The sequence below is a fragment of the Falco cherrug genome, chromosome W, assembly GCF_023634085.1.
Source record: "Falco cherrug isolate bFalChe1 chromosome W, bFalChe1.pri, whole genome shotgun sequence".
NCBI lineage: Eukaryota > Metazoa > Chordata > Aves > Falconiformes > Falconidae > Falco > Falco cherrug.
Genome location: NC_073719.1, coordinates 17,887,135 through 18,030,351, shown reverse-complemented (window position 1 = coordinate 18,030,351; position 143,217 = coordinate 17,887,135). Strand labels below are relative to the sequence as shown.

Genomic DNA, 143,217 nt, shown 5'->3' with positions numbered 1-143,217 from the left:
CCTGCAGTGCAGGCGGGCTGCATATCTCCAGTAGCACCCACAGCCCCAGCCTGCACTGCTTTAGAGACAGCAAAGATCCGCGCTGATGAGAAACGCTCTCATGCACATGGCATTTCACCTTGTCCATGGATTTGAAACACGGGTTGCTTCGCGAAATTTAATTGTATGGTTTTGTTCCAAGGCAAAACAGACTGTCCAACAACTTTTCACTTACACTAAAAACCATAAATCTTCACCTTCCATATGAACGGGGTACATGCCAGGATATGTACTGCTGATGAATTTTTTCGCATGTTGCTGGGGAGCAATACCTGCACGTGTTCATCTTTTTGTCCACCTCTACTGGGATTCCCTCTAGCTGGGTACGTTGCATCTCAGGGTTGTATGGAGGGGATTACCTCCAAGCAGCGGGACAGATCACCCCTGTCGCTCCTAAACTGCCTCTGCTGAGCATCTCGGTGCCTCCCACAGTGGTGGCTTGCTCAGGAAGAGGTGGCCTGTGATGGCTCCTCTCCAGTGCACATGCCCACAGGACCACCGAGCAAAGGACTATCCCACACCATCCTCCCCCTCTCTGAGAAAGAAAGCACGTACCTATCTATGGCTAATCTCCCTTCTGAAGCAGTACAGCTCAGCTGAGACCTCAGACTGCTTTTCTGCAGCACCTGGGATTCTTACCAACACTGTCTCCATGGACTCTACCCGGACTCAGTTTTGTGCAGAGGAGGTGTTTACTGCCGCATGCGCAACAGCAACGGCAAGGGCAGGCAGCGCAGCGATCTCCTGTTACCGAACGTGCTGCTCTGGGACTCCCAAACAGGCCGTCAGTTATAGCCCTGGCAAAGTTCTCCAGCAAAGCCACCCCCGATTTGTACCCACCTCAGCTGTACAAACACGGTGTAACCAGACGCGCAGCGGCTCTTTACCTCCAGCACTGTATGTCCCTTTCCTTCCCGTGTCACCACCACCTGCAAAAGCGCTCACGGAAATGAGCAAACCCCACCCGCCAGAAAGAGGCAGGGCTTTCAAAGGGAAGGAGGGTATTCAATGGAAGCTGCAGATGTGCCCTGCCTGGAGAAGGCACCACTGGCAACCCCTCCTCTGTGAGAGCTGGGGAGATGCAGAGGGGGAGGAAGGCAGGCGTCGGGGAGGAACTAGAAGCCCTGGTCTGCTACTGCTGCAGTAGCCCTGGCTGTGGGGACAATAGAGCTCGCCATGAAACGACGATCAACCAAAATATTTCAGAGGGGCACAGCAGGGAGCACAAGCTGCTGGGCGTCAGCAAAGGGCTGTGCTCAGCTTCTCTGCGGCAGGTTGTCACAGGCAAGGTGAACACGAAGCACAGGGAGGATCTGCAGTTCTACCTGCCTTGCAGGGGCTTGGCCTGAGCTCCCCCTTTGCAAACCAAGTCACCCTCCCACCACACCGCACAATCTCTGCTTCATGTACGTCCCAGCAACTGGGGTACCACATGCAGAGAAATCTGAGAGGTCCCCCCTGGTCACAGCTCTAGTCATCACTGGTTCCAACAACTTCTGATGCTCAGGGTGTCCCCTGCGCCCTGGGTCCTCCCTCCAGGCGCCCCTCCTCCTCTCCATTTGCCCTGGAGTAGACAACATCACACCCATCCTGGGGAGATTTAAGCCCCAAAGAGCTCAGAACTGCCTGAAGCCAGCACAAAAGCCTACCTTCTCTCTGAGAGTTGCAATGTCCTTACACCCTCCCTGTCCTTCCCGTCTCGATCAGAAACCAAACAGGGGAAGCGGTGCACGCAGATACACAGAGAATACTGAATGGGACACACTGGCTCCTCTTCCAAATCCTTTATTGTCTCAAAGGTGTTTTCATTCTGTTGGAGGAAAAAGAGAGAAATATGTAGAGTCCCCAGGTTTATCCCTGGTAAGCACTTTCACATGTTCATTTAGTAAGGCAGATTAGATTGATTCCTCAGAGATATTTTTTTTTTGGGGGGGGGGGGAGGGCGGGGGAGGAGGGGATTATAATGAACTCATTCAGTTTTTAAATCAGGCTTAGGAGCCACAACTCACTGGCTACGAATACATGTACACACATGCGTGTACAGGACAGCACAGAATACTCTATTTACTCATATGCCTCTGAAAAGACTTTTTTTTTCTATTATTTGTTGTTCTCTGCATCATTTATGGCTGGACTGCATGGACAAGATGGTTTTCTTAATTCTGTGAAAACACTTGCATCTCTTGATGCCTGCACCTCTAAACATAGTGATAGGTCATACAGCCAAATCTGCAAAGCGGATTACTGTTCTTACACCATTCTGGGCATAGCAGGCATACCCATAGAAACACCCCTGATGGCCTAATGGTCATGCCTATTTACACATTTATTTCTGCTGTTTCATCCTCTGTAAAGAACAAGTGCTCCTTTCCTCGACCTGTCTCAGAACAAATCTGAATACTTAAGGAATTAAAACAGATGAGTTGGCCAAAGGAAAATTTAAACATACTTACTTTAACAATGCCAAGGAGTTATTACTAAAATACAAGCACTTTGACAGCAGGTATCTTACCAGTGCTGTGCAAAGTGACACAGAAAAGCCTCAAGAAAAATCTACTAGAGTTTGGGTCAATCCACTAAATCCCAGCACAATGGCTCAAGGGTAAGGGCACTTCAAAACAGAATGCGTCCTGAATCAAGTTAGGAAGAAGACAAAGAACATATCCTGCTGGGAAGATCATTAACGATTAGGAAAACTCGACCAGGCTACTATAAATTTGTCCCAGGTTAGAAAAGGCCAAGAATCTTTCAAAGGACACTACAAAAAAATAACATTTAAGACAAAAGGCAGTGTAGGACCAAATGGAATTAAAAGGAGTCCTAGAAAGTAAATCTTTCAGTGATAAGCAAGCAAGGCTAATAACAATCTAGGGCATAGAAAAGATTAGCTCAGCACCAGGATGCACAGCAGATAGGAGAGCAAATTAGTTCTGTCTTACCAAAAGGTAAATGGGGGGGGGGGGGGGTGTGTGTGGAAATGCAGTACTTAGTGTTTCTCTTTATTTTTCCTGCATCTAATTTTTAACTGTTAAGAGAAATAACACAAAAGCTTTATTTTTGCTAATGCCAGGCAACCAGAATCTGGAATTTAAATTAATCCTTTACACACTGCCATTTGGGGATCATTTCTACCAGATCCAACAAGGATACAAGGCATAGGACAAGAGGAAACGGCCTCAGGCTGCCCCAGGGGAGGTTTAGATTGGACATTAGGAAAAAATTCTTCACTGAAAGGGTTGTCAAGGCCTGGAACCAGCTGCCCAGGGAAGTTTCAGGGTGGCCTCACCACCCCTGGAGGCATTTCAAAGAGGTGTAGATGTGGTGCTCAGGGACACAGTTTAGTGATGGACTTGGCAGTGTTGGGTTAATGGCTGGACTCAATGATCTTAAAGGACTTTTCCAACCTAAATGATTCTATGATTCTATGCTGTTCAAAGTGACCTACAGTCTTCCTTCAAAAAAGAGGGTTTATACTGCTGTTTCAATTGTTCTGGTTATCGGGTAATCCAGCCTCATAGCACTCTTTAAATTAAAGTTTACAAGCACCGAGATATTCCCCAGTGACTGCACTTTAGCTAGTTTGATATTAAGCTAGACATTTTTCTTAACGTGATTAGCAGCATACCTCAAGCTATGTTTGAACATATATTCTTAGGTGAATGGGAGATACTACCAGCTTTTCATTAGACAGAACATATGGGTATTTTAAAAAGCCAAACTCTAACAGAATACACAGCACAAGCATGTCTTTCTGCCAAGATATTTTCTATTAAGTAAATCAAATGCATATGTTCGGTCTCTCCCTCTTCTGTCCATACTTAAAATCCAGGCAAATTTGCAGAACAGCGCAAAGAGCAAGGTGTTAGAACTTAGAGAGAAGACCCACAACTTCTCTCGCACATGCTCTTCTGCTACCGGTAGCTACGTGCTTACCTTTGCACTCACATTTGTTACACAGCACACTTTGGTGCCCGGGAATTTGATTGATTTAGATTCGCCCTGACAGAAGGAAACCTTTTTTCTTAACCGTTTGACCTTGTTTCACTTCTAACTGGAAGATCAGTCCTGCCAGGAAGGAGAGGTGAAACCTCACGACAGCTGGAGGGTGAATAATCTCTCTTCAAACTCTAAAACTCTGCGTATCAAGTTTCCTTTACAATTTGTACTCCACCGGGCTATTAAAAATCTATGAAAAGCACAGCAAGAAATCAAGCCGCCCGCCAGTACAGAAGGTGCCAGCAGCTCCTCCTCGTTTCGCGAAAATCCAGCCCTCACCCTGAGGCTGCGGGACCAAATCCTGTGCAGCTGGAAGCGGCAGCGAGCCCTGGCCCCGGGGAAGGGCAGCTCAGCACCCTGCAAGGACGAGGCGCATCGCTCCGCTCCCCGCCACCCCGGGATGCCACACAGCCCCGGCGCCGGGCAGCGGCGGCAGCACGGGCTCGCTGACGGTAACGGCGACCCTCCTGCCTCCCCCGAACGCGTAACGAGAGGCGAAAGCACCGTCCGGGCCGGCGGGCAAAGCACCTGGAGCCGCATCTCCCACCCCGGCAGGCCCGCCACCCGCCGGGCCGCCACCCCCCTCGCACCCAGACGGGGGGCGAGCCCCGGGAAGGGCCGCTGCCGCACCGGGACGTCGCGCAGCCCCTCCGAGCGCCCAGCCCGGCCGGGGCTGGCAGCGACCGTCTCCTCGTGACCTGATGCTGCCGTCCAACGGCCGGATCCCATCGCCCGCCGCGCAACGGATCGAGCACCCGCACGGCCGAGGGACCAGCTACGCGTGTCTGCGGGGACGGGAGCTGGGGGGCAAACCCACAAAGCTAGCACAGCTCTTCGCGACAGGAAAATACTTTATACCCCTGGAAAAACCGTTTACGATGACCTTTAGTCACACTTAATCCTCACTGGGTCTTACGAGCCTCGTCCCCATTTAAAGGCACAGCGGTCTTTACTTTCACTCAAGTGTTCATGCACAGTTCAAGTAATTTCTGTTTGGTCCCACCAACCAACTGGTTCTCCTTGAGCTTACCTTGTGCCCCAGCTTGCCCCATGGCGTCTGTTCCCCCTCCCGAGGCCGTGTGCTGCCAAGCACCTGCGACACGCGCTGTCCTCCGGACCCGCTCCGCTGCTTCGCTGCAGACACATCTTTCCTCTACGCTGCCACTTAAGGCGCAGAGCTGCCTTCTGCTGACCACCGACGTGCAAGCCGTCGGTCCGCAACGCTTCCCGGGGCGCCGGGGGCTGCCTGCGGCGCGGCGCGGTGCGGGGCCGGGGGCGGCTCTGCGGGGGCTGCCGGCGGCTGAGGCGGAGCCGCGAGTGCGGAGCCGCGGCGCAGCCCCCGGGTTCGCCCCCTGCGCAGGGCTGCCCGCTCCCTTCCCTGCGCGCTCCCCGGCGCTCGCCGCCTCGCTCCGGCCTCTCCCGGAGAAGGGGTCCGCTCTCCGGCTGGCCAACGCCTGCCCCGAGCCGGGCACGGCCAGCGCCGCCGTCGCAGGAGCGTGTCGGGCCGAGGGGCGGCGGCGAAACGTCTCGAACCTCGGCAGCGACAGCCCCGACCGCGCGGAGACCCGGCAGCGAGCCCGGGCCCCCCGCGGGAGGCGGCTCCGGCTGACCGGCACCTTCACGCCGCACTCGCGGCCTCTGCCGCGGTCGTGCCCGTCCTCCGCAGCCGCTCGGGGGGCGCCCGTCACCCGCAGCTCCCCCGGCTCGCCCGCGCCGCTCCCGCAGCCGCCCCCGGGCAGGGCGGGGGGGGACGGCGGAGCCCTCCCCGGCTGCCGTGCGGGCTCTGCGGCCCGGGCACAGCGGCCCCGCCGGCGCACCCCGCAGCGAGCGCACCGCGGCGCGGGGGGGCGGGGGGCGGCCACCGGCTTCCAGCCGCCGGCTGGCCCCGACGGAGGGGCGGGCGGGGTCGCTCCAGCCCGCGGCACCGGTGCCGGACCGCCCGCCGGCCGGGAGGGGTGTCCCCCCGCGCCGGGTGGCCCCGCGCCCCCCGAGCCGCCCCCCTCTCGCAGCCCGGGCTGCTGCCGAGCTCCGCTGCCGAGAGCCCGAGCGAGATCGCTGCCCCCCGGGCCCCGGTGCCCACCCGGCGCTGGAAAAGCGCAGCCCCCTGCGGCGGGCTTACAGGCACCAGGGGCTGGGGGCTGCCTCTGCCTGCCTGTGCGGGTGTGTACACCGCATAACCCAGCGCTGACCCTACCTGCATGCACACGTGTGTGTGGCGGGCATGCCCGCTCGGCACGCGTGTGCCCACTGGAACACACTTCCTTGGCCGGAGCCGGGGGGGGCTGCAGCAGCCTCCCCTCTCTCCTGGGCTGGTGCTGTAATAAGTAACTAAAGGGAATTTGCTGATCGACCAAGGTAAGCAAGAGGAAGGAACCCATCGTGGTGGCCTTAAGAACTTCCTGTTTAACAAGAAGAGACGTTTCCACACTGTTATCTTGCTGCACCAAACATGGGAACGTCCTGTCTGACGAGAAACCAGGATAACAGAAGCAGCAGAGGGGCTACTGAAGGTGTCAGAAGCGACCTCGGGGAAGAGAAAAAGAGCTGCTCAGCTTGCTTGAGTTTGCGCGCCGCTGGTGGAGCAGGAGACTCCCCGGCCGCCCAGCGCTGTTTTGCTTACTTGTCGCTTGCTTTAATAAATCACATTTTCTAATTGGCCAGTCTCTGTCATTTCATTGGACAGGTAAACTCTAACAATACCTCTGGCACGACCGATTTCCCTCCAACAACGAACATTAAAGGTAATGCTGGGGAGAGGCAAAACAGCTCACCGACTTACACCCAAGCTGGTATTTCTCCTGCAAACGCCTACTCTGTTTCAGTCATGATTTCATGCCATCACACCTCAAAAGCATCATTTTCCTGAAGCCAAATCGCGACCAAACACACGCAAAACCGACGCTGACCTTAACGCCGAGCGGCTCTGCCTTCCGGCAGGCAAGCTGTCGCGCTCAGGGCTGTGCCCCCCCGACCCCAGACTGCGCGGTGCCCCCCGAAAGCCGGGCTGCAGGCAGGAGCCGCCCCGGGGCCAGCAGCCGTCGGCAGGCGGGCAGGAGCCTCCCTGCCTGCAGAGAAGGGCTGGGGCTCGGCCCGCTCAGCGCCTCGGGGGGCAGCCAGGGCAGGGGGAGCTGAGCCCACCGGCGTGGGAATACGGAGCCTGCTGCAGGGGCCTGCGAGCCGCTGGAAGAAACGGGCTGCTGAAGGGGTAAGGCTCAAGGACACCGGGGTACAATCACTGTGGTGGGGGAGATCCCGACCTCCTGCTCAAATGGCCCCCCGAAGAGAGCGAATCCCCCCGCCCGGGGAGCACGGGGAGTAAATTTAAAATGAACTCTACCTTTAAACTGCAGCGAGAAGGCAACTAACCAATAATTAGCTCGTAGGTGTAGGCTTTGGGCAGAACTAACCAACTTCACTGTGTAAACATGTATTGTGAGTAAAACTACGTGTGCAAGTCAGGAGGAGCGACCCCCCTTGCACCCGGCACCGCAATAAACACCCCGCTTTATAACTTACCCCGAGTTACGCAGTTTAATTCCGCACGTCAGACGGAATAAGCAGCCTTTTCACTAAGCAATTAGTTCTTCACCTACCATTTCCCCAGCCACTCTCTCACCTGAATGCGCTCAAACATCGACCTGCAGTAAAACTCTCCTGCAGAGCCTCTCTGCCTGCTCTGCAGCCTCAGGATTTCAGGCAGGGAGAGCAGTTCGCTGCTGCTCCTCTCCTGCCCCTCCAGATGCCTTTGCTCCTGCTGCTCCCTGCCTGCTGCCCGGGGGGATGGGGGGTGATGGCTCACTCCCACCCACTGCCCTGCAGGACAGAGACATCCACCGCATCACAGACAGGGTCGGCCCGGCGAGTCTCTGCCTCCTCTTTCATGAGGGCAAGGGTGTCACACAGTAAGTTTTCACGGTATCAACATTTCTCTTAATACAGGAGATAGGACTTCAGTAAGTTCCATGCTACTGCCAACAGTGTTGCACTGCAATTAATCTGAGAGAATTTGAGAGAAATCTCAAATAATATCCTGCAGTAGGAGAGAAATTATTTTAAAATTTGTTTTGATTGTGCTCAGCTTATTTATTCAAGATTTTGTCAGCAAGCAAGCATTGCTGTTTTTCAGTCCTTGACAAAGCGGAGCTCTCCTATTACCATTCCTCCGTCAGAACTCCAAGCAAGGATTACAAAGTTCGGGAGAGAAAAAATCCTTTAATAGACTGAATTGACAGGATTTTTTTTTATGTTTTCTCTTAAAATATAGATATACAGTGAAGGCCTGATGAAAAGGCATATAATAAAAGGATTACTAAAGTTAGCATCACATTCAAAAAACAATCAAACTCTTTTCTCTTTCTCTAAGCATTAGTTCATATAGTTGCACTACTTTGAATAAAAATGAATCTTGACAATAGTAATACTATAAACACTGGAAATGCTTATTATTTTTCTTGTGCTCACTGGAACCCGTATATAATACAAAACACTAACAGTCAGACCACAGAGGATGCCAAGTGATTTGACATAATGAGTAACTGCTTTAGCTGTCTTTGTCCAGGTGTTACTGTACAATACAAAATTTGCATGTGAGTCCAAAGAACAGCAGACATTGGTGTTGGGATGCTGCATATTCAATTGTTCCACTTCAATAATGAGCTAAGTCGATGTCAGGACGAATTTCTCCAGATAAAACCTTAAATTTACCAGAGGAGGGACCTAATTTGGCAGACTTTTAGTTACCACTCATCCTTTGTTTTTTTCTGTGTTCCCAAAGCCTTGCTGATGTTACAGATTTTTGGCACTTGAACATGATTGTGAACAAGAGTTGGCCATCAGGCCACAGATCAATAGGCAGTACTAATGAGAGCAAGAGTCAAGTTGATGTTGGTTCAGTCAGATTAAGCTTGCTCTTTGCTTAGCATGGTAAATGTTGATCTGCATCGATCATCAAGTTGTGTTCAGCAATCCTCTCAATTCCTCAGGACCGCTACATTCAAACAGACTTTGTGCAGGAATCTTCAAACAAACCAACCCAAAACCTCCAATCCAAACAAAACAAAACTTTCGTCACTTCCAACTCCCTAACGTTTGGAGATTGTGTTAAGATATTTTTAGATCTGTGGGTGAAAAATTGGCACAGTGGTGCAGAGCGTCATCACAGATGAGTTATCTTATATGTCTGATTTTTTTTTTTTTTTTTTTTTTTTTGGTCTGCTTGCAATTTCAGATTTTCCAGAAAGGAAATTGGTTCAGTATCTCTTCCAAACATTCTTGCTACTTGACACAGTGCTTTGCAAAGAATGATGAAAACACAGTCTATGCCATAGGGGGCAGATGATTAAAAAGAAAAGAAGCTTTGATCTGTTACTTCTGTGTCATTCAAGAGTAATACCACTGTAAATACTACGAAGATGTTACAAAAGTGTATATGAAATCAGAATATGCTACAAATATCAGAGGTAGAGACACAATAAAGCATCAAAGAGCAATGAGAAAAAGGGAAATTGATAAATGTAAAAAGAACTTTTGAGATAGACTAATGTTAGCACAAAGCAGATTAGTAGTTCTTAAGGTGGTGGGAGAAAAGATTCTGTTTAGTAGTATAGCATGTTCCAAAATAGAAATATTTTTGTGGCTACAATTTAAACTCGGTAAAATAGATTCATTAGAGCTATTTGTTCATCTATGTAAGTGCTTTGTGAGCCACGTAATTTTAAAAAAAGCTTGATAGATATCAAATATATCTTGAACCTATGAGTTAGTAAGATCTATCCTATAAGTCACGTGTACCTAATTGCATACCCGTAGTTTAAACCAAGCCTCATCATTGCTGTTGGGGCAATGCACAGGACCTTAACGAGCTGCAGGTGAAACCCCAGGAAGAGTTGTGGAGTTTGTGTTTGCTTTACAGAGTCCATGCTGACTACCCAAACATCCCAGCTATTTCTGCAAAGCCGTGTTGGGGTACGCTTCCAACAGAAACCAGCCTAATGGGTATTTTCTCGGGTAACAGAGAGAGCGGCGTGTGCTAATCAGCCGCCACTTTCTGAAACTCATTATAGTTTAACAGCTAAGTTGGTAACTGATTCCAAATCTTTAGCTGCTGCTTCTGAAATGCTGAACTGCATTTCAGTCTTTTGCACCTTGTTAGCAGCTCCATCTTCATCGTGGTACAGGCCAACAAATGCCCAGATACAAAGTTAAATCTCCACTAGTAGGTACGGGAAGCATCCTTTCTTTTTCTTTTTTAAATCTGCAGATCCATTTTTCCAGAAAATATGGTTCTTGATTTTTTATTCCTAATCCTATCAATCAAGTGAAATATTTTTCCCACTCCTTATTCCAACAATTTAAGGAAGTGATCATGAATAATTTATGCTGGCAACACACATTCCTTGACAACAGAAGTTACTGTCCATATGCGTTTGCAGTAAAATATGTCTACCTTACAGAACACAGGAAATGAATCTTTTTCATCTTCTCACATTGAGCAAATCTCACGTGAAATATTTAAAGAGGTACATTGGAAAAGGATCTTGTTGAAGTAATCCCTTCCAGGAGGAAGTGATCATTACCTGGAGGCCACCCCCTTTATAGAAATACCTATATAGATTTCCACATATATATATATGTGGAATATATACATATATATTACACACACACACATATATATTTCCGCAAAGAAATCTACAGGTACACACGGCTTATATCACAAGCACATATAGGCACAAAAGTTCAAGGGGACAAGGCACTCCCTCAGATTACAATAGCAATGATGGTAGCGAACCTGATTCTAAATATGTTATACTTCCTGCATACTCTAACTTTTTGTAAAACTCCATCCTCGTACACGCTTAGGCAATGTTGGCTGCTCTAAGTGACATAGTTTAACATTAGCAAACGTATGCAGGCAGAGTATGAAATTATTGAAGGGGATTCAAGGAAAGAATGGGCTACACTATGCAGAAAATGTGGAGAAGTAGGGGAAACATGCAGAATTATTCACAGGGTGAAAAGGGGAAGCTATTTCAGGCACTCTGTTTCAGAGACAATTCAGAGAAATATTTTAACAGTCTGCTTTGATAAATAACATCAAGCATACACACATAAAAAGCACACTAAAAAAACACACTCAAACATACTCCTGGAAGAAGATGCATTTTGGACTTTCATACCTCAAACAGCCACACATACGTTAGTAATTACATATGCATTCTCAAGTTCATATGCGTTCTGCTGTGTTTTGGAGGTTTACCTGATGAACTCACTATGAAAAAAAGGTATCATATAGGGGCTGGGATCTGATCTTTATTGTTTATTGTGATAACATAGTGTATTTTCACAGAGGTGTCTGGTTTTGCACTTTCTTAAGAAAGTCTCCAAACTATTTCGACTAATTTTGTTTTTCTAATCATCCTTTGTTACGACTTGTAAACAGATCCCTAGCTCCAAATATAATTTAAATATATTGGGCTGCAAGTTCAAAATAATCATAATAAAAAAAACCCCAAACAACCAAAACCCCCCAAAAAACCCCAAAACTGCAAGGAAGGAAAATTGAATTTCAGATAGTCTTTACTTACTACTAGACAAGGACTGTTCATCCAGCTTTGAGCAGAATAGTGGAGTAGATGGCCTACTGCAGTTCCTTCAGACCTGAATTACCCTATAGTCTTACAAGATTCTTGGGTTTGGGTATGTTTTCAGAAGTCCCTTATGATTTAATTTACATGGAATATCTTATTACTGGCTTCCTTCAGACTGAGTGGAAAGTCAATGGCTTTGTGACCTGTAAAATCACTCTCAGTGTATTGTTGGAAATGATTTTAATCAGTTCTCTGGGATGTACATCTTATTTTTCTTGGATGAAAGCCCATGATTAGGAAAAAAAAAAAAAAAAGACATGGACCTGGAGGAATCAAGACTCAAAGTCTAAAACTCATAATAGAAGAATGAGAATTCTTAGCCTGTACAGACTAATCTTCAAGTGTGGTTCTCAAAGGATATGGCAATGAGAATTCTTTAACCACTGTGCCCGAAGCCAAAAAACCCCCACAACAAAACAGGTTTATTAATATGCAGACTTCCCTCAAACACTGCATTTTGATGCAGTTTACACTGTATACAAAAAAGTTATTTAAGCTATTATTAGCAGCAGAACATATATTAGTGCAATTGTATATGACTTTACCTTATCAGGAAATGCATAACTAAAAGCAGCAAAAGCTATAGTTCAGATGGCTACTTAATTACTTGCTATGAATAGATCCATAAACAGCTTTGATTCTGATTTGTTTGAATATGTTAATTGATCAATTTATCCCTGAGCAGGAGTGATTTTGCAAAATGCTATGATCCCCAAGAGACAAAAAGGTGCAAAAAGTTGAGTTGCTGCACTATTTTCTGAATTTTCTGTTCTCTCTGATGCAATTTTATACAAAAGGGCCAGTCTATTCTAAGTGGTTGGTTGAACATCTGAAAGTTGTAACAGAAATGGTTCAACCTAGAAAAGCACCGGTGGTCAAGGCCACAAATGCTATCCTGACCCCAGGAAATCTGTAGAGGTTTTACCACAGGCTTCAATCCAACCAGGATTCTGCTTCCTGAGGAATACAAAAATGTAGATTTTTTTTTTTTTTTCCATTTGCTTGTGTGGGCACCATAATGGAAAAATTTATATAGAAAGCTCTGTGGTGGAAGAAGCCATATGAGCACTTGGAGCGGTGCTGTGAGATGAATAAGGTGTCATATTTAGCAAATAAGGGAATCCTCCGGGGTGGGGGAAAAAAAAAAAAAAAAAAGAAACAGGTATGAAAAATTAGTTCCTTAGCTTAGAAGCTATAGACTGAAACCAAGAATACGTAGCTTAGAAAGAAAATGTATTGGCCTCTTCCCTATGAACACACAAGTCATTGCTGTACTATATGTACAAACTATTACAGGTGTTACGCAAACACTGCGGTGCAATTTTTTGTTACTGTCTAGCTTAAAATGCTTTGTTGTTTCTTTCTCTCACTTAAAGAAAAAAAAAAGAAAAAACAAAAAAAACCCCACAAACAACCCATCTCAGAATGTCTCCAGAAACCTACTTTCCAGCCCAAAAAGCTGGCTTAGAAGGAGTTTCTAAGACAATTTATCTTTCCATATAAAAGGTGAAAGTGTGGCAAGGTATCTGCAAAATACACCCAACCATTTCTAAGAAGCTTAAAAATGCAAATATCTGGAACTGACTATTCCTTAAAGAAATCTTCAGTAAGTTATTATTTTGTGTGCTGCTTAATTGGTCTCTTAAATCTAGAAGCTAGGGCAAACACCTGCAATTACAGTATATATTTCTTTTATTATAATATAAATACATACTAACAAGTACAATTTGGTCCTGAAATAATAGTCTTATACATTTAGAGGAGAATCTAGAATCTAACCCTGTACTCCGTGCAAACGACGAGCTTTCTGTGAAAATCATCTCCAGCTCTGTCCCCAGGTGAATTCAACTTCTAAACACCTGCCAAAGATACATCCATATACTACTTTTTTGAAACATATGCAGGAGGGGAGCTTGTATCCATCCGCAGAATCTAATCACAATACTTCTAGTTTATTAACATGATTCAGGATCCTATATGTTAAGGCCCAAGAAAGAAGAAATCATTTTCCACTTGCAGAGTCTCTGTGCTACGCTAAATTAAGCAAAATAATAGCAACAGAGACAAACCATGCGTTAGAAATAGCCCACAAACAGCAGGGAGGAGGGAGAGGCGTAACAAGCATTACAGTATCTATTAACTAACGGAATGCTTATGGAAATAGGGATAAGGTGCACATGCATGCCAAATGAATCCTTATCTATAGCACCATAAGAAAATATACCAAAATAAATTCATGAGGGACAGCAGTTTAAAATATAAGACTGTAAGCATACAGCCATTAGTTTCATCTGAAATGCATTTTAATCGCTCCCATCACAATGAACTCATTTCCCATCCATGAAAATGTGTTGTGTGTTTCCACTTATAACCCAGTCTTTGTTCAGTACCATTAAGGATTTATATACCATCAAATGCTATCATACACAATTAGAGCATAGAAGAAGTACTGGGTGCATATTAAAAGAGCTTCTAAAACCGAATTCCACCTTTGGCATCCCTCTTGGCCTGTGTCCCTGCTGCTCCTCTCCGTGGCTCTGTGCCTTTCCTGTGCCAGGCTGCAAGGGATGGCTTTTCCAGCTGAACCGAGGGATGCACCAGCCTGCTCCTGGCTACACATGTGCGTTGTCTTCATGCTTGTGAACACGTGCTTCAAAGCAGCTTCAAAAGAAAAAAGTCCTGCTTCTACTTGTAACCTTTCTGATTTGTGTCCTTGAAAGTGTTTACGGAGCCAAGAAACCCCTGGCATTTTAGGGAACTAACAGTCTCGTTGTTATTGAACTCATGGTGAGAACAAGGAATGGAATGGAATGGGAGTAGACTAGTTGTGTTGCAGGGTACCTACAACAGCCATCTCCTTGAACTGCCTGATGACTTCAGGGATGAGTAAAAGCAAAGCACGGTGTTATATAATGGTATTATATATTAATGGGCATTATCCAAATATCTCCTAATCACTGAAAGGAATGGGGTAATGTCCACTTGGCCAGGAAGCCTGTTCAAGGGTTTAACCACCCTCTTTGTGTTGTCAACGTAGCTTTGAGCCATTCCCAGGCATCCTGGCACTGGGCACCGGGGGAAACAGCTCAGCACCTCCTTCTCCATGTCCCTTCCTCGGGCAGCCGTAGAGATCACCGAGGTCACCCCACAGCTGCCTTCTCTCCAAACTAGGCAAACGCAGAGCCCTCAGCCACGCCACAAAGGATGTGGGACATGCCTTCGAGCCCTACTTTGGGCACAACCAAGGACCTTAACAGCCTTCCTAAATGGGGGGACCCTGCACACAATGCTCAAGGTGAGGCCGCCCCAGCACTAAACGCAGCGGGATGATCACCCTTTGGACGGGCCGGTGACGCTGTGCTTGGTGCACCCCAGGTGGGGTTTGCCCCCGTGGCTGCCCGGGCACACTGCTGACTGCTGCTGAGCCTCCTGTCAGCCAGCACCCCCAGAGCCCTTCCCGCAGGGCTGCTCTCCCGCCACTCCTCTCCCAAGCTGTACTTGTGGCCGGCTTTACTCCCTCCCAGGTGCAGGATCCGGCATTTGGTCTTGTTATATGTCATGCCACTGACGGTTGCCCATTGCCCCCGTCTATCCAGAGCCCTCTGCAAATCCTGCATCCACGTCACTGACACAACTATTGAAGAGAACTGGCCCCAGAACTGAGCCCCGAGAAACACCGCTGGGGACTGGTCACCAGTCAGGTATTGCCCCGTGCACTACTAACTCCTTGAGCCATTCATCCAGCCTTTCACCCCATGCGCTGTGTACCTTGTTGTTGAGGGTTTTCGTGCTTTTTTTCTCTTTCTTCTTCCTTTTTTCTTTTCCTCCTCCTCCTCCTCCTCCTCTCCTCCCCTCCATTCCCTTTCCTTGTCTTCTGTCTTTTTATTGTGCTTCTTAATTAGTGGACAAGTCTATTGAAGAAGTACAATGAAACCTTTGGCCCATTGAATTAATTGGGGAATCTTTTGTGTGTTCACTGGTTTCTTTCTGCACATAATTTTTATGTGTGCATGTTTGGAATTGTTTAGATAGTATAGAAGAAATAAATACACGTTGTCATGCAAGTTTCAGAGCTGCATTTGGAAGTCTGCAAGCAGATGGATTTCTGTAGCTACACAGTATGCAATGAAGTCAGTAGTCTTCATGAAGTTTCAGTGTTTGGTTAATGGATTTCATCTTCTGTAGTGGGTAATATTTGAAGGTAAACAATGAGGATAATTTGTCATAGTGTAGGAAATTCTAAAACTGAATGTTGAAGTGTAAATAAATACATGTCTGTTGGGCAAGAAAAACTTCAGAGACCTCTTGGATGTCATTAGTTTAATTTGATCCATAGATAATTTAATGTTCTTGTGTTTACAGAGAACTCTAGAAATCAGAAGGTTGTCTGATTATAAAAGGTGGTATCATCTGTTTCTCTTGCTCAAGGAAGTCAACTTTCTATTTGTTAAATATGGGGAAAGCTAATAAAATAAATAGGAAACTTGCTAATATTTAGACGGTTTCCGTTACAGTCAGTACTTCCACTTGAGACTTATATATTTTATTCCAGATGTCATCTTTTTATATTATGATGGAGAAATCCTTTAAAGTGCTATGTAAAATGTAGTCAAACAGCTAAACGTCCAGCAAAGCTGCATGAAATGCGAGTGTACGTGCCTAGAGAAAAGATGATGTATGTGTAAAGAAGAGTCATGGAGGGAGGCCAAAGTGCAGGCCCAGACCGAATATGCTGGAGCATTTGGGGAAGCTTTTGCAGTAATCCACTTGATCACATGTGGGACCTTGCCTGATCCAGCATAGTATTCTCTATGATCCCTAAATATCAGGCTATCTCTTGTGAATTGCGGTGTTTCATTGCAAATAAAATTTCTCGTTGCTCTGGAAAGCAGTTAGCTGTTGTCATGGATGGCTTCTGTATTTCCTACTTGAAACCTCAGTAGGAGCAGAGATGGTGTAATGAATCTTGTCCCTGATAAGGATGGAACAAAACCACTTAGCCATTCAGTTCTCATGGAGCCAAGCTACGAAGTCCAACTATGCACAGTCACAATTGTTTTGGCTTCTCAGAAATACTAATTTAGAATATATCATCTCTGCATAATGAAATGTATGTTGAATATATTAATAGGTAGTGTTTTAGTTCTGAGTATTATTGGAGTAGATGGGACAGCATTTATAAGCCTTCAATGAAAAGGAAAGCAATATTAGACATAGTAAAGCATCTTTATTTTCATGTATTCCACCCTCTTCTCCGAATTCTGTGGTCGTTTCTGTGCTTGATCTGACTTCTTTATGAATGCATAAAAAGAGTATGCAGGAGAAACAGGTTTATGGAAATACACCTTTCTCTGCTTTTCTTCCCATGAATCCTATGCCTGCTGATGCTAGAAAGAATCTGTTGGATATCTGCTAGCAGGAAGCCACGAGGCAGCTGGTACAACACTGAGGTTTCCTGGAGTGCTGTTTCTGCACAGCACTGTTGGAGGTACATGACACTCCAGGTAGCACTTTCACAGGATGCAGACTGCAAGGGTAGTTGGAGTTTCTGAGAATGCTGATTTGTGTTTCCTTAACAGAACCACTTGTATAAAAGCACTCTGTCCCTTCAGGTGGAAGTAGTGTCCCCTGCAATGAGTTAGGGTGTGTTTAATGATGGTTGTGTAGCTCCTGAGATGAGAGGGAAAGAGGTCACATTGTTTGGTTATGTGGAAGTGAAAATTTTAAAACATTCAAGAATCTCTGGAGGTTGAAAGTTTCTTGTCAGTCTAGCATGATCTTTATTCCTTTTATCGTAATTTTAATTTTTTTCATTAAAAGAATTAAACTTGTGACCTTTACTATTCATATGTGGGACTTTTGTCTTAGGACCAAGCTATGCCTTTTTCTGTAATTTGGCATAATAAATTATGATTTCTCTCTTCTACCTTATGAGCTGACTGAGATAGAACCAGATCACAACATCCACACAAGGGAAAACTTTTAAACTGGCTTCATTAAAGATGCTTACTTTAACATGAAGTCTAATTAGCTTTTCCTTTTCTCATAATGTCATGCTTCAAACCACAGGTTTGCTAAAAAGCTATGTATAGAATGTGTTTTAAAACAATGAACGGGGTTTTTATGATAAATGAAATCACTGAAGTACTGTGATGTACTGTGGAGTTCTACGTTATGCTTCATTTGAGAGATTAGTAACAGAGAATCAAGACATCAAAAATTGTCTGTCACTCACAGTGTAACTAAACTGCATTCTTCTATCTTGTAGCATCTAATGGCAGTGGGGTTTGAATTTCCTAATGAACAAGTGCTGAAATGTCAAAACCACAAGAAACACGATATTACACTGAACTGCATATGATAGCGGTGTTTGCTATGTAGTTAGGCAATGCCTCAGGAAAACATGCTTAGGTTTACATGGCAGACTTCAAATGGGATTCCTAAATGTAAGTGTGGCCGATGTGATTTGGGATAATGATGAAATTTTTACAGACTATCAGGAGTGTTCATTATAACTTTGAACTGTAACTTCTCCAATCCGGAGACACCTTTTGAAAGCAAAATGAAAAAGAATATTGGTTAGGAATGCAATTGTCCAGATTTCTCTTTCTAAGTGTTCAGTTGCAAATGGCCAAAAAGCCAGTATCAAAAGGAAGCTACGTTCTTGTAAATGAAGCAGGGTACTTAATGAAAACATGTGGGTTTTTTAATGCCTCACACCAATATTATTTTTTTTAATTATGAAATAATTCGAAAGGCGACCTCAGTGCACTATATTCCTTTTCCTGTCTCTCCAAGGAGAGGAGTTAGCAAGATGTGAGAGTGGAGGACATTGTTCTTGAGAGAATTAAGTTGGATCAGTGAAGACTATGTCGAGGAGTCAAGCACTCAAAAGCTGATGAAAGAAAAAAAAGGTGAAGTTTGTCTAGTGGTAACAGCAGTGGTAACAGGTAACTGCATTAGTCTTCTTTCTGCCTCTTCAGGAGAATAGAAATTAAAACTGATCTAATTTTTTAGTCAAGATAGTTCAGGAAACGGTTTCTTAAGGTTCAAGCTAATGCAGTGAAAGCTTTGAAGACCCCTTTACTTCAAGATAGCCTTTCAGATATTTTTTTTTAAACTGTGGTACCTTTTTTCAGTGATTCTAGGAAGTGCTGTTTAGAATCATAGCTAAAGAATTGTGCTATGTTTTGTAAAAGAAAAAAAATTAGGCAGTAACTGTTTTAAGTTCATATGCTGCCATGATACGATAAAATGAACTGAAAGACACTTTAAGGCAGGCGCACGCATTTCATTTTTCCAGTTGTATAATACCAGGTTATAGATTAGTCTAGTCCTCAGAAGGTAGAATTAGTTGTCGATTCTTCAGTTATTGAACTGAAAAAAAAAATAAAAAAAAATCCAAACTGCGGCGAATGAAGAGACGGGACGCAGCTTGATGCAAGCAAGTTGTCCATTTATTAGTGATTTTCTTACAATTATATACGTTTCTACCTTCTACATATTACACACTGATTGGTTAAATCTTAAGCGTAAAAACACTGATTGGTTGACATTTAAGGCACACCGTTAGAACAATAGGAACTGATTAGTTTACCTTGTCATAGCAACAATTCCTGTTCTAAGATTAGGGGGTTTCTTCCTACGTGACTTTCTTAATTAATAAAGTTCCTTATCGGCACTATCCATTCCCTTATCTGGCTACTTGTTCCTCTTTGTCTGTCTGGTTGCCTCCTCAACTGTGACGGCTCAGGGGTCTGCAGTTAGCTTGCTCCTTTGTTCCCAGGGCTTGTGCCCTACAAGTTCTAACAAGTCTCTATTCATCAGGCTGTCAGTACTTGGACTCTTGTCCTTGAGGCCTTGTCCTACATCTCCCCCTTCCTGTTGCACAAAAAGAACCCCTGAAATCGAATGAGTTATTAATTTTTGTAAGCCTTGTAAAAGACAAGGTATAAGTAATAAAACAAACAAAAAAGCAACTAAAGCATATATAATCATCTTCACTAAACTTCTTAACCATCCTGAAATGCCCCAACCACTAAACAGTTTATCTAACCAATCCCAAGTATCACTTTGTTGAAGATGAGAAACTCCATCCTTCAATCTTTGGATGCTAGCATGAATTGATTCCGAATGATCTGAAAGGTTCATGCAACACATCCCTTCAAACTCTTCACAACCGTGACCTTGTGCCAGAAGCAAAAAATCTATTGCAGCTCTATTTTGTAATGTCGCGTGGCGAACACTATCAACATCTAATAAAAGACCAGACAGGGCACTGCTTGTGGCATTAGTTTGTTTGGCAAGCCAACAGCCAAGCTTATCTAATGTCGCTAGAGCCTTTCCTGCAGCAGCTCCAGGCTACAGAAGAGATGCAGTAAAGCGTTGGCCAAAGGACCAAAATTGCACGTTATCATCACAATCGGAGGCAAATGCATGAACGCCACGCTTTGTCCTTCGAGAGTAGCGATGTTGTAAAATCATAGATGTGTTAGGAGTCAGGATGGAAAGTCGCCCTAAACTACGCGGACCTCCTTTTATATGAGAAGGAATGACAGGCCATGCTCGATCACCACAAATAAAAAATACTCCAGCAGGTAGTGAGAGCGGAGCATTGCTAGATTTAGACAAGTTGTTAGCAGTGTAATTACACCAGATACTTGCACTTCTAAAAACAGGATGAATAGGGGAAACGTCCCATGCCCTAGATTGATTCTTTTCCGTGTAGTTAAATTTTATGCAAAAATCCATTTTTACTGAACCAAGGAGTTCAATTTCTTGTGGTTCCAAAGTGGCCATGGGAGATGGGGTATCCATACATCCTAATTGTCTGTCACATTTTTTGATACGTTTTTGGGTGGAAAAAGACTTTGAAGGTCCCTAATACAGGCCATTCATCTAATGGTAAGCCCACAAGACAGGTGGAAAAAGGCTGATCCGGAGTGGCCATAGCAAGACACAGAGTATCCTGTCCAGTCAAGTTCGCCAACGTGACCCAAACATTTACCTTTGGTAGAAAAGGGGGATAAGAGCTACCTTCAATAGGCCAAGGTCCAGATGTGAACATCATTATCCATATTACTGACAATGCTTGTTTCTCCTTTTCTTTTTCCATCGTCTTTTTACAACCAGCCATTTTTCTGGTCGTACTGTCCATGACCGAGGCACTGCAATTGATTGTCCACACTCTAATCCTACAATAATGTTCTTGTTAATAATATAAATTCTGCTTGCTAATGCAATATATTGAAACAACAACCGTGCAATAGCCCGTACTTCTAGGCTTTCAATCAATGATAAAAAATTTGCAAACACTAAGTTTGACAAAATCTCAGAACCTAACCCTATAACTCCCTCTAATTCCAAAAGAGGTTTTCCCATAAAACATTCAGCCCACTGTCTATGATTAAACCTTAATATTTGATTATTACACTCAGAACACATCCGATGACCCCATCTGTCCCTTAGTCTTACAACTCGCCAGCGATCGTGATCACAGAGTTCACAATGAATCTTGATCCACGGTCGACAAGATGGTCCGTGTTCATAGCAACATAACTGTAGAAATCGAGACGCTGTCCAATCTGGCTCATGACAGTGTCGTTGAAAGTCGATGTAAGGGAAGATAATATCTGCTAGTGGTGCCGTCAGCGCGTTGGGGATCTGCTCTGGTCCAATCGTATTACCTTTGTTAAGTGGTTTAATCCAGGGCGATATTGTCCGTTCCAAGCGCTGTAAAAAGCAAAATCTAGATGCTATATCCTGAATTTGTTTACCTGACATTAATGCAAAACAGAAATCCTCACGCAGTTTTTATTTCATTCTGTAGGGTCGGTGTCGGTATCAGTTGTCTGCGGTAAAGGTTCACGGAAAGGTCGTACATTCTTTGCTGGGATCCATCTGGGTCCTTTTTCTGTGGAGACGCAAGCATAACCTTTTCCCCATGTAACAAGAGGATGTGGTCCCATAATTTTACCTGTTTCTGGATCTCGGACCAATACTGGGGCTTTAACCCGTGCCTCGAAAGAGGTATTTGCAGTGAAATGTCGAACTATCGGTGGGTTGTTATCTATTAAAGAACAATTTAAAAAATTAAAAACATACAATGCTTTCTGTAACCGTTCCTCCGGAATAGCCATTCCCATTCCCCCTTTTTGTTGTTGCAATAGACGTTTTAGAGACTGATGAGACCGTTCAATGAGAGATTGACCAGTGGGGGAATGAGGAATGCCAGTAATATGAGTTATACCCCATAGGGCAAAAAAGGTTTTTATAGTTGTTGAAACATAAGCTGGACCATTATCTGTCTTGATCTTTGAGGGAATACTCAAAGTAGCAAAAGCACGCATTAAAAGTCTACAAACATCTCGTGCCTTTTCTCCTGTGTGACAAGAGGCAAACAAGGCACCTGAAAATGTATCAGTGGAAGAGTGGATATATTTAAGGTTACCAAATTCAGAATAATGTGTGACATCTGTTTGCCATAATGGTAGGCTTTGTAATCCTCTAGGGTTAACTCCTGCAGCAACTGATGGGAAAGAATGTCTTTGACAATCAGGACAGACAGCAATAATAATTGACGCTTGTTGAGAAGTAAGGTCAAACTGTCGTTTAAGAGCTCCAGCATTTCGATGGAAAAAAGAGTGACTTAGTTTAGCTTGTGCAATGCGGTCTGGCAGTACTTGAACTGGTAACGTCAATAGATCAGCTCGTCGATTGCCTTCTGCAAGAAAACCAGGTAGTGAGGTGTGAGATCGATCTAATATGCATAACAAAATAAGGCGCAGATCGAGAGTCCAAAAGGAAAACAAGTTCCTGTAACAGGGTAAAAAGTTGTGAATGTGAAACACTCCACAGCACAGAAGCTTCGGCTCGTGTAACAATACCTGCAACATAAGCGGAATCAGTAACAAGGTTGAGTGGTACGTTCCATCTTCGGAAAACACGAACACCTGCATTCAGTTCTACTGTTTGAGGTGAACCGGAGACTGTCTCTATGTCCGAGTCCCATCGTCTCCGTTGATCATCCCACCGTAGGAGAACAGATTTATGTGATTTGCCTGATCCATCTGTAAACACAGTAAGTGCCTGTAAGGGTTGTTTGCTTCTTTTGGGTTTTAACATCAGACGAAAGTCAATGTTAAACAGTTTGTGTGAAGGTGGATGGGAAGTTATTTCACCTGTATAGTTGGCAAGTGCCATAACAAAGGTGTCTGATTGCTGAATTCTTCATTTACAAATATGAGGCAGATTTCCTTAGTTGTTCTTCAAAAAAAAGTGAGTGTATGTAGGTAGGCCAATGCAGTGTGGCAACAGATAAGCTGCAAGTTCACATACTAGTTGCTCTTGGGTCTCTGTTTCTGTGTGTGTGAATTTTGGTATCTCAGACTAGTGATGTGCGGATATACAAAAAAATATAAAGTACACTTTTCAAAGATTTGTGTGTGTGTGTGTGTGTATGTGTTGGTCTGTATCCATTTGTTATTTTGGTGTATACGGATTGCTTTATTCCAGGGATTACCTGTTTGTTGCATAGTGTTTAGCATAGTGAGGCACGTTCTTTGTGCCTAGTCAACATGGTGATGAAAAATATGTTATTGGTAATTAAAGAAGCAGAAAAGTTTCACCTTCTTTTGATTTTGTAATTTCATTAATAATGTGTGTGAAGAAATAACGATGTACATGGTATTATCTTGGGAGAAATATTGGAGGCTTAGGAAGGTAGTATTGGAATGTAACATTTTCTTGGTATTTACAGGGAGAAATGACCTAACGCGAAAGACCTAATACAAAACCTTGTGAATATAAATTGGAAGTGCTACATGTAAAGGTAGACATGTTCATAGGTACAATATATAAGTAAATACGCAGTGCGGCATTTAGAAGTACCTTGCAAGTTACAGGTGACAAGATATAGATAAATATTTTGCATTTTCAGGAAAGTAAAATGTGTTGGTGTTTATGGCAGAATTATGGGGTGGTTTGGCTTCACCTGGCAGTGGTGAGGATAGGAGCTCATGTAATAATATATCCCCTTGCTGGCGGTGCAGTAGAGAGGTACAAGCAGCTTGGAGAGTGTTGTGCCTGGAATATGCCAAACGCATAGCAATGCATATTGATGGTGTCTTGGAGATAAGGAAAGAAGAGTTAGGCCTGGACTGAAAAGTAAATATGGGAGAGGACAAGGCTTTAAGATAGTTTCATTCCAATAATCGTAATGCCTTAAAAACATGATCTGTGCAGTACTTTTTTGATATGGAACAAGTATGTACCTGCAGAAACAGCCTCGTATCGTACATTTTAATTCTGGTAGGGTGGAAATGCTGAGATGTAATAATGAAAGAAAAATTCTTAAAAAATTGGCCATTACCGCCATTTAAGACTACTTTCCGTTCCAACAGCATGTCAAAATACTGAGACAAAAGAACAGCCCCTTGAGTAGCTTGGTGCCTGGGCGCATGTCTGAATCACCATGTGTCTGCCAGCCTAGGCATTGGTTTCTGTCAGTCTGGCCTGTTATCAGAACATTCTCATTAATAAAAATTAATATCCCTTAGATATTATGATTCTATAACTTGATTTTTAGGCTGGTGATGTAATGTTTGTTTTATCTAGGCTGGTTTTACGCCATTTGATTAATGGTTAATGAGGGCTGTTCCCTCTTTGAAATTGCACCTTAGAGGAAAACATTTGTTCCCACACATCCATCCCCCACCCCAAGGGGCTGTATGGAGTGTATGGGATTACAACTGATAAGATCTTAAATGTTATCTGTTTGTTCCTTCTCATATCTTTTAATAAAGATGGGAATTGACAGTTGACCATAAATCCATATAATTTTTTTCTTCATTAAGATTATAACATGGAATTTGTATTCATCTTCCTTTGGACAAGTGACTAATGCTGAGCAGGAATGGTTAATCCATTTTTTAGTTTCATGAAGTATATCTGCAGAAGAAGGTGGTAATTAATGGCATTCAATGTAAACAAAGATTTTAAAAAATAATTGTCTAACAACCTTTTTTGGACAGGTAAGTACCTGGCATAGCATTTGAAACTTCTTAGTAGCTGCTACTATAGTAGACTTAATACTCATTATTACGAAGCTCAAATGTTGTTTAGGTACCTTAACTGTGAATTTCAGAGCTTAATTTAAGCTTAGATTTTTTTTTTCTAGGATTAAGGTTGCTGTCTAGAATCTTTCCACCATAGAATTTAACCCCTTAAACACGCAGAGTGGAAAATTTGGTTTATACTGTGGACTCTATCACAAAAGTACAGTATTGGGCTAATGAAAAGTTAAATAATGTACCACTATCCTATGAGTTAATAAGAGGAAAAAAAGCTGCTTATCAGTATGTTCTGTCTTAGCTTAACAAATGAAGAGACAGACTGAGTGACAGTTCACTTAACTAATTTTCTGTTAACTAAATTTTTAGCTGTCATCATCGGGAAGTCCCCATTCTCTCATATTCTGGCTGCTTGTGGTTTAGCCTAACAAACTGGAAGCAACCTTTACAAAGGAAAGTAAATGGTGTATCTAAATCTAGCTTTCATCATTAAAAAAACAGAAAACACAGGAAATGGAAAAATTTAGTAAATAATTTATATTTTCCTGGATTTGTTTTACATAATGCTGATTAAAGACATTGAGTTGACCATGGTGTCCTCTATTTAAGACAGAGGCAGTACCAGACTTGCTACTGATTTGAAGAATCAGTCAGCAATACGCAGGCGAGCGGAGGTTATCTTTATTCGGCAGCGCTGGGTGCATGGGGGATCGCTCCGCCAAAGTCATGCACCCCGAGGTGACTTTTCAGTCCCCCCCTTATACAAGCTACTCAGACCTATTCATTAGTTTTCCAAGAAATTGTTTACATATTCATTCCAGTTCTGGGAATTCATTTACGTATCTCGTGCCTGCAGAGTCTATTCCTCAGGGGCCATGTTTAAAGTCTTTGTCTTCGCCACGTTGCATGTACAACAGGAATCTAAGACAGAATGTCCCTTCTGAAGATAACCAACCCAAGGACTTAGCAGTCTGTGCATCCGTCATGTGGCAGTAAGGGTCCTCGGACATCTCCCGACTTTTAACTAAACGTAGGTGCGTCATCCTTTAGATAAGTGGTACAGCATTCGCTATTCATTCCCCCCTTTTCTAACAACTTCTGCAAATTCTTTTGCAACTACAAAAATCATTATGCCTTATGATCATTCCTTGACAGCACCAAACAAAACATTGAAGTAATATACATATTATTCCTAAAACTATTACAATAAGTATTATAACAAAAGCATGCTTTAACCATTCCAAATTAGGTAACCACGAAGTCAGTTTGTTCCATATAGTTTCAAAACTCCATGAGAAATTGTCTTTAGTAATTTCATGCAGGATCTGCACCGTGTTCCATATCTTATGGATGTCTGTTTAATCATTCCATCCATCAGATTGGGAACAAGTATTTTGTCCTGGCTTTCCAGGACATGTTCCTCCTGTCTTGTTTTAGCTTTCTAATGACAGTTATTATCACTTTTCATAACTACTGTGGTGGTTAGGTTTAATATTTGTAAATCAAACCTGGGACCCAACTTATAAGTTTTATTATCAAATAGGTAATATCCTCCACCATAGGTTGGTTTTTTCCAAAAGTCTGGCCATGTAGGCCATTTGCCATCTAGATAATTCCAGTTTTGGGAGGCCACCCCATACAGGGGTGTTATCAGGCCTCCCTTAGGAAGAGAGGTACGTATCCAGCATTCCTTAGCTTTCGTGGCATTAACAATTCTTTGGAGTGTTGAAGACGGGTATTGTTTATCCATGTTTCAGTTTCTAACATCTCTACAGCTATTACAATTAAGATCAGAATAACTCTACACAAATATCCCTGATCCTTTTGACAGTCCATTGTGTTTCTAGAAGTTATTAAAATTTAAAAAATTATTACTATTACAATTATGATCTAATAAATCGTAGTTTCATGGGTCCTGCTGAGGTGACAGCCCGTGATTTCTCAGAAGCCTTCTTTGTCCAAGAGTAGTGAATCCAGGCTGGTTGTTCTCTTATCTTGACGGCGGTGAAGGTTGTCAGCAGCACCTGATAGGGTCCTTCCCACTTTTCTTCTAAAGGTTTCCCTGAAGAAGTCTTTATATACATATAGTCACCAGTTTTAAAGGAGTGGATTGGTTGATCTAACCCCCTGGCCCTTGCTCCCAATATCTGTTTATTTATAACCTCTAATTGTCCCTGGAGGGCCTTCACATATTCACACAAATATCCCTCTCCCAGCTGTCTCAGATCTTGTTCAGCAAATTGTAACTGATATGGTCTCCTGTATACTATTTCGAAAGGGCTTAAATTTTCCTTTGTCCTTGGCTTAGTTCGGATTCTTAATAATGCTAAAGGGAGAGATTGTAGCCAAGTTAGATTTGTTTCTTGCCTTATTTTTGCTATTTGTTTTTAATTAAACGGTTCATTTTTTCCACTTGTCCACTTGCTTGAGGCCTATAAGGAGTGTGTAATTGCCAATCTATTCCTAACACTGTACTCACTTGTATTGTTTTGTCACAAAAGTGTGAGCCTCTGTCAGAAGAGATTGTTGCCAGTACCCCAAAACGGGGAATAATCTCATTCAACAATCCCTTCATTACCTCTCTTGCTTTGTTTGACAAGGAAAAGCTTCTGGCCAACCTGAAAATGTATCAGTCATAACTAATAAATATTGGCACCCCCTTTTTCTTGGGAGTTCAGAAAAATCAACTTGCCACTGTTATCCTGGATAATTTCGTCTACTAATGTTCACTAGTTTTATTCTATTTGTTACATTGGGATTATTATGTAAACACACTTCGCGTTGCTGAGTCACCTGCTTTATTGTACGGTATAAGTTTTGCCCTATCAATTTTTGATTTAGCCTTTTATATAAAGTATCAGCTCCCCAATGAGTCTTATTATATTCTGTTAGGGCTGTGGTCCATATTAAATTGGATGGTACCACTATACGGCCATCTGCCAAATAAGCCCACTTATTTAATTTTATTTTACGATTCATGTCCTGAATTAGCTTTAGGTCTTCTTTAGAATAGTTTGGTTCCTGATCTGCACTTACAGTTTGGAATTTACCGTCTGGCATTAAGGGTAATTCCTCTTTTCCTACTTTCTCTGCTGCTCGTCTGGCCTCGTGGTCAGCCAGGCAGTTTCCAATCTCCAAATCAGTGCCTCAATGGGTCATCTTACGTTCTTCCTTCCTGGATGACCCTCTTATAACAGCGGGGGCCATTCCTCACATCAAGGTCTGGCATGGCACATGTTCCCACCGCTCAACGCCTACTGGGTTGCAGCCAACAGCGGAGCTCAAGATTCTTCTTGGTGGCAAACACAGAGGCCAACCCAGTCTTGCCCTTGACTATGGTAGGAGGCACCTGACCAACCTTATTCCTTGTACTTCGTGGTCAATGCAGAGTTTCATCTGCACATCCCATAACAAGTCACTGTCATGGCAAAACACACAGATTTACATTAGTAGAACTACTACAGAGTGTATTTTATTTCAGTTTTCATGCCAATATCCCCTACAGCCCTGCTGACCAAGGGATATTGTTTTACCTGAACTAGACAGGCCTTCCCCTTATCATTTTTACTGTAGCAGGTAAAGCATTTTTTTTGCCTTACCTGGAATTTATTTCCAGATATACCTGGTTATAGATTTTTTTTACTTCAGGGAGGTCTTCTTTTCCACTTTTCTGTTGAATTAAAGATAAGCTCAAGATTTCAATTAATTGATTATTTTTAGCCTTTAGTTTCATTTCTCCTTCTTTAAACGTCCAGACCTTCTAATAAATCTCATCCCAACAAAGATTTTGGTGAATTTAGCATTCTTATTGTTTTCTTAGTTTGTATTTTAAAGGTTTCAGGATGTTTTCCTGGTGGCCAGCAGCTCCCCCACAACTGTAACAAATACTTTTCACTGAAGTTTAACATCAAATAAGTTGGTTTTGCATTCACTAAAAATTCCACCTCATTTTTCCTAGTCCCTAGTTCGCCAGAACGCCTTGCTGGTTCTTTAGCTCAGGGCAATCTCGCTTCCAGTGTCCACTTTCCCTACAATATGCACAGTGATCCGATCCCATAGGAGAGGGATTCACTCTTTCACTTCTGCCCAGCTCTTCTTCTCTTACCTTCTATACGTGTTCCCTGTTCCTTCTATCAACTTTTCTACATCACGATTACCTTAGTGAAAATCAACTCAAACCTCTATCCAGGCCTATTCACAACCAACTTTCCAACATCTAAATTTCCCCATCCGAGATTCACCTTCACTCTCCTCAGACCCGCTGCCTGCCCTAGAGGGGCCGTTACCGGTCCTGTTGTGCTGCAAATGCTGCAGCAATCGGGGTGACATTGTCAGGTCCTTCTGCTCAATTGTCAGCAAGAGCAACCCCCTCCTCCCCACCAGCAGAAGGGTTCGGGGCAGGAGATGCTCTTCCTGCTCTGCAGGTTGCACAAGCCTGCCTCTGCTACAGCACTTCTGTTTTAACTCTTTCTGACCCTGAATGCAAATCTGCTCCTTGTTGCTTTAAGTCTGCGTTCTTACATACCATGCCTTCGCAGGCAAACAGCAAACACCCTGCCATGCGTCCCGCAGGGCTCAGCCGCACCTTCGAGGGGCGACGGGGCTTTGTACAAACTCACCCCGATACTTTAACACTTTCACAGGGTCTAGATAGCAGCGGGAGGGGAGGGAGGGAGGTGGTAAGGGCTGCTGCGGGGGGTGGGGGGGGGCAGTGGAGGTATATACGCAGGGGGAGAGGTAGGGATCTCATCCTCACTTCTATTCTTCTTCTTTTCCCCCCTTTGTTTTCTTTTAACGGGAACAAAAGGGCCCTAGTTTCAGACCCTACCCATAAGGAAGCATACTCACTTTCCTCCGGGCAAAAGGGGTCTTTTGAATTCACATATCTATTCAAAGCCCGGCATATCCAGTCTTCAGGTGCCCCGAAGACTGGTCGGTAGAGGTGGTCGCCCCTGATTTGTTTCCCACCCCAAACTTCCATACAGTAGTGTATCAATCTTACTTTACTCTTACCCTGCCTAGAAGGGTACGCATCCCAAAATTTTACCATGAGTCCTAGCGGACTCTCCGGTGGTATCTGTGGGAGCCTAATCTGGACCCCAGAACCACCCATGGGATCAGAGGGCTTGCTTTTCCTCTGTCCCGTCTTCCGAGGCGCCTTCTTTCACTCACGCACTCGCTTCCCCTGGTTCGTGGCGCAGCCCCTCGCGGGGTCTGGAAACCGCACTACTGAGGGTCCGCACTCACTTCGCCCTCCCTGGGCGTCGCACACAAGCACGCTTCAGGATGCCCAACCCCAACCGAACGGTGAACCGGCCTATACTCACGCGTCCTGCGTCTTCATTCGGGCTTCGTGCACAAAGGTTATGGGGTAACCGGTTTTATTTGCGTACTGTCACATTTGAGGTTCGTCGGTAAAGGATTTGGCGTAGAAGCACCCTGACAAGGGCCGCTTATCCAGCGGGGCGCCTCCCCTGCCACGGACCTCAGGCCAGATTGCCCTTATCCGAGTCACGGCACCAAAATTGTTAGAGTTTACCTGTCCAATGAAATGACAGAGACTGGCCAATTAGAAAATGTGATTTATTAAAGCAAGCGACAAGTAAGCAAAACAGCGCTGGGCGGCCGGGGAGTCTCCTGCTCCACCAGCGGCGCGCAAATTCAAGCAAGCTGAGCAGCTCTTTTTCTCTTCCCCGAGGTCGCTTCTGACACCTTCAGTAGCCCCTCTGCTGCTTCTGTTATTGTGGTCTCGTCAGACAGGACGTTCCCATGTTTGGTGCAGCAAGATAACATTGTGGAAACGTCTCTTCTTGTTAAACAGGACGTTCTTAAGGCCACCACGATGGGTTCCTTCCTCTTGCTTACCTTGGTCGGTCAGCAAATTCCCTTTAGTTACTTATTACAGTACCAGCCCAGGAGAGAGGGGAGGCTGCTGCAGCCCCCCCCGGCTCCGGCCAAGGAAGTGTGTTCCAGTGGGCACACGCGTGCCGAGCGGGCATGCCCGCCACACACACGTGTGCATGCAGGTAGGGTCAGCGCTGGGTTATGCGGTGTACACACCCGCACAGGCAGGCAGAGGCAGCCCCCAGCCCCTGGTGCCTGTAAGCCCGCCGCAGGGGGCTGCGCTTTTCCAGCGCCGGGTGGGCACCGGGGCCCGGGGGGCAGCGATCTCGCTCGGGCTCTCGGCAGCGGAGCTCGGCAGCAGCCCGGGCTGCGAGAGGGGGGCGGCTCGGGGGGCGCGGGGCCACCCGGGGCGGGGGGACACCCCTCCCGGCCGGCGGGCGGTCCGGCACCGGTGCCGCGGGCTGGAGCGACCCCGCCCGCCCCTCCGTCGGGGCCAGCCGGCGGCTGGAAGCCGGTGGCCGCCCCCCGCCCCCCCGCGCCGCGGTGCGCTCGCTGCGGGGTGCGCCGGCGGGGCCGCTGTGCCCGGGCCGCAGAGCCCGCACGGCAGCCGGGGAGGGCTCCGCCGTCCCCCCCCGCCCTGCCCGGGGGCGGCTGCGGGAGCGGCGCGGGCGAGCCGGGGGAGCTGCGGGTGACGGGCGCCCCCCGAGCGGCTGCGGAGGACGGGCACGACCGCGGCAGAGGCCGCGAGTGCGGCGTGAAGGTGCCGGTCAGCCGGAGCCGCCTCCCGCGGGGGGCCCGGGCTCGCTGCCGGGTCTCCGCGCGGTCGGGGCTGTCGCTGCCGAGGTTCGAGACGTTTCGCCGCCGCCCCTCGGCCCGACACGCTCCTGCGACGGCGGCGCTGGCCGTGCCCGGCTCGGGGGAGCCGTTTGCCAGCCGGAGAGCGGACCCCTTCTCCGGGAGAGGCCGGAGCGAGGCGGCGAGCGCCGGGGAGCGCGCAGGGAAGGGAGCGGGCAGCCCTGCGCAGGGGGCGAACCCGGGGGCTGCGCCGCGGCTCCGCACTCGCGGCTCCGCCTCAGCCGCCGGCAGCCCCCGCAGAGCCGCCCCCGGCCCCGCACCGCGCCGCGCCGCAGGCAGCCCCCGGCGCCCCGGGAAGCGTTGCGGACCGACGGCTTGCACGTCGGTGGTCAGCAGAAGGCAGCTCTGCGCCTTAAGTGGCAGCGTAGAGGCAAGATGTGTCTGCAGCGAAGCAGCGGAGCGGGTCCGGGGGACAGCGCGTGTCGCAGGCGCTTGGCAGCACACGGCCTCGGGAGGGGGAACAGACGCCATGGGGCAAGCTGGGGCACAAGGTAAGCTCAAGGAGAACCAGTTGGTTAATGGGACCAAACAGAAATTACTTGAACTGTGCATGAACACTTGAGTGAAAGTAAAGACCGCTGTGCCTTTAAATGGGGACGAGGCTCGTAAGACCCAGTGAGGGTTAAGTGTGACTAAAGGTCATCGTAAACGGTTTTTCCAGGGGTATAAAGTATTTTCCTGTCGCGAAGAGCTGTGCTAGCTTTGTGGGTTTGCCCCCCAGCTCCCGTCCCCGCAGACACGCGTAGCTGGTCCCTCGGCCGTGCGGGTGCTCGATCCGTTGCGCGGCGGGCGATGGGATCCGGCCGTTGGACGGCAGCATCAGGTCCCGAGGAGACAGTCGCTGCCAGCCCCGGCCGGGCTGGGCGCTCGGAGGGGCTGCGCGACGTCCCGGTGCGGCAGCGGCCCTTCCCGGGGCTCGCCCCCCGTCTGGGTGCGAGGGGGGTGGCGGCCCGGCGGGTGGCGGGCCTGCCGGGGTGGGAGATGCGGCTCCAGGTGCTTTGCCCGCCGGCCCGGACGGTGCTTTCGCCTCTCGTTACGCGTTCGGGGGAGGCAGGAGGGTCGCCGTTACCGTCAGCGAGCCCGTGCTGCCGCCGCTGCCCGGCGCCGGGGCTGTGTGGCATCCCGGGGTGGCGGGGAGCGGAGCGATGCGCCTCGTCCTTGCAGGGTGCTGAGCTGCCCTTCCCCGGGGCCAGGGCTCGCTGCCGCTTCCAGCTGCGCAGGATTTGGTCCCGCAGCCTCAGGGTGAGGGCTGGATTTTCGCGAAACGAGGAGGAGCTGCTGGCACCTTCTGTACTGGCGGTCGGCTTGATTTCTTGCTGTGCTTTTCATAGATTTTTAATAGCCCGGTGGAGTACAAATTGTAAAGGAAACTTGATACGCAGAGTTTTAGAGTTTGAAGAGAGATTATTCACCCTCCAGCTGTCGTGAGGTTTCACCTCTCCTTCCTGGCAGGACTGATCTTCCAGTTAGAAGTGAAACAAGGTCAAACGGTTAAGAAAAAAGGTTTCCTTCTGTCAGGGCGAATCTAAATCAATCAAATTCCCGGGCACCAAAGTGTGCTGTGTAACAAATGTGAGTGCAAAGGTAAGCACGTAGCTACCGGTAGCAGAAGAGCATGTGCGAGAGAAGTTGTGGGTCTTCTCTCTAAGTTCTAACACCTTGCTCTTTGCGCTGTTCTGCAAATTTGCCTGGATTTTAAGTATGGACAGAAGAGGGAGAGACCGAACATATGCATTTGATTTACTTAATAGAAAATCTTGGCAGAAAGACATGCTTGTGCTGTGTATTCTGTTAGAGTTTGGCTTTTTAAAATACTCTTATGTTCTGTCTAATGAAAAGCTGGTAGTATCTCCCATTCACCTAAGAATATATGTTCAAACATAGCTTGAGGTATGCTGCTAATCACGTTAAGAAAAATGTCTAGCTTAATATCAAACTAGCTAAAGTACAGTCACTGGGGAATATCTCGGTGCTTGTAAACTTTAATTTAAAGAGTGCTATGAGGCTGGATTACCCGATAACCAGAACAATTGAAACAGCAGTATAAACCCTCTTTTTTGAAGGAAGACTGTAGGTCACTTTGAACAGCATAGAATCATAGAATCATTTAGGTTGGAAAAGTCCTTTAAGATCATTGAGTCCAGCCATTAACCCAACACTGCCAAGTCCATCACTAAACTGTGTCCCTGAGCACCACATCTACACCTCTTTGAAATGCCTCCAGGGGTGGTGAGGCCACCCTGAAACTTCCCTGGGCAGCTGGTTCCAGTCCTTGACAACCCTTTCAGTGAAGAATTTTTTCCTAATGTCCAATCTAAACCTCCCCTGGGGCAACCTGAGGCCGTTTCCTCTTGTCCTATGCCTTGTATCCTTGTTGGATCTGGTAGAAATGATCCCCAAATGGCAGTGTGTAAAGGATTAATTTAAATTCCAGATTCTGGTTGCCTGGCATTAGCAAAAATAAAGCTTTTGTGTTATTTCTCTTAACAGTTAAAAATTAGATGCAGGAAAAATAAAGAGAAACACTAAGTACAGATTCCCCCCCCATTTACCTTTTGGTAAGACAGAACTAATTTGCTCTCCTATCTGCTGTGCATCCTGGTGCTGAGCTAATCTTTTCTATGCCCTAGATTGTTATTAGCCTTGCTTGCTTATCACTGAAAGATTTACTTTCTAGGACTCCTTTTAATTCCATTTGGTCCTACACTGCCTTTTGTCTTAAATGTTATTTTTTTGTAGTGTCCTTTGAAAGATTCTTGGCCTTTTCTAACCTGGGACAAATTTATAGTAGCCTGGTCGAGTTTTCCTAATCGTTAATGATCTTCCCAGCAGGATATGTTCTTTGTCTTCTTCCTAACTTGATTAAGGACACATTCTGTTTTGAAGTGCCCTTACCCTTGAACCATTGTGCTGGGATTTAGTGGATTGACCCAAACTCTAGTAGATTTTTCTTGAGGCTTTTCTGTGTCACTTTGCACAGCACTGGTAAGATACCTGCTGTCAAAGTGCCTGCATTTTAGTAATAACTCCTTGGCATTGTTAAAGTAAGTATGTTTAAATTTTCCTTTGGCCGACTCATCTGTTTTAATTCCTTAAGTATTCAGATTTGTTCTGAGACAGGTCGAGGAAAGGAGCACTTGTTCTTTACAGAGGATGAAACAGCAGAAATAAATGTGTAAATAGGCATGACCATTAGGCCGTTAGGGGTGTTTCTATGGGTATGCCTGCTATGCCCAGAATGGTGTAAGAACAGTAATCCGCTTTGCAGATTTGGCTGTATGACCATATCACTATGTTTAGAGGTGCAGGCATCAATAGATGCAAGTGTTTTCACAGAATTAAGAAAACCATCTTGTCCATGCAGTCCAGCCATAAATGATGCAGAGAACAACAAATAATAGAAAAAAAAATGTCTTTTCAGAGGCGTATGAGTAAAGAGAGTATTCTGTGCTGTCCTGTACACGCATGTGTGTACATGTATTCGTAGCCAGTGAGTTGTGGCTCCTAAGCCTGATTTAAAAACTGAATGAGTTCATTATAATCCCCTCCTCCCCCGCCCTCCCCCCCCCCCCCAAAAAAAAATAAAAATCTCTGAGGAATCAATCTAATCTGCCTTACTAAATGAACATGTGAAAGTGCTTACCAGGGATAAACCTGGGGACTCTACATATTTCTCTCTTTTTCCTCCAACAGAATGAAAACACCTTTGAGACAATAAAGGAGTTGGAAGAGGAGCCAGTGTGTCCCATTCAGTATTCTCTGTGTATCTGCGTGCACCGCTTCCCCTGTTTGGTTTCTGATCGAGACGGGAAGGACAGGGAGGGTGTAAAAACATTGCAACTCTCAGAGAGAAGATAGGCTTTTGTGCTGGCTTCAGGCAGTTCTGAGCTCTTTGGGGCTTAAATCTCCCCAGGATGGGTGTGATGTTGTCTACTCCAGGGCAAATGGAGAGGAGGAGGGGCGCCTGGAGGGAGGACCCAGGGCGAGGAGGAGGGGCGCCTGGAGGGAGGACCCAGGGCGCAGGGGACACCCTGAGCATCAGAAGTTGTTGGAACCAGTGATGACTAGAGCTGTGACCAGGGGGGACCTCTCAGATTTCTCTGCATGTGGTACCCCAGTTGCTGGGACATACATGAAGCAGAGATTGTGCGGTGTGGTGGGAGGGTGACTTGGTTTGCGAAGGGGGAGCTCAGGCCAAGCCCCTGCAAGGCAGGTAGAACTGCAGATCCTCCCTGTGCTTCGTGTTCACCTTGCCTATGACAACCTGCCGCAGAGAAGCTGAGCACAGCCCTTTGCTGATGCCCAGCAGCTTGTGCTCCCTGCTGTGCCCCTCTGAAATATTTTGGTTGATCGTCATTTCATGGCGAGCTCTATTGTCCCCACAGCCAGGGCTACTGCAGCAGTAGCAAACCAGGGCTTCTAGTTCCTCCCCGACGCCTGCCTTCCTCCCCCTCTGCATGTCCCCAGCTCTCACAGAGGAGGGGTTGCCAGTGGTGCCTTCTCCAGGCAGGGCACATCTGCAGCTTCCATTGAATACCCTCCTTCCCTTTGAAAGCCCTGCCTCTTTCTGGCGGGTGGGGTTTGCTCATTTCCGTGAGCGCTTTTGCAGGTGGTGGTGACATGGGAAGGAAAGGGACATACAGTGCTGGAGGTAAAGAGCCGCTGCGCGTCTGGTTACACCGTGTTTGTACAGCTGAGGTGGGTACAAATCGGGGGTGGCTTTGCTGGAGAACTTTGCCAGGGCTATAACTGACCGCCTGTTTGGGAGTCCCAGAGCAGCACGTTCGGTAACAGGAGATCGCTGCGCTGCCTGCCCTTGCCGTTGCTGTTGCGCATGCGGCAGTAAACACCTCCTCTGCACAAAACTGAGTCCGGGTAGAGTCCATGGAGACAGTGTTGGTAAGAATCCCAGGTGCTGCAGAAAAGCAGTCTGAGGTCTCAGCTGAGCTGTACTGCTTCAGAAGGGAGATTAGCCATAGATAGGTACGTGCTTTCTTTCTCAGAGAGGGGGAGGATGGTGTGGGATAGTCCTTTGCTCGGTGGTCCTGTGGGCATGTGCACTGGAGAGGAGCCATCACAGGCCACCTCTTCCTGAGCAAGCCACCACTGTGGGAGGCACCGAGATGCTCAGCAGAGGCAGTTTAGGAGCGACAGGGGTGATCTGTCCCGCTGCTTGGAGGTAATCCCCTCCATACAACCCTGAGATGCAACGTACCCAGCTAGAGGGAATCCCAGTAGAGGTGGACAAAAAGATGAACACGTGCAGGTATTGCTCCCCAGCAACATGCGAAAAAATTCATCAGCAGTACATATCCTGGCATGTACCCGTTCATATGGAAGGTGAAGATTTATGGTTTTTAGTGTAAGTGGAAAGTTGTTGGACAGTCTGTTTTGCCTTGGAACGAAACCATACAATTAAATTTCGCGAAGCAACCCGTGTTTCAAATCCATGGACAAGGTGAAATGCCATGTGCATGAGAGTGTTTCTCATCAGCGCGGATCTTTGCTGTCTCTAAAGCAGTGCAGGCTGGGGCTGTGGGTGCTACTGGAGATATGCAGCCCGCCTGCACTGCAGGAAGGTCATTCTGGTCTGACTGTCAGCTGGAGCTGTATGTTGTACAATATTGTACGTGTTGTGCCAAGCTTTCTGCAGGTAAAGAAAAGAAAGCAGCAGTCATGTATTTGACAACAGCAATCATAGGTGATGCTGTGAAGAAATTCAGGGAAAATCTGCGGCGCATGTGATTTTGACTACAACCGAGCTGTAGTTCTGACTTGTCTTGGTCACTTTAATTAGTAATGTGTCATTAATTTAAAAATAACTGGTGCAGTTAAAGAGCATGGGTGTTGGTCAGAAAGGCCTGGTTTCTCATGTGTAAATTCACCAAGTCAGAGGCACTGATGCAAGTGCCTGGATGAATCGGTAAAACAGGGCTGGGCTAGCCAGGGCTGGCACGGGCAGCGTGTGCAGCCTGTAGTGGTTTAGGCAATAGCTCTAACTCAGAGTTATGGTGGAGGTGCTGGATGTGCTTGGGTTTGAAAGCACACGGTCTTTGTTAGCTTCAACGGAAACTGCAGGATTCTGCTGTGCAAGTCAATGAAACTGTGAGATACAATCCACTGTTCGGGAAAGTCAGAACATGTTTTTAAGGAAGTCTCTGTTGGGAGGTAAAACCACTGCTGAAGCGATAGCAGCGATGGAGCGTGTGTAAAAGAGCCTGGGGAGACCCGCAGCCTTCTGGAGCCAGGCAGAGTATTTCCTGTTCACTTGAGCTATTGGTCACGACGGGAAGATGCTTCCTACAAACTGGGGTTTGTTCTAATGGGAATAGGTGACTGGTGAATAAAGAGGGCAGTGGAGGGTTGTCTTTTTTCCCCATTTTTGGAAAACGGAATGCATTATTGTTCCAGTTTAACAATAGGTGGCACTTGGTTCCAGTGCAAGTAGTTATCTCTTCATTGCCATAAAAAGAAATCCATACAATTATATCAGTTCTGATTCTGAATCAAAGAATGAAAATAGCTTCTGGACAGGGTCTTGACTACTAATTCATGTGCTGTGCTATCTGCGTGGTGTGTCTTCATTGCCTTTCACTAAAATTCCTCTTTCCTGTGAAACCAGTTGTGTTTGTGGGTTTGGGATCTTTTTTTCTTTCCTCTCCTTGTTCGCAGATCCACTTGATTTTTTTCTGGTGGTGTTACAACGAACATTGTGCAGTCCTCCTAACGCTTTGTCCATCAGTAATGTTTTCACTTTTTTCTTGTTCCTGTTTTAAGAGACACTATTGTTTTCTTTCTAAGGGCTGTATTTTTGTTATGTCTTGCATGATGAGTGAATTCAAAGTACTTTCAATGGCATAATACACTTTGTAGTGTAATTTTGTGAAAATGCTTCTGTATGAATTACAAAAAAGATCATTTTATATTATTTCAGGGGTAAACCCTGAATTAATCAATCTTGGATGTGGTGTTTCTGTCTTCTAGAAATACGTGAAGCTTAACTTTGTTGTTATAGGTTAAGAAGGAAAAAAGCAAACAAAGATGTTCAAAAGTGCAGACCGTGGCAAAACAGGAGTGTGTGGATAAATTAATTAACATCACTAATCGGCAAATGAAACAAAAGATTACTGTAAGGAAGAATGACTGTTTGAAAATGGAGAATGAAAACACAATAGAAGAAAAAGACAAAAAGTTTTTCATCTGGGGAGAGCTCAAAATTGATTAAAGTGCCAATGAAAGGGTAAGCTAAGGAAATAATCTCTAGCTCTTATTTGTAGTGCTATGTAAGTGTCTTAGGTTTTCTGATACTGTGGTAGTTGAAGTAGTTTCCTCAGTGGTGAAAGCCATAGTGAGTAGTCCACTGCTTCTCAAAAAATGAAGAAAAATTCTTTTTTGACAAAATGAAGCGCACGATGGAGGTTCAAATTTATTGCCTGCTCTAAAAAAAGAAAAGGGGAAACCAAAAGAAAACCCCCACCTAAATTCCTGTGATTTCCATGTCAACACTGAGGTAAAATGCATCTTCAAAACCAGAACTGAAGACTGGAGAAAGCAGTTATTTTTGTAGGAAAAGGCCACCTAGAAAAGAAAAGTAGGAACTTGGGGTTTGCTACTCCTCCCTTTTCTAGGTGATTTTAGTGATCTCCGTGCAGTTGGTGTTTTCCTTTTCATTAAGTTAATATGCCCTTTGTCAGGAGAGGGGAAAAGATGATATTACCAAACCAATCTCAAAAGTCTAAAGAAGGCACACGTATTTTTATGCAGACCTAAGCAGGAGCTTTTTCTGTCTGTCCTTCAAAGGAATCTCTGCTCTAGGTGCTTTCTGTACCGTGGCTATTGGATATAGTCCAGCTTAACCTGGATCTAGCTCAGATTCCACGTGTCCCCCTCACTCCTAGGGGAAGGGTTTTAAATACTTGGGCATATTCCACGATCTTTACAGTCAAGTCTGTGATTTTATCATAGATATTTTTTGTCTCGGTTGTTTCTGGACATCATCTTAAGTATGTCTGTTTCACAGAAATATTTTTTATAAACCTATTCACTTGGTGATTTTTTTTCTTTCTTTCTGTGTAATGCAGTAAAATTGCCCTGAATGCCAAAGGTGCAAAGAAAGGTAAAAGACAGCCTTCAAAGCAGAAGGCTCATCAGCAGATGAGCTCTTCCAGTGGCAATCATGGTCAAGTACCGGATGAGAGCACTTCCAGTGAAACAACTGAGGATGAAGGAAGGTGTGCCTATAAGGAATGTTGAAAATAAAACTTACTTAATGATAAAAATTGGCCTGAGAGCTAGAGGCTAGTTTGGGTTTTTGTTGTGTGTTTAGGTTTTTTGTAAACCTGACGCCTATGAAGATTCTTGTTCTTTCATGTGACCACCTGATGTTCTTTCTTGTTCTTTCTTGTTCTTTCCTGTGACTACCTGATGCGCTTTGTGTTGACAAACACTTCACTTTTGTTTAGAGTGCTTTTGAACATGCTGGCCAAGTCAACAATGAGGTCACGTGCACAAATTCTGATTAATTACATGAGTGTGTGCACAGGCATAGAAGTATTTCATGTGTTTAAAAAGGGTGAGGTATCTCAGTTTTTTTCACTGCAGGTACCTCAGGATTTTTTGCCCTGCTCCCCGCTCCACCTTTTCTCTTGCAGCTGTTCCCTCCTGACTTCTTGCCCACCCTGAACTTACTTGTGTGGGTTGTGGCAAAGTGCGAAAGAGAAGTTGTTGACACTGTTCAGCCCTAGCTAAAAATCTGGTGTGTTAGCAACACTGTTTTGGTCAGAAATCTAACGCACAGCCCTGTGTGGGCTGCTGTGAAGAAAATAAACTGCATCCCAGCCAGACCCAGGACACCAGAGAATCCAAAATTACAGTTCTTTGACCTGTAGGAGAAGGATTCTCAGTACTGAAGGGAGCTGAACCCCTGGTATTAAACAGGGAATGCACGTAACCGTATAGCTCCATGTCTGTAGCTGTAAGATTTCTGTCACTTTGCGTGAAGTTTAGGGAACAGTTATTTCAACTGTTTGCTTAATATCTTGCGGAAAAATTAGCCTTCCAGTAGACATTAATAGCACACAATAATTGTTTCAGTCTTGAACTATATCTAGCAAAGTTACTATACCAGATTTTAGTTTAATTCAGTTCTGCAATTAAGTTTTCAAAGCTACGGTAGGTATTATTCATAATGCAAAGTAAGCATTTCAGTACTGAAATATATTTCTGTTTTCTAGACCTGCAGCAACAACCAGGAGTGAAAGGAACGAGGTACTGTAAAACTAGTTTCTTGGTAAACAGTCTCTATCAGCTTTTAATCACTTCGATGGGAGCAGTGTTTATGTAGTGATCAACCAGATGTACAAATTGCTGCTGGTACGCAGCTTTATTGTATTTGAGACAAATCTGTGGGCTGTGAAGGAGAGAATGAATCATTCCTGCATTTGTAATGGTCTGTAATACTAGACAGTGGAATTACAGAAAGTACTGTATTTTTTGTAGGTCAGCATACCAATGGAAGTAACTGATGGCCCTGGTTTAACTCACTCATCTGACCCAACTTCAGAGGATGTCCGGTTAGAAGCTTCAGCCTACAAGGAGACTATGCTGCTGTTGGAAGAGCTTAGCGTGGTTCATACGGGTATGTTTTCAAGTCTCTGTCTTCAGCTGTTACAAGTTCCCCTTAAAACATGATTTCTTTGTAGGCACTCCTAAGTATTTTAATTTCATATTTTGATATAGTATCTCTTTGTGACTAGAGATCCCCCTCAAAAGCTGTGAAACTGTCACCTAACCTGAGATGTTGCCTGCATTACCAGCCGATGTGCCTTACGTTATCATTGGTTCTCTGTCTAGTCAGAGCTGGAGAAGCAGTTTCTTGCAAAGTACAGTTCAGCTCCTTCTAATGCGGTCATCAAAAGTCAGCAAGAGCTTTTTCTTCTTTATATCCCCTTGATGTGGTTTAAGCCCAGCCACACCTAAACACCTAAGCACCACACAGCCACTCACTTGTTCCACCCCAGTGGGGTGGGGGAGAGCATCGGAAAGGGAAAAGTGAGAAAACTCATGGGTCGGCACGAAAACAGTTTAATAGCAAAAGCCACGCACGCAAGCAAAGCAAAGCAAGGAATTCATCCAGCACGTCCCATGGGCAGGCGGGTGTTCAGCCATCTCCAGGACAGCAGGGCTCCGTCACGCATAACAAATACTTGGGAAGACAAAGTGCCATCACTCTGGATGTCCCTCCCTTCCTTCGTCCTCCCCCAGCTTTATATGCTGAGCATGATGCCGCGTGGCATGGCACATCCCTTGGGTCAGCTGTCCCAGCCGTGTCCCGGCCCGGCTCCTTGCGTACCCCCAGCCTGCTCGCTGGTGGGGTGGGGTGAGGAGCAGAAAAGGCCTTGGCTCTGTGTGGGCGCTGCTGGGCCATAACGAACACATCCCCGTGCTACCAACCCTGTTTGCGGCACAACTGTAAAACATGGCCCCGTACCAGCGACTGCGAAGAAAATTAACACTATCCCAGCCACAACCAGCACCCCCCTCTAACAGCTAATGACAAAGAGTACAGCAAAATAATGGCTTTGCTTAAAAATAATAAGTACATATATATAACAAATTTCAACTGTCATACGATGCTTGCATATGTGCACAAGGCATTATATAAACATAAGCATCACTTACTAGGGCTCTTAAACTATGCTAAAATTTCATTAGGCAAGTGTTAACCTTGGCCGAAGGCCAAACTCCCCCCCCAGTGCTGCCACTGCCCCTCCTTGACAAAACGGGGCGAAAAAGCTGGTGGGTCAGTGTGAAGGCAGGGCTGTCACTTCCCAGTGACTGTCACTGGCAAAACAGACTCCACCGATTAAAATACATTTGGATAGTGAGAAACAAAGACCCCAAACCTGAGAAGGACACGTCGGCACCCCCCCTGCTCAAGCTCTGCTGCGCTCCTTCCCTGCCACCTCCCCAGGCAGCGCGGGGAGGCTGCGGTCGGCAGTCGGGACGTAGCAGTTTCTCTGCTGCTCCTTCCTCGTCCCTTTTCCCTGCTCCAGTGTGAGTCCTCCCCCAGGCTGCAGTCCTTTGGGGAAAATCTCCTCCAGCCTGGGCCCTCCATGGGTCGCAGGTCCTTCGGGAAGGATCCGCCTGCTCTGGCACGGGGTCCTCCGCAGCACTGCGCTGTGGGTATCTGCTCCAGCATGGTTCTCTCCGGGGCTGCAGGGGAATCTCTGCTCTGGCACCTGGAGCAGCACCTCTCCCTCCTCCTTCGCTGACCTGGGTGTTCGTTTGCGGGGCTGGTTTTCACATGCTTTTCCCCTTCTCTGCCCGTGTGGTGGTTTCGCCCTTTCCTACATTTGTTTTTCCTGAGGAGCTGCCAGCACGGCTGAGAGGCTCAGCTGTGCCCTGCGGTGGGTCCATCGAAACCGTCCATGGCCAGCACGGGGCGACCCCTGGCTTCTTCTCACAGGGACCTTCCCACTAACCTGCCACCTGCACCTAATACAGCAAAGCACTGAACAGCTTATACATTGGGCAGTATTTGTGCAGCTTTGTGTCTTTTCTGTCTCAAAACAGGTTCTGCTACTTTGTTGAAAATGCAAAACATGCTTCTTGAATATGAACAGAGAATAGAACGTCAGAAAAATCGGAATAAAGCGCTCTCAAGAGAAGTGAGGAAATTGGAAGATGAAAGGGAGGAGTCACAGTTCAGAGCGGAGAAGACTCAAGATTTGAAATCCGTGTTGGCTCACCAAGAAGCGGAATGGAAAAGGGGTATCCAGAGCCTTAAGTATGTAAATTGTGGTCTGATAATGTATTATCTTGTCAGTGGTTTTGTTCCGAAAGACACTGATGGTGCAGGCAACAGGATGAGAAGTTTCCAGTCTTTTGGGTTTGGGTTTTTTGAATCCCGTGGGCCAGTTATGCTATGAAGTACATAATGTGAGAGGGGAAAAACGTCCGGATACCAGCTCCATGTACAGTCTTCTGGATGTTGTTCTAACTTTGTTTTCTAGCAAGAAAAGAGCAAGAGAGTGTGTACGGGGAAATCAGATTTATAAGAGAGATTTGCGAGGTGGTTGGGTGTGGGTTTTTTTTTCGTTTTGTCCTCGCAGCTTCAGTTGGCCTATAATACTAGGATTTCTGGTAACTCCACCCAGTGCAAGTCAAACCAGAGCTTAGAGCATTTGTTTGCTTACCTGTTTGTTTGTTGGAAAGGTCAAGTTTGGGATTGCCCCTTTCCCCACACTCCTGAGCTAGACCCGGAGGTGTGAGGCTTCTCATCGCTGTTGACATCACGTCCGACAGGGGTGGCCAGCAGGCACCGTAGGCAGTTGAGCAAGGACAGCTGCAGAGCCCTGGCCTGGGAGGGGAGATCTCCTCGTGGTGATCCCCGGTGGGATGGCGTGGCTGGGGAGCTGGCCCAGCAGGGCCAGGCGGCCCAGGCAGAGAGCGAGCTCAGCAGGAGCCACCGTGAGCTGGCAGCTGGGGCGGCCCGCAGCGGCCTGGGCTGTCTGGGGGGCAGCAGTGCCAGGGCACTGGGGGCAGTGAGTGCCCACCCCTCCTCAGGGCTTGCTGAGCTGTGTCTCGAGCCCGGGGTCCGGTTTTTGGCCGCCCAGCCCAGGAGATCTTGCCCAGCCCGTGTGAGGTCGGCAGGGAGATGCCGGGCTGGCGCGGGGGCAGGAGCACCAGCCCTGTGAGGGGAGGCTGCGGGAGCTGGGCCTGGGGGAGTTGGGCCTCCCAGCGCGGGGGAGGGGAGTACGAGGAAGACGAGGCCGGTCCCAGCTTGGCCTGGGTTTGACTTCAGCAGGTGTTCAAAATCCTCAAGCATCTGTCAAGTATAAAGAAGTAGTATTTTCATTCTAAGTGAATTCTCCAAGCAGCGTTAAATTTATACTTTAAAAGTTACACTTTTTGCGAAATTACCCTAGAAATTACATGTAAAGCTTTTTCCTTGCAATATACGCCATTCAAATACAAATGTTTCTGTCAGTCTTTCAAGTAATTTTAGTGGTGGTTGATTCTTGTTTTGCAGAATTTCTAAAGCAGGCTTTCAATTGGCAGTTCTTCCCTTACGCTGACACTTGATTTTTTAAATTTTTTTTTTTGTTCACTGTTGCGAGTATATGGGAAAAAATAGTCAAAATAATGATCAAACAGAAAGCTGCTTGCTTGTTTGGGTACCGTGGGCACACCATGGACCGTTTTTTACCATGTCAGTGCTTATTGCTGATTGTTTCAGTTGGTAAAGAAGCTGACCTTCCATAAGGCTTTCCTTGTAAGTCAGCTTCAAAATGAAATTGCTGTAGTTTCTCCCAGAGGTAGATCCGACTGGGGTTTAAAACTGTTTTTAATCGTATTCAGCTTAAACCCCATGCATTTCTGAATCTGGTTTTGAACACTGACATCCTTCTGGAGTAAACAGAAGCTGCTTGTTCTGCCTGTGGTCAGCAGTTGTTTTAGACTTGCAGAAGGCTTGCTGAAAAATTGTTGGGTCTGCCATAGGTAAGTGGCGTGCTGATTCACCAGTATTGCTTCTGGTCACTGAATCCGTAATGTGTAGGCAATGCTCAGTATACTAAGAAAATGTATACTAACCATAGTAAAAGTTTACGATGCTTTGATCTGATGAGACAACAAACTCCTTTTTCAGCAAAATGGCTGTAATATGAAGATGGATTTTTTTAATTTTATTATAGAAGTGTGCACACTGGTGTGTGTTTCCCTATACAAATTTAAAAATAACTGATAAATCACTCAAAGGTTTTTTTCTGTATCTTGTACAACTGATACCATGCACAATGGAATGAAGTTAGAATTCTTTAAAAAGTTGAAAAGTACAGTAAAAATATGAACTCGGAAAACGTTTAACATTTTTTATGGTTTGAGTTGTCTCTGCAAGTTCATCATGTGGAATATCTACTTTTATATCAGTGCTTTTATTTCTCAAATACTCCGTTAAATCCCAGATCTTCTTTGAAACAAGAAGAAGAAAAGAGGCTCAGAGTAGAAGTGCTGTGTGAGAAAAGGAGAGAAGACCTCCGAAGGAAAGAAGATCAATGTTGTAAAGAGATGGAGGAGAAACAGAAACTTGAGTTACAGTCTAGGAATTTAGAAATGGAGTTAAGAACACTGAGAAAGCTCTTGAAACAGGTCTATTAAATAATGAATTAAACTCTTTGTCTTATTTTCTGCTTCTTTTCAATTGTATTCCAGTATGCCTAGAGAAGGAGGCGCTTTGTTCACGGAAGAGGCGTTGGATAACAGTTGTCAAATTTTGAGGACAGGAGAGTACAGTTGGTTCACAATTGGGCTGTTCTTTTTTTTTTTTTTTTTTTGCTTTGCAGTTTATTATTCCTTTTTTCCTTTTTCAAAATTTAGGTTTCATTTGTATTTCAGGCAAAGCCTGACCTTTTTTTGAATTACTACAAAACATCCTGTATTTCGCCTTCTTAAATTTTCATAAGAAAATTTAAATTTATTTATTTATAGGTGGATTATCATAACGGTGGGGAATCAAAAATGTTTTCAAGTATGCAAGGGAGAATGGGAAGATGTATTGCTAGCTCTGTTTTTTCTTAAGATGCAAGCAGTTTTATTGTATTACTGCAGGTTGAAGAGGAACGTGACGAAACACAGAGACAGCTCTCTCAGGAAAAGAGGGCCAGAGCCCTTCAAGAAGGAATTTTGAACAACCACCTTGGGAGACAAAAGGAACTAGAAGAAGAGACAAGAAGATCTATCGGAAAAAAATCAGAGGTAAGCAGATTTTTTTTCTAATAAATTACATTTCACCATGTTTGTTTTAAAGTCATAATAAATCTTACATAACTTTTTCTGTTTCTTGATGTTTATTTACTGTTTACCAGTGTAACTTATCTGGGTAAATACCTTTCTTGTTTTCTCTTATGTCTAAAAGTTCTGGAAAGCAGCATCACTCCTGTATGTACCTGAATTACTTGTGCAAGTCGGAAGCTAATAGAAGACACTATTTACCCCGTTTCTTAACCTATCTGTTATTTTCCATTTCATAGACATTTTGTCATCGCTTTTTAGGCTTTCTAGCAGTGAAACACCTAGCTACCTATGGCAAGGTTGACCAGGAAGAAAGTTGTTTGACAGTGTTTGTGTTTCCATTGCTTTTATTTTTTAATTAGTTATTCCCTTATTGAACTTACTTCAAGTATGCCTTTCTTTGCCACCTCCACATAACTAAAATTTTATGATCGACTCTCAGCAATGAATTCAACTCTCTGTAAGAGTTAGAGTAACTGGAGGAGAAAAAGCAATCATAAACACTGTATTAAAAAAGATCTTGAAAAGAGTTTACTGAATTTCCTAAAGAATGTGCAGTGCCTTGAAGCCTTTTTGTTCTTGGCTGTGCTGCCCAATAAATGTAGGGTGAATGTGTTTAAGTGGGAAAAAGTTATACATACAATAAAGAGGAAATATACAGGACTATTGCATTCCGGGGGTGATTGAGTCTTATAGCTAACTTTCAGTAATACAAAAGGATAAGTGTTCAGAAGACATTTGAGAAGGAAAATACCCTTTCTGGCCTTGTTTTTACCAGATCTGTAGCACAACTAATTCAACCTTAAAGGCAGTATTATAAAGGCATGCACATACAAGAAAGCGCTGTCATTTTAAAAGCTTTGGTTGCTGGTTTAAGGGGGGAAAAAAACGTAACTGTATATTTGGGATGTTCATTTAGGTTTTAAGGCTATGTTGCACTTCCGTTGGGTACGTACGTTGTACATGTGCATGGGTTCACAGAGTAGCTTATTGCCTGAAACTTCATCTTTGAAGTCATGCTTCGGTACTAGAAATGTTAAAATGCAGTTTATTGCTGCAGGTTTTTTGTAGATTCATTTCCCAATTGGCTCTTTATTCATTTTCCCTGTCATTCAGGAATCCAGCACTGATAGAGAACAGGATCTGTTGTACAAGAATCAGTTACTACAAGATGAGATTGCTATGCTAAGGCTAGAACTCACTCAAGTAAGACTTAGGCACCAGGAGGAACAAGGAAAATATTTAAAGGAAAATGAGACCTTGAAAGAAAAAAATGAAGCTCTCAAAAAGGAACTTAAACTGCACAAGGAAGCATTAAGACAAATGTTTTTTCAGTTCAACGCGGAGCTGGACTTAGTAAAGAGAGAATCTGCAGTGCTGACTTCCAAACTTGAGCAGACAAACAAAAGCAAAGACAGACTAGAGACAGAAATTGAATCACTGCGTTCCTCCCTGAACGCTGCAGTTCAAGAACTTAAACTTCATTTGTCATCAAAAAGCAATGCTGAACGAAGATTTCCCAGAGAACGTGATGAATGCCTTTGCTTGCAAGTCGAGCTCCATCGTGACCTCTCTGACGTGCAAGAAACCAACAAGAGCTTGTCTCTGCAGCTGTGTAAAGCTAAAAGCAAAGCTAATAGGCTAGAAAATGAGCTTCACCAGTTGAAGCAAATGCTCGGAGAAAAAGCTTTGCTTTTAGAAATGACAAAAAAGAATTAAGTCAAGGCCAGTGTCGGGCAAAGGAATGTGATCATGCTCGACAACTTGAGAAAGATCCAGTAAGCAAACTTGTAATAAAACAGGAGTCCCTGCAGGAGCGATTGGCCCAGCTCCAGAGTGAAAACCTTTTTACTCCATCAGCAATGGGAAGAGATGCAGAACAAGAGGATCATGAAAGAAAAAATAGTGGATTATGGGCAGGAGCGTTTTAAAGACATTTTCAACAAACTTAGAGCTGATACAGAAAAGCAAGTTTATCTAACAGAAGAGCGAAACAAGGATTTAAATGCCAAGCGTACTGATTTAAGGGAACAAGTCTTTAAATACGAGACTGACGTAGTAGAAAGACAGGTAAAGTATGTGCGTAGAAAGAACAATTTAAAGTTTGTCCGTTCTTGAAATTAGTTTGTTCCTCCAATGTATCCGGTGTAAGTTACATGCATGGGACCAAAGAATACTCATTTGTTCTGGTTTGTTATGTTTCCCTCGGAATTGCGGAAAGTTTTGGCAACGGGGATATTAGTCCTCGGATCTAAGCAGAGAACAGAAAAAAGGTATCCAAGTCTAAGCTTTGATCAAGAAAGGTGATTCTTCTCTAGAACTTTTTTCCATCTATTTTCCTTAGTCCATGTTATGCCCTATAGAATAGTCTAAAGTATTTGATGGTTTTGATGTAAGTATTGCACTGATGACATGAATGAGAGTGGTATAAAAGGAGGAACCATCCAGTACACGAGGGCTGAGAAATGAAGATACAGAGAAGTGAAGTGGTTGGGGATAGATTTATATGAAGCTTCTACAGAGGGGAAAAAAGAGGTTCTCTGTAAGCTGCTGTCAAGATTGAAGAGTATTAGTAATGTCCAGCTGTTGATTTCTGTATGTGTTTTGAGGGTTCTGAGGGGCCTGCCTGTTCCTCAAAGTTCATGTCAGACGGTGACCTTAAGCTTTCTCTTTTATGATGTGTAGCCACACTCCAGCAGTACTGTCAATCATTGTAAACTGTGACTTGCTTTGTATTCTTACTACCAAAATAATGGGTTCCTTTTGAAGATCATGCGAGAGAGTGTGTGTGTGTTATATGTATATAGCTATATATATATAATGAGCTATCCAGATTTTTGTAAACCTAATCTATCAGTATTTCTAAAACGAGCTGAGTAAGAAGACTACAAGAGGATGTGATTCAACATACCCTTAAAGTGTATCTCAAAGGAGCTTTCAGATATTTGTATTCATTTAATTGTGTTGGGGCTCTTGCTGTATTGAATGATTATACTGAACTCTGAAGCAAGTGGAAAAATACTGAAGAAATAAGACGAGGTTACGGCCAGAACAGTGGGATGAAGAAAAAGGAGCAAATTGCAGATGTTTGCTCAAAACCAAGGCCAACGGGACGTGATAAGAGGAGCTGGGAAACCGCAGAAAGGAGCCTACATGCCAGAACAAGCAGAAACAGAAATCTTCCCAGTAAACAATTGTTAACTAATCATATTATTATACGCTTGTAAAATAGCCAACCACATTATTGCACGCTTATAGAATGCCTTATAAAAGTCTACCTGGTTTGTACAATAAACGGATCAGATCTTGAACTCTGTGAGTATTTGAATCTGACTCCCGCTCGCCCGAAATGCCCGCAGCAAATTGTATTTGTATAGTGAAGAAACAGAAGAAAGAACAATCTAACACAAAGTCCTGCCTTCAGTCACCGGAGTAATATTTGCAGTCAAACTGTGGCTCTTAGATCACAACAGATTTCTTTGGGTTTTGTTAGAAAAAAATACCCGATTGCAGTGTGTTCCTGTGTATTGTTCAAGGAAGAACAATACCTGAGCCTTTTTTATGTGTTAGGAAACAGGAATCCTCATGAACAGCTGCTGATAGTCAAAGGTGCTCAGCTGAGAATGATGACGAGAGGTCATCATCTGTGCAGATGCCTGCTGGTGGCAGGCAAAATTTCATACTTTTGGGTTCAATCTAGACAGGTCTAACCATATAACAAAATAAGTTAAAGGCGTATTTCATGTTCTTAGAACTTTCTTCATGCTAATTTAACTGTTTCGTTAGGGCATGTTTGGACAACTGCAGCAGGAGCTTGCTGCTGCACTTAAAAAGCAATCTATGCCAGAAGCTTCACTTGAAGTTACTACGCGCTACCACAGTGACCTGGAGAGAGACAAGCTGCGCTTGCAAAAGGAGTTGGAAAAAAAGGTGAAAACTAAGGTAGTTAATGTCTGTAACTATATGAATAAATCTGAGCGTAGCTGTTGAAAGCAGGAGCGAATGTTGTCCTTTTGCACCACCTTTTGCAGTGTTCTTACGAAAACTGAAGTATAGAGGGAACCAGAGGAGCTTTGCAGGAAAGCTGTAGGGTGATTCTGTGTGTGTGTGCATGTCATCTTATCCCCCAAAGTTGTAACCTCATCCTGTCGCTTCTAGAGTATTCCTTCTTCCCACCAGCTCCAGCTGCTGTTCTTGGTTATGGTTCCTAAGGTGTGTTTTACACTCCACGCCAACCTTGGCCATAGGTCTTGGATGGGGAGAGGAGAGCTTAGGCCTGTTTCTGTGTAAGTTACTGCATTCTCCTGCGCTCTTGTCTTTTCCGGCCACCTTACTTTTTCTTCTGCCACTGTTGCTTTCACAGACGCAGAAGCAGAACATGCTGGCTCTGACATCCAAGGACTTGCACAGCACGTGGGAGGAGCACTTGAAGTCAAGATCCCACCTTGAAGAGCGCGTTGCTCAGCTGGACGAGGAGAAGGCTGAACTCTTGCAACAGGTGAGCCCAGAAAATTCTCCAGGCACCGAGCCAATACCCAGGAGAACCACGTGCACCTTCTGGTCAGGTTCTTACATATCATTGTTTTCTGTTATCCCTGCCATTCAGGCTGCGAGTACCTTTTCGTTTGGGGGTCATGGAGGAAGCAAATAAAAGCTAGACGGATATCTTTGTGTAAGTTCTGGAGTGGCTCTGTTGGGAAGAGTTCCCAGTGTGGTTTGCTCTCAGTTGAGCACATCGAGCAAGGCCACAGTTCCCAATTCTTCCTTGGATTTTGTGTGGTCATCTTCTGACCCCTTGGTTTCTGGGCAGGTTTAAAATGCTTGATGTTTCCAGTGCGTGTGTGGAGGAGCTGCTGTATGTTTTCAGCGTAGCGGGAGCTTAAAAGCCTTGCAGAAAAACATACTGAAGGAATGCTGGGTAAATGAACGAGTGCTTGGGAAACAAGCAGCGCCTGCCAGTTGCCAAGGGACAGCCTTCCCCTTTTCTCCTTTTCTGTAGAGGGAAAATGGAAGTACAAAGTCAAAACAGCTGCCAGCTCTCCTCTGGTGTGGCTGAGAAAACACCAAGAGGAGGAAAACCAGCATGTGGCTAAGTAAATGGCCACACAGAAGAGGTGGAGGTAATGGCCGAGGGGAATAAAATGTTGAAGAACTCCAAAAGATCAGATTCCTCCACAAGCCCCTGCCTGCTGGTTGCTGGAAGATCCCATGAAAGCTTTGGATGGATCCATGTTCTCCCATGAAGTGCATACCTACGTAATCCCTACTATGAGCAGAGGCACTGCCAAAAGTGTTCTCCAGCATCTTTTCCACCTGTTATGTCTAGAAGAGGATGGCCTTTGCTTCAGCGAGGGCATCTGTTTCTGTAGTTACGTATTGGTCTGTTTGATGTGAAACCTGAAGGGATGGAATATCCTCAGGAATTCCGTCCCGTGGCATTCTGTGGAACGTGGCTAACGGATAGAGACGTCCGGCAGCTTCTCTGTGGAGAGCGCTAGATGCACAGACTGTACGTAGGTATTTTTCCTGTGCTCTGTGTGTGTGATAAATCTTTCTTTTCTCTTTTGAAAGTGCGAGAGTGAAAGAAAGGAAGTGAAGAAGCTGGTAGAGTTGAAACGCCCAGCTGAACTACGTCTGGACCAAGAAATGAAAAGAAACCTCGATCTGCAGAAAGACTGTAAGAGGGACGGCTTTTTAGCGTGGTGAAGAGGTATCCCTGCGTAGAAGTCATGTTTTATTAAACTTTAGTGTAAAAATAGGTGTACCTAACTGTGAGCAGATGCCGGCCTCGTGTTAGTTCTTGCAAGGTACTTCTGTACACCAGCCCCTAGTTTTCACTAGCTGCCAAAACAACTGCAGGTGCAGGTTGCCCTGCAGTTCTCCTGGGAAAAAGGGAGTCTTTCATTCCTCTTTTCAGGTGAAATCTGGACTCTCCAAGTGTATGTGGCACAGGAATACTGGTTTTTCCTGGTAATTCCTGGTGTGTCAAGCACGTTAAAGATGAAGCAAGCGGTGTCTGTGCTGTTTACATGAGAGTATGTGAAAAAGTCCAGTTTTGTTCCTTTGCTTCATTGTTTTCATGACTAGTTTGCTGTGCAGGTTGAAGAGGCTGCTGAGCAGAGCTACGAAGGAACTAAGGGTGTATGAGGAGAGAGGGGGACTGTCCCAGCTTAATTTGCAGGGAGAAATGAAGAGCAGGTATTCTGAAATGGTCAATGAAATTGGCAGATTAAGAACAAAGGTGAGCTTTATTTTGTTTGGGTTATTGTGGTGTTTTTTCTTGTGAAACCTTTGTTCTTTCTTTATACTTCTTTTCATATTGTTGACTTTTTTTCTTGGCTGTATTTCTGAAATTATTTGGCTGTTTTTTGATGTTCCTTCTATGGTCACAGTAGTAGGCGACTGTAATACTGATGTAGCTCTTAGGGGTAAAGACGGAAGTGTTACGTACACAGCAGTATCTGCGAGGGCACATCAGGGGTAGGCTGTCCTGCAGAGGAAGGGCAAAGCAAGAGCCACAGCAAGGCTGGCAGGGTCTGTGACCACACAGGCCAGGGATCAGCCCCACAGGCCCTCACCAAGAAGAGCAGAAGAGTTCTGGGGACAGTAAGCAGAGTGCGCCAAGAGTGCAGATCACCAGGCCGGTCCATAGGGATGGGCAGGTCTGCAGTCCTACTGGGCCGTCACGTCCATGGGTGAGGGTCAGGGCTGAGAGCAGTGAAGGCCCAGCACAGGCCTGGCTGCAGCTTGAGGCCGTGGCAGCATCGTCGGGCTCCGACGGATGCATTCCCTCTCGGAAGAGAGGGGAGTAACGCCACCATCACTCGGAACAGCTCTGTGCAGTTGGCCTTGCCCAAGGTCACCCCCTGAAGGCTGTCTCGGGCACGAGTTGAGCAGGAGGCAGGTGGGGGTTTGCTTTTCGGAATGGTGTCTTTGCTTCCCAGGGCACAATGCAGTGTGAGGTGGTGCGGAAGAAACCCTGTAACTTGTTGCTTACTAGTAGCTGACTCAGTCCGTCTTTCCCTTGTCATGGAGGCCCAGAAGTAGAGTTCCCAGAAGTGCTTCTGAGGTTGCTCTGGGTGATAGATTCTAGTTTTTAATTTTGCATCCTTTCTGTCTAATAATAAACAAACAGTTCCTGTTGTGCCCTTAACACTATATCCACAGGACCCATCAGCACTCCCTTATCTTCCAAGCCTGAAACTGAATTTCAGCCCAGGCAGCTACCAAAGTCCCTACCAACTAAAACTGGGTAATCACGGGGGGGTTTAATACCATTCTGAAACATTTGACATTGCACAGGAAGTGTAGGGTCTCCTGGTCTTGGCTGGGGAATGACCTGTAAAAAACCCAAGTTTTTGTGGCTGAGCATGTGTGCACTTGAAAAAGGACTAGAGAAGAAATACTTCCTCCTGGAAAGAGCACAGAGATGGATTGTGTTTACTCTGTATTGCCACCTTGTAAATAAATTCCTGCCTTTCTTCTAATGTTTGGAAGAAAACAAATGCACCCAATTAAAAAATGCATTTTGCTCTCCATTCCCCCATTAAATGGTCAGACTGATTACAGAGGTGCTCTTGAAATGGCTGCTGCTCATAGCCATTTCCCAAAACTCATAGAATTCAGGTTTTGCAACCTGAATTTACTTGGCTGTGTTTTCAACAAAAGTCTTTTTTCTGTCTTTTTAAAATTATTATTTATTATAGCTTTTCCTTCTAGGGATCATGTCTACAATAACAGAACGCTGCTAATACACTGAGGATCAGCTAAGGAAAGTGACTGTACATCAGCCACTTTGGTCGGCGAGAACACTGCCAGAGCGAATAGGCTTGATAAAGCTGTGAAGGCTCATTCCAGAAAGCAAAATGAAGGTTTTAGGAGCTGTACCATTATTAGCGATGAAGAAAAAGAAGGTATTTCAAAGGGCTGAATCTTCTCCCTAAAAAGTGGTACCAGATTCCTGTCCTGTTGTCATCAATATTTTCACTGCTAATCACAGTGAAGTGTGTCCCTCTCTCTGATTGAGGATTTCTTTCCCATCTCTCTGTTTTTCACAAACTCATTGGCAAGAGACAGTTTCTAAGAGGAAGAAGTGTGCTGCCAAGGTGTTCCATGAGTCAAACCATCTAGGGTATACTGGACTGTGACATCACCCCAAAACCTTATGGTACTTATAATAAGGTTTCACCACGCTGAACTACCTAGCGGCATCACCGCAGCAGTAGAATAGGAGGATGGTTCCCAACTTATCTACACCAAAGGCGTGACCTGTCTTTTGATTTCTGGACCACGTTTCCATACCCTCAGTGCGCGTTTGTGTTCTTTTGTGGCAGTGCCAGCTCGGCCACATTTACTGGAAAGTAACTTTCTGACCCTGTCATGGCAAGGCAGGTAACTAGATGGTGCCTACAGCCCCCCCCAGCCCCCCTCCCGCTGTATTAACCCTTGCTGTTTGATCCTTTGGCATCCATTTGCCCAGGGCTAACGATGGCACACAAGCAGGACTGCTCAACAAGCTAGGAGGCAAACTGCTCGCAGAGCTGTTTTGGCCATAACTCCCTGACGAGATGCCCTTGCCCTGAACGACAAGCGCTTCCCAGTTTGAGCCATTTGCTTTTAAAACCGACTCGCCCGAGCCGCCCCGCGAGCTCGCAGCGCGGGCCCCGCCGGGGCCAGCGGGGAGCTGCTGCTGCCCGGTACGCCGGCACCCCCCGGGCTTCCCGGCAGCGGCCCGAGTGCTCTGCGGGGGGCGCAGCGCCGCCGCCACCCGCCGCGCCTCTCGCTGCCCCCGGCCCCGCTCGGCAGCGCCGCGGCCGGGCACCGCGCAGGAGCCGCCGGGCACCGCGGGGCAGGAAGTGACGTCACTCGCGCTGGACACGCGCCGGAGCAGACCCCGCCCCCGCCAGCAGAGCCCGCCGGCCGTTTAACCGCCGCGCTCGCCGCTGAGGGAGGCGCTGTCCGCCGCTGCCGCGCTGAGGAGCAGCCTGTGCGCTCGGCTTCCCGCCCTCTGGTGGTTCGCTCCGTAGACAGCCGTACCGGGCCGCTGCCCGGGGCCCCGATCCCCCGTCCCTGCCCCGGGGGCCCCGACCCCCCGATCCCCCGTCCCTGCCCCGGGGGCCCCGACCCCCCGATCCCCCGTCCCTGCCCCGGGGGCCCCCCCCGATCCCCCCATCCCCCTGCCCCGGGGGCCCCCCCGATCCCCCGTCCCTGCCCCGGCCCACCGGCTGCCTCCCGCCGTCCCTTCCCTGAGGCGGGACCGTGCCCGCGCCCCTGCCGCGGGATGAAGAGGTTTTTCGGGTTCGGGAGGAAGAAGAAGGGGCAGCCGGCAGCGTCCGGCAGCGCCGCCAAGCCCTTCCCCACCGGTGCCTACGAGCTCCGGCTGCAGGAGCTGGGCAAGCTGCACCGTGCGGCCGCCCGTGGCGACCTGGGTCAGGTGCGGCAGAGACTGAAGAAATGCGGCATCGACGAGCGGGACACGGCGGAGCGGTAAGCGGCGGGGGGCAGCAGCGCCGGGCGGTGCTGGGGCGGGGTGCGGGGGGGTTGCGGGCAGCGCCGGGACCCGCAGGTGCAGCTGCAGCCGCCGGCAGCTCAAGGGCGCTGGGAGCGAACGGCAGCATCGCTGCGGGGAGCCTCAGCCTGGGCGGGGAGCCAGGCCTGTGCTGCCAGGAGCCCTTGGAGTCGGCCGAGCATCCCCCGTCTTGCCCCGGCCCCCTCCGTGCCCTCGTTCCCGGGGGTGCTGCCTTGCCTGGGGGCGCAGGAGCGGCAGGGGGCCGGCAGCAGCCTGGCCAGGGCGGGTTGCAGAAGGAGCCTCAGGGCCATTCTCCAGGCAGGCTTGGAAGGCAGAGTGCATGCACCTCGGAGGCCTCGGCGTGCGGGGTTAGTAGTTGAGCTGAGCAAGCTGCACTGCCTCAGCTGGGAGTAAAAGAGGGTAAGCACTGCGTTTAGGAAAGGGTAAGTGTGCTGTGTATTGGTGCTGTGTGGACGGTTGCCTGATGTGCCTTTTGTGACTGTGATGTTGCAGCCAAAGCAACATCAGTCTGATCTTAGGTGGCAGTTACTTTGCTGTTTGCTCTGTGGCCTTGGTACAGCTAATTAGTGCCTTGGATTGGAAAATCTGGGCAGTGCCATGCAGAGGGAGCTGCTGCTTCTGGCAGGTGGTGTGATGTGTGCTTTTGAGTCAAGCACAGCAAGTACTTGGCAGTTATATTTTAGGGAGAAGCCCTGGGCTGCAGCATAGCTCCTCATGATCCACCGTAAGCATAAGGGAATCAGCTGAAGTTTTTGGGTCTTGGATGTGTCGAGCTGTTAATGCCTTTTCTGAAAAGACTCTGAGTCAAAACATCCATGACATTCAGAGGAGATGCTGGTTTAATCGGAGTACTTCAGCATCCTGGGCTGTCTTTTTCTGAAGACTGGACTTTTGCCAGCCAGCTAGCTTATTGCCCTGAAAACACCTGAAACTGTCTAGATTTGTAGGAAGGCGATGAAGAGTGCAGCCAGTCAGCACGTGGGCTGTGTGCCTGAGTGTTGCCAGCCAGTATTTGTTTATGCAGCTGCAGGTGGGGGATGCCATTTAAGGTGGCTTGAGTGCACTTCTGTGCATAATTCAGCTGCCAGAGTCAAGGTGCCCGATGGCATTTATGGAAATAGTTCGGAAAGTTTCTCTCTTTTTCTTCTTACTGCTTCCTGATTCAGTCAGCAGTCAGTCACCAGCTCTTAGCAGACCCTGGTACGAAATTTCGCTAGTTTTTGCGTTTCAAGTTCATCTTGTCTAGAAAGCTTCTTTTCCTCTGAAGGGTTTCCTTCTGTGTGCCAGGCAATTATCAGTGTTATAACAGGACAAATAAAGTCACAAACTGTAAAAAACCAAGCCGGGGGCGGGGGGGGAGAGGGAGGGAAGAAAGAAAAGGCAGCATACTATGATGAGCACGGTGGTGGTTTTGCCGTGATAATGCCCAGTGCTGAAAAGCGAGGCTGAGAGCAATTTGGTGGCCAGAGCCTGCCTACTTGCTGCAGCCACTGCCCTCTGTACCAGCCATGAGGGTTGCAAGGCCACCTGTGCCCTCTTAGTGCTTGTGGGTGTGATGTGTGTTGTGAGTGACCACCAGATGCAGGTGCGTTTCAGGGCTTCATGTTGGAAGACTTGGTATCATTGGAAATAGAGGTGAAGAATAGGAAATAATGCAAAGTAACGGCAACAATGTGTGCATTGGTTGTATGAATATCTCAGGTTTGCTGCTCAGGATTTCCAAAAGCAAAATCCTGCACCAGGAACATGGCAAGGATCACACCAACAGGTTCCTTCCATAAAGTGGGTCCTGTAGCCCATAAGACCTCCCGAAAGTACGCTTGATACAGCATCAGTTAGGAGCAGGCAGCTTTCAGAGGTGGTCTAGCAAAACCTTCAGCCTCACTGACAGAGACGGGCACAACTCTGTAGTTGGAAGCACTGTGGGCACAATGCCAGCTAGTCATGGATCCTGGGTCAGAGCTCATCGCTAAGGGAGATTGACCCTGTCAGCTGCCTGTCAGACTGAACTCCAGCGCTCTCATTGCTTGGCTTGTAGCTGCTGGGTTGTCGGCTCAAGGGCCATTCAAAGTGTGTACTGCCAGCCTGCTGTTTCCCAGTGGGGTTGTTTCGTGGCTGCTCAGGCATCAGCAGTTCTCTTCTACTCTGTAGGTGATCAGCGTAGCAGCAGCAGGAGCAGGAACAGAATCTGGGCAGTGTCCCCAGGGCTGGGTGGCAGAAGAACTTCGGTGTTACTGGAGGCCTCTTGCAGGGACAGGCAACCCTGAGCACTGGTGTTCTCTGCCAGCCTGTTCCCTGAAGTGGATCTTCTGTGGAGCACAGCAGGCCTCGCTCCAAGCAGAGCCGTCTCCTGTTGACGGACTGAGAGGCTTGGTTGAGGAGGACAGCAACAAGTCCAAGTTTTCTGAAGGCTTTTCTGTTTGCAGAACTGATAGTGACTACTTGACGTCTGTCATGCTTCCTAGTGGTTGGTAGTAGCAGCTTTCAGATGATTGTGGACTCCTTCATAACCAGTTCTGGTTAGCTTTCAGATAATCTCAGTCAGTCGTTTCTTCAGAGATGAAGAATCCCGCATGTTTCCATGGGAATTTCTCAAAAAGTGGTGGTAGTTGCTCTTGAGCTACTCCTCTGTCAGTGCTCCAGTCTGTTCCCTGTCTGTAGCAAGACATTCCAAATTCTTTGAAGTTTTCTGTATTTCTCTCATCCTCATCTTTGTTGCAGTGGAGGAGGATGTCAGCTGCCCTGTAGCAAGTATCTGTGTTACAGATTACTGTGTTTCTGCATCACCTGCCACTGCATTTGTGTACCTCTCCCTTTCCATTCCCCCTTAGCCAGGGAGCTGTTGTGCTCCTGTCTCAGCAAGGTACCCAAACAATTGCAAGGCTAGTTGAGCTTTCCTAAATACAGAGAAGGACCTGCCTGCAGCGATGTGGTTCAGAACCAGTGCTGGTGTTCCCCTCAGTTCTTGAGGAACTGTGGGATTGTTACTGCATCTCCTTCAAGGGAGGAAGGTCCCAGCTGTTTTCTAGCTTGTTTTCTGCTCTGTTGGGACAGGTGTCCTGCAGAGCAGCAGGTGCTTTGCTTTTGCACAGAGTGAAGCTTGTGCTGATTTGTGCCTCTGATTTAGGGGGAAACACATGCAAGGACTTTCTGGGCAATTTCTTTCAGTATAAGTAGGCTGGTTAATTGACATCAGACCTAAGATGTTCTGTGGTTTGAAGGAGGGGTTTTTTGTTTGTTTTTTTTTCCTCTGGCAAGGCTTTAACTTGAAGAAAAGAGTTTCATTTTCTTATGCTGGTCATGTATTATGGAAACACAGTATTCCCTCCCTGGAGAGGACTTCCTCTGTAGTAGGCTTATTATGACTATCGTAGTTACACGTATCTGAAGGGTCGGGTATTACTTTCCTGTACTCAGGCTTACAGCGTTCTGCTGTCTGGTTTGCTGCATGTAATGGGGGGCACCTTGGTGCAAGTGAGTACTTGGTTTTGTTGCAGTAGTAAGCAAGCTAGAGAAAAAGCAGAAATCCTCGAAGTGCAGGGAAACGCTAATACTCTTTATATAAAGCCCATCTACATCTCTGAGACACTTCTGGCACGTGAATAATCCTAGAACTTAGAGGGTTGCTTGCCATAGTTCTCAGATTCCCAAGCTTTGGTCTTTTTTGCTGTGCCACAGGTGTAGTCCTGCTGGAGGCAGTGACCACCACCTGGGCACAGGAATCTGTGCAGATTAAGTTCTAGAGTGAAGGAAATGGCACCTTACTAAGCAGATGCTGCGGAGGGGTTTTGCTGGCCAGTCTCGGGTGTTTGGTGCGCAACTGCTGTTACTGGTAACAGAATGAGAAATCTTTTCTTAAGCTTGCTTTGTGCAAAGTGAAACTTGTGGTCATAACAATTTACCACAGCCTGAAATTATTTCTCTAGTTGTCTGTTTGTGCTAATTTAATATGTTTAACTTTTAGGACACCTCTGCATCTCGCTTCTGCGAATGGCCATGTGAATGTTGTTACATATCTCATAGAAAACAAGTGTAAACTAAATCTTACTGACAGTGACAACAGATCACCACTGATGAAGGTATGTGGAATATGTTATGCTCTTTCAAGTGGGGCTTGTCAACTGTGCATTAAATGAGAGGTGGCTGGAAGGATTCTTTACACAGCTCTGTGTAGAAGCATGCATGTTGTAATCAGCGTGGAATAGGCATATGTTAGCTCAGCTTTGAAGGTGCTCTTATTTTCCAGCATTGGGAAGCTGGGGCAATTGTAACAGAGTGCTGGCAGTTCTTCCTTTTTTGCGTGTTGTTCCCAGGCTGTACAGTGCCAGCAAGAAGAATGTGTAGCTATTCTGCTAGAGCACGGTGCCAACCCCCATCTGGCGGATGCTGACGGCAACACTGCCCTTCACCTTGCTGTCCGATCTCCTAATACAACCGTAGCGGGGCTGTTACTTGAGCATAATGCCAATATTGATGCTCGGAATAAGGTAAATTTTTGTATTTGTTGAAGAAGTTCTTTCAAAAAGTTGTACTAGTATTTCTCTTGTAGGGTTTTTTTTCTTTTATTTTTAAATGTATTTATCTGTCCTTTCAGGAGGGAAACACTCCGCTTATTCTTGCTATCTCTGAACGTCATGAAGATATAGCAGAGTTTCTTCTGCAGAGAGGAGCTGATGTGCATGCTCGAGATCACTGTGAAAGGTGAGTGGTTTGTCAAAACTCTGCATGGGTCTCTTTAGTATTCTTTAGGTTGGATTAATCAGAGGCATGAGAGTGAGCTCTGAAAAAACCCGGGGAGCCACACAGCAGCTATTTCTGTGTGACTTGTGAAAGCACATCTGCGCTTGGCTGTTGTCATACCTCAGTGGGTGCTTTCCTCGTTGAGGGTTACAAGAAGGCATTGTCTGTGGTGGCCCTTCTGGCAGGAAACATGCTGTTAGCTCAGCAGCACTGCCTCAATTTGAAAAAACATCTCCTGCATAGTGGCGTAGTTTGTACGTGAGTGTTGTCTATGTGGAAGCTTTGTCTGAAGATCGAACGTTTGCTTGTTTTGACTCCCTCTTGCATTTTATGGTTGCTCTTAATATTTAATGAAAACTGCTTTTTCTTTTGCTCATTCAGTAATGAGGACAGTAGTTTTTGAGAGCAAACAGGAATAAAAATAATTACAGTGTCTGTGTCAAATGATCTACTTCATAACATATTTTTGGTGTTTCAGAACCCCACTTATGACTGCAGCATCTGGTGGACAGCTTAATTTAATAAAAGTTCTTCTTCGATATGGTGCTGATCTTTTCCATAAAGACAGTAACGGATGGACAGCTGAGGATTATGCTGTTACTCATGGATATTCTAGGTAAATTTTTGACTTTATTGTTAGAATAGGTTGTCAGTTGTCAGTGTGGCTTTTGAATGTTTTTGGTAATAGCAGCAAGGTTTAATGGTGTGTTGAAAGCTTCAGGACAGACAGTGCTCGGCGACGTCTTCTGATACGTATTGTTCCCTGTGTCTACTATTAATCTGGATGTTGAAGAAAATTTCCGCCCCGAATTGTCTGTTAGATGTCAAGTTTTGATGCTAAACTTGCACCTGCCCAATACAAACTCTAAAACACGTCTGTATCCTACAGTTACCCAGAGGTAGAACGTGGCAAACTGAAATGCATGTCAGTCCTCTCCTCAGACCAGCACCATTGTCCTTACTGACTTCCACTACAATGAGCAGGAACTACCAGCCTTTTCTTTCAGAGATCTAACATATCCCTTTTGTTAAAATCTTAAGCAGTTTCACCCCTCTTATGGATAGCTTTGTACCTGTGCGTATCCCTTCTCTAAGGTGGTTATGTGTGCTTAACAGCTAGGCTGAAAATACTGTGCCGAGCTGGAGCTAATAGCTTCATAGGTGTGGATATGCACCTCTAGAGTGAACGTGACTGTAGTGAATATTGAAGTAGGTAGTAGCCGTGCAGTAAGTTCTGTGTGTATTACTCTCAGTGAATGCATACAAGTATATGAATTCCTACGGCTATGAATACGTGTAGGGTGGATAAGTGGCTGTTAACTGTTCTATTAAACTGTATAAGCAAGTATGTGGTTGTTTTTACCAAATACGTTTCTTCTCTTTCCCTATATAGTCTTTGTACACAACTGGTGGCATACGCATTCCGGGGAGACAGAGACGAAGGTGGTGCACAAGGCGACACAGTACCTGGCATTCCTCACCGGGCCAGAGCTGCTGGCTTGACGTTGGGTGCACCTGCTGTGGACAGAGGAGGTAGGATCTTTAATCACGCAGGAGCTCACGAGGAAAATCACTGTGGCCTTTTCTTTAGGGGGTTTGTGTTGTCAGCGCTCGCTGTGTTCGCCGTTGACTTTAGGGGAGGCATCAGGTGGAGTAGCACAAGAAGCTTTGTGAATATGCTGACTTGTTGCTGGTTGGAGGTGCTTCTTGTCAGGGGTGAGGACAGCTGCGGTTTGTGTGCTACGGGCCCACGTACGGGGTTGTTGCGTTCTGCCTGCCAGATTGCCCATCTGTCTAGGTTTTCATACCGAGAGAGAAGGGGGACAGGGAAGGAACTAGGTGAGTGGTTTTGGGTTTGGGGTGTGTACTTGTACCTGTAGATGGCCATTCAGATTGTGAAAACAAATTGCAAAAGGTTCATCCTGAGTAGTTGTTCATCTTCCTGTGATTGGGAAGCAACAGATGAGTTAGCAGGACTGTACATGTCTTGTTGATTTCCACTGAGTTTGTGCAGTGGTGTTTTAATATTAATGGTTTCACCTGCACTAAGCTGCTTTTAGTGAGTTGTCTTATTTCTCAGCATCAGTTACGGTTGTTTCTGTGTAGGTGCTGTAGAGACATACTTAGGAAAAATCGTCTTGGAAAAGTCACTTGGTTAGAAACAATAATGCAACTTCTGTGTGTACTGTATCTTCATGGACATAGTTTGATTCCAGTAAAAATAAATAACACTTCTACTTCCAGTAATTTTATGAAATAAACGTTAAAAAGTCCATATTAACTTGTGATCCAGAAAAAAAATTGAATTGCCTTGTTATCAAAAAATTAGCTCCTTCAGTGAGTTCATTTTAAATTAAAAAAACCAAACAAACAACTCCTTAATTTTTAAGATCCAGTCTATGCTTATGAGCTCATATAGCCCTAGAGGAATCTTAGAAAACTAATCTTTTAATATAGATCGAACTTCTTGTACTTTACATCTCAGGCCCTACAGTGGGAAGTTCTATCCTTTCTGGTTTTTTTAAGGGTGTTACATCAGAACTTTGTGGCAAATGGGCAGCAGACAGTGTTCAAACACAGTTTATTACTCCTTTTTTAAATATGTCGTGAAATATGAGCAAAACATGGGCTATTTTTCCGAGTTCACTTTTCCCAGATAGGGGAATTTAATTTAGAGCCAAACTTTGTTCCTTTGACTTGGGACTAGTTATTTTGATCTAGTCAGCGATGTGTAAAGTTTCTTGATAGACTGAAGGAAGATGCGGAGGTTTTTATATTTTATTTTATTTTTGGAAAGGGCTTGGTACAGGTAGTTTAATCAACAAAATGTTGCTTTTACCCAAACAGCACTCTGTGGCTGCCTCCTGTGCACATAGATAATTGCTGTGGTACCACATTGTGATGACTGACAGGCCCGGGTTATTTTAAAATATGTGGCTTGAAGAATAATACTGTTGTGTGATTCCAAAATTGATATGCCCTCAGGGAAATAGGGGTTCTTGAACCAAGTGATTTGCTCGGTTCCTTGAAGACAGTAATACTACTAGCATAAGTCCACAATGTTATGGGAAATCCTCACTTGAAGAGGCATAGTAAGTGTGAAGAGCATATTTATGTGGGTTAAGGACTTGGGAAGAGAAAGTGTGCTGTGTTCTCAAACTGTTCATAGTAGGGCTTGTTTTTCTTGAGTAGTACGAATCTTTTTCTCCTTGTGCTCAGTCTCCTGGAAAATGACCCCGGCCTGCTGAGTGAGAGGGATTAGTAGCATGCAGGGAACACTTGGTGGCATTGATTCTGCGGTCTCTTGCTTGCACCCACAAAGCACAGGTCCTGCATCCTGAGTCCCTTTGACAGGCTGCAGTAAAAGCTTTGAAGCCCCTGTTAGAGGAGAAGCTAGACTGATCTTGAGACAACGGAGGAATACCCACTTTGAATTCTTTGTTTTAATCTTGCTCTTCATTCCTATTTTTCTGGGATCTTCAATGTAGTCCTTCCTCCTTTTGCTACTTTTGCACTTGTTGAACATTGTTCAAAATACTCGCCTCTAGTGAGCAAGTCGGTATATTTAAGAAGTTGGCTCATGCTTATTTGAGTGTATACTTTTTGTCAGAACACGAACCTTTTTGTTGATTACAGACAGACTTGCAAAAACCTCCAAATGAATGGCTTCCACCTCTAGCATATCGAATGACAGACTTTTCAGATTTGAAGTTGAAATTTCTTTGGCAAAAAGTAATTATGCATTTTTTCTAAAAGCGAGGGTTCAGATTTCTAGTATGTCTTCAGTGGCAGCTTTTTTTAGCTGCTGCACTGCGTATTGGTGTATTGTTCCTACAGAAACCATTGGTTTTTCGTCATAGAGCTCTTGGAAAAGAAACGAGTGCTTCAGTGTGCTTTATATCTGCTGTATCACCTTTTAAGAAAATTGAGAAATGGAGAAGGAATGAGAAACAATCTTGAGGTCCTTTTTTTCACTCTTACGTGTGTGTTTTTGATAGGAGTCCTCTTGCCACGTCCATTCCATGTATTTGTGGTAACATCAATATAAGCAGGACTCCCTGTTGCTCTGAGGCAAATGTTATGGCCTTGTCACACAGACGTTTGGTGTTGGGTAGCTGCAATAACAGAACCACACCATTCTTACTAAGTAGGATGGGTAGAGCAGGCAGATGGTGATTTGTATTCTAAAGCTTCTGTTCCACAACATAGACACGCGTACACACACAAGCACACATGCATGACACTCACAGCAGTCAGTGCACCCGTTCTGGTCCAGTTGTGGCCTGCCCTATAGCCCTGGGGGAACAGGGTATTCACTCTGACTGCTTGTCATGCCTGCGTTCTGGCTGGTGGCGTAGCTTCTCTCTGTGAACAGTTCAGCATGGTCAAATCAATATATGCAGGGCTTTTACCTCAAACTGAGGTAGGAGGGGGCTGTGTCTGCATCAGGCGCCAGCTGACACAACTGGCTAGCATATCTCCAAAGTTTGTTGGCACCTACAGATTTTTGGGATGCTTAGACGGAGGGATTTTAAGTGTGCTGTATGTATAAAACACTCTACAAATACGAAGGAATTGCATTGGTAGTCAGTGCTGGGCAAGGACTAGTCAAGCTGAGAGAAATGCAAAGTTGGCAGGACAGTAAACTGCCACGAATCTGTTTCGGTGTTTCAAAATATTGGAATATAGGTATTCTACAATGGAGCAAGTAAATGAAGTTACACTGTTTGACACTGTCCCTTAAGAGTAGAGTTCTGTAGGTTGTGATAGGTTTGGCTTCTACTTCTTGTAACTGTAGAGTAGGCTGATGGTCACAGTACATTCTCCCATTGCTACAGCTTTGTTAATGTACTGGTTAGGTTTTCTGAATTTCTGGGAATTCACATTTATTCTGGTGTCCTTGTTTGGTCTGTCCTTGAAAAGGCTTTCCCTAAATGGATATAGGAATGCCACAATCTCCTAGCCAGACATCAAGAACGGGAAAACCAAAGAAAGGTATTCTATACAGTAGCATTTCAACTGTGAAACATGTTGCGTGATGTACAAATACTAACACACCTGTGATGTTTATTATCTTGGAGGTCTCTATTCTGATGGTTTTGGTTTTATAAATTAGGTTTGAGAGCAGGCTTGGGGTGCTTTTTGTTGGCATGTTTTGCACAGGTCCTTTATTACTGAATTGAGTGATTGCTTTGTGTCATTAGTGATAGTAAATAATATTATTTAAAAAAAAAAGCTCTTCTGTTACTCCAAAATGAAAATGGACTTCAATTAAAGTAGAAACAAGTGATCCCTAGATACTACTTTTCTAGATCCCACTTCTACGGTAGGGCATCAAGATCTGTCTGAAAACTATCTCATAAACTTTCTCTCTTGCTTTTTAAAGGAGAATGGGAACTGGTTTTGATCATTGCTTGAAGTTACTATACATGGAAAGCAAAAGTTCAGATAACTTACTCAACATGATATGCCCTTTGTTTTCTTTTCCTTTTAATGATTTTGTCTAAGACCTCGGTTTGGCTCTCATCATACAACTTTATAGAAGGCTACCAATCTCCTATTTATAAGCAACTTCATTTTGTGATGATAGTTAACGAGAACTAATTATCGAGGACTTGAGGAGTGCTGAAATAGATACGATGTGGAGGCTCTATTTGTTTTTTTCCTTTCTGTCCTGGGAATTGAAGAGGCCTTTTATTTCATCTTAGGTGTTGATAATTGAGAGGTTTTCGCACTCTTCAGGCTGGATTCCTAGAGTTCAGGTTTCTTTAGTGCATCAGTGGTGTGCTAGAGTGCGCTATGGTTGAGTTTGCAACATGTGCATCTGGGCCACGCTGCCGTTCAGAGGGATCTTGACAAGCTGGGTAAATGGGCTGTCAGGCCTGTCTTAACAGAATTCAGCAAGGGCAGATGCCAAGTCCTGCACATGGAAAGGAACAACCATTTGCTACAGCACGTGCTGGAGCTGCCTGGCTGGAGAGCTGCTTTGCTGGGAATAGCCAGAGGGTCTTGGCAGAAAGTGAGCTGAGAATGAGCCAGCAGGGTGCCCTGCCGGCTGAGAGGGTTAACGGTGTCCTGGGCGGTATGAAGAGCAGCGTAGCCAGGAGACTGAGGGAGGGGATTGTACGCTGCTACCTGGCAGTCCCTGGCTTGTGTCCAGCTCCCTGGGTATAATTTTGAGCCCCCAGTGCAAGAGAGAGTGGTCTTTCATCCGTGAGCGAGTTCGGTGGAGGGCCATCAAACTTTGCCAGGAGCAGGACTACTTGCCTTTTGGGGAGAGACTGGGGGAACTGGGCTTGTTCAGTGTAGAGAGGAGATGACTTTGAAGGGGACCCAGCAGCAGCTTGCAGCACGTGTGAGGAGAAGCCGGAGACAGGTGCCTCCCAGTGGTGCGTGACAGGAAGCAAAGGTACAAGAGGCATAAATGGAAACAAGAGAATTTCTAATGGAATGTGGGCAGCTTCACCATGGTGAGAACAGTAAAACAGAGAGGTTGTGCAGTCTCCCTCCTTGAATGGTTCAAGATCAGACTGGAAAATTCCTGTGAGCCTAGTCTGACCTCAGAGCTGAGTCCGCTTTGAGGAGGCGGTTGGCTGAGAGACTTGCCGAGGTCCCTTGTGACCTGATTTATCCTGTGGTCCTGTGTGCCAGTTGCTTTCTTAATTGATGAAAGCTTGGAGCGTAGTATAGATTGCCCTGGTTACGCCTGTCTTGCCTGTTGACTATCCTTTTTGGTGCAGCATAGAGACCTGCTGGGGATTTTTCTACCTGAGGATAGGCATTAGATCTTGGTTATGCTTTTTGATGTTTTTTACCTTTTCAGGATAACCTGTAAGTGGGTAGAGCACCAGCTAGTAGAGTATATAAACCAGTAAAATCTCTGTCAACAGTGTGTGCTTGTGTGTGCAGTATGAGTACTTCAGCAGTTCATTTATTTACTGTCTTGCTAAAGCACCAGTATTTTGTTAACTGTTTATTAACGTAGCCTATTCATGCTATGCTGGGCTTTTTTTAGTTTAGAGGTAGTTCTTAAACTTTTAGGTATAAAAGTTCAAAGGAGATATAACTCTAGTCTTTTTTGTTTTGTCAATTCAGTGTGACTTGAAAAAGCAGTTGTTTGGAAAAGCATTCATTCATTCATGCTGTCTTATGTAAAGTTGACTCCCCAAAGTTTCATTCTGCTATGACATGTAGAGTTGTCCAGGTTAAATGTTTGTATGTGCTGGTTGGTTTTTAGCATGCCAAATCTAATTTCAACATGTCAATTAATGTTTGAACAGCAACAGACGACTTGTCGCAAGGAGACTCAATCGGGTAAGACTTTAAACATACCCAGCACATACCTGAGGAATGATTGGAGAGACGCAGTACTCATTTTGCTTTACTTTTTAAGAAGCTTGGAGAAAGAGGGGAGCGATGTCAGTTGGCGTGCTTCTGAGGAAGAGCTCGATTTTTCTCCCAAGGTATGGTGTATTTACAGTAAATGTCCTGTAAAAATAAGTGATCTGAAGGCAAGTTTTCTGGGGGATTGAAAGAAACTACAGTTCTAGCCAATATTGTTTTCTCCTTAGAAGCAGTCTCTGACCTGCCAGCCTTTTTTCTGCTGTGAGTTTTTCCTAAAAGACCTGTAGCTGTGGCAGAGCATGCAGCAGATTTGTGGTTTGAGGCAAAAGAGCCATAGGCGACGAGATAAACCCCCACAGTTTTGTTTGTTCTTGGTCATTTGAGTCAGATTTTAAGTTTATAAGTTACTAATATAACCTGCTCTGTTCTTCCTCAAACACTGTTAATGTTTCCTGTAGATTTCGTGATAGAATCCTAACTGATAAAGGGCACTTTTTAATGAAGATGTACTGAAATTCTTCATCACCTAGTTCTCCTCTCCTCCTCCTCAGGTTACTCAAGAGTGCTCAGCGGATGAGTTACTCAAACGGGTCATCTTTTTTTCTTCTATTGAGATGGCATTCTGTGCTTGCATGTAATCTCACACTGCATGTTTTCCCTCTTTTTTTTTTTTTTTTTTGAATATGCTTAGGCAGTATTCTTTTTGTCAGCTACAAGCTCTCAGGCCTATTTTTTTTTTTGCTAGTGTTCTGAAGAATTATTAACTTCTGCAGTGATGTCTGGAGCATCAGTTCTGTTGCTCTGGGATTCTGCAGCGATGAGGAACAGGTGTTCTAATTCAACCTACTCTGCAATACTGGAGATGCAAGCATGTTTGGTTTTAACATGATTTCATTTTCTTGCACTGATTTAAATATAAATTATGCATTTTTTGGGCATGTTTTTGAAATTTCAGGATATTCTGGTGAGTGTACTTGCAGGGACTAATTAACGCAGTAAGTCTAGGGTTCTTAACAGTTACTTCCCTTGTGCACACTTGCAAGTAAGCATCCAGAAGCTGCGATCTTAAATATAACTGAATTTTACTGAAGTACTACAAATATTAAACCCGGATTTTTTAGAACTGCTATGCATGTAACCATAGTTTTGGGCACAATTTTCAGAAGGGTGCCTGCACGGTATTTTGGGGGGTGAAATACTCACTGAATTGCATACGTGAGGAGTGTTTTTGTACTTAGAAGTACAGGATGGAGCCAGCACCTGACCATTATCAAAAGGACAGCCTGATGACATTTAGTGTTCAAGATTTGATGTGAACAAAAGATTTGTTGTTGTCGTTAGTGGTTTTTTTTAAAAAAATAATTGTTTTTTGGCTTCTTTATTTACAGAAGCTGCAGAAGCCAAACTTGACATTCTTAATGAATGTTTCCCAGCAGTTCAGGAAAAACAGTAAGCTATTTGGAAAAGATTGCATAGTATGCTAATATATAAAAGTAGATTTGCTAAGTCGTTTTTTAAACATTTCTTTTCCTATGGTAAATGAGAAAAGTAGCATTTTGAAAACACAGCACTTAGTCACTTCAGAAAACGTAAGTCATGTTGTTAAAACGAAGCTATTAATCCCCTCCTAAGCCTCTGTCCCTGGCCAAGTCCTTCCTCCATCCTGCCCATCCTTGACTTGGTTCCTTTTCCAGACATTCCCAGATTACTCCATTAATCTGGTAACATGCCTGTTGCCGTTTCCATAACTCCTTTTGTTGTTTTGACATAACTGCCATGTCTCCAAAGACGGTGAATAATGAAGTATCTTGCAAGTCGGTACCAAAGCAAACTGTCTTTCAAAATCGAAATAATTTGCAAGATAAACAAGAAAGTTGGAACAAGAAAAGCATGATTCGGGTGAAGTTTCACAGAAATGATGACTCTGAGATGACAAACTGGAAAAAAGAGACACCTCAGCTTCTCTCAGATAGTTGTGGTCTTAAGGAGAAAAAGTCAAGCTTCAGTAATGGCTTTGAAAGTGATAATAGTTCTTTGTCAGCAGGAAAAAAACCAATGCTTGAAAGTCAAAGACCAAACTCTGTCTTTCTTGAACATGTGGATGATGAAGATACAGAAGAAGAGCAATGTGAAGTAGATAATAAAGTGTGTGAAGCGCTGAAACAAGGAAGTGAACACTTGTGCTTGAATAGGCATGAAGAAAACGTAAGAGCAGCATTTCACTCGAGCACCAAAGTAAGTTATATAAGGATGATTCAATCACAAAGGTATTTTCTAAGGGTAATAAAGGTAAGAACCAAAAGGTAAACTGGATTTCTGTTAATACTTCACGTATATCCATCTTTTGATCTTCCTTTTTTTATATTAGAAAATGCCTTTACTCCTAGCCAAAGCAGTTTCTTAGGTATAAGAACAGCGTTGGGCAGTATTTTCAATATTTTTTTAATTGGTTGCAGTGGTTTTGCAGGAAAACAAATAGGCAGTATAATTTTTCTGAAATAAATTCAGTTTTTCTCAGCTGTATGTACAGTTTTTTATCTGTCAAGATTTATTGCTATTTAGTAAAATACCTGGTGTGATGGCTGAAAGTGAGGAACCAACAAGTTTGAGTCAGATTGAGAGCAGGAAGTTAGTGATTTTCCTGGAGCAAAGTAGAGGAAAAGGAGCGTGTTCCAAAACAATGTAACTGAAATGAAAGCTAGAGTTAGGCTGACAGGAAGAATTGCTTCTCAGGAGCTTTGCAGAGCCAGGGCTAATGACTTAGGGCTAATGTCATTGCTGTCTCCTCAGAGATTCCCATGGAAAAACTGAAGGTGTTGTAAAACAAAGCTCGACAAAGTTTCCCTGTTGTCTTACACAGGAAAAGCATTTTTAAAGTTGTCGATGGGTGGCTAAGAAGGTGCTTGTTTCTGCTATTTCCAGCTGTTTGGTCAATCTCTTCTAGGAAAAATCACCTGAACGGGAAGAAGAGGAGAAGGAGCAGGAAAAGGAAAACACTGGTGAGGAGCTACGAACTGCAGTTGTTGAGGGTGTGAAAAATTCTATTTGTAATGATAGCCATCAAGTCCACAGTGCTTCCAAAGACGACACTGGTGAGAGAAGTGAGTTAGTAAATACTGATCCCAGTTCTTCCTCTATAAATATTAATGCACAGTAAATGAACTGAAATGGTGCTTGACTTCTGAAACAGTAAGTTTTTCCCTTGCCTGTGAACCCTAGTGGGCATTGGCAAGGAGGAAAGTAGCTTTTGTTCCTTTTCGTTCGTTCCTGAAGAACAAATTGTGGCCTTGGATTCCAAACGATGCTAAATGGAGCAGGTGTCATTCTTGGTTTTGTTGCTGTGTTCTCCCTGAAGCGATCAGAACAAAACGCACGGTTGAAAAAGAGGAGGATTAGAGAGTCTTGGTGTGACAGTAGTATTCCCCTTTCTGGCCCGTGCTGTCAGACTGAAAAGTTGTGATTGCTCTTGGCTGAAGCCTGGGAAAGATTTGAGTCAATCTGAGAGAAAGCTGTTCTGTTCCAGTGCCTCACCTTGTCCAGTTTTAAAACGTAGAAAGTCTCTCCAGTGCCACACTTGTGTGTGCTCGAAAGCATTGCCCCGTCAGTCAGGGCTGAGCACTCCGGTACTCACCTCGGGTCTTGGAGCAGGAGGAGAAGGCACACTTTGCATTGTCTGTCTGCAGAGAGTAGAGTGGTGTGGTAGATGTTACCAGAGCGTGTGTAGCTGCTGATCAAATGCTACAGAGCGGGCCTGGCAGAACCTGCTGTATTCCAGGTGTTGTGCCTATACGTGCTCTTCTGTCGGTGCATTTTAGCATAAGCCTGCATTTGGCACAGTGTAAGTAGTCCTAGCTGAGGCTGGAACCAGCAGTTCCCCTCTGCTAGGACGGGTGCCCTCACTGGTCCCTAGCTCCTTTCCCATTTTTGTGTGCGTGTCTCCACGAGAGCGAATCCTGAATCAGTTTTACCTAACGGACTAGCTTAAAACAGAGAAATGAAGATAGTTTAATCTGGCCAGGAACCTACTGAGACTGAGCCTTGCGTGTGCCTAGTAGAGAAGAGATTGGGATGTTGGCCCCTGAGATAGAGACAAGTTGTGTGTTTGGGGTGAGATTTTGGGCTGTGAGCCTCTCCTCTTTTTAAATGGCAATGCTTAGGTGTCTACCTTCTGGGAAGGTGCAGGGTAAAAACTGCTAGGCAAGGAAGATCTTTTCTGGTAGCGCTACAAAAGGAGCATTGTTTCTTGCTGATCTTAGCGTGAAGATGTGTCGGGTGGTGTTTCTATGGTACTTCTTGTACAGTGGATAGTGGTAGTCAGTGGAAAATTCTGGAGCTGTAGACTGGAGAGCAGGTGACCTAGAACACTATGCCACAGGGCTGCAGCGTGGGGGAGCCTCTTCCTGAGCGTGACACAAACCCGTGTTCACTGCTGCTTGTAGCTGTGTCAGCTGTTGTGCATAGCCATCTCCTGCTGGAGAGGAGGCAAGAGAGGTGGCGATCCAAAGGAAATAGCGTGGTATGTTGTGTGCTGGGTGTGAAGAAACCCTCGAATTCAACACTCGCTCCTTAGTTTGTCCTCAGCAACAGAACCGCTGTGCACCTTTTGGGCGCAGGGGTGATGGGGAAAAGCAGAGTGAAATAGAAGGGCTCAGTGTCTCCCCTCTTCCTGCGTTTGTAGGTGCCCTGACTGCAGTGGGAGCAGAGGAAGAGGAAGATGCTGAATCTCCCTGGGATTCTGAGGTATTCCCTGTGAAGGACACCGGGGTTCCCAGTGGGGCGGGGGTGGGGAGCGAGATCCAGAAGCACTCGGAGCTTGGGCCCTGCCGCGGCTGAGGCTTATTTCCCCTTCTCCTGGTTCTGCTGTATGTTTGTAACTGGGGGCCCTTGAAATACTTGTGCTGTGTGCTAGCTGCTCAGCGAGGCTTGGGGTGAAGGTAGGTCGAGCTAATGATTTGGGTCTCGTGGCAACTGGCCCTTGCAGTTGGGTTTCTAGTACAGTATTGCGGCAGTGAAGTTTCTTGCTGCTTAAAATAGTCTGAGCTTCTCAGCGGGGCTGGCGGGATTGTTGCTTTTTCACCACACAACTCTGTTCCGCTGACGTGTTCAGTGGTTGCCCTTAGGGTCTGCAGCCTAGACGATGAGCTGCTTTGGGAAAGAGCCTTTCTACCTTTTTGGCCCTTTTTGAGAGTAATGTTCAACAGAGATACCGCACGTGCTGGCTGTGTTTGCCCTTTTAGTTCTTCCTGTCTGTGGTAATGGGTTAGAAGAAAGCGAGCAGAGTCTGTAGCTTACGCCCTCTGACTTTTCTTGTGAGGAAGAAGGAACTCTTCCCCACCCGCTTCTTAAAAATACAAGGCTCAAATGCTGCTGCGTTGTTTTGGGGTTTGTTTTTTTTTGTAGAGCCTTGGTTTCTGTAAGCTTTGTCTTGCTTGTCTTTGTTCAGCCCTTGCAACCGGGAGTAGCAATGTGTTCGCTCCCCACTGCAGGACGTGTGCCTGGGGAACATCAGCACAAATTTGAGTATCGGGTACGAGTTCAGTCGAAAGTTGGGCCCCCCCCAGACCTGCGGTTACGGGTTCGCAACCCACAGCTCGAGTTACCGTGTTAATTCTCTCTTGCGGCTGTGCAGTTTGCCAGCGTGACAGACTAGTTTAGATGAGTTGTGAGGTTTTTGCCCAAGATCTGAAAACACACAAGTCTGCTGTGATTTTCCAATATACTGTGCCTTGACGTGCCCTTTCCAAGGGGCTGATCAAAGGCTTTTGTGATTCCATGCTGTGCAAGTTGGCTTAGCAGGAACATTTTGCGTAGAAATGAGTTGAGAATTTGTACCGATGCTCACGCCCGTGTGTTATGCTCTACAGACGGATTCTGAAAGTCCGGAAGAAGGATCACCTGGTGTGTTGCTTCCAGCTGCAGACAGACACGGAGCACGCTCGCGGATTGTTTCAGGGGAGCGCCACACTGGTAACTTCGTGGTGGACTAAATGTTTGTCTGTAAACACGTATAGGCTGAAGTGAGCTTTTATCGATGTCTGCCTTAGGAATGCGCTTACGGTGTGGGTGCGCGCTATAGCAGTGAAGTGCTTAGTATTTGTTAATTAACACCAGCTCTCACGGCGCTTGCTGGCAAGTTGTAAGGGAAGTTACCTTGTTTGCGTTGCGTGTGTCCTTTGGATGTGTTTGTGTCTCCTTGGGTTCGGGTTCTTGTGGCATAGTGCTGAAAGTGTATGTGGTTTAGGGCTGACCTGTCTGAACACCTGAACGTTCTTGGATGATAACGTAGCAGGAGAAAGCTATGATCTGGCCAAGCACTTTCCCCCCGTCTTAATTTTTGATACCTTGCTGTTATGCTTTGCCTAGGAGCTAAAATGTGACTGAAAGTTCAGGGTTTGTTGTGAAGGGCTTCTGCCTGTAGTTTGTGCCGCTGTCTCTTGAGCATCTGGAGTGTAGAATGGCAGGGAAGTTTTGCTGTTGGCGTAGAACTCTCATCTGAAGGATTTCTCCTTTACTAAACGGTCAGTCCTGCTTGTAGTGTAAGTATGATAGAATAGCTGAAGAAGCGTATCCAGTTTTAGTTTAGTAAGCTGGAAGCAAAACTTTAAAAGCTCCTGGGAGCTTGTAAATCCCCTTGCTGAGTAGTTGTCATGCTTTGTATGATTCTACTAAGAGAAGTTTAAAGTCAGCGTAAAAAGGAGGTAAAAGGTGATTACGCTAATCTTTCTAAGGTTTTTCTGTACTGCTAGACCACCAAGTTTACTGAAATCAAATGCTGTTTGCTTTTTAACCGCTTTTGTAAACATGAAAATTTTGCTGTGGAGCCCTTCTTAGTAACATTTCGTGCACTTCTTTCATGAGAGGACTCAAACTGTAAGATGACTAAAGCAGAGGACTTGAGAAATATAGGTGGGCCAGTAGATTGTGTGGGTTTGTAAATGATTTCCATGTTGGCCAAAAAATTTTTTAAAAATTACATATTTGGAACTGTGCTATAAATGCAGATTACAACCAATTGTAAGGTGTTGGTTTTTTTCCTTTCCACACAAGCTAGACCCGAACAACCTGATAAGAACTAGTTTGCTTCTACCTCATTGAATGATGTGTATGAGGTGTCTGTGTCCGCACCCACGTTTCCTCTGTCCCATCAATGGAAAGGAAAATACTCCTCGACATTAAACACTTGTAGGATAATCGCAGTCGTAGTGCTGCTGGCCTGTTTTATGGTAATTCGTTACAGCAGACCAGCTTTGGCTTTTGAAATAATCTTTGTAGAAGGCAGGATTCAGCTCCTCAAAATAAGTATTTTGATCTTGTTGTTGTGTTAACAAGCATGTCCTTCCTGCTTCCTATGGATTGTCCTAGTTCTGTGAGTATTATTTCTTAAATCCAAGGCGCACGATGGGAAGCGTGCGTTGTCCATTTCTTGTATACCGATACAAATGCTGGATGTTGAAGTGGATTGAATGTTAAGTATCGCAGTCTCGATGGAATAAAGCTTGCGAGTAATACTTAGTTGTAGAAACTGCTGATGTTGAATGGAGTGAAAGGTACCTTCAATTAAATGAAGTAACACTTCCCAAAACGTTTTTTTACCTCCAGGCATTTTGGAGAACCCCGACAATTCCCAGGTAAGTATTTGTTTGTGTCAGACTGACTACTTGTCCTGCTCGTTAAATATTATGTAGTTACTTTAAGTTTGATTTTTTTTTTTTTTTTTTTTTTTTTTTTGTCGTCATTGGGTTGTCTTTCATAGCTGAAGACCCCTGCATCTGTTTTGGAAATGAATGAAACCTCTCCTAAAAAAATGCAGCAGAAATCAGGTAATGTTCACGGCATGTAGTTCTGGGTTTAGCTTCGTAATCTTTCTAGACGGGAGTATTTAATAAAGCATCTGATTGATTTGTTTTGCGGATCTGTTGGAGGAATTTGGTTTAGGACACGCAGAAGATGTTGAAGGTGTTCATAACAATCTCTTTGTAGTGTTCTTTTATGAACAGACCCATTGTACTTGCAATTTTCTTTCTAATACGAAATTAATGGCTCTAGCAAGGCATCCCGGGAGCAGGTGGTGTGCTGAAATATACCTCGGTGTATGCGTTTGCTCCCTCCTCTAGCCTGCTGTTCAGCACTGTCCATACCCTTCCATGATGTACGCTTCCTACACCGTACTTGCTGTCATCTCCCCTTTTCAGGCAGTCCTGAAAGTCTGCTTTTCTTTCAGGGGCTCAACCCCCCCCCCCCCCCCCCCCCCCCCCCATTCCTGATTGTCTTGGTCCTTTGAGCATGTGCTGTGGCTGATTCCAGGCTAGGGGGCTGTAGGCTAGGCTGTCCAGGAGCTGCAGGTGAGCCACAAAGGGGAATTCTTGGGCTCGTGCCGTAGCTGTAGTTTGCAGGAATTATTACTTGCCTGGCTTTATCTCTACCTGTCTGGCAGTCGTTTTGAAACATGTACAAACACGTTCCTCTGAGGCTTCCCTCTCTTGTTTCATGGAAAATGACCAGCAGGCTCAGAGGCAGGGGAGGGAGGTGAGGAAGAGAGGCAAGATGGGAGGAAATGAGTGTCAGCGTGTTGTCAGGAATTCTTTTTTCTTTGGAAACAAGGCTAAAGTTGAGGCGGCTAGCTGGTCGGCTATGTATTGGGGAGAGGGTATGTAACCTTAATGGGGGTTTTTTGTTTCTTTGTTCTGAGGTTTATTGATTTGTATAGTTGATAATTTGTGTTGTATTTTGTATTAATCACGCTTGTTAATCGGATGAGAAACAATTTGCCATTCAGGTTTTAGAGTTTCTGCAATTGGCTATTGACAATATAAACCAGAGAGAGGTGAACAGATATGCAGAAAAGTAAGCGGACTTGGAACTCTTTGTATTCTCTACTTAGAAGTTACAAGTTCTTTGGCATCTGTGCTTTAGGCGAAGAAAAAAACCAGTATTGTTGTTCTTTTGACAATAATAGAGATGAAACTTCTCTCTAGGAGATGTATCTTCCTCCTTCTCCTCTCGCTCTTCTCCCTCTCCTGTATTTGCAATGGGTAAGCAACAGGTCCTCTCTTGCCCTTTATTTTGCAGTGACGGTGTTCTGGTAAGACACACAAATACTTGTTAGAGGTTGTTCAGTTAAAACTTGAGTTTTGGTTATGCGTGTATTCCACAGTAATGTGAAGCGTAGCCCCACAACGGACCAGTATGTTACGATATTCCCGACACAGAAAGGTTGCCTTTTCGTGGCTCATTTCATGGCGGCTGTTCTTCCTGCGTGGCTTTATTCAGCTGCGTCATGCTGGTTTTTAGCCATATGTTACCTTGAAGGTCAGGTGCCAAGAAGTAGGTGTAGATGTAAAAATTTCTTTCTTTCAAACATTTTATGTTTGGATTTGGGTTTAAGGAATTTAGGTTGCTTCGGCAAAGCATCATGATTCCTGCAGCACAAATATTTCTGACTCTAAAAGGGTTGAAATGCCATCCTTGACAACTTGATTTCCTAAATCTGGAGAACAGGTACAGTATCTTTCACAATTAAATGTTCAGTGAGGGCTGGAATTTCCCATTCTATTTACTTTGTTACTGTCGCATAGTAATACATTCTTAAAATCTCTTTTTGAGGCAAAGTAGTGGTGTTCTCGTGTTTTCTGTATAGAAGAGTAGCTGCTGTCCACTGCAATCTGCAAAAAGTCATTATGTAAGAGAGTTTATGAGGAGGGAAGCCTCAGAATAGAGTGGAGAGGTGAGGACTAATTGGAAAGAACTCAGATGACCAGAAGTCATTTTTCAATGCTAGCTAGAAGAGCAGACAGAGTAAAAGGTGGGGGATTCGCATCTTTTTGTGTGCGCTGCACTGCAGGCATCCGTTAATAAAAATGCATGGTAGCAATAGATGACAGGCAACAATACTGGAATCTGGTTTACCCTGTGAATTTTTTATATACGTTTTTTTGAATGGTGGTCTCTTCAGAAGCCTCGGAGTAGGGTTCTGCCAGTGTTTTGACTAAGAATTTCTCCCTGTGCTAAAAGCGAAGAACTCTTGACAGCGAGGAGTCATCCTCTTTCACAATGTTGACAGAAGCCAATAGAAGCCAGTGTTGGCAGAAAATAGACTCGTGAATTACTGCTCCAAGGAAAGAAGAAATTTTACTTGCAACAGCTAATGGGAGAAGTCCTTATCTTTTTAGTTGATGTTTTTGAGTTATTTTTCCAGTGGTTGGAGAAAATAATTACGGACTGGAGTTACTGACACGATGAGAACTGGAATTTTGCAGGTAGAAGAACACTGTAGCCTTTCACCTTTCCTGCTTCTTCCTTGTTCTGTACCCATCATACAGAAATGTCAAGATTGATTAAACCCTATGGAAAAGGGTTCTTAGGGGCTCCAACGTTGTTAAAATCTTACCTAAAAAGGGAGACTTCAGGCTCAGATAGCTGCTGCTGAAAACTTTCCCGTTGACCGTGATGGGCAAGGCTGCAGAGGAGTTAAGGGTTGCTTTTCATTCTAGCAGCATGGCGCCTAGTTTTGAAGTGACTGCACTCTGAAACAGAATCCGAAAGACGAAGACACCTACGTACTCTGAACAGAGAATGTGACTTGCATCCTTAGAAGGCCCGTACAAAAGAAAACCCTGGGTGCTCGCAGGTCTGCTTTTATCCAGCTTTCAGGCAGATACGGTTGACCAGAAAAGCTGGTCATTCAGCCTGTGCTGTGCACAGGGGAGGTGTCACAGCTCTCCTGCATCCACAAAATATCTAAGTCTATCTTCTAAGCAAAATTGTGGTGCCCATGTTACATGATGGGAGTGATGGCGCATATCAAGTTGTATGGTAGGAAGCTGCCTGCATTTTTCTGTTTGTGACCTGAGTGAACACTGGTGAAGTGACAGAAGAAGTCTGGTAAGCGTACCTTCATGGAAGCAGAGTAGGAGCAGCCCCATCTGTCTGACCGACTGACCACCCGCTGCTGTACTTGGGTGGAGAGGCTCCTAGGAGTAGCACATAGACAATGAAAGTTTGTGAAAGGAGTCACCTACAGGAGAAAATGCCAAAAGCGAGGTTGGCCCTGTGATTCATCAATAGTAGACCCTTTTGTATTTTTATGATCTTCTGGATTTTCTTCCTGTCTTGCTCGCTTTTCTTGTGCGAAGAATGTTGCGTCCCTCTCTAGCAGCAAAGCTTTGTGCATAGCCATCTCCTGCTGGAGAGGAGGCAAGAGGTGGCGATCCAAAGGAAATAGCGTGGTATGTTGTGTGCTGGGTGTGAAGAAACCCTCGAATTCAACACTCGCTCCTTAGTTTGTCCTCAGCAACAGAACCGCTGTGCACCTTTTGGGCGCAGGGGTGATGGGGAAAAGCAGAGTGAAATAGAAGGGCTCAGTGTCTCCCCTCTTCCTGCGTTTGTAGGTGCCCTGACTGCAGTGGGAGCAGAGGAAGAGGAAGATGCTGAATCTCCCTGGGATTCTGAGGTATTCCCTGTGAAGGACACCGGGGTTCCCAGTGGGGCGGGGGTGGGGAGCGAGATCCAGAAGCACTCGGAGCTTGGGCCCTGCCGCGGCTGAGGCTTATTTCCCCTTCTCCTGGTTCTGCTGTATGTTTGTAACTGGGGGCCCTTGAAATACTTGTGCTGTGTGCTAGCTGCTCAGCGAGGCTTGGGGTGAAGGTAGGTCGAGCTAATGATTTGGGTCTCGTGGCAACTGGCCCTTGCAGTTGGGTTTCTAGTACAGTATTGCGGCAGTGAAGTTTCTTGCTGCTTAAAATAGTCTGAGCTTCTCAGCGGGGCTGGCGGGATTGTTGCTTTTTCACCACACAACTCTGTTCCGCTGACGTGTTCAGTGGTTGCCCTTAGGGTCTGCAGCCTAGACGATGAGCTGCTTTGGGAAAGAGCCTTTCTACCTTTTTGGCCCTTTTTGAGAGTAATGTTCAACAGAGATACCGCACGTGCTGGCTGTGTTTGCCCTTTTAGTTCTTCCTGTCTGTGGTAATGGGTTAGAAGAAAGCGAGCAGAGTCTGTAGCTTACGCCCTCTGACTTTTCTTGTGAGGAAGAAGGAACTCTTCCCCACCCGCTTCTTAAAAATACAAGGCTCAAATGCTGCTGGGTTGTTTTGGTTTTTTTTTTTTTTTGTAGAGCCTTGGTTTCTGTAAGCTTTGTCTTGCTTGTCTTTGTTCAGCCCTTGCAACCGGGAGTAGCAATGTGTTCGCTCCCCACTGCAGGACGTGTGCCTGGGGAACATCAGCACAAATTTGAGTATCGGGTACGAGTTCAGTCGAAAGTTGGGCCCCCCCCAGACCTGCGGTTACGGGTTCGCAACCCACAGCTCGAGTTACCGTGTTAATTCTCTCTTGCGGCTGTGCAGTTTGCCAGCGTGACAGACTAGTTTAGATGAGTTGTGAGGTTTTTGCCCAAGATCTGAAAACACACAAGTCTGCTGTGATTTTCCAATATACTGTGCCTTGACGTGCCCTTTCCAAGGGGCTGATCAAAGGCTTTTGTGATTCCATGCTGTGCAAGTTGGCTTAGCAGGAACATTTTGCGTAGAAATGAGTTGAGAATTTGTACCGATGCTCACGCCCGTGTGTTATGCTCTACAGACGGATTCTGAAAGTCCGGAAGAAGGATCACCTGGTGTGTTGCTTCCAGCTGCAGACAGACACGGAGCACGCTCGCGGATTGTTTCAGGGGAGCGCCACACTGGTAACTTCGTGGTGGACTAAATGTTTGTCTGTAAACACGTATAGGCTGAAGTGAGCTTTTATCGATGTCTGCCTTAGGAATGCGCTTACGGTGTGGGTGCGCGCTATAGCAGTGAAGTGCTTAGTATTTGTTAATTAACACCAGCTCTCACGGCGCTTGCTGGCAAGTTGTAAGGGAAGTTACCTTGTTTGCGTTGCGTGTGTCCTTTGGATGTGTTTGTGTCTCCTTGGGTTCGGGTTCTTGTGGCATAGTGCTGAAAGTGTATGTGGTTTAGGGCTGACCTGTCTGAACACCTGAACGTTCTTGGATGATAACGTAGCAGGAGAAAGCTATGATCTGGCCAAGCACTTTCCCCCCGTCTTAATTTTTGATACCTTGCTGTTATGCTTTGCCTAGGAGCTAAAATGTGACTGAAAGTTCAGGGTTTGTTGTGAAGGGCTTCTGCCTGTAGTTTGTGCCGCTGTCTCTTGAGCATCTGGAGTGTAGAATGGCAGGGAAGTTTTGCTGTTGGCGTAGAACTCTCATCTGAAGGATTTCTCCTTTACTAAACGGTCAGTCCTGCTTGTAGTGTAAGTATGATAGAATAGCTGAAGAAGCGTATCCAGTTTTAGTTTAGTAAGCTGGAAGCAAAACTTTAAAAGCTCCTGGGAGCTTGTAAATCCCCTTGCTGAGTAGTTGTCATGCTTTGTATGATTCTACTAAGAGAAGTTTAAAGTCAGCGTAAAAAGGAGGTAAAAGGTGATTACGCTAATCTTTCTAAGGTTTTTCTGTACTGCTAGACCACCAAGTTTACTGAAATCAAATGCTGTTTGCTTTTTAACCGCTTTTGTAAACATGAAAATTTTGCTGTGGAGCCCTTCTTAGTAACATTTCGTGCACTTCTTTCATGAGAGGACTCAAACTGTAAGATGACTAAAGCAGAGGACTTGAGAAATATAGGTGGGCCAGTAGATTGTGTGGGTTTGTAAATGATTTCCATGTTGGCCAAAAAATTTTTTAAAAATTACATATTTGGAACTGTGCTATAAATGCAGATTACAACCAATTGTAAGGTGTTGGTTTTTTTCCTTTCCACACAAGCTAGACCCGAACAACCTGATAAGAACTAGTTTGCTTCTACCTCATTGAATGATGTGTATGAGGTGTCTGTGTCCGCACCCACGTTTCCTCTGTCCCATCAATGGAAAGGAAAATACTCCTCGACATTAAACACTTGTAGGATAATCGCAGTCGTAGTGCTGCTGGCCTGTTTTATGGTAATTCGTTACAGCAGACCAGCTTTGGCTTTTGAAATAATCTTTGTAGAAGGCAGGATTCAGCTCCTCAAAATAAGTATTTTGATCTTGTTGTTGTGTTAACAAGCATGTCCTTCCTGCTTCCTATGGATTGTCCTAGTTCTGTGAGTATTATTTCTTAAATCCAAGGCGCACGATGGGAAGCGTGCGTTGTCCATTTCTTGTATACCGATACAAATGCTGGATGTTGAAGTGGATTGAATGTTAAGTATCGCAGTCTCGATGGAATAAAGCTTGCGAGTAATACTTAGTTGTAGAAACTGCTGATGTTGAATGGAGTGAAAGGTACCTTCAATTAAATGAAGTAACACTTCCCAAAACGTTTTTTTACCTCCAGGCATTTTGGAGAACCCCGACAATTCCCAGGTAAGTATTTGTTTGTGTCAGACTGACTACTTGTCCTGCTCGTTAAATATTATGTAGTTACTTTAAGTTTGATTTTTTTTTTTTTTTTTTTTTTTTTTTTTGTCGTCATTGGGTTGTCTTTCATAGCTGAAGACCCCTGCATCTGTTTTGGAAATGAATGAAACCTCTCCTAAAAAAATGCAGCAGAAATCAGGTAATGTTCACGGCATGTAGTTCTGGGTTTAGCTTCGTAATCTTTCTAGACGGGAGTATTTAATAAAGCATCTGATTGATTTGTTTTGCGGATCTGTTGGAGGAATTTGGTTTAGGACACGCAGAAGATGTTGAAGGTGTTCATAACAATCTCTTTGTAGTGTTCTTTTATGAACAGAGCCATTGTACTTGCAATTTTCTTTCTAATAAGAAATTAATGGCTCTAGCAAGGCATCCCGGGACCAGGTGGTGTGCTGAAATATACCTCGGTGTATGCGTTTGCTCCCTCCTCTAGCCTGCTGTTCAGCACTGTCCATACCCTTCCATGATGTACGCTTCCTACACCGTACTTGCTGTCATCTCCCCTTTTCAGGCAGTCCTGAAAGTCTGCTTTTCTTTCAGGGGCTCAACACCCCCCCCCCCCATTCCTGATTGTCTTGGTCCTTTGAGCATGTGCTGTGGCTGATTCCAGGCTAGGGGGCTGTAGGCTAGGCTGTCCAGGAGCTGCAGGTGAGCCACAAAGGGGAATTCTTGGGCTCGTGCCGTAGCTGTAGTTTGCAGGAATTATTACTTGCCTGGCTTTATCTCTACCTGTCTGGCAGTCGTTTTGAAACATGTACAAACACGTTCCTCTGAGGCTTCCCTCTCTTGTTTCATGGAAAATGACCAGCAGGCTCAGAGGCAGGGGAGGGAGGTGAGGAAGAGAGGCAAGATGGGAGGAAATGAGTGTCAGCGTGTTGTCAGGAATTCTTTTTTCTTTGGAAACAAGGCTAAAGTTGAGGCGGCTAGCTGGTCGGCTATGTATTGGGGAGAGGGTATGTAACCTTAATGGGGGTTTTTTGTTTCTTTGTTCTGAGGTTTATTGATTTGTATAGTTGATAATTTGTGTTGTATTTTGTATTAATCACGCTTGTTAATCGGATGAGAAACAATTTGCCATTCAGGTTTTAGAGTTTCTGCAATTGGCTATTGACAATATAAACCAGAGAGAGGTGAACAGATATGCAGAAAAGTAAGCGGACTTGGAACTCTTTGTATTCTCTACTTAGAAGTTACAAGTTCTTTGGCATCTGTGCTTTAGGCGAAGAAAAAAACCAGTATTGTTGTTCTTTTGACAATAATAGAGATGAAACTTCTCTCTAGGAGATGTATCTTCCTCCTTCTCCTCTCGCTCTTCTCCCTCCCCTGTATTTGCAATGGGTAAGCAACAGGTCCTCTCTTGCCCTTTATTTTGCAGTGACGGTGTTCTGGTAGGACACACAAATACTTGTTAGAGGTTGTTCAGTTAAAACTTGAGTTTTGGTTATGCGTGTATTCCACAGTAATGTGAAGCGTAGCCCCACAACGGACCAGTATGTTACGATATTCCCGACACAGAAAGGTTGCCTTTTCGTGGCTCATTTCATGGCGGCTGTTCTTCCTGCGTGGCTTTATTCAGCTGCGTCATGCTGGTTTTTAGCCATATGTTACCTTGAAGGTCAGGTGCCAAGAAGTAGGTGTAGATGTAAAAATTTCTTTCTTTCAAACATTTTATGTTTGGATTTGGGTTTAAGGAATTTAGGTTGCTTCGGCAAAGCATCATGATTCCTGCAGCACAAATATTTCTGACTCTAAAAGGGTTGAAATGCCATCCTTGACAACTTGATTTCCTAAATCTGGAGAACAGGTACAGTATCTTTCACAATTAAATGTTCAGTGAGGGCTGGAATTTCCCATTCTATTTACTTTGTTACTGTCGCATAGTAATACATTCTTAAAATCTCTTTTTGAGGCAAAGTAGTGGTGTTCTCGTGTTTTCTGTATAGAAGAGTAGCTGCTGTCCACTGCAATCTGCAAAAAGTCATTATGTAAGAGAGTTTATGAGGAGGGAAGCCTCAGAATAGAGTGGAGAGGTGAGGACTAATTGGAAAGAACTCAGATGACCAGAAGTCATTTTTCAATGCTAGCTAGAAGAGCAGACAGAGTAAAAGGTGGGGGATTCGCATCTTTTTGTGTGCGCTGCACTGCAGGCATCCGTTAATAAAAATGCATGGTAGCAATAGATGACAGGCAACAATACTGGAATCTGGTTTACCCTGTGAATTTTTTATATACGTTTTTTTGAATGGTGGTCTCTTCAGAAGCCTCGGAGTAGGGTTCTGCCAGTGTTTTGACTAAGAATTTCTCCCTGTGCTAAAAGCGAAGAACTCTTGACAGCGAGGAGTCATCCTCTTTCACAATGTTGACAGAAGCCAATAGAAGCCAGTGTTGGCAGAAAATAGACTCGTGAATTACTGCTCCAAGGAAAGAAGAAATTTTACTTGCAACAGCTAATGGGAGAAGTCCTTATCTTTTTAGTTGATGTTTTTGAGTTATTTTTCCAGTGGTTGGAGAAAATAATTACGGACTGGAGTTACTGACACGATGAGAACTGGAATTTTGCAGGTAGAAGAACACTGTAGCCTTTCACCTTTCCTGCTTCTTCCTTGTTCTGTACCCATCATACAGAAATGTCAAGATTGATTAAACCCTATGGAAAAGGGTTCTTAGGGGCTCCAACGTTGTTAAAATCTTACCTAAAAAGGGAGACTTCAGGCTCAGATAGCTGCTGCTGAAAACTTTCCCGTTGACCGTGATGGGCAAGGCTGCAGAGGAGTTAAGGGTTGCTTTTCATTCTAGCAGCATGGCGCCTAGTTTTGAAGTGACTGCACTCTGAAACAGAATCCGAAAGACGAAGACACCTACGTACTCTGAACAGAGAATGTGACTTGCATCCTTAGAAGGCCCGTACAAAAGAAAACCCTGGGTGCTCGCAGGTCTGCTTTTATCCAGCTTTCAGGCAGATACGGTTGACCAGAAAAGCTGGTCATTCAGCCTGTGCTGTGCACAGGGGAGGTGTCACAGCTCTCCTGCATCCACAAAATATCTAAGTCTATCTTCTAAGCAAAATTGTGGTGCCCATGTTACATGATGGGAGTGATGGCGCATATCAAGTTGTATGGTAGGAAGCTGCCTGCATTTTTCTGTTTGTGACCTGAGTGAACACTGGTGAAGTGACAGAAGAAGTCTGGTAAGCGTACCTTCATGGAAGCAGAGTAGGAGCAGCCCCATCTGTCTGACCGACTGACCACCCGCTGCTGTACTTGGGTGGAGAGGCTCCTAGGAGTAGCACATAGACAATGAAAGTTTGTGAAAGGAGTCACCTACAGGAGAAAATGCCAAAAGCGAGGTTGGCCCTGTGATTCATCAATAGTAGACCCTTTTGTATTTTTATGATCTTCTGGATTTTCTTCCTGTCTTGCTCGCTTTTCTTGTGCGAAGAATGTTGCGTCCCTCTCTAGCAGCAAAGCTTTGTGCATAGCCATCTCCTGCTGGAGAGGAGGCAAGAGGTGGCGATCCAAAGGAAATAGCGTGGTATGTTGTGTGCTGGGTGTGAAGAAACCCTCGAATTCAACACTCGCTCCTTAGTTTGTCCTCAGCAACAGAACCGCTGTGCACCTTTTGGGCGCAGGGGTGATGGGGAAAAGCAGAGTGAAATAGAAGGGCTCAGTGTCTCCCCTCTTCCTGCGTTTGTAGGTGCCCTGACTGCAGTGGGAGCAGAGGAAGAGGAAGATGCTGAATCTCCCTGGGATTCTGAGGTATTCCCTGTGAAGGACACCGGGGTTCCCAGTGGGGCGGGGGTGGGGAGCGAGATCCAGAAGCACTCGGAGCTTGGGCCCTGCCGCGGCTGAGGCTTATTTCCCCTTCTCCTGGTTCTGCTGTATGTTTGTAACTGGGGGCCCTTGAAATACTTGTGCTGTGTGCTAGCTGCTCAGCGAGGCTTGGGGTGAAGGTAGGTCGAGCTAATGATTTGGGTCTCGTGGCAACTGGCCCTTGCAGTTGGGTTTCTAGTACAGTATTGCGGCAGTGAAGTTTCTTGCTGCTTAAAATAGTCTGAGCTTCTCAGCGGGGCTGGCGGGATTGTTGCTTTTTCACCACACAACTCTGTTCCGCTGACGTGTTCAGTGGTTGCCCTTAGGGTCTGCAGCCTAGACGATGAGCTGCTTTGGGAAAGAGCCTTTCTACCTTTTTGGCCCTTTTTGAGAGTAATGTTCAACAGAGATACCGCACGTGCTGGCTGTGTTTGCCCTTTTAGTTCTTCCTGTCTGTGGTAATGGGTTAGAAGAAAGCGAGCAGAGTCTGTAGCTTACGCCCTCTGACTTTTCTTGTGAGGAAGAAGGAACTCTTCCCCACCCGCTTCTTAAAAATACAAGGCTCAAATGCTGCTGGGTTGTTTTGGTTTTGTTTTTTTTTTTTTTGTAGAGCCTTGGTTTCTGTAAGCTTTGTCTTGCTTGTCTTTGTTCAGCCCTTGCAACCGGGAGTAGCAATGTGTTCGCTCCCCACTGCAGGACGTGTGCCTGGGGAACATCAGCACAAATTTGAGTATCGGGTACGAGTTCAGTCGAAAGTTGGGCCCCCCCCAGACCTGCGGTTACGGGTTCGCAACCCACAGCTCGAGTTACCGTGTTAATTCTCTCTTGCGGCTGTGCAGTTTGCCAGCGTGACAGACTAGTTTAGATGAGTTGTGAGGTTTTTGCCCAAGATCTGAAAACACACAAGTCTGCTGTGATTTTCCAATATACTGTGCCTTGACGTGCCCTTTCCAAGGGGCTGATCAAAGGCTTTTGTGATTCCATGCTGTGCAAGTTGGCTTAGCAGGAACATTTTGCGTAGAAATGAGTTGAGAATTTGTACCGATGCTCACGCCCGTGTGTTATGCTCTACAGACGGATTCTGAAAGCCCGGAAGAAGGATCACCTGGTGTGTTGCTTCCAGCTGCAGACAGACACGGAGCACGCTTGCGGATTGTTTCAGGGGAGCGCCACACTGGTAACTTCGTGGTGGACTAAATGTTTGTCTGTAAACACGTATAGGCTGAAGTGAGCTTTTATCGATGTCTGCCTTAGGAATGCGCTTACGGTGTGGGTGCGCGCTATAGCAGTGAAGTGCTTAGTATTTGTTAATTAACACCAGCTCTCACGGCGCTTGCTGGCAAGTTGTAAGGGAAGTTACCTTGTTTGCGTTGCGTGTGTCCTTTGGATGTGTTTGTATCTCCTTGGGTTCGGGTTCTTGTGGCATAGTGCTGAAAGTGTATGTGGTTTAGGGCTGACCTGTCTGAACACCTGAACGTTCTTGGATGATAACGTAGCAGGAGAAAGCTATGATCTGGCCAAGCACTTTCCCCCCGTCTTAATTTTTGATACCTTGCTGTTATGCTTTGCCTAGGAGCTAAAATGTGACTGAAAGTTCAGGGTTTGTTGTGAAGGGCTTCTGCCTGTAGTTTGTGCCGCTGTCTCTTGAGCATCTGGAGTGTAGAATGGCAGGGAAGTTTTGCTGTTGGCGTAGAACTCTCATCTGAAGGATTTCTCCTTTACTAAATGGTCAGTCCTGCATGTAGTTTTTTTTCTTATTTTGTGTTAAGATTGTTGTCACAAGTAGGGTGATTCAAGATGCACTTTAGGTGTAAGTAAGTAATATGAAGTCATGCTGTTTATAGAAATGTGTGGTTTTTCACTGCAGGTGAGAACTCGGGATCTACCTTTCATACGTCATCATCAGGTGAAAAAGAAGACATGAAGGATGGCATTGAATATTATGGTGTGCAGGTATGTAAACCCAAATATTTTGGATTGCAGTCTGATTCAGTAGGCTGTATTATACACTAAGGTAAAGAAAACTTACCAGTCAGTGAATAATGCTTATGGGACGTCCTGTAGGTGAAGGCTGCGTTACAGTCTGAAGGAAAGCTGGATACAGTCTTCTTATGGTGGGGTAAAATCCTTGTCACTATGTCGGATGCTTGCTGTTACACTGATTTTTTTTTCAGTTGGTTTGCTTAAATTTTGAGGGGTGTTTTTCCTCTTGTGCACTGCTGAGAAACAGTGCGGGCAAATGCGGGTTTTATTGCCTGTGCAAAATGCACGTTCAAGTGAAGAGGGAGATTTGTCTGTAATAGGCTGATCTGTTTGATGAAACATGCCGGTCTTCCTCTTTGTAAGACAAGGATCAAAGAGAACACCTTGAGATGTGGTGACCTTTCTGAGGCTTCCCCAGCCTCTGCAAAATATGCTCTTGTTTGGCCACGCGAAGTGTTTGAAAAGGGTTTCTCAGAGGGTATCCTAGAGGGGAATAAGGCAGGCGTCCTGCTTGTGTTGGGCGTGCGGGGCAGGGCTGCACAGCGGGGTCTGGCGTCCTCTGGAACACCCGAAGGGACAGCGTAGCAAATGATTTCCACCCCACAGCCGGGCATCACGAGAGAGGGACGTGCCTAATTCTAGCAGGCAAAGAGCAGGACTTAAGGCTGTTGCAAGGCGGTAGTAGTTGGCCAGTGAGCTTGGGAAGGGGGAGGGTGAGACAGGTGGTGTCTGGCTGAGGTGCTCCTTCCCTCTTGTGAGCGGAGGGGTCTTTGCCGCGGGGGAACAGGGCCTGGCTGACGAGAGGAGCGCGAGGAGCGTGAGGGTCTCAGCCCGCTGGGACACCAAGGCTGCAGGCCCTGTTCAGAAGGCACCACGAGCCGAGGAGGCGTGTGGGCAGGACTGTGACACGGGGCAGAAGCAGTCGGAGCTGTTGAGAAACAGAGCGTGGGGACAGGGGCTTGAGGGGGCTGGGTAGGGTTAAGGCGTGGTGCGATTTTCCTGCGAGCTTGGGTTCCTGATTCCTGGGGTGAGGGCAGGAGCAGGCAGGTTTCCCTAATAAATCCTTTCCTTTGCACCTTGGAGTGGAATTTATTATTTCTGAAGCTTGGGTGAAGAAATAATCCTCCCTTAGCCAGTTCTCTGTGTGGTGAACGGTAAAAAGCTTGTCATGTTCATTCCCGTTGGGTTAGCTTAGGTGGCCGGGGACTGTGCAATGCCAGACGGTAGAGCGCGATGGAGGGAGGAGGGTGGGTGAGGAAAATGTTGGCAGTTTAATGAAAAATGGTATTAAAGCAATAAAGCGTGAAAAATAAACATGCTCTGTGACAAATGCCGGCGGTTACAGAAAGCAAGCAGGCTAAAAGGTAAAAGCAACCCTAATGCCTAGGCAAACCTAACCCAAGAAACTGCTGACTCTGAGTCCTTCTCTTGTTAAGAAGATGGTGTGCAGTGAACCTTTCATTTAGTGTCCCTTGATTTTTGTAGTGAAAATGGCTTTCAAAATGCCTTATTTCTATTATAGGATGAGTTTGCAACAGAAATTGCATAGATTAACTGTAATATTTTTTCTTGATAATCTTTCTGTCTGTACCTGTTTACTTAAGGATAAATATATTTTAGAAACTACCAACTTGATAGAAAAACCAGCACATGAAAATCACACTGATAAGGCAGAAATTTTACATCAGAAATTTCACAGCAGAAAATGAGGAATTGCACAGTGCTGACAAGCAGTTAAGTCCAAAACCTTGGGAAGAAAGATATGCAAGAATGTGAGTTGAAAATGAGAAAAGGGAATTGAAAACAAATTGTAAAAATGTTACAGCAGAGCTAAAGCAGCTGCCTGGTGAAATTCATGAAACTGGGAAAACTCCTTCCCTTGTGGAAGAAATGTCAGAAGATGGCTTCAGTGCTGAGCTGAAGAGTTCTCATGTTGTTTTGTCTCATGCAACAGAATCAAGTAACAACTTAGAAAGTAAAGGTGAATTTGGAGATACTAAACTTATGCTAGGTGGAAAAGTACCCAAAATGGAAACTGTAATCCGAGTCTTGGTGTCCTTTCTGATCAAGATAACTGAAATGCAAACATGGAAGATACCTGGAGTACAGATGAAGAAGATTGCACAACCAATATCAGTGATACAAAGATGCCTCTAGCAAAAGGAGAGAGAGAAAAAAAGCGCCTCCTATGGAAACGGAAGAGAATGAAAATGGAAGTAGTAGAAATGCAGTGGGAGGTCCTGAATACTCCCCGAGATACAGCTTTAAAACAAGTCTTTTGGATGACATTTCTAATATTATTCCTAAAATAAGACAGTTCCTACACGTGGTGAAAATGCACTTCTTGTAACAGAGAGGGAACTTGGAAAAGACTCTGGATTTAGTGATGATGTTCCCAGGGACTGCTTTATCGACAACAAAATAGGAGAAACAGAAATGGAAAGTCTTTTTGCAAGTGCTCAGCAATCATGTGTCATGCTGAAAAGGAATCTTGATGAAGAACTAAACCAAGATACGGGAAGATTTAAGGGTAAGGTAGGAATGCTGCAAATAGTATTCCTGGCTTTGGAGAAAGAGAAGGTACAGCTGCCAGAAGAGGTGGTTCACCTGCTACTCTTTAATCTCGCTCCGGATCAACGGTGCTGCTCACTTTAGCTATTCGTCACGAAGGGGAGATGCTTCCTACAAACTGGGGTTTGTTCTAATGGAAATAGGTGACTGGTGAAGAAAGAGGGCAGTGGAGAGTTGTCTTTTCCCCCATTTTTGGAAAACGGAATGCATTATTGTTCCAGTTTAACAATAGGTGGCACTTGGTTCCAGTGCAAGTAGTTATCTCTTCATTGCCATAAAAAGAAATCCATACAATTACATCAGTTCTGATTCTGAATCAAAGAATGAAAATAGCTTCTGGACAGGGTCTTGACTACTAATTCATGTGCTGTGCTATCTGCGTGGTGTGTCTTCATTGCCTTTCACTAAAATTCCTCTTTCCTGTGAAACCAGTTGTGTTTGTGGGTTTGGGATCTTTTTTTCTTTCCTCTCCTTGTTCGCAGATCCACTTGATTTTTTTTCTGGTGGTGTTACAACGAACATTGTGCAGTCCTCCTAACGCTTTGTCCATCAGTAATGTTTTCACTTTTTTCTTGTTCCTGTTTTAAGAGACACTATTGTTTTCTTTCTAAGGGCTGTATTTTTGTTATGTCTTGCATGATGAGTGAATTCAAAGTACTTTCAATGGCATAATACACTTTGTAGTGTAATTTTGTGAAAATGCTTCTCTATGAATTAAAAAAAATCATTTTATATTATTTCAGGGGTAAACCCTGAATTAATCAATCTTGGATGTGGTGTTTCTGTCTTCTAGAAATACATGAAGCTTAACTTTGTTTTTATAGGTTAAGAAGGCAAAAAGCAAACAAAGATGTTCAAAAGTGCAGGCGGTGGCAAAACAGGAATGTGTGGATAAATTAAATAACATCACTAATCGGCAAATGAAACAAAAGATTACTGTAAGGAAGAATGACTGTTTGAAAATGGAGAGTGAAAACACAATAGAAGAAAAAGACAAAAGGAGTTTTTCATCTGGGGAGAGCTCAAAATTGATTAAAGTGCCAATGAAAGGGTAAGCTAAGGAAATAATCTCTAGCTCTTATTTGTAGTGCTATGTAAGTGTCTTAGGTTTTCTGATACTGTGGTAGTTGAAGTAGTTTCCTCAGTGGTGAAAGCCATAGTGAGTAGTCCACTGCTTCTCAAAAAATGAAGAAAAATTCTTTTTTGACAAAATGAAGCGCACGATGGAGGTTCAAATTTATTGCCTGCTCTAAAAAAAGAAAAGGGGAAACCAAAAGAAAACCCCCACCTAAATTCCTGTGATTTCCATGTCAACACTGAGGTAAAATGCATCTTCAAAACCAGAACTGAAGACTGGAGAAAGCAGTTATTTTTGTAGGAAAAGGCCACCTAGAAAAGAAAAGTAGGAACTTGGGGTTTGCTACTCCTCCCTTTTCTAGGTGATTTTAGTGATCTCTGTGCAGTTGGTGTTTTCCTTTTCATTAAGTTAATATGCCCTTTGTCAGGAGAGGGGAAAAGATGATATTACCAAACCAATCTCAAAAGTCTAAAGAAGGCACACGTATTTTTATGCAGACCTAAGCAGGAGCTTTTTCTGTCTGTCCTTCAAAGGAATCTCTGCTCTAGGTGCTTTCTGTACCGTGGCTATTGGGTATAGTCCAGCTTAACCTGGATCTAGCTCAGATTCCACGTGTCCCCCTCACTCCTAGGGGAAGGGTTTTAAATACTTGGGCATATTCCACGATCTTTACAGTCAAGTCTGTGATTTTATCATAGATATTTTTTGTCTCGGTTGTTTCTGGACATCATCTTAAGTATGTCTGTTTCACAGAAATATTTTTTATAAACCTATTCACTTGGTGATTTTTTTTCTTTCTTTCTGTGTAATGCAGTAAAATTGCCCTGAATGCCAAAGGTGCAAAGGAAAGTAAAAGACAGCCTTCAAAGCAGAAGGCTCATCAGCAGATGAGCTCTTCCAGTGGCAATCATGGTCAAGTACCGGATGAGAGCACTTCCAGTGAAACATCTGAGGATGAAGGAAGGTGTGCATATAAGGAATGTTGAAAATAAAACTTACTTAATGATAAAAATTGGCCTGAGAGCTAGAGGCTAGTTTGGGTTTTTGTTGTGTGTTTAGGTTTTTTGTAAACCTGACGCCTATGAAGATTCTTGTTCTTTCATGTGACCACCTGATGTTCTTTCTTGTTCTTTCTTGTTCTTTCCTGTGACTACCTGATGCGCTTTGTGTTGACAAACACTTCACTTTTGTTTAGAGTGCTTTTGAACATGCTGGCCAAGTCAACAATGAGGTCACGTGCACAAATTCTGATTAATTACATGAGTGTGTGCACAGGCATAGAAGTATTTCATGTGTTTAAAAAGGGTGAGGTATCTCAGTTTTTTTCACTGCAGGTACCTCAGGATTTTTTTGCCCTGCTCCCCGCTCCACCTTTTCTCTTGCAGCTGTTCCCTCCTGACTTCTTGCCCACCCTGAACTTACTTGTGTGGGTTGTGGCAAAGTGCGAAAGAGAAGTTGTTGACACTGTTCAGCCCTAGCTAAAAATCTGGTGTGTTAGCAACACTGTTTTGGTCAGAAATCTAACGCACAGCCCTGTGTGGGCTGCTGTGAAGAAAATAAACTGCATCCCAGCCAGACCCAGGACACCAGAGAATCCAAAATTACAGTTCTTTGACCTGTAGGAGAAGGATTCTCAGTACTGAAGGGAGCTGAACCCCTGGTATTAAACAGGGAATGCACGTAACCGTATAGCTCCATGTCTGTAGCTGTAAGATTTCTGTCACTTTGCGTGAAGTTTAGGGAACAGTTATTTCAACTGTTTGCTTAATATCTTGCGGAAAAATTAGCCTTCCAGTAGACATTAATAGCACACAATAATTGTTTCAGTCTTGAACTATATCTAGCAAAGTTACTATACCAGATTTTAGTTTAATTCAGTTCTGCAATTAAGTTTTCAAAGCTACAGTAGGTATTATTCATAATGCAAAGTAAGCATTTCAGTACTGAAATATATTTCTGTTTTCTAGACCTGCAGCAACAACCAGGAGTGAAAGGAACGAGGTACTGTAAAACTAGTTTCTTGGTAAACAGTCTCTATCAGCTTTTAATCACTTCGATGGGAGCAGTGTTTATGTAGTGATCAACCAGATGTACAAATTGCTGCTGGTACGCAGCTTTATTGTATTTGAGACAAATCTGTGGGCTGTGAAGGAGAGAATGAATCATTCCTGCATTTGTAATGGTCTGTAATACTAGACAGTGGAATTACAGAAAGTACTGTATTTTTTGTAGGTCAGCATACCAATGGAAGTAACTGATGGCCCTGGTTTAACTCACTCATCTGACCCAACTTCAGAGGATGTCCGGTTAGAAGCTTCAGCCTACAAGGAGACTATGCTGCTGTTGGAAGAGCTTAGCGTGGTTCATAGGGGTATGTTTTCAAGTCTCTGTCTTCAGCTGTTACAAGTTCCCCTTAAAACATGATTTCTTTGTAGGCACTCCTAAGTATTTTAATTTCATATTTTGATATAGTATCTCTTTGTGACTAGAGATCCCCCTCAAAAGCTGTGAAACTGTCACCTAACCTGAGATGTTGCCTGCATTACCAGCCGATGTGCCTTACGTTATCATTGGTTCTCTGTCTAGTCAGAGCTGGAGAAGCAGTTTCTTGCAAAGTACAGTTCAGCTCCTTCTAATGCGGTCATCAAAAGTCAGCAAGAGCTTTTTCTTCTTTATATCCCCTTGATGTGGTTTAAGCCCAGCCACACCTAAACACCTAAGCACCACACAGCCACTCACTTGTTCCACCCCAGTGGGGTGGGGGAGAGCATCGGAAAGGGAAAAGTGAGAAAACTCATGGGTCGGCACGAAAACAGTTTAATAGCAAAAGCCACGCACGCAAGCAAAGCAAAGCAAGGAATTCATCCAGCACGTCCCATGGGCAGGCGGGTGTTCAGCCATCTCCAGGACAGCAGGGCTCCGTCACGCATAACAAATACTTGGGAAGACAAAGTGCCATCACTCTGGATGTCCCTCCCTTCCTTCGTCCTCCCCCAGCTTTATATGCTGAGCATGATGCCGCGTGGCATGGCACATCCCTTGGGTCAGCTGGGGTCAGCTGTCCCAGCCATGTCCCGGCCCGGCTCCTTGCGTACCCCCAGCCTGCTCGCTGGTGGGGTGGGGTGAGGAGCAGAAAAGGCCTTGGCTCTGTGTGGGCGCTGCTGGGCCATAACGAACACATCCCCGTGCTACCAACCCTCTTTGCGGCACAACTGTAAAACATGGCCCCGTACCAGCGACTGCGAAGAAAATTAACACTATCCCAGCCACAACCAGCACCCCCCTCAACAGCTAATGACAAAGAGTACAGCAAAATAATGGCTTTGCTTAAAAATAGTAAGTACATATATATAACAAATTTCAACTGTCATAAGATGCTTGCATATGTGCACAAGGCATTATATAAACATAAGCATCACTTACTAGGGCTCTTAAACTATGCTAAAATTTCATTAGGCAAGTGTTAACCTTGGCCGAAGGCCAAACTCCCCCCCCAGTGCTGCCACTGCCCCTCCTTGACAAAACGGGGCGAAAAAGCTGGTGGGTCAGTGTGAAGGCAGGGCTGTCACTTCCCAGTGACTGTCACTGGCAAAACAGACTCCACCGATTAAAATACATTTGGATAGTGAGAAACAAAGACCCCAAACCTGAGAAGGACACGTCGGCACCCCCCCTGCTCAAGCTCTGCTGCGCTCCTTCCCTGCCACCTCCCCAGGCAGCGCGGGGAGGCTGCGGTCGGCAGTCGGGACGTAGCAGTTTCTCTGCTGCTCCTTCCTCGTCCCTTTTCCCTGCTCCAGTGTGAGTCCTCCCCCAGGCTGCAGTCCTTTGGGGAAAATCTCCTCCAGCCTGGGCCCTCCATGGGTCGCAGGTCCTTCGGGAAGGATCCGCCTGCTCTGGCACGGGGTCCTCCGCAGCACTGCGCTGTGGGTATCTGCTCCAGCATGGTTCTCTCCGGGGCTGCAGGGGAATCTCTGCTCTGGCACCTGGAGCAGCACCTCTCCCTCCTCCTTCGCTGACCTGGGTGTTCGTTTGCGGGGCTGGTTTTCACATGCTTTTCCCCTTCTCTGCCCGTGTGGTGGTTTCGCCCTTTCCTACGTTTGTTTTTCCTGAGGAGCTGCCAGCACGGCTGAGAGGCTCAGCTGTGCCCTGCGGTGGGTCCATTGAAACCGTCCATGGCCAGCACGGGGCGACCCCTGGCTTCTTCTCACAGGGACCTTCCCACTAACCTGCCACCTGCACCTAATGCAGCAAAGCGTTGAACAGCTTATACATTGGGCAGTATTTGTGCAGCTTTGTGTCTTTTCTGTCTCAAAACAGGTTCTGCTACTTTGTTGAAAATGCAAAACATGCTTCTTGAATATGAACAGAGAATAGAACGTCAGAAAAATCGGAATAAAGCGCTCTCAAGAGAAGTGAGGAAATTGGAAGATGAAAGGGAGGAGTCACAGTTCAGAGCGGAGAAGACTCAAGATTTGAAATCCGTGTTGGCTCACCAAGAAGCGGAATGGAAAAGGGGTATCCAAAGCCTTAAGTATGTAAATTGTGGTCTGATAATGTATTATCTTGTCAGTGGTTTTGTTCCGAAAGACACTGATGGTGCAGGCAACAGGATGAGAAGTTTCCAGTCTTTTGGGTTTGGGTTTTTTGAATCCCGTGGGCCAGTTATGCTATGAAGTACATAATGTGAGAGGGGAAAAACGTCCGGATACCAGCTCCATGTACAGTCTTCTGGATGTTGTTCTAACTTTGTTTTCTAGCAAGAAAAGAGCAAGAGAGTGTGTACGGGGAAATCAGATTTATAAGAGAGATCTGAGAGATGGTTGGGTGTGGGTTTTTTTTTCGTTTTGTCCTCGCAGCTTCAGTTGGCCTATAATACTAGGATTTCTGGTAACTCCACCCAGTGCAAGTCAAACCAGAGCTTAGAGCATTTGTTTGCTTACCTGTTTGTTTGTTGGAAAGGTCAAGTTTGGGATTGCCCCTTTCCCCACACTCCTGAGCTAGACCCGGAGGTGTGAGGCTTCTCATCGCTGTTGACATCACGTCAGACAGGGGTGGCCAGCAGGCACCGTAGGCAGTTGAGCAAGGACAGCTGCAGAGCCCTGGCCTGGGAGGGGAGATCTCCTCGTGGTGATCCCCGGTGGGATGGCGTGGCTGGGGAGCTGGCCCAGCAGGGCCAGGCGGCCCAGGCAGAGAGCGAGCTCAGCAGGAGCCACCGTGAGCTGGCAGCTGGGGCGGCCCGCAGCGGCCTGGGCTGTCTGGGGGGCAGCAGTGCCAGGGCACTGGGGGCAGGGAGTGCCCACCCCTCCTCAGGGCTTGCTGAGCTGTGTCTCGAGCCCGGGGTCCGGTTTTTGGCCGCCCAGCCCAGGAGATCTTGCCCAGCCCGTGTGAGGTCGGCAGGGAGATGCCGGGCTGGCGCGGGGGCAGGAGCACCAGCCCTGTGAGGGGAGGCTGCGGGAGCTGGGCCTGGGGGAGTTGGGCCTCCCAGCGCGGGGGAGGGGAGTACGAGGAAGACGAGGCCGGTCCCAGCTTGGCCTGGGTTTGACTTCAGCAGGTGTTCAAAATCCTCAAGCATCTGTCAAGTATAAAGAAGTAGTATTTTCATTCTAAGTGAATTCTCCAAGCAGCGTTAATTTGTACTTTCGAAAGTTACACTTTTTATGAAATTACACTAGAAGTTATATGTAAAGCTTTTTCCTTGCAATATACGCCATTCAAATACAAACGTTTGTCAGTCTTTCAAGTAATTTTAGTGGTGGTTGATTCTTGTTTTGCAGAATTTCTAAAGCAGGCTTTCAATTGGCAGTTCTTCCCTTACGCTGACACTTGATTTTTTAAATTTTTTTTTTTGTTCACTGTTGCGAGTATATGGGAAAAAATAGTCAAAATAATGATCAAACACAAAGCTGCTTGCTTGTTTGGGTACCGTGGGCACACCATGGACCGTTTTTTACCATGTCAGTGCTTATTGCTGATTGTTTCAGTTGGTAAAGAAGCTGACCTTCCATAAGGCTTTCCTTGTAAGTCAGCTTCAAAATGAAATTGCTGTAGTTTCTCCCAGAGGTAGATCCGACTGGGGTTTAAAACTGTTTTTAATCGTATTCAGCTTAAACCCCATGCATTTCTGAATCTGGTTTTGAACACTGACATCCTTCTGGAGTAAACAGAAGCTGCTTGTTCTGCCTGTGGTCAGCAGTTGTTTTAGACTTACAGAAGGCTTGCTGAAAAATTGTTGGGTCTGCCATAGGTAAGTGGCGTGCTGATTCACCAGTATTGCTTCTGGTCACTGAATCCGTAATGTGTAGGCAATGCTCAGTATACTAAGAAAATGTATACTAACCATAGTAAAAGTTTACGATGCTTTGATCTGATGAGACAACAAACTCCTTTTTCAGCAAAATGGCTGTAATATGAAGATGGATTTTTTAAATTTTATTATAGAAGTGTGCACACTGGTGTGTGTTTCCCTATACAAACTTACAAATAACTGATAAATCACTCAAAGTTTTTTTTTCTGTATCTTGTAAACTGATACCATGCACAATGGCATGAAGTTAGAATTCTTTAAAAAGTTGAAAAGTACAGTAAAAATATGAACTCTGAAAACGTTTAACATTTTTTATGGTTTGAGTTGTCTCTGCAAGTTCATCATGTGGAATATCTACTTTTATATCAGTGCTTTTGTTTCTCAAATACTCCGTTAAATCCCAGATCTTCTTTGAAACAAGAAGAAGAAAAGAGGCTCAGAGTAGAAGTGCTGTGTGAGAAAAGGAGAGAAGACCTCCGAAGGAAAGAAGATCAATGTTGTAAAGAGATGGAGGAGAAACAGAAACTTGAGTTACAGTCTAGGAATTTAGAAATGGAGTTAAGAACACTGAGAAGGCTCTTGAAACAGGTCTATTAAATAATGAATTAAACTCTTTGTCTTATTTTCTGCTTCTTTTCAATTGTATTCCAGTATGCCTAGAGAAGGAGGCGCTTTGTTCACGGAAGAGGCGTTGGATAACAGTTGTCAAATTTTGAGAACAGTAGAGTACAGTTGGTTCACAATTGGGTGGTTGGTTTTTTTTTTTTTGCTTTGCAGTTTATTATTCCCTTTTTCCTTTTTCAAAATTTAGGTTTCATTTGTATTTCAGGCAAAGCCTGACCTTTTTTTGAATTACTACAAAACATCCTGTATTTCGCCTTCTTAAATTTTCATAAGAAAATTTAAATTTATTTATTTATAGGTGGATTATCATAACGGTGGGGAATCAAAAATGTTTTCAAGTATGCAAGGGAGAATGGGAAGATGTATTGCTAGCTCTGTTTTTTCTTAAGATGCAAGCAGTTTTATTGTATTACTGCAGGTTGAAGAGGAACGTGATGAAACACAGAGACAGCGCTCTCAGGAAAAGAGGGCCAGAGCCCTTCAAGAAGGAATTTTGAACAACCACCTTGGGAGACAAAAGGAACTAGAAGAAGAGACAAGAAGATCTATCGGAAAAAAATCAGAGGTAAGCAGATTTTTTTTCTAATAAATTACATTTCACCATGTTTGTTTTAAAGTCATAATAAATCTTACATAACTTTTTCTGTTTCTTGATGTTTATTTACTGTTTACCAGTGTAACTTATCTGGGTAAATACCTTTCTTGTTTTCTCTTATGTCTAAAAGTTCTGGAAAGCAGCATCACTCCTGTATGTACCTGAATTACTTGTGCAAGTCGGAAGCTAATAGAAGACACTATTTACCCCATTTCTTAACCTATCTGTTATTTTCCATTTCATAGACATTTTGTCATCGCTTTTTAGGCTTTCTAGCAGTGAAACACCTAGCTACCTATGGCAAGGTTGACCAGGAAGAAAGTTGTTTGACAGTGTTTGTGTTTCCATTGCTTTTATTTTTTAATTAGTTATTCCCTTATTGAACTTACTTCAAGTATGCCTTTCTTTGCCACCTCCACATAACTAAAATTTTATGATCGACTCTCAGCAATGAATTCAACTCTCTGTAAGAGTTAGAGTAACTGGAGGAGAAAAAGCAATCATAAACACTGTATTAAAAAAGATCTTGAAAAGAGTTTACTGAATTTCCTAAAGAATGTGCAGTGCCTTGAAGCCTTTTTGTTCTTGGCTGTGCTGCCCAATAAATGTAGGGTGAATGTGTTTAAGTGGGAAAAAGTTATACATACAATAAAGAGGAAATATACAGGACTATTGCATTCCGGGGGTGATTGAGTCTTATAGCTAACTTTCAGTAATACAAAAGGATAAGTGTTCAGAAGACATTTGAGAAGGAAAATACCCTTTCTGGCCTTGTTTTTACCAGATCTGTAGCACAACTAATTCAACCTTAAAGGCAGTATTATAAAGGCATGCACATACAAGAAAGCGCTGTCATTTTAAAAGCTTTGGTTGCTGGTTTAAGGGGGGAAAAAAACGTAACTGTATATTTGGGATGTTCATTTAGGTTTTAAGGCTATGTTGCACTTCCGTTGGGTACGTACGTTGTACATGTGCATGGGTTCACAGAGTAGCTTATTGCCTGAAACTTCATCTTTGAAGTCATGCTTCGGTACTAGAAATGTTAAAATGCAGTTTATTGCTGCAGGTTTTTTGTAGATTCATTTCCCAATTGGCTCTTTATTCATTTTCCCTGTCATTCAGGAATCCAGCACTGATAGAGAACAGGATCTGTTGTACAAGAATCAGTTACTACAAGATGAGATTGCTATGCTAAGGCTAGAACTCACTCAAGTAAGACTTAGGCACCAGGAGGAACAAGGAAAATATTTAAAGGAAAATGAGACCTTGAAAGAAAAAAATGAAGCTCTCAAAAAGGAACTTAAACTGCACAAGGAAGCATTAAGACAAATGTTTTTTCAGTTCAACGCGGAGCTGGACTTAGTAAAGAGAGAATCTGCAGTGCTGACTTCCAAACTTGAGCAGACAAACAAAAGCAAAGACAGACTAGAGACAGAAATTGAATCATTGCGTTCCTCCCTGAACGCTGCAGTTCAAGAACTTGAACTTCATTTGTCATCAGAAAGCAATGCTGAACGAAGATTTCCCAGAGAACGTGATGAATGCCTTTGCTTGCAAGTCGAGCTCCATCGTGACCTCTCTGACGTGCAAGAAACCAACAAGAGCTTGTCTCTGCAGCTGTGTAAAGCTAAAAGCAAAGCTAATAGGCTAGAAAATGAGCTTCACCAGTTGAAGCAAATGCTCGGAGAAAAAGCTTTGCTTTTAGAAATGACAAAAAAGAATTAAGTCAAGGCCAGTGTCGGGCAAAGGAATGTGATCATGCTCGACAACTTGAGAAAGATCCAGTAAGCAAACTTGTAATAAAACAGGAGTCCCTGCAGGAGCGATTGGCCCAGCTCCAGAGTGAAAACCTTTTTACTCCATCAGCAATGGGAAGAGATGCAGAACAAGAGGATCATGAAAGAAAAAATAGCGGATTATGGGCAGGAGCATTTTAATGACATTTTCAACAAACTTAGAGCTGATACAGAAAAGCAAGTTTATCTAATAGAAGAGCGAAACAAGGATTTAAATGCCAAGCGTACTGATTTAAGGGAACAAGTCTTTAAATACGAGACTGACGTAGTAGAAAGACAGGTAAAGTATATGCGTAGAAAGAACAATTTAAAGTTTGTCCGTTCTTGAAATTAGTTTGTTCCTCCAATGTATCCGGTGTAAGTTACATGCATGGGACCAAAGAATACTCATTTGTTCTGGTTTGTTATGTTTCCCTCGGAATTGCGGAAAGTTTTGGCAACGGGGATATTAGTCCTCAGATCTAAGCAGAGAACAGAAAAAAGGTATCCAAGTCTAAGCTTTGATCAAGAAAGGTGATTCTTCTCTAGAACTTTTTTCCATCTATTTTCCTTAGTCCATGTTATGCCCTATAGAATAGTCTAAAGTATTTGATGGTTTTGATGTAAGTATTGCACTGATGACATGAATGAGAGTGGTATAAAAGGAGGAACCATCCAATACACGAGGGCTGAGAAATGAAGATGCAGAGAAGTGAAGTGGTTGGGGCTAGATTTATATGAAGCTTCTATAGAGGGGAAAAAAGAGGTTCTCTGTAAGCTGCTATCAAGATTGAAGAGTATTAGTAATGTCCAGCTGTTGATTTCTGTATGTGTTTTGAGGGTTCTGAGGGGCCTGCCTGTTCCTCAAAGTTCATGTCAGACGGTGACCTTAAGCTTTCTCTTCTATGATGTGTAGCCACACTCCAGCAGTACTGTCAATCATTGTAAACTGTGACTTGCTTTGTATTCTTACTACCAAAATAATGGGTTCCTTTTGAAGATCATGTGAGAGAGTGTGTGTGTGTATATGTATATAGCTATATATATATAATGAGCTATCCAGATTTTTGTAAACCTAATCTATCAGTATTTCTAAAACGAGCTGAGTAAGAAGACTACAAGAGGATGTGATTCAACATACCCTTAAAGTGTATCTCAAAGGAGCTTTCAGATATTTGTATTCATTTAATTGTATTTGTATAGTGAAGAAACAGAAGAAAGAACAATCTAACACAAAGTCCTGCCTTCAGTCACCGGAGTAATATTTGCAGTCAAACTGTGGCTCTTAGATCACAACAGATTTCTTTGGGTTTTGTTAGGCAAAAAATACCCGATTGCAGTGTGTTCCTGTGTATTGTTCAAGGAAGAACAATACCTGAGCCTTTTTTATGTGTTAGGAAACAGGAATCCTCATGAACAGCTGCTGATAGTCAAAGGTGCTCAGCTGAGAAAGATGATGAGAGGTCATCATCTGTGCAGATGCCTGCTGGTGGCAGGCAAAATTTCATACTTTTGGGTTCAATCTAGACAGGTCTAACCGTATAACAAAATAAGTTAAAGGCATACTTCGTGTTCTTAGAACTTTCTTCATGCTAATTTAACTGTTTCGTTAGGGCATGTTTGGACAACTGCAGCAGGAGCTTGCTGCTGCACTTAAAAAGCAATCTATGCCAGAAGCTTCACTTGAAGTTACTACGCGCTACCACAGTGACCTGGAGAGAGACAAGCTGCGCTTGCAAAAGGAGTTGGAAAAAAAGGTGAAAACTAAGGTAGTTAATGTCTGTAACTATATGAATAAATCTGAGTGTAGCTGTTGAAAGCAGGAGCGAATGTTGTCCTTTTGCACCACCTTTTGCAGTGTTCTTACGAAAACTGAAGTATAGAGGGAACCAGAGGAGCTTTGCAGGAAAGCTGTAGGGTGATTCTGTGTGTGTGTGCATGTCATCTTATCCCCCAAAGTTGTAACCTCATCCTGTCGCTTCTAGAGTATTCCTTCTTCCCACCAGCTCCAGCTGCTGTTCTTGGTTATGGTTCCTAAGGTGTGTTTTACACTCCACACCAACCTTGGCCATAGGTCTTGGATGGGTGGAGGAGAGCTTAGGCCTGTTTCTGTGTAAGTTACTGCATTCTCCTGCGCTCTTGTCTTTTCCGGCCACCTTACTTTTTCTTCTGCCACTGTTGCTTTCACAGACGCAGAAGCAGAACATGCTGGCTCTGACATCCAAGGACTTGCACAGCACGTGGGAGGAGCACTTGAAGTCAAGATCCCACCTTGAAGAGCGCGTTGCTCAGCTGGACGAGGAGAAGGCTGAACTGTTGCAACAGGTGAGCCCAGAAAATTCTCCGGGCACCGAGCCAATACCCAGGAGAACCACGTGCACCTTCTGGTCAGGTTCTTACATATCATTGTTTTCTGTTATCCCTGCCATTCAGGCTGCGAGTACCTTATCGTTTGGGGGTCATGGAGGAAGCAAATAAAAGCTAGATGGGTATCCTTGTGTAAGTTCTGGAGTGGCTCTGTTGGGAAGAGTTCCCAGTGTGGTTTGCTATCAGTTGAGCACATCGAGCAAGGCCACAGTTCCCAGTTCTTCCTTGGATTTTGTGTGGTCATCTTCTGACCCCTTGGTTTCTGGGCAGGTTTAAAATGCTTGATGTTTCCAGTGCGTGTGTGGAGGAGCTGCTGTATGTTTTCAGCGTAGCGGGAGCTTGAAAGCCTTGCAGAAAAACATACTGAAGGAATGCTGGGTAAATGAACGAGTGCTTGGGAAACAAGCAGTGCCTGCCAGTTGCCAAGGGACAGCCTTCCCCTTTTCTCCTTTTCTGTAGAGGGAAAATGGAAGTACAAAGTCAAAACAGCTGCCAGCTCTCCTCTGGTGTGGCTGAGAAAACACCAAGAGGAGGAAAACCAGCATGTGGCTAAGTAAATGGCCACACAGAAGAGGTGGAGGTAATGGCCGAGGGGAATAAAATGTTGAAGAACTCCAAAAGATCAGATTCCTCCACAAGCCCCTGCCTGCTGGTTGCTGGAAGATCCCATGAAAGCTTTGGATGGATCCATGTTCTCCCATGAAGTGCATACCTACGTAATCCCTACTATGAGCAGAGGCACTGCCAAAAGTGTTCTCCAGCATCTTTTCCACCTGTTATGTCTAGAAGAGGATGGCCTTTGCTTCAGCGAGGGCATCTGTTTCTGTAGTTACGTATTGGTCTGTTTGATGTGAAACCTGAAGGGATGGAATATCCTCAGGAATTCCGTCCCGTGGCATTCTGTGGAACGTGGCTAACGGATAGAGACGTCCGGCAGCTTCTCTGTGGAGAGCGCTAGATGCACAGACTGTACGTAGGTATTTTTCCTGTGCTCTGTTTGTGTGATACACTTTCAAAAGAGAAAAGAAAGATGTGAGAGTGAAAGAAAGGAAGTGAAGAAGCTGGTAGAGTTGAAACGCCCAGCTGAACTACGTCTGGCCCAAGAAATGAAAAGAAACCTCGATCTGCAGAAAGACTGTAAGAGGGACGGCTTTTTAGCGTGGTGAAGAGGTATCCCTGCGTAGAAGTCATGTTTTATTAAACTTTAGTGTAAAAATAGGTGTACCTAACTGTGAGCAGATGCCGGCCTCGTGCTAGTTCTTGCAAGGTACTTCTGTACATCAGCCCCTAGTTTTCACTAGCTGCCAAAACAACTGCAGGTGCAGGTTGCCCTGCAGTTCTCCTGGGAAAAAGGGAGTCTTTCATACCTCTTTTCAGGTGAAATCTGGACTCTCCAAGTGTATGTGGCACAGGAATACTGTTTTTTCCTGGTAATTCCTAGTGTGTCAAGCACGTTAAAGATGAAGCAAGCTGTGTCTGTGCTGTTTACATGAGAGTATGTGAAAAAGTCCAGTTTTGTTCCTTTGCTTCATTGTTTTCATGACTAGTTTGCTGTGCAGGTTGAAGAGGCTGCTGAGCAGAGCTACGAAGGAACTAAGGGTGTATGAGGAGAGAGGGGGACTGTCCCAGCTTAATTTGCAGGGAGAAGTGAAGAACAGGTATTCTGAAGTGGTCAATGAAATTGGCAGATTAAGAACAAAGGTGAGCTTTATTTTGTTTGGGTTATTGTGGTGTTTTTTCTTGTGAAACCTTTGTTCTTTCTTTATACTTCTTTTCATATTGTTGACTTTTTTTCTTGGCTGTATTTCTGAAATTATTTGGCTGTTTTTTGATGTTCCTTCTATGGTCACAGTAGTAGGCGACTGTAATACTGATGTAGCTCTTAGGGGTAAAGACGGAAGTGTTACGTACACAGCAGTATCTGCGAGGGCACATCAGGGGTAGGCTGTCCTGCAGAGGAAGGGCAAAGCAAGAGCCGCAGCAAGGCTGGCAGGGTCTGTGACCACACAGGCCAGGGATCAGCCCCACAGGCCCTCACCAAGAAGAGCAGAAGAGTTCTGGGGACAGTAAGCAGAGTGCGCCAAGAGTGCAGATCACCAGGCCGGTCCATAGGGATGGGCAGGTCTGCAGTCCTACTGGGCCGTCACGTCCATGGGTGAGGGTCAGGGCTGAGAGCAGTGAAGGCCCAGCACAGGCCTGGCTGCAGCTTGAGGCCGTGGCAGCATCGTCGGGCTCCGACGGATGCATTCCCTCTCGGAAGAGAGGGGAGTAACGCCACCATCACTCGGAACAGCTCTGTGCAGTTGGCCTTGCCCAAGGTCACCCCCTGAAGCCTGTCTCGGGCACGAGTTGAGCAGGAGGCAGGTGGGGGTTTGCTTTTCGGAATGGTGTCTTTGCTTCCCAGGGCACAATGCAGTGTGAGGTGGTGCGGAAGAAACCCTGTAACTTGTTGCTTACTAGTAGCTGACTCAGTCCGTCTTTCCTGGTCTTAGAGACCCACAAATGGTTTTGAGGTTGCTCTGCGGCGAATGAAGAGACGGGACGCAGCTTGATGCAAGCAAATGTCAATTTATTGTACAGAAGCACACGTTTTTATACACTTTCAGAAGCTGCGCGTTTTAAACTAATTGGTTCTTGAAGCTAAGCCTTGCATACTAGGCAATCCCTGATTGGTGGTTAACTACCAGCAATTAACAGCAAGGTGTTACCTTTCCTTGGCGCCATCCGTCTCCCACTCCCCTGTGCTCTGCAAACATGCCTCATCATGTTAATTGTTGTCTAGACAAGCTCGAGCACATTCCCCTCAGCTAACCGATTGCCGCGCATGGTCCTAGTTTCCAGCCCGCTCCTGCATTGCTCTGGCCGTTCGGTAGCATGTGACCTTTTAGCTGCTTCTCCGCTCATTACTGAGATAGCTGTGTTTCAAAGTTATGCTCCTTTTTAGAAGATATTATTGTAGAACGAGTCGACTGCCTTGACAGTGGCTCATTTTTAGTTCACAGGTTAGCAGCATATTTGTGTTCCTGTTGGAAGAGTTATTTTGAATGACAGGGAATGGAATTACGTTTGGGCAATTTTAAATAAGTGTAAAGTTTCTACGTATTTTAGAGACTTTCAAGTGTTGACTCTGCTGGTTTCCCCCACTTTTTTAAAAATAAAAGATGATGGGATATCATGTTTTATGGTTAATAGGTATAGACGATGGATGTTTCTGGAGGGGGAAAGAAGGGGATAGAGCTGTAGTTGACCATTGGGACCTATGGGAAGTCTGATATTTCCTGGAAATCTTTTGAAAACAAACTGCAGCTTTGACCTAAAGAGACTGTCTTCTGCCACCACTGCTGCAAAAGCGGTGTTCTGAACTGCTACTTCCAGATCGTTTAGCGTAATGGAAGAGAAGGGTACCCGTTTCTTGCCTTGTCAGTTCTGTGACAAAGCTTTGACCGTGTGACAGCATGTGACAATTCCTCTGAAGCGTGACACATGGTTCTTTTTCTGATGAAACCAGAATGTGGCTGTGATGTAACTGGGTATGGGTGTGTTTGATTTCCTATGATCGTATGAACACCTCGCAGAAGAATAGCCCTAGTGCTTTTCAGCCTAGCCCTGCGGGTGTCATGCCGCTGGTTTGGTACCTCTCGGTCCGTGACCCACTGCAGAACTGAGGAAGGATGGGAACCTGAGGAATGCTGTCAGAAATTATGTGAAAGCTGTTCTTGTTTTAAAAGAAGAGCCTGGTTTCACTTTTGTGATAAATAGTCTTGATGGCCAACTCCTTTACCAATTTTCACAGATTTGACTAATTTTAGATCCCTCTGAGTTCCCTGTTTTTTTCCCCTTTCCTGTCTACAGGTTGATGAACTTTCCCAGCAGCTGGAGATAGAGCCTAAAAAAGGCATGCAGCTAGAAGCACAAAATCATGATTTGCGAGAGGAGTTGTCCACCATGCGTGGGAACCATGAAAAACTGGAGAAGAGCAAAAGCCAGCTGAAAGAAGAGGTGGCTAATCTCAAACACCATATGGAGACTAACATGGTGGATCGCAGCCAAATAGAACAATCCAAAAGAGAGGTGGAAGAGTGAGCTGCACAAGAAATAAGACAAAAACGGCAAGAAGTCAATCTGATTTTGCAGGTAAGTTAATTTCTTATGTGTGTCTGTTATAGACTTCTGTTTTGGTTGTCATTTTTGGGGGCGGGGGGTGGTGCCTGATTCCGTGTGTTATGCTGTACTTCTGTTTTTCCTGAAGGGCAGTGGGAGAAGGGAATATGGTTGGGCAAGACGCTTTCATGTGCGTGCAGTGTGCCTGCAGGCCCTGAATCAAAAACTTGCCAAGGTAGAATTTCATTTTGCAGTTCTTGGAGGGGTATCACTGTCCACTGGTCTTGTTCTCATTGTTTATCCTTGAATGGGTATTGCAACTTAGAGTTGTCACAGCCAGGCATACACATCTTCCTTAGTCATTGCACAAGGGGCAACGCTCAGAAAAGAAGTCACCAAAGCTGCAGGGTGGGGGCTGGGGGTGCGGCATCTCCATAATTTCTTTGAGGAATGCTATGCCCTGTCCTACAGAGATTGTGTTCTTCCATCAGTAGCTTTGATGAAGAATAGTGCTAAGATGGGGGTTCTTTCTGAATGAAAAGAATCATTTAGTGTGGTAGTTCCAGGGTTCTGCCCTGGTCGCTGATGGCAGTGAGGAGGCACAGTTGCCTCGCTGAATAGAGCTGGGCCCTTGAAATTGGGTACGTGCAATTGACTGGCGAGGGGAGTTCTCTTTTTCTTTGCGGTGGTTGAAAGTGTGTATCTACTTCAGATGCAGGCAGCCTCCCAGGACAGATTAGAACAAATCAGAGCCAGTCGTCATGCTTTGCTGACAAGCCAGCTAGAACACAGAATTGGAGACCTCGAACGTGAATTGGACAGGATAAAAAATACCCAACGAGACAGTATTTTTCAAAAAGAATCTGTACAGGCAGAAGCGGAAAAGTACAAAGACCTGTATCTGGAGGAAGTTAAAAATGGAAGGTGCCTAGGAAATAAACTGGAAGGGTAAGTCCATGCATTTTTGGCGTGATAATAAGATACTACTTTTTCCTCAAGCAGTTTTCTTCGTTAAATACCTTTTCTACATCTGGTCAGCATTATGCATAAGATAGCATATTTGTGATGAAAGTACCTTAAGGCTCCCCCCTCTTCACTGGAACTATCTTCGTTTCTCTTCAGTGTTCCAGCAGTAACACCACCGATCATGGGCATTAATAGGATATTTTTGAAGTTGAGTTTGTTTTAACAGGCAGCCTTTTTGCCAGTCTCTAATCTCCTCTTCTTATTCTAAGTACGGCAGAAAAGAGAATGTCATGTCCTTTACTGCTTGAATAAGGATAGGCCCTTCAGAGAACGGCATTTGGTGCTATGAAGAAGAACAACAAAAATCTTTTGGCTTCCATTTTAGCCGCATGTCATAGGTTTCAGCTTGCTTTGGGAAAGGAAGGGAAGCCCAGAGTTCTTACGCCGGTGATGTACCTTTCAGGAAGAGCTATGTAAACACACGGTGTGCACAGACTGCTTTGAGGCCTTAATGCTGAGAAGTCCAAAGAATTGGTTAACTCTTGCTGCTTCCTGCAGGTAGTGTGGCTACCTAGAAATAGGCTCTTCAAAAAACCTCAGATCAAATTATGGACATTTTTTTTGAACTCTCTTAATCCCTTCCACTTTCAGAAGTCAGATAATAGTCAAAGACCTGGAGGGTAACTTTGCGGAAGTGTTATTACCAAAGATAATTCTTTGTATGCTTCTGAATGTTTCAGAGCTAATGAGAGATGAGCAGAAGCCAACGCTAAGCTCCTTCAGGAGTGCCATAGAAGCAAACCTTTAATTGCAAGCAGCGCTGTCAGTGGTCCAGTTCTGTATTCAACTGAACTGGGACATATTAGCAACAATCCGGCACTGAATAGAAGTCTAAATCTAGGAGGAAGCTTCCTAACCCCGACCGGGAATACGTTACCATCAAGAAACAGAGTTGAAGCCTATGTGGCTAAGGTAAGCGTTTTTAAATACTGTTCTCAACTAGTGTTGAAGAGTATCTGTAAGCAAGGTTGTGCTTTTCAGTCTAAAGTTAGAATCCATTTCTAGTTCCAAACCATATGCTCTAATATGCTACACCAAATTGCTCATCAAACCAGTATACAACTAGGTGGTAGAAATGAAGACTTCTGGTCATTAGGGTTATAAAATTTCCAGAAGCGCTCAAAGACCAAAAAATACTGAGTTCTAAATGATGAACTGCGCAACAGGTTTTTTTTGCAAGTTCTCTTTTGCAAGAGAAACTGTGGTGAAGAATACTGTGGCATAGGAAGCTCCCAAATAAGCTCTTCAGTAAAATTTAATGCGGATGCCCCATCCCTGGCAGTGCTCAAGGCCAGGCTGGGTGGCGCTTGGAGCAACCCGGTCTAGTGGAAGGTGTCCCTGCCCATGGCAGGGGGGCTGGAACTGGATGATCTTTAAGGTCCCTTCCAACCCAAGCCATTCTGTGGATGACCTTTTTTAAAACAGCTATCTTTATGATGAGTGCAAAATCCCATCAGACTTCTTTGTTTGAGACACCTTTTCCCCCTTCACTGATGTTCATGCTAGCAGTTTCTTCACCGGAACTGGTTTTAGTACAATACCAACAAAGGGATGCTTCAAAACTAGGATGGTATGAACAGGGCACGTTACTTCTCACTTGAGTGCGGGACGAATGCTGTGCCTCGGAGGCATTTGATTTTGTGGGTCCTGCTATGTGGTGTTATATGTAACTGCTCCTCAGGAAGTCTACAGAGCTTTCTAATTTGGTAAAAAGCTGCAACCTCTGCAATACCTCTGGTCAAAATATGCCCTGTAATTAGCAGTCAGCATGATAGCACATCCCTCACAGAATGGTAAACGTGATATCATGAGACTTGGAAACAGATGTCAGTAGTTGTAATCGGTTTCCCACCTAGCATAGGACTGAGGCATGGGCAAGCTTACCTGTTCAGTCAGTGTCTGTCCCTCGCACATTCTGTTGTTGAATGGATGTGAGAAGCATTTGGTCACCTTTAAGCCTTACCCTGGTTCAGTGGTCCCACCTACATTGGAAAGAATCCATTTAAAATAACGTGTCTACATACTGCACCTGGTTTAAGAAAAAGAAAAAACCAAACCAAACAACAAAACAAAAATAGACAAAGCAGTGTGTAGGTAGTGCATAGCAGCGGCAGTTAAGAGATGAACTTTTCTGTATCGTTGTGAATGTGGTTTTTGTGTCAGAGGGGTGGACATAACACTACCTAAAGAACGTGGGAGGCAATTAGTACTGTACCACCTGCAGGGATTATTCTGCACGCAAGCAGCAGAAAGGAGGCGAAATTCAGGGATCCACTGCAAAACTGAAGTAAGAAGAAAGCCAGGACAAGGGAACAAGAGGGACAGGGAGCAGGGAGCAAGTGAGGGCAGGGAAAAAAGAGAGAGAGATGGGAGCGAGATGTTACAAGAAGAAAAAGGCAAAGGAGGAAACCATCCCACTTCTAGGAAAAAAGCTGTCCTAGTTTAAAAGAAAAGGGTTTAACAGTTGTGGTTTCTTTTTTTGAAGAAGAAACAGGAAAAAAAAATAACCTCCCTGTTACTAAATCCAGCTGCACATCTTTTTATGGTATTTCTTCCTGTAATCACCAGTTGGGGAACGACTGAGACTAATTGTAGTGTCACTGCTTGTAGCCTCGAGTCACCTGACGTTCAGTGTATTCAGGGAAGTCTTAAAACCTGATCTTCTCTGGAGTCCTTCAGAAGAAAGGAACTGAGTTCTCAGAGGTGCAGTAGTTGCTAGAGGACTAGGCGAGTATTTCGCTTAGAACTGCGGGCTTAATTGTTCTCAGTCGGGTGCAGTATGTCATGTGCATAACATGCATCTGAGAAAAGAGGCTTGAATTGCAACATAAGACTTTGAAGTCAGGAAGTAACAAAAGGGAAAAACTGCATGTATCCCTCTGCATACAATAATGGGTGGCAAATCTCAATCAGTTTCCAAATGCAAAATCACCAGATGCACAGTCTGTGCTGTCATTTCCGCAGGAGTCCCGTGCCATTCAGGAGGCAAGTTGGAGCATGAGGGAAGAAATCAGAGATTATAGTGTTAGTCTATTTTGAAATGCTTTGCTGGTTGTGCTGCCTGGTATTCTGTCTGTTCACCAGACTGTTTCAAAGCAGAAGAATTTCTCTGACTCTAAGCCTTTTCTTCACTTCACTGTTTACTTCAGTTATGCCTCAGCTTTGTTTTCCCACTAACCTGGTTCCCTTCTACAGAATTTGCCTTGCCTTTAAATTCAGGATGCGCAGTGCTGCCTTGGCTGGAGATGACAAATGTTTCTGCCACTGAAGCTCTAAATGACAGGGAGTTAAGAAGCTGAAATTGCAGTGTGCCTCAGGCAGTCCTTTTGCACTACTTTTTTTAGTCAAAGCTCTCTGCAGATTTGGTGTTCCTTGTAGTAGCTTCCTCAAGGTGAGAAGGGCTATTGGAAGTAGGGAACATGCCAGCCATTCTGAAGAGGAAGATGTTTGTGTAAATTTCGTTTGTGCACAAGCTTTGAAATAGCTTCAGGGGCAAAGAGGTGAAAATAGTTCACACTGCTCTTATTCAAAATGATGGTGATCATTGGTCCTGCAGCTGTTGGAAAAAACACTGGTAAATGATGCTGACAAGAGGAAGGAGTGCTCCACTAGCAAGTGGACACCGTTTCTTCTTTAGACTTAACTAAGGAATTTGGTGTTTAAAGGCTTGAAAGATTGCACCGTTTTCCTAAACATGAGGCATGACTATCAGTGATTACACATAGAGCCGTACATGTTGAAGATGGTAATATCACAAGTTCAGCAAAAAATGAGCGTGTTATTCTTAAAAGAGCATAAAGAAATGTGTTCCATTCCAGTATAGCCCCTTCCCCTTTATCAAATATATACGCTACAGAAATGAATAACCTTGAAGTGCAAAAGGATCTTTAAAAATAGAAAAAAGTTCATATTGGCACAAGCTTATTAACCAGTAGAATCCCAATCCCATGCAAATGTCTTCGGGTTTTTTTGGTGTTTTTTATTTGTATTAGAGCTTCAGTAATGTGGAATAAATTACAAGTACTTGACAAATTCTGTGCATGTCATTAGACAGTGACTGTAGCAACTAGCAATTCAGCATTTCAGACCTGCTCCCTTAGTCCATAGCCTAAGGCAAGGAATGTCTCCTGCAAGTGCTGCAAGGAGGTTTTGGGACTGGAGTCCTGCTGTTAGGTTTAACAAATGTCAAGCTTAAATCCTAACAGCTGTGCCAAAGGCTGGTGAAAATGAACGTGCGTGTCTTGACAGACAAGAACAGTGAACTCTGCAACCAGGGTGAATCAGTGGGTAAATGAAACCAGTTTAATGTGGGAAGGGAAATGTCTGCTTCCTCTTCATCTTTCAATTTCTGTTCCATTTCTGATTTGGCTTTCTGCACTCTTGTAGCAGTCTTTGTTGTTAGCTTTTTTACTTGCTTCATTTACATGTAGGCCACGTTCTTGTTTCTCACTGAAGACCTGTGAACATAAGGCCATTTTTCTTCCTTCTTCAGCTCCTTCATCAAAAATCTGTCCCTCTCTCTTCTCTGCAGCCAGATACATGGCAAGGTTTGCAGCCAGCATTGTTTAATGTTGGGATGGTATTTTATACTGGAAATGTTGTCTGTTTATGCTGTTAGGTTTTGATTAAAACTTACTGATGTATTCACATTTTCCTAACACTGCGCATATTTTGAACTTTAGTTTGTCCAAGTGAAAGAATGACTGCTGCAGGGGACTTCTCTGCTTTATGTATTTGTAGTGCAAGGGCTTCGGTGGTAGTTAACCGTCTGTGAGGTGTAGCGCAAGGGCTTCGGTGGTAGTTAACCGTCTGTGAGATGATAGTCTATGGATTTAATCTGTTATAATGGAACTTTGAGCTCTAGGAGTAGGCTGGTTTACCCTCCTTGCCACTTCTGATATACAAAAAGTTCTTGGTGGTCGCAGCAGTTGTGTCTAGGAACTCAACTTCAGAACAGTACTGGTACTCCAGACTCGGAGCATCATTTCACGGAGTCTTACAGGATCCAGCTTACTCTGTGCTAAAGCAGCCTGTGTGGATAAGTAGTAAGTCAACACCACTTTCTGAAAAAGAACTGTTGAGAAGGTGCCTGCTGCAAATGAACACCTGGTGTGTTACCGCCTGAAGAGATGTGCAGTGAGGTGAGAAGTACCTGCTCAGGAGGTTTGGGACACTCAGCTGTGATGCCTTTCCCAGGGGTTTGGGGGGAAGGAGAAAAGTGGAGGCAAGTTAAGGTCCTCGGAGGTGTATTTTGCCTGGCTCTTCATTCATCCCCTTTTCAGAAATCAGTGTGTTGGCTTTATTTCCACCTATTTCTCTTCCCTCAGACATGGATGAGAATCACAAAGACGTTGATGGAATGAGTAAGAGGAAAACAAGACCTTTTTCTTCTCTTGATTGATTTGTACATGTTGCGGAGGATCCTGTGGACCTTCTAGTCATTGTGAAGACTCAGGAAACCAGGGAAAGTGGTTTCTTCTAACACCACTAAGTACTACGACTTTGCTTGGGCTTGGTCCTGGGTTTGGGCCGTATTTTGGTCTAGGCATTAGTTTTCCTGCTTTTCTCTGTTACCTGTGTCTCGTCTCAGGAGTTAGGGGGTCCTTTCTCCCCGGAATTTTGCTTCTGCTCGTACCTGCTTGAAAACAATTAGAGATTTGGGGGGTCCTTTTCCATTGTTCATGCAGCTCTGTTGGCACAGAGTATTTCAATGAAGTATCACGGAGGGGTGCTTCTCCTGCAGGATCCGGTGAATTTGGTCCCAGCTTTCCCTGTGTTCCTGGAGAGAGAGCCCTTCCCTCCGCTTCGCTGGTTTACAGCCCCGCTCCTCTGACCCTTGCAGTTACTGCCTGTTACTGCTGCTCTTGTGAGGGTAAGCAGAGGGGTTTCCTTCCTGAGGCTCTTGCTCTCTCTGTCCTGTTGAGTACCCTGTGCAGTGTTTCCGTTCTTCTTCTTGTTGTTATGCTGCTAGGTGGGTCTGCTCATTTCATGAAATAAATGCTCCTTCCCCCAGGAATTCAGTACTAAAATCAAGAGAGTCACAGAAGGAGTGAGGGTGGAAAGGGGCCTCTAGAGATGATCTAGTCCGACCTCACCCCTGCTCAAAGCAGGGTCAGCCGTAGCAGGTTTCTCACTGTTCTGTCCAGCCAGGTGGTGTACATCTCCAAGGATGGACCCTCCACAACCTTTTCTGAGCAACTTGTTCCAGTGGCTGTCCATGCTTACAATTTTTTAAAAAATAATAATTATAAAAATCCTTGTGTTAAAATTTCCTCTATCTGGATTTGTGCCTATTCCTCTTGTTATTTTGCTTGGCACCGCTGAGAAGAGTCTGGCTCCATCTTCTGTACTCCCCCCACCAGGTACTTATACACATAGATAAGGTCCCCCTGAGCTTTCCTGTTCTCCAGCAAAGAAACAGTTGCAGCTCTCAGCCTCTGCATATAGCTCACAAGGTCCAAGCCCTGCAGCATCTTCATGGCCGTCGTAGCCCTGGAAGCTGTATGATACGTGTTTGGAAATTCACTTCTGTGTGTCACAAATTTGATGGAAAAAATGTAGGAGTAGCAAGTACCATCAAACGTAAACAACAGCGTATAGCGCTTGGACTGTGACTCTTAAATTAGGAGATGTGATTCCTTCTTGTGAAGGCTTCTGAAGGCAGAATCATAAGTGAGAATAACTTAATTGGTAACAATACCCACTTTCTAGGGGAGAAGAGGCGTAAGTGCTCCTTTGCAGTGATCCAGGCTGATTCCAGCTACATAATAAACCCCACAGCACTCGCTGCGTAGAAGCTGTAGCTGCGGTTGTTTTTCTTAGTACACAGTTTGCAAGAAAAAATTGTGTGTGCTTTTATATTTTTATAAATGTGTGTCGTGGTATTTGCAATAACAATAAAGAAGTTTTGGCGTCATCTGTAGGAGCTCTTTCAATTTCCCATCTTAAGGTGGAGAAAAGAAGAATATTGGCACACGCTTTTTTCTGTACAAATGGTGTATGTCAATCCTGCAGCAGCTGCTGGTGCAGCTCTTCTCTCTGTGAAGTTGCAGAAGCCAGCCTCAACTGGCTGATTTGTCCCTGTGGGTGGCATTTGTACATATCTCGGCATGTAGCTGACATCCTGTTTGTGTGTTTGATGATAAACTTCAGCCGTACCTTCACTGCTATAACTGCGCTAGGCTTTCTTGCTTTCTTCCTGTGTATTTTGTTAAATGCCCAGTAAAAATCCAGCTGGCGAGTTACAAATTGTTTTGTTAACGTTGCTGAGCAATGAGGCAGCTGCAGCCCGACTGACCAAAAGTTTCTCTTCGAGAAAAATCAAACCCCAAACCAAGGTGTGTCTACTTGGAATTACATTTTTAGGTTTTCTCTCATTATGTGTGGATTTTAAGAATGTTTTAGAAGTTTAATATTAGAAAAATGTGACTGTTAAAATATTAACTATATTTTCTGTATAATTCTAGGTACGGCAGGAACTAGATGAAAGAATCGCTAAAGAACTTAAACAAGGTAATGTGTCACTGTTAGGGGCATTTTTAAGGAAAAAGAGGAGTGTTCCTAACTCCTGAATGTAATGGCTTGAAAGCTGTCAAGTTCCTGTGCTAAGCACAGGGAGGTTTTTCTGCTAGCTTTCCAGTTCAGACTTGAATGTGAAAATTTCCTGCTTACCAAAAGATTGTGTAGAATGTTATGCAGTTGCCTGAAAAAGACAAGTGCAGAGAAAACTAACCCGCTTCCTCTACACGGGTGCACTTGGCTTAAGCTGAAGTCACGTTTTTCTAGAGTGAATCCTTGAGCACAAGCATCAAACGTAAAAGAAGCCCTGAGAGAAGATGTTTATAGACTTCAGCCATCACTGCTTCTTCCATGTGCGTCGGTTGCATTCCGCACTACATCATACCGCGCCCATTCTCTGCTGTTGGGTCTGGATTTTTGCTGTTTCTTGTCCATTGCTTGTATTTGTAGCTTATATGTTGCAGTCTTTTTTGAATAAGCAAGAAAAATATAATCAGTGATGAAAGATACCCTTTCTTTGGGAAAAGATCATTTAGTAGCACTTAGGCAAACATCAGATGAGTTGAATGCTTTTAACACATAGCATGAAACATGCTCTATAATATGAGGCCAGGTGTCGAAAGAGGAATTCCACCTGTTTCAGGGTAGTCGTTCCTCCAGAGTCACTGCTTTGCTTTGCAGTGACTGGTGCTATTTCAAAGCAGGTAGCCCCTGCGAGAATTTCCTTCTGTTCCTGCATGCTTTTGGTAATACAGAGAGTGTTCAGCTGTAGCTTCACAGCTCGTTCCGTGTGTCCGAATGGACACAAAGCCGTTGCATTTCATCCGTGTGCATTTTGAACCTGACTGTGCATCTGCTAGGTGTCATAGAGTGCGTTTGGTTTCAGGACCTTGTCGGAAAAATGTGGCTGGAGAAGAACAGGAAAGGTGGGCTTGCTTTCGTTGAGTATGTGTTTTTGTGGAGGAAAGAGGGTTTTGCCAGGGTGAGTTACAAAGACGCCCCTCAAAGAAAGTGCCAGGCTAGGAGACTTGTCCTGGCCTGACTGCATTGCAAAGGTGTTTGTGTTTTCACCGGCGGATTCTTTTTAAGTTTGTCACAGAGAAGGCAGAAGCTGGTTTTTAGGAGCAGAGTTCCAATAAATCACTGCTTTGAACATTCAAGGAAAACAGATACTGGAGGTTCGTGAGGTCTGCAGGGGGGCTCAGTTTAGCACTGGTGCAAGCAGGAGTCATTTGTGGATTCCCTGAAGATGTTCAATGTGTAGCCTATAGAATTTCTGTCACTGGCTTTAGAAATACTGTTGGCTGGTAGGCAAATGTGGAAAAAGATTGTTTCTCCCTTTGTGCCTAGCCCTTTGATTGTTATGTCCCCTTGGAAGTTTTTAAATCTCTTTCTGGACTGTAGTCTCTCCAGTTATCCATGATGTTTTCATAGTGACTGATTTGGCCCTGTCTAGTGTAAAAGCAACACCGGAATGTTGTTTCTCTTCTCCCTAGCCACTGCTGAACTTGAAGCTGGATCTGCTGGAGCTTCTCCATGGTATCTTCTGACGGATCTTCAGAAAGTATCCACGTTGACAGGATCCCCTTTGCAGGGCAGTACAGGAGCACCGCGATGTTTTAACCAAAAATTACCTGATTTGAACAAAATGCTGGGAAAAAAGCTCTGGAAATCATTTTGTTTACATAGTGCGTCTATAGTTTCTCATCCCACAGTTCAGATGGGAAAATGTGTTTATTGCAGTCCGAATGTGAATTCTAAGTCTATTAAATGGATGTCAAGCACATTGCACTTGCCTGTTGGCTTATTGATGCATAGGTGTTTTATTTTGCACTCGCCACAAGAAGCACACCTATTTTTGTCGGACTAGCAGAATGACTCACCTTGATTCTTGAGCGTGACAGAATTGTCAAAATGTTTCTTGTTAACGTAGAAGCATTATTTTTTCTCCACTGATGTTCTGTGTTTTAACAAAAGCATTCCCTTTGTTCTGCTTAATCCTTTCACCCTATGTGTTTTTAATGTTTCCAGTGTTACTTTAATGCTTAGGACATCATTTGATGTGATTTGAGCCTGCTGCTTCAGTCCAGATGCCGTGACTGCTTCTGCCGATAAAGTGAAATCTTTACCAGTGGTCATGCTGGAGGACGGGGCACTTTACGTTGCTGTCACCTTATGCGCCGTAGGTTTAACATTACTGTGAGTGTGTAGCAGTGCAGAGAGAGCTATGTGGTGGGTTTGGTATGTTTGTTTTGGATCACAGGACCACGGAACGGGTGAGGTTGGAAGGGACCTCTGGAGGTCATCCGTTCTAGCTCCCCTGCTCAGGGAAGGCCGCCCAGAGCTGGTTGCCCAGGACCATGCTGGCTTTTGAGTATCTCCCAGGATGGAGCCTCCATGGGCAGCCTGTGCCAGTGCCCAGTCACCCTGATCGGAAAGAGGCATTTCCTGACGTTCAGCCCCAGCCCTCTGTGTTTCCGTTTGTGCCCGTGGCCCCTCACGGTATTCATCTTGGGGTTTGTGTTAAAGGCCGCTGCAGCTGTAGACGTTCCCAGTTACTACATCGGCAGCTGCGCTGTACCTGAAACACTTCATGTGTGGGAAAAATGAATGTTAAAATATTAACTTCCAGTCTCCTCAGTACTTTCCAAACCTTGTATGATAGGGCAGCCAATCTTTTTGTTGCTGCTAGCAGCTGACGATACGGTGGCGGTAGCCCAGATGGTAGCCAGTGTTCTGGGACATTTGTGTCAATAAAAGAAGCAGGTTTACTTCTTTCAGGGAGTTACCTGTTACTGAAGATCTGCGTTGTCATTTCCTGTGCACAGAAGTCAGTAGTGATCAGAAGATGACAGAACAAAGTCCCAGTTCTGGGAAAGGAAGAATGGTTGTCCCGAGATCAATTAAGACTGGAAAAATCTGGGGGTTTTACCCACTAATTCAAGGACCTGAGTTAACAGGCAGTGAGGAAAGCAATGAATGTTGCTGTGACGCTGTTCCTCTTTATATGAATACATATTTGTGAAGTTAATATACTGTATTTAATTCCAGGTATTCTGTTTCAGCTTGAAATTTAATAAACTTTGTCATCTAATATATGTCTTTGTTTTATCGTTCCCCTTCTTGACATCGCGTTCTACCCCTTTCCCTAACCGTACAGCTCTCCAGAGCGCTCTGCTCCTTTCAGCTCTGTTCGCCGCTGCACCTTCAGCCTGTCCTGGAGGCCAGGCAAAAGGCCAGCATGTGTGTATGTCCTTTTCCACAACTGTGTTAAGACCACAGGCTGGTGTTGGGGTACTCGTGATCAGTTCCCAGACTTTCCCTGTATTTTAGAGCAGTCCTCCTTGTGGTTTGGGCAGAAGGTAGCAGGTGAGCTTCTGGTGGCCGTGGAACGCTGGGAAATCGCACAGGTTTTGATCCCCTGCAAAGGAAAAAGGTGTAAAGAAACTTCTCCAGCCTGCACCAGAGTGGTCAAAGAGAAGTTCAGCTTTTGCTGCTTTCTAGTGTCTCTCCACAGAGGAAGCAGGGACAGAACATCTTGACATTCACGTTGTGTTGTCAGTCACTGTGATAAACTCAGACGTGGCCTGTGCTCAAGTTTCTTCACCGCTCTCTGCTGCCAGCTCTTAGTGAGAGGGGAGAGCTCTTGGCTGGTGGAGCAGCAGAGCAGAAATTCGGTGTTGGCATCTGCCATAAGCGGCATTGATGGCAGTTATGATGAGGCGTGAGGGGGGTACAGAGAAGGCCAGGCAATTCCTGCGCTCGAAAGTCCATCCCCAGTGTCACTGTGGGGACACTCCTGATGAAGCAGGAGAGGGCATGGCCCTTAGGGGAGGCTCTGAGGCCTGGAAGACAGGGAATGTCTGTCCCATCTTCAAGAAGGGCAAGCCCGAGGAGCTGGGAACTGCAGCCTCTCCGTGCTGCCTGGGAAGGTGGCGGAGCACGTACTCTGGAAGCCGTTTCCAAAGATTGGGGACAAGAAGTTGGTAGGGAGGAGTCAGCATGGGTTTGCACAGGGTGAAATCATGCCGCACTAACCTGGTACCTTTCTAGCGATGTGTGAGTAACTGAGTGGACAGAGGAAGAGCAGTGCGTGCTGCTTACCTTGGCTTTAGCAAGGCTTTCTCTGGCTTGTGCCCTAACAGTCAAGTTCAGGTTCAGGAACTTCCTGATCTCTTTCCAAAGGAGAAAGCAAGCGTGTTTCTTGATTTCTTTGCTCAGGTACATTAGAAACCCTTTGGGGTCAGTAGCTACAAGCAGGTTGCAGATCTTTGCAGTCAGTTGTATGGAATAAACAACTCTGTTTCAGAAAACCTTATTATGCCAGTTGCTTTTTCCTCATGAGCAAATGTGTCAGGAGTTTCCCAGGTTTTGCTGTCTTCAAAATACCACGTTGAATTGTGGCTACAAAACATTAGTTTTTCAGTTTCTCATTGGCAGAGCAGTGGTTGAGTAGTGCTGCTGCAGCACTAGTATGTCTACCCAGCAAGGCCTGACTCATGAAACATCCAGGCATTTGCTTATGATTCATTGCTGATCGCTGCCACTCCGTTCCACTGATGCTCTGCAGAGGGAACAGTTTAGAAAAGCCTTGAAAACAATTCATTAATGCAATAAACATAAAGGACAAATCAGAGACAGGGCAGCTGTCTTCTCCTTTTTGATGTTCCAGCACAGGCACTAGAAATGGGTAAGCCCTTGCTGAATGAGGGATGGGTGAGCTGCAGCTGCTTGTATTGTCTGTGACAGCCATGAAACACTACATTCTTGAAATACAAACGTGAAAATCTGGTAACTAATTTCTTTTTTTCTCTATAAACCGACACCTTCCTGCTGAAGTTCATCATTTTCATATTGACCATCTTTGTGATAATAGAACCATGAACTTGACCTGTCTTTGCCGTGTTTGATCACACAGTCTTATGATTGGATGAGAAGAAAAATCACGGTTACCTCAGTCATAACCAGTGGGGATTAATGAAAGGGGAAAAGATCAGGTTATTGTATTTTCTTGAAGAGAAACCTTGGGTCGTTCTCTGCTTTCTGTTGCAATACAAAGATTCCACGAAAAAAAAAATCTCGGGAGGGGTGGAGAGAGGAAAACTTTGAGCTCATGCAGTTGGTAGGACAGCTTGACCTACATACCACTGAATACTCCATTGGAAAACTCAGGAGAACCGTCTATTGCTAGAATTCTCAGTTATAGTAGCTGAAATACTTTTGTGACTCTGAAAATTATAAAATAATTCTTGAACATAAACCAGATTTTAGCTGAGAGAAGGAAAGATTTACACAGTTAATTTACTACTTCCGTTTATGATACCTGCTTGTGTATCTTTTAGCTACGTAAGGGTACCAGAATGGGTTTGACTTTTACATAGCAGCTGGGGGGGAGGCAGCGGTGTGTTTTGCCAGAACATATTTTTCATTGGTAAAGCTGCTCTGCTCAATGAGAGACTATCACCAGAGCTGTCCGTTGTGTTGGGTTTTTTAAAGTGATTTATTAATCAAAGATGTATTGTCTGGCAATTTTTTATAGTTATGTGTTGGCTGCAGCAAGTGCTTTTGGACAAAAAAGGAACAAGAATATTTTTTCATTCTCCATTTTATTTTCAAGACTAGAATTCTTCAAAGCTAATTTTGGTATTTTTAGTTTCAAATCAACATTTTCAGAGCAAATTAAGTTGTGTAAAATTAAGCAAACGGGAAAGCAAAACTGTTTGCAGTAGTTTGCTGCTTTTCTTGGTGTGGTTTTGGCTTTGGGCAGCCTCAAAACTGTTTGGGTTTGCTTTGTATTGTTCTCCACCTCTTACTTTCCCCCAGACATACTCATTGAGCTTGAACAATCCGTGACTCCTACTGCTCAAAGGCTGTTGTCTTACGCAAGCAGCTTCTTTCTTACAGACTTCCATGAAACTCAATTTTATCTTTTTTTCTTTGTTAGTAATCCAGATTAAAAGGTTAACAGGAACTGTAGAGTTACATATAGCTTTACAAGCAAGAACTTAAATAGTTAGGCATACTGACTGCAAGGGGGAAGTCAGGATAAAAAAAAAGTAAACCAAATAATACTGTGGCTAAGAGATGAAAAACATATTACTGCATTTGCGAAAATGGTAGCAATTTTTATGGTAAGTAATATTTTTTTCTCAAAGTGATTACAGTTGAATGTGATTTACAGAAATGAGCTGTGGTGTTTTGTTGGTTTTTTTCCCCTTTTCCCTGTTAGTGGGCAGGAAAGAATCAAAGTCAGGGAGTTTTTTATTGCTGCACTTGAGTATGGTCTTTTTGAACAACCTGCCTGCCAAGTTTGTTAGGAATCTTACTTAGATGGCACTGTTTGTTACACTTGTTAGAATATTGCCAAATAGTAGCTTGAAATGTGTAGGTGAAGTTGCACTGATAGCTGAGCTGATTTAACAGCTCAACAGTGCCAAACAAAACTCTTCCTCTTTTCTGCCGGTGTGCCTTCCACCTCCCCTTGTATAAGCTTCGTTCAGAATGCTCTAAGATGCTGCAGCTCACTAAACTATTAGACAAAAGAAAAGTTCTTTGCCAGATTGTGGAGCTGGATCAGCTTAGCACAAGGGCTAAAGAGCACCAAAAATGGCTTAATGCGGAACTAAAAGTTGGTGCATGGGGACGAAGGAGGAGTTTAGGTTTTGAAGAGGATCTGATTCTTCATCCTTTAGTGGACCTGAGCTATTAAGTTGGCTCCAAGGTATGTAATGCTACCGTTTGAGAAGCTGAATTGTACAACATGTTTTTCAGGAAAAAATGTTGTGCCCAGAAGTTGTGGTAAATTCTTCTGAGTCCCTGTCATGTGTCCGCCTGCCCCCCCGTCAAAACTAAATGCATGATCTGAGTCGATCTGTCCTCTTTAAGACTATACGTATTTTCTTCTGATCTGTTTCTGTTATTTTTTAGAAAGTCTTGTCTTTTTTTGTTGTTGTTGTTTGAATTGCTGATGCAGTAGCTACCAGAAGGCGGAAGATGACCTCAGCAAAAGCCAAGAAAGGCACAGCATCCAGAAGGGGAGTCCAGAAGTAAATTACAGATGGAACAACAAATTAAGTTGCTCTTTGCCTTACCTCTGGGTTGTCTTTTTTTTTCAGTTACTGTAGCACTGGAATCTATTTCTTTCCTTTTAAAGTGATGAATCCTGAAATGTTGTTTGTACCTGTTTTGAAGAATACATGTTTTATTAAAATAGATGTTTATTAAATAGCTGTTTTATTAAAATATTTGCATGATTTATGAATACTTCAATACGAATGCAAAGTTTTGCCAACTTTGAAGTGAGGATGTGTTTTCTTTATATACACAAATTCATGTCTTAAAGGCAAACTAAAGTGCTTTTTTCTGCTTTATAATGTAGAAATAAAGCTTTATTTACTTTTGTTGTGGGTACTTTATAAAGAACAGTGGTGTTGCATCTGATTTCTTCTAATTTTGAGTAAGTCCTATTGAGGGCCACTTAGATGTACACCAAGAGGAAGTCTGAAATGGTAGAGACACCTTTTAAATATTTTTCAAGCGTTTGAATTAAAAAAAGAGAATGTAAGACAAAAGTCACGTCCTTGCATTCCAGTTTGTTACAAAATATGTGTAAACAATTATTTGGAGAACAGGTAGTGAATGTTAGTTATTTTTTTCATAGTATTTGTGTTTGTGTCACTTTTCTAATTACTCAGATTTTCTCTGGAAAGGAGGAGACCAGCATTTCAGACATAGGGCCCAGGGCAAAGAAAAGCACAAACCAAAACCCAAGGTCCATTCTCAACTGCCCCCTCAGGTTTTCTTTTTATGTTAGTGAAAAGCTGTAATTATTAATAATTTTGTAAAGCGTCTAGTTCCAGTGGAAGCTTGACTCACATGTGCTTCTCATAACAAAATAATGGTTTACCTTTTTTTCATAGTTGAGAAGCATGTAACCTTCCAAAAACTTTCTTAAAAGTACTTCCTTGCCTGGCTTTGAGTCGTTTTCAGAGTTGGAAGTAAAAAAATGCAGTGTTTAATTTTGGTGTGAAATATCACTACTTTACATTTAGATACTGCAAAAAAAAAAAAAAAAGTTAGGGCATGAACGTTATTCTTATCAGGGAGAGTGCTTTATGAAGTTCGGCAAACCAAAATGAATGCATGTGAGCCAGTGGGTGGTGTATTTGTCTGGATGTCCAGTGCTCTGCTAGCTTGATTTTATGTCTGAATCGTTACTGAAATAAATATGTTGTAGCATAAAATGTTGAATGAATGCTGAGGTTGTGTTTTGAAAACAAGGGAATCCATTTTTTCTAAATAAAACTGGAGTAACATATTTAAAAGTTCGTTTCTACTCTGACCGCTATACAGACTCAATCAGCAAAGTGTGGCTGGTGACTTTAAGCATAGCATTCTTTTCATTTCAGATGCAAAAACAGGACTGCTAAAGCCTCTCGCATATTTAAAACTCCTCAAACCAAACTATCATTTTAATGACTTCATTTAATCATTTTGTTCAAAAAGTATGTTACACTATTCCGAAGAACTGTTGTCAGGAAAGCATATGGTATTCTCTTGCTGTCTTGCATACTCAAAGTTAATGTCATCCTTTTGTACTTTAGTTGTTTGACATTTTAATTGTTTTAGTAACTTATTTACCAGTAAACTTTCTCTTTATTTTGAAGTTTACAAGGAGTGTGTTTTCTTTTGAGACTGCCAAAGCCAAATGCAGGAAACACAGATATTTCCATATATTTGAAATGTATGTTCTGAGGTGCAGATTTCGTAAGCCATCCCTGCCTCTTCCCACCCCAAAAAAGTCCTGGAAAAAGTTTGTACTGGCAAGTGTTCTGCGAAGAAAAAGGGTGCTTTCCACCCGAGGTGAATGCTGTTTCAGGGCTTGCCGTTGCTCACAAGAGACTGCAAAACTACAGTCTTGGCAAGCAAGAACGCCTTTGGCTCACTGTGAACTGCAATGATGTTTTAAAGCGTGGGATGGTCAGGATAAGCGAAGCGGAAGGCTGTGATAATCCCTGTAGTGCTACTGTACATACCGCGTGCTGTATGTGCTTGCACACGTGTGTGTTGTTTTGCAGAACAGGGATAGGGAAACAGTAAGATTTTGTTGCCATCCCTGTTTGAAAGTGAAGCCCCCAACACAAAAGAAGCAAGCTGCCTTTAGACTGCATCTGCTGCTCCTGATGGCTCCAGGTGTGTGTAAATATTAGAGAACAGCAGGGTCCTGCATTCCCAGAGCCACGTGAGCAGTGCCGTGAAGACAAGTGTCCTTACTGGTATTGCAGTCATGCTCCCAAGCTCTCCTGCTGTTTCCAATCTGTGCGCGCAGCCGTGAAAAAAACGGACTGACATTTCCAGCACAGCAGGGAGACTCTTGAGTAGGGAATGTAAAAGACTCCGCTACCTATGTTTCAGAGTGGCCACTATACATGATAAATCTTCACAGGAGAGCTAGTCGGCACTTCAGCTGATGGTGTAATGAGGCTATTGATAATGAAGCACGGAATGCTTCTTTCAGTGCTTGAACGCTTTGCAGACATTGTTTCTATATTTTTTTTCCTTAATCTAAAATATCTGGCGAGAGAATCAAATTCAGGATGGGTATAAGATATTTTTTAGATGGTGCTGCTTTGCTAATTTTTACAGGAATATTTCCCAATAAGTTAATCTAAAATGATAATGTAATTCCCTATGTCTGTTACAGCTAGCATTAAGAAGGGGGTCAGTTGCTTTCCTGAGTAGTTTGACAGACTTTACTCACTGTTTTATCCTAGTGAGCTGCCAGATTTGGGATGCCATAATAACAGTAATGCAATTAGGTTTTCCGCACGTTGTCTGGTTGACTTCTTAGTTAAGAGTTTCTTTCCCTTTGGGAATAAGACTAGACAGACTGTCATTTGCTATTACTAATTCTGCTTAGCATTATCACTGGAGCTTTTTTGTAATTAGCTGTCTTAGTTGGCTCTTAAATTTTAATAGCCAATTGAAGCTACATTTTAGCCAAGTTCCCTATCTAAATTGCATTCAGTCCATTAACAAAGTTGGTTCAAAGGCTCTTAAAACAAAAGCCAGTAGATGTGGTTAGCACTCCCATGTTTGCAGCAGTAGCAGTACCAGCCTCCAATGAACATTCTCAAGAAATGGCACTTCCTTCTAGCAAAGGAAGTGAACAAAGAATGACCAAAGTTTGTTTTGGGAAAAAAGGCTGATTATGCAGAATACTTGTAGAAAAAAAATAAAATTGAAGTGCGTCATTTCTGGAAGAAGGTGGGGGAGATGCAGAAGGGGGAAATTAATGGTTCTGCTCAGACTTGACAGGTTCTGGAAAAGCCAAATAAACGAAGTTATGTTTTTCTCCATTTCAGCTGATCAAAATTATTAGCAAAACCATCTGAAGCACCTTCTGGTGGAATTGTCATCTTGCTGAGTTTAGTTTGTAAAACAACCTGCCAGACATTAAAAAAACTGTAAGCATGCCAGCACATAGGCTCAGAGCACCGCTTCTCTAGTTGATAGACCCTATAATTTTCTTTTATACTGAAGACCATGGCTGGATACCTCAGCCTCCCAAATAATTTAACGTAACATCAGTCTGAATTTTTTATCCCTAATAACACTTGTTTAAATTAGATTTTTCTCCTCTTTTCTTTCTTTAAGGTGTAGACAGGAGATTAACAGCCTTTGGATCATCCCGTGACAAATAATGGCTTTCTCAGACTTTTCTGCTTTTAAAAAAAAAAATAAATCTTTACTGCTGTGAAGACATCAAATATTAATACTGCTACAGTTTTAATACAGAGTCTACTAGTTGCTGATGAGTTGTTTCAAGGATGGTTTGGTTTGCAATGCCCTGTATGTGTGATGATAGGTAAGTATCAGTGGCTTCATTGCAGGAGGTGTGAGGCAAACCCCAGATTATGTCTGAATAATCAGTGTGTGTGTGTGTATATATATGTGTGTGTATATATATATATATATGCTTTTACCAGCATATATAGTGGGACATCTAAATTAGAGTTTCCAGAGTGCACCACTTCCATTGTTCAATAAGACGTAGAGCTGGAGCTCTTTGAACGTGAGTTGGATCCTGTTGCTTGTAGCTGACCTGCAGTATCAAACCGACTGGAAATGCTCTGTGGCAGGAAGTGCCGGTTCCTTCATCTCTCTTGCTGTTCTGGGGGTGCTGGGCTCTCTGTGATGATGCAGTGCTCAAAGGGAGAAGGAATCTCATCTGTCTGACGGTTGATTTTCATGATGTCCTTTCTCACAGGTAGGGAGAAAGCAGATGTGGTGGGATCAACTTCTCTGGAAATTCCTAGAGTCCTAGTTGATCTCATGGATAGCTTTATGCAACCGCATGCTAACTCACATGCATTTCAGTTTTCTTCCCCCATATTTTCAAGACTGAGCAACTGAAGATTTAGAAAGGTGATTCTATGAGTTCTTGCTTCATTTTAGGCCTTCTTTATCTCTGTAGATGATACCTCTATAGCAACAGTTTTGGGGGTTTGTGTGTCTTGTTGTCTGTTTTTTTTTTTTTTTTCCTTTTCTCCTGAAGCGATACATAAAAAAGGGAATATACTATTTCTGTGAACTGTTTTGCCTGGATGCAGAGTAAGCCGGACAGCTTAGAAAAATGCAGCAGCTCTAATTGGATGCTACAGACTAGTTTTTCTCTGCACTGATGTGCCATGTTTTTAAACGTGAAGTCAACCCGCTGTATTGCACTTGTACTTCTTTCTAGTTGTCTGTGTTTCATCTTGTCTCAATCAAAACCTGTCTTCTTTCAGACTAGAGCATATCCTGCTCATATAGGCTTTCATGCCAGATTTTAATGCCCTTGCATCTAGGTCTACTGCATACAAATAACTGAAGTATTTTCAAATGGACCTCAAGTTCCACAACTGCCTAAGCTGCTGACAAGTGAATCCTGACGGCTTTTTCTCCATCACTGTGAATGCTGCAACAAGCCAAAATTGAGGCTTTGCATTTTCTCAGGGATATCCCAAACAGTAAAAGGGTTGTGGAGGAACTGTTATTTGATGGGAGAAAGATTGCCTCCCGTATTTCTGCCCCTTGTGTTGGCAGGTCAGCTTTCCAACCCTGCAGACCTTAGCTGCTGTGATGGGTTTTCATAAGTATACTCGAAAGAAAAGTGACAAGAGCACAGTGAGACAGCTGTGAAGTGTAGTAGAAGTGAAAAGAAAATAGACGTTTATGAACTTTCCGGAACTAATTCCTTTTGCCGAACCACTCCAGACAGGAAGAAGCTGGCACAGTGGTAATCTGCATCTGCAGCTCCTGAGAGAAGGAAAATGCTTCTTTGGCAAATGGAGCAAGAAACCTAGAAAATTAAGGATTAATATGTTCATTTATAGAGAAGCAGTGAGAACACAGTAACATGAAATACAACCAAGGAGGATGCATTTAGAAGACAAAAGAGCCCTGGAAGGGAAGGTACTTAGCTTTGTTAGAATGCAAAGTATAACACACAGTCCTTGGAACTGGTGAGTTGCACAGCTGAATGTTAAAAGAAATTAGTTCATACCACAAGAAATACACAATCTGTGCCTTGAAAACCTGAAGGTACTTTTCTTTTCTGCCAGGAGAGGAGTGGAACACTGGATCTACTTGAAAGTAAGTAACCCTCCAGCTAATTTTATCTATCTGCTGCTAAACTTCAACAAAAATAGTCTTACTAATAAACTGAATTCCTTTCTGAAAACAGATATATCTATAAAAATGCCTTTATTCCTGCATTCTCACTAATCTGTCGTTATGGAAATGTTTCCTTTGGAATGGTGAAGGTGGATCTGCACTAGCACATGTGCAGTCCCTGACTCACTTCTAATAATGCTTGGTGATAGCCATAGAGAAAGGTATAGAGTAAACGGCACCACGTTCAGAAGACAATATGGTGCTGAAAATATCTGGACATGGTCTAACAGCTAGTTCCTTTTGTCACTGATGGAGCTGATGATCAGTAATTTGTAGGATTTGGGGCTTTTTTAATCAGTGTTGTCAAACCTGGGATGAGGTGGAATTTAAAACTCTCTCTTACCCAGACCAAATGTTATTTGATACACCACTTTAGAGACTGACGACATTTTTTGCCTCTGTTATCTTCATACATTAGCTGGTTCCATGTGTGGCAGTGAGTTACCTCACTGATTGCTTATTTCCTTTCCTCAAGTCCAAGCCCTCCTAACAACAGCTTTGAAACTTGTCATCCATTTCTGGTGTAAGTGCAACACAAGGTTTTCTCTAAATCTGACCAGAATACTTTTTTCTCTGTGTGGAAACTATTCTGGTTTGGGGATGAATTCCATTGTTTCTATGGAAAGCTTGAGTTTTCTGAGGTGGTAGCGCCCAAGATATCATTTGAAGCCAGTAAGAGCTGCAGTTATCCGGTATCACTGAAAATCAGGTTTATGTTCCTCTAAAAATACACCCCTTGCCTGCAAGAAAGATGATGATATTTTTGGCTGTTTAGCACACTGCTGATGTATCTTTAAGAGCAGTGATAGAAGCAAAATTGCAAGAGAGGCCCTAAAACAGAATGAGCAATTTGTTAATGAAATTGCATGCTGCAAGACTGTAACTCTTAAGCTAACCCACAGAACTTGTGCTTGAACTTGACATTCCAAAATTAAAGGTACTGTGAGCAAGGCAATGAGGAACCACAGGCATGAGAAACAAATGTATTGAAATGTGTCATGTTTTTGCTGTGTTCTTCACAGTTTTTGCCTGTTGGCTTTGTTTTAAGCTCTTTCAAGAGGTGGTTGTCTTCTTACCCATGTGCATAGTACCTCGGGTACTAGAATGTGAGATGCTGAGTGCTGATGGTGAAGTGAATTTTCTTTTATCAGGTATTTTGCTTACTTCATGTCAATATACTTCTTCCTTCTGCCTTCCAAGAGAATTTTTTGGTTATTCCAACCAGTAGTTTAGCTTTATTAGACTAATTATTTAGCCTCATTAAGCTAATTATTAGCTTTATTGAAATTGGCATTGCCCTGAAGAGCACTGAAAATGAGAGGAGCCACAGCAGACCTGAGGCACTGGCAGGCATTGAAACAGGCCAGGGCACACCAGAGCGTTGTGCTTAGAGCTGAGGAAATGGAATTGCTTTCCTGGACAGGCTCTCTGATTCTTGCCTAGGGTTGAAGTTCCAAGGTGTGGGCCTTTCCCACAGCAATGGTTGCCTTGTTGCTTCCTCTTCACCACAAAACAAGACAGAGCCATCCACCTTGGGTCTTCCCTTCATCTCTGTCAGTTCTATTCAATCTGATTTCTTCCCCCTTTAAGTGCAGACAATGTTAACTGCTAGTTGAGGCACTTGTGATCATACAACTGATGTCTAATCAGAGCCGTGCTTGCAGTGTTCAGAGCCCTGGGACCAGAAGTAAGAGTCCTGCACAGGTACTGGGGAAAAAAGGTGGAGGAATTAAACTTCGATATGTCTTTGATCATTCAGACTCTGAAGAAACTCGGAACAAATCATCGCTGCATCTTTCTGTTTTCAGAACAAGGTTTTTGAGAGCAGTCAAATTCAACGATTACTGTTCTGGAAATTTAAACAGATCACTAAAATACATTAATATTTTTGCTTCCTCCTCATCAAAGTATTTGATTACCATTTGATGGTTGGAGGACTTCACAGTCAGAAACCTTTTGCCTCTCACTGTTGTATCGTTTGCAAAGAAAAAGTAGAGTTCAAGACCTGCCCCAGAATTCATGCCTACTTTCTAGCTCCTTTTGAGAGGTCGAGGGGTGTTAAGAGTAGCACATAGCCTACAGAGGGCATACACAGAAGTGATACCAAATGGAATGTGAACTGTTTCTGAAATGTCTAAGAGCACCTCTGATGCGGAGCACAGTTCTGAGAATTAGGGCATGCTCTTCCTCTACAGTTCTTTGCTGTGGAAGAAATGGACAAGTCAGTGGATTAATTATGTAAAACTTGTATTTAGTTTTGCTTCCCATTAATGATGAGGATAGCATGCATGGGAATTTATTTTTACATTCAGGATGTCTTACAGTTAGCCGATTTTACCAAAGTTAAGATTCAGTCCATTCTCCATCTGACTTTTCTGTTCTTATCAGCAATCCTGACACTTTACTGATGAGATATAAATATGAAATGGAAGACTCTACAAGCTCAAATGCAGCAAAAGAGATTTTATAGGGCTCTTTTCCCCCTTAAGCTGCTCTGTTCTGCCTACCCTAAAAAACAAGCAAGCACCAGAAGAGAAGAATTAACAGCAAACAAAATGATATAAAGGGAGACATTTTTCACCTGTCCTTTTTAGAGGGGTAATTGAAAGAGACAGAAGTCAACTAAATTTAGTACACTAAACCAATGTACAGTGCTGTGAGTTCCTCAACCTAGTGGATCAAATACAGTTCTTTAAATCCTTCCCATTGCAAATGCAAGGAGAGAGAATAAAAAGAGGCTTTGTTTTCAGAGTTGTTATTCAGTTAACTGTAAAATAATTTCCAAAGATAAAAAGATGTCCTTAATGCTTTACACAGTGTGGATTCAGGTTGGAATCTTTTTGTTCTGCAGAAAGTTTTCATCACCAGAATCTCTTTTCTTCCTTGTTCAGGCATTTGAAACCCACATTCAGACCTGTCAAGTCTTACACTTGGAGAATGAGACTCATTCAGTTGATTCCTGTCTCACATGTTTCTATAGATAGCCTGGATACCAGTCAGAGAGCAGATTCGCTTTACAACAAAGTTAATCTAATGGGTTCATGGGGTCAGTAGCACAGTCCTGCTTCCTTCTGCTGCTCCCTAGTTACGTGTTCCTGCCCCCTTTACTGTGCCAGTGTTGCTCATTCGAGCCTGTGGTGTGCTGGCTAAACCTGCTGAGTGTACATCCCTTTTTTTAAACAGGGGTCAGGGTGGTGGTGGTCTTTGTTTTCAGAAGGAAATTTTAAAGGCCCTTTTTATCTAAGAAATAAGTATTTTTCCCTGGCCCGTAATACTTTAATGTCATCTGTTACTGGACTGGACGTGAACCATTCTGGTACTGGCCAAAAGTAGTTGTTGGGCAGCTCTGAATACATGTTCTGTCCTAAGAGCCCTACACTCTCTGAGAAATTCCCTTCTGCCTTCAGACAGTAGAGAATTAGCCAAATACCTGATCAAGCTGCATCATTGCCCCTCATCACTGGTATTTTCCTATTGAGAAATACACATCATAAGTTGCATGTGAAAGTCAATTATGGAAAGCAAACTTAGGCAGGCCGAAAGAAGAAATGAAATCCCCTCAATTACCTCCATTTTCTGGCATTGCTTGTAGTACTGGAGCCTCAAGCATCACTAGGTGTTGTCACTCTCAGCATGGCACTCGCACCACACTTTGCTGCTCTTCTGCTAAGCAGGTCACAGGGTTAACTCCAGAATGTCCATTTCAAGCTATTAACTTTGTAATCAGAAGTGTTGGGGAATATGATGAACTGGTTTAGAAAAATTTCCAGGGCTGTCAAGATGCACTTGGCTTGCCCCATGACTCCTAGAGACATGCAGTGGAAGCTGAATGATTGGGAGGGACAAATTGGAACCAGTTTGCTTCCTGGCTACCCTGTATGGGTTCTTGTATTATAATAAATGTATGCTTATACAGTGGGTGGATTTGATTTTTCATGAAATGGATTACCAGTAAGTCTATGAGGTGGTCATGACATTATCTTTTACAGTAACATTGAAAGGAAACAAAATACACATCCCTTCACAGAAAAGCAGTGGTCCCCAGGAAAGTCTTTTTGTGTTGGAAGGATAATGAGATCCTTCAGAATTTTAGGCCTTCACCTCAAATGTGCATGCCTGAAGCTTTGTGTGTTATAGTTATGAAGGGAAGGCATTCTTCCCACAAGTGTACTACCTGTTGGAGAGAAAGAGAAATTACAAAGAATGTGGAGTGTAAAATCAGTCTTGATGTTTTAAATAGTATTGACCGGGGACTCTAAAGATTTCCATGGACTGCTTGATAGAGTAGAAAGAGACAACAGAGAATTTTCTGCATGCTGGCTTTGCAGAAACATGTTCTATATTTGAGTGTTTTATTGAGTGCAGCAACAGAGTATACAAAACATTTGGGATCAATAATGATTTCGTACACCTTTCTTCCAACGTTCCTAAGCTATTTTTCAAACATTGAGCCTTATGGCCTTAGGAGGAGGAACTCATATCTAGGTCCCAGGTACCCTCTTCCTTTTAAAGGCAGGGAAACGGGACCAGCAACACTGTTCATATTGCGCAGCACTACATGCTAAGTCAAGTGGTAAACTGCATATGAAATCCCCACCCAGCACGTGCCACTTCATCTCCTGGTCCTTCATACAAGTCCTGAAAAGCATTTGTTCCTTGTTCACTGACCAGCTAAATTATTTAGGAGCAAAGTTAGTGCCCTGTGGAGGCCTTGTGGAGTAAAACAGCCTCAGTCTGTTCAGTCAAAGCTAAGGAGCTATCTGTAGTGGAAGTTATACAGGTTCTTCTCTAAACTCCTTTATCTGCCACGAATGAAGAGCAGTGTGGGTATGTCCTGCATTATTTCTCTTGGTCAGTTGCTCTTAAATACCAGGGGTTGCATTGAACTCATCATGTGGCCTCCCCTGGGCTGGGAATTACATTAATCACCTTAAGATAGTAAATGCATGTGCTGCATCAACCAAGCATTCGCGTGGCTGACAATTTCCCTTTACAAAAGCCCTTTAACAGTTAAAATATAATTACCTGGGCAGACATGAGATGATTGACTGACTAGGTTGTATCATCACCTTAACTGTAATTCTAGGACTCCGCTAGCGTTATGAAGGGCAGAAATCAGCACATTTCTGCCTCTTTATCTGAGGGAACTTCCTAATGCTTACAGCAGGGTGCTGGGAGTCAGCATGGTGCTGGTTTCAGTGTCTGCCTCTGTTGCTGAGACTGGATTTGGTTTGGAGCTTTTCTCAACTCTCTTTAAGAAACAGGGAAAACTCAATAGTCTGTTTCCAATAACTTTGTACTTTATAGTGCAAAAGCAAATTCTGATTCTTTAATTATTTGCAACAATAAGTGCAATCTCTCTCATTACATTCTTGAAACCTTCCTCTTTGTATGAGTATGGACATTGAGCTGGTATATATTTTCTTGGCATTTTGAGGATCTAGTCTTTTCAAAATGATAGCTGTTATTTTATAGGAAGCTGCTAGTACATCATTAATAAAAGATCAGGTATGTTTACCTTTCGAAATATTTGTTTAAAATTTGTCAGTTTTCTAGTAATTCTATGATTGCAATAGGTTCATAAGTTTGTGGGAAGAATTCTAAATATATATTTATAGAGGATGTTTTCTCAAAAAGGGAAATAACAATGCTCAGCATAAGGTTAAAAAGCAATAAAGGTCTTCCGTTGTTTTTACAAGTCTGATTTAAATGAAAGGTGTTTTGTAATGCTAGTAAAAATAGCTTGAGATGTACGCAGTCTGAGCCTCCTTCTCCACAAGGAGCATTTACAAAAATGTAGCCGTGGGCCTTTGCCTGCATAAAGAAATTTCTGTCATTGCTGGACTACTCGCTGACCTTGTAGTCTTCTGTGCCACATTGCAGAAAAGCAGTGTGCTTATTTAATAAATCTTCACGTGTATTCAGGACTTAAAGCCAGGTCCCGCCAATAAACCACAGGCCTCGACTGACTCCGGTGGGGACCAGTGGTGTAGTGGAAAGACCTTTCAGTAAGCTGAGAAGAGCCCAGAGCGGGGGTCAGGGCCGAGTGGTTGTACTGACGGGAGTCTACATAAAGCTGTAGAGATGTGCCACGAGTCGGGTCTGCAGAGAACTCCACTTGCAGCCAGTTTGTGGCAACAAAGAAGAGGAATTTTGCTAGCAAGTAGTAAGAAAGGAGCTACAAACTGTTTTCAAAAGAAAAGCAAGCTTTAAGCAAGAGGTCTTAGTCTTCCGCCAGAAGGAAGAGGGCTCGGTACTGGGTTGGCCCAAGGCCTCAGGCCGGGCTGCGCCCCCCTGGCACGGCGCAGTAAGGGGGCACACAGCTGCAGTCAGGAGCTTCTTGCAGGCCTGGACCTGTCGTGGTTTGAAGGTGTGTTTTTGAAAGAATATTTGCGCTCGCAATTAACCTTCTCAGCTTCTTGCTTCTCTGTTGCGTTACCTCTGAAAGGGTTAACAGGGGAAGGAGCTACACAGCTGGGAGACTTCAGAGGGAAGGGGGCCCCAGGGCTGGGAAGGGCTGTGCCCCCCAGGAGGGCCTGGGCAGAGGTGGGGCTCTGCCAGCTGGGTCACTCATCTGGGAGTATGGTTCAGAGGCCCCAGGCCAGAAAGAATAACCGACTGCTCGTCCCGTACCCCCTCCTTTTGCCTTTTCAGTGGCGCTAGGGACCTGTTGAAGCCCTGGAGACTGAGGGGCGTCAGCGCAGAAGCCCGTGGGCTGAGCGACGCCATAGGCGGGCAGCATCAGAGGCCTTTCAGCCTTACCCCGCACACATCCATGGAAGAGCTCCTTCTCTGAGGCCCTCTGCACCCTCCCTGTGCCATGGGTCCCGCCACCCTGCCATCGGCCCTGGACACCATGTGGGAGAGCCAGGCTCATGGGGGGACTGCTGCGCCCACAGCCCCTGCCAGCTGCTCACTGGTCCCTTGGCAAGCACTGCTGTTCTGGAGCTAGTTTGGGGGGTTTGGGGTTTTTTTTCTTTTGTCTTCAAATGCCTTCAAAAGATAATTACAAGGAGTTAAGGCCATTCGCTCAAGTTACTTTTAATCCTCACAGTGGTTATAATGAAGTGAGTACTGCACATCCGTTTTACTAAAACAGGGTACGAGGACACACTTGACTTTCTCTCTGCAGACGAAAAAGGACAGATCGTTAAGAAAACAGATCTGCTTTGGAAGAGCTGCAGACTGAGTCTTTTAGATCAGCTGAGATCTTCGGTAAAGGGCTTTTGGATGCTTCCTTTCCCCCAGTTTGGTGCTGATCCCAGAGTCATTGCAGGTTTTATCTCAAAGCAGACGGGCTTACTTCCACAAGAACACCAGTAAAAGCATGCTAGTGAATAGGAGAGATGTCCATAAGAGAAAAGGAGGTAGAAACATCCCTTACCATGAACAAACACTTTTCTGAAGATTTCCACTTTGCAATACTGGCAGGTGCCATTCCCTCATGGTTCAGGTGAGTGTTGGGGATTTGGGCGTTTAGGTGCTGGCTGGCTTGCCTCAAGCTGAGTGCCCAAGGTACTGGTAGAGGACAGATGTTTTCACATTCAGATCCTCCTTTCCCAGTTCTTGACTGCTCAGAAGTGGCAGCACACACGCAGATGCACACTCACTCACTATTTCCTGAAAAATTGGCTTCTCAGAGCTGCTCTTGAAGGAAGCGTTGTCGTGCAGTCTCTTACAGAGGAACCAACGACAGGGATTTAAATCAAGCCCTTCCTGTGTGTCGGAAGAGTACGTAACTCCCTATCCAGAGTGCATTTTGAAGCTGAGATTACATTGCAGCTTTCAAGCTAGATATGTTTTATATAAAATAATTATGCGGTCTTGTGTTTAAGATACTCACTCAAGTTTCAGCCTTTGGTCTAGGAAATACTTATTTCCCAAAGTGGAACAATGTCCCTAGGAGAGATTCATACCTCAAATAGCCTTATTGCTTCAGGGCTGGGGTGCTGTCCTGGGAGACTGAAAACAGGGCTGTTCCATTCCAAGTGATCTACCCAAGCACTGCAATTTGTGAATAGAAGTCAGAGGTGACAATGGGGCAGGTTGGCATCAGCACTTTTGTAACAATTTAGACTTTCATTTTCTCTGCTCTTTTTTTTTTTTTTTTTTTTTTAAGGGGGTGGGGGGAAGTTACCATAATGATTCATTTCAGTCCAAAGAAAATGCAGTGATTTTATCTTTGCTACAGAAAACACAAAAATATATTTGGTTCGGATGCATTTGATTTTTGTCTATTTATTCTTTTGTTTTGGTTCACCTGGTAAATAATATTCTCAAATATGATTAGAGGAGTTATGCAGAGATTCATTGAGCAGAAACTGGTTCATAATTTCATAAATCTTTGCTCAATTGACTTGGAATTGTCTGTCAAAGCTTTGATTGACATGACAACATTATGATGCATTTTTGTCCATGGTGACTCATCCAACATCCTTTGCTAGGATGGAAGAGAATTACATTGCTTTTTCATATCTACTGAGGGGTACAAACACCAGGAAGGGATGGGGATAAATTACTAATATGCATGAATCTTTTGCTTTTGTGTCATCCTGCCATCCATCATGTCTTTCCCCAAGTTTCTTAATGTCAGGACTCACTAGGATGAAAGTCTTAAGTTAAAGGTAACTGGGGATTGAAGCTCTTGCATCACCTTAACACAAAAGCACCATCGATAAGGTTTTGCTTCACTGTTCTGCAATTCAAGGGGACTTTGAAGTCCACATATGTAAATGACTTAAGTAAACTCTGAATGACCACTAAAAATAAACCTGTTTGCTATTTATTATTTTATAGCACTACTGAATATGTTTGTTACTTCAGAGATGTGAAAAGAGAAGACCTCATCCTTAGTTGTCTCTGCAGAGCATTTGCAGACAAAGAAGTCAGCATGCACTGGTACGATCCTTATTATAATCATACTACTACTCCACTACATTTTCAGAGTAATGAAAATATATTCTCCTTTTGGAATTACTGGATTCAATCCTTTGCCCTGTGTTAAACAGATAGTAGCTCAGACTAAGTGGTTTTAGTAATCCTTCATCCTTTGAAAAATGTTAACCAAATCTACTACTACGAGTTACAAAAAATGCCATGGCTGTATTAAGGTGTTTCACAAAAGAACTTTTGAACTCTGGATTATCATGAAAAGCTCATTCAGAAAAGAGCAAAATAGTTAATTTTGCAGTGAGAGTGAAACACGTTCTTTGAATTTCCCAAAGAAGGTTTTCCTGTGGTAAACTCAGCCAGGTGAGATCTCAGGAGGAATAGTAACCAGAAATTGATTCCGGTGATGTTTAGACTTGCAGTTTGCTGGTTTGAAATGTGCCACATAAACTGACTGACAAAAATGTTTATTTTCAATTAGGTGTCACTGATGGAGCATCTGTACTTCTTTGAGAGGGTGCAGTGCACTCCAGTCCTGCATTGTTATGTTCTGCCACCGTTAATTCAGAAGTCAGTGCTGATTTCTGCTTCACGTTCTCCTATGGCAGCCTATTTAAGGCTTTAATTTGCCATGACACAAGACAGGTATCAGTCTATTTCCTTTCCTTTCTCACTGTATCCCAACTTGAACTGAGCTTTTGGTGGGCTCACCCCGTGCTTCCCTTATTATCACATTTAAGGCATCCAGGTGGGGAGACAGAATGGAATAAGGCACCAGCCCTCCATCTGTTAAAAAACAAGAAAAAAAAGAGAAATGAAATACAAGGTTTTATTGTTCTTTAAGTAAGAACAGATACTGTCTGCATGTCAAGGCCAAACTATATGCTACTAAATCTATCCTTTGAAGTCTTCCATTGGGCTGACCAAGGATAGATGGTAAACTGTTACCATTCGATATGGGATTAGGTCAAGTCAAAGTTCAAGTTTGAAGGTAACAGCGAGAGTCTCAGTTCAGCTGTCAAATGTATTAGTTTATATAATGAATAGCACATAGTCAGCATCTTTGCTACTGTTCTGCTAGTGGGGAGATTCATTTAGCCACAGATCTCCACACTCTTTAGAAGTCTAAAATGGCAACACGTATCTGTTCTAACTTAGTATCTGAATATCAATGCAATCTTTATTCTTTTGGAGAAGAAAAGAATTTAGGTCTAGGATGTACTGGCCTAAAATATAAGACAATTATTTTTTGATGCATTTTCATCAATTGCCTCTGTGTTTCTGTTTTCTTTGCATATTTGCCAAACGCCTATCACGTGAATTTATCAGGACATTTAAGCTTTTGAAGATACTTCAAGGACAAAATGCTTAAAAGTTTTTATGATGGCTGGATGAAAAGTGGGATGATGCAAAAAACAAGGGTTCCTTTTGTCACTTTTCACTAAGCTTGTAGAATGTAAGTTATACAGAGATATTATAAAATGGCGCATATGCATAGCGTCTTAGCCATAATGGAAAATGTGTGTCAAGGTAACACAGTTGATTTGGTAACACATCTGTAGCGAGAATGATGTTGCTGTCTGCTGGGAGAGGGAGGGAGTAAGACATTCTGCCCCTCTACCCCTTGCCCTTAACATATTCTTATCATGTCTGAGACATGACCTCCCCAGAGGGATTCAGGTAAATCTTTGCATTTAATAGCTCAACAGGATTTCCTGTCCAGGCTTTTACACAGTGTCCTCTTGAGATCGTGTAAATGGCCATCATTCATAGCATCCTACAGCAAGGCTTTCCACCAGTTTAAGTACATATTGTATAAAGATTCACCCTGTTTTGGTCAGTGTGAACTTGCCTCCTGCAAGCTTCATTGGCTGAACCCTAATTGTCCCACAGGGAAAGAAAATAAACGATAAGCTTCTCTGGCTATTTATGCTTTTATATGCCTCTGTCACATATTGGAGCTTTTCTGGGCTGAAGAGTCCTGGTCTGCACAGTCTTCCTTCACATGGAAGATACTCCATACCCGTGATCTTTGCTGTTCTCCTATGAGCTTTTTCCCACTCTGTCTTTATGAGATGAGGCAAATAAAGCAACACATTTAATAACTGGGTGCAAAATACATCTAAACAGTTTCTCAGTTTTGTTAGCAGCTTCTGCAGTTCTTGACAGTTGCTCCATCCTGAATAACTTCATATTATTTGTAAAGATTGATACCTCATCTGTCATTGATACCTACTCCTAAGTTGCTCGTGAAGGCGAAAAACGGCCTTCTGACCATTTACTGAACGTTTACCCTTATCTTCTGTTCCCTGTCTTTTACCCAGTTATTTAACCATGCAACTGCCTTCCTCCTTGTAATGTCTGAATTTCCTTAAGAGCCTTTGGTGAAGGACCTTGCCAAAAGCCTTCTGGAAAACCAGCAGTCAAGCCCGTATCAATATGCTTGTCAACTCCTAGAACCTGCAGGTTGGTGAGACAGGACCGCTCATCACAAAAGCCACACGACTCTGGCTCAGTATCTGATATAATGGTCCAAATCTGCATTAGATACAAATTAAACTTCTAATATAAAACCAAAAAGTCCCAGACATTTGATGTGCGGAAGGAAGAAGACAAAACAGGGCAGTCGGTAATCCTATTGGAGAAGAGTGCTTCAGCAGAGATGGTGACAAATTATGGAGGATTAAGAAATATTTCAGAGGGAAATAGAAGTAGCAGTGATGAAATTTAACTTGGAGTAAGCAAACACACATTAGCCTAAAATAATCCCATACTTCAATTACTGAGCACAACAACTGTGCTCTGAGTAGGCAGAACCTTTCCATAGGAGCAACATAAATAGCAATATCAATTTCTGCCCAGCCTCCACCAGAAGTTAACAATACAGGTAACGTATTTTTTAAATGAGCAGAGCAAAATCAAACATATGACATCTTTATATTCTTCAATGCTACTGTTGTATTTGAAATTATTTGCTAAAGCAAAGATTTTAAGACAAAGGGACTAGCTGAAATGGTAGCAGGAAAAATAAGCTTTAGAGGTCCTTTTACTGTAATATTTAGCAGTGTGAATGGAGGGAAAGAAAAGGAAGGATGCAGCGTGTTTTACAATTATTGGGAAATATATTTAACATGTGTAAGTAAACTGTGGGATTCACTGCTGCAGGAGGCAAAATGTCTGTGATGACCTTGAATGATTAAATGACACATCCCAAAATATTGTGAAGGAAATCATATGGGCAAGGCCACAAACAGGAGTCAGAAAAAATTATTCCACATTAATCTGTAATACTAGAGAACTGACTAACAACAATAGGAATTATTGGTCTTTGAAGAACTTTTCACTGGATGGATCAGAACATGGTGGGGGGGTATTGCAAAGTAATAAATATGAAATGTAAAAAAAGTTTCTATTTTTCAAATGCTAACTTAATCCCCCCTAAATTATAGAAGCAGCTAAGCCAAGCAATGTGTGATCAGGCAGCTAGCTGTCTGCAATATTTATGGGTGTCATGGGAATAACAGTAAATGTCAGAACTGAATGTATGCTGTCATGGCCACTAATGCAAAGCCACAGCAACTTAAATTTTTCCGGTCTTCTTTTTGGTGATACAAGGCTTTAAATGGTTTTAAAAGCATTTAGAGAGTTCTTTGTTAAAAACCTTATAAATGTCCAAATTCTGGCATGTTTAAAAGATTTTGCATTAACGTATTATGCTAAACTGTCTGAGAACGGCTATGCATCATTGTAAGTATCAGCCTGGCTTATTCATCTCCCAGACACTGTGAATTTGGACAATGAAGCCAAATCCAGATTTCTCATTTTGTTGTACCTGCCCTGACTTCAGTGGAGGACCTTCTTGAGCATGATCACAGGATTAACTGAATACAGGAACTTAAGAGCACATTCTGTGCAACACACACACACACACACACACACACACACACATCCCTCAAAATACAAAATCAGACAAAATTCCTGGCAATGTGTGCAGAAGTCCTGATTTGGTCATTCTACAACCTTGGCGAAGAGTGAGCTACCAACTCTTCCTTGAAGATGATCATACTCTGATCTTACAGTCATTGATACATGAGAGTTTCAAAGATGTGTAAAGAGAACAATGAATTTCACTGCAACAATGATGTAGCCAGGAGATAGCTTTTAAGGACCAGATTATATGAGCATGTAACAAAGCCACTGACTTCCCTATTGTCATATTTTGTTTGTCATTTTACATATTGTCATATTAAAATAATGTTATCGATTTGTTAATAAGTTAAGATTGATTGACTTTGATTGATTAATTGATTTTATAAAATCATTTTATAAAATTGAAATATAGAAGGATAAGAAATATTTTTAATGAAACTTATAGTTGCACAGTAAAAGCCACTATGAGATCTTCTGTACATCCTGTACCAAGGCTAGAAGAAGGGGCTGGAACCATTGTTAAAACTTAGGTAATAACTTTAGGGTTTGAAAGGTTTCTTTGTATTTGACCAGTCTTCTGTATGCAGAGGTGTATTGAAATGTCAGAATATGAGATGAATGGGAACTGGGGAGAGTCGACTGGAACAGCTTGTGGTTACCTGCCAAGAAACCGTGAACTTTAGTAAAAGGTAATTCCGGCAGGGGGAGATCGCGACCACCGACTCATATACCACCTACCCAAATCGTACCCCAGACCCATTTCTAGACCTTTCTAAGCTCTACTGCGCAGAATCGGATATAGGAGGAGAGTATGTTAATGATTTACTGGAAATATTATGATTATGCATGAATACTTAATGAATATGTATGAATAAGTTCTATATATGGTGTCTAATTTTGAGACCTGGTGTGTGTTGATCGTGAGGGGACTCGCTCACGCACCTGGTCGTTAATAAAGAAGTGTCTGCTTATCTACATCACATTGGTGTCGATAAGTTCTTCATTCCGAGATTTCGGTAACAATAACAGTAATTTTTCATTTCTGTGATTGGTTTGTAAGGAACAAAACTTTGGGTTTATCTTGCCTGAGGTAATTCAGATATTTACCCACCTGGATCTGAAATACCTGTGTTCTTATGATCCAGCCACTTGTCCTACTCTTGGGAACACTTCAAAATTTTTCCGAAGTATGTCAAAAAAGATGATCTGTGTGAATGAATAATTACAAGAAACAGTCACGTAAGGCTTGTCCTACCCTTAAAACTTTTTGTATCAGAAGATGCTTATCTAGCCAAATTGCTTTGCAACTCTGGCTGACCAGAACACACCTGTGGCTACCGTAGCTCAGCTGACAGATAGTATCTTATTAAGCTGCATTAGCTTGGTGGATTAGGACAACTGACTAAATTCCTGCGCTCCGCACCCAAAAATCATGAGAGTAGTGCATGAATTTTCGGGAGCATGAATTTATAGAGCACTCGTCTTGATAAACATCAAAGTCATCAACCCTCTTTCCTCCACAGACAATGGAGTAGAGCCCTATGCTGGGAGCCCTCACCAGCATCTTCTGGTTCTCAAATGCTGACTTAGGGGGGCTGCCTGTCCTTGGAGTGAGTGTGCCCTGGGCTTGGGGGGTGTCACCTCGGTACCCTTCCTGCCCCCCCCCCAGCCCCGCAGACTGCT

General features: G+C 44.2%; 1 protein-coding gene, 2 long non-coding RNA genes and 1 pseudogene across 3 annotated transcripts in view; 3 read left to right on the top strand and 1 right to left on the bottom strand.

Annotated features, from left to right (window-relative positions):
- Window positions 1–5,125, bottom strand: part of LOC129734610 (uncharacterized) — a 22,359-nt gene extending 17,234 nt beyond the window's left edge. Inside the window, exon 1 of the long non-coding RNA XR_008730134.1 lies at window positions 5,066–5,125. This is a non-coding gene — a long non-coding RNA (uncharacterized LOC129734610). The remainder of the gene's footprint in view (window positions 1–5,065) is intronic.
- A 26,712-nt stretch (window positions 5,126–31,837) lies between these two features.
- Window positions 31,838–35,184, top strand: LOC129734590 (uncharacterized). Its single transcript, XR_008730122.1, has 2 exons — window positions 31,838–31,941; window positions 35,144–35,184. It is a non-coding gene; the product is annotated as an uncharacterized LOC129734590 (long non-coding RNA).
- Window positions 35,185–47,734: 12,550 nt separating this feature from the next.
- On the top strand, window positions 47,735–51,741 carry LOC129734561 (ankyrin repeat domain-containing protein 26-like). Its single transcript, XM_055698169.1, has 4 exons — window positions 47,735–48,313; window positions 50,030–50,185; window positions 50,607–50,741; window positions 51,613–51,741. Exons 1-4 carry the CDS (start codon window positions 48,116–48,118, stop codon window positions 51,739–51,741), a joined length of 618 nt encoding a protein of 205 aa, XP_055554144.1. The 5' UTR covers window positions 47,735–48,115.
- Window positions 51,742–55,425: 3,684 nt separating this feature from the next.
- Window positions 55,426–119,092, top strand: LOC129734560 (ankyrin repeat domain-containing protein 26-like; annotated as a pseudogene).
- Window positions 119,093–143,217: the final 24,125 nt, after the last annotated feature.

Coding starts and splice junctions, on each gene's coding strand:
- LOC129734561 (XM_055698169.1), top strand. CDS start 48,116: ATGCAGAACAAGAGGATCATGAAAGAAAAAATAGTGGATTATGGGCAG. Junction 48,314..50,029: donor CTGACGTAGTAGAAAGACAG/GTAAAGTATGTG, acceptor CTGTTTCGTTAG/GGCATGTTTGGACAACTGCA. Junction 50,186..50,606: donor AAAAAAAGGTGAAAACTAAG/GTAGTTAATGTC, acceptor TTGCTTTCACAG/ACGCAGAAGCAGAACATGCT.